This window comes from Panicum virgatum, chromosome 5K, assembly GCF_016808335.1.
Source record: "Panicum virgatum strain AP13 chromosome 5K, P.virgatum_v5, whole genome shotgun sequence".
Lineage (NCBI taxonomy): Eukaryota > Viridiplantae > Streptophyta > Magnoliopsida > Poales > Poaceae > Panicum > Panicum virgatum.
In genome coordinates, this window is record NC_053140.1 from 19,925,505 (window position 1) to 20,066,202 (window position 140,698).

The 140,698-nt window shown below is 45.4% G+C and overlaps 9 protein-coding genes and 1 long non-coding RNA gene across 37 annotated transcripts; 2 read left to right on the plus strand and 8 right to left on the minus strand.

Moving 5' to 3' along the window:
- Positions 1–272: 272 nt before the first annotated feature.
- On the minus strand, positions 273–1,413 carry LOC120706863 (glycine, alanine and asparagine-rich protein-like). The gene has a single exon (XM_039991600.1). The coding sequence runs from the start codon at positions 1,243–1,245 to the stop codon at positions 709–711; it is 537 nt and encodes a 178-aa protein (XP_039847534.1). The 5' UTR covers positions 1,246–1,413; the 3' UTR covers positions 273–708.
- Positions 1,414–25,731: 24,318 nt separating this feature from the next.
- Positions 25,732–30,455, plus strand: LOC120706864 (dual specificity protein phosphatase PHS1-like). Of its 3 annotated transcripts, XM_039991602.1 has the most exons (11): positions 25,734–25,967; positions 26,045–26,130; positions 26,404–26,577; positions 26,662–26,884; positions 27,045–27,221; positions 27,295–27,455; positions 27,538–28,546; positions 28,879–29,025; positions 29,102–29,329; positions 29,443–29,600; positions 29,862–30,455. In XM_039991602.1, the coding sequence occupies exons 4-11, from the start codon at positions 26,768–26,770 to the stop codon at positions 30,220–30,222; spliced, it is 2,358 nt and encodes a 785-aa protein (XP_039847536.1). In that variant the 5' UTR covers positions 25,734–25,967; positions 26,045–26,130; positions 26,404–26,577; positions 26,662–26,767; the 3' UTR covers positions 30,223–30,455. The 3 variants fall into 3 exon arrangements, with proteins under 3 accessions (XP_039847537.1, XP_039847535.1, XP_039847536.1); XM_039991603.1 differs by lacking the exon at positions 26,404–26,577 and having other exon boundaries at positions 25,732–25,967; positions 29,465–29,600; positions 29,862–30,089; XM_039991601.1 differs by lacking the exon at positions 26,404–26,577 and having other exon boundaries at positions 25,733–25,967.
- A 129-nt stretch (positions 30,456–30,584) lies between these two features.
- Positions 30,585–35,970, minus strand: LOC120706865 (glycine-rich domain-containing protein 2-like). The gene is made up of 7 exons (XM_039991606.1): positions 35,497–35,970; positions 34,654–35,061; positions 34,278–34,559; positions 32,448–32,956; positions 32,170–32,300; positions 31,934–32,076; positions 30,585–31,389 (listed from the first exon to the last, which is right to left on the minus strand). Exons 1-7 carry the CDS (start codon positions 35,752–35,754, stop codon positions 30,916–30,918), a joined length of 2,205 nt encoding a protein of 734 aa, XP_039847540.1. The 5' UTR covers positions 35,755–35,970; the 3' UTR covers positions 30,585–30,915.
- Positions 35,971–42,910: 6,940 nt separating this feature from the next.
- On the plus strand, positions 42,911–49,736 carry LOC120706866 (glyoxysomal fatty acid beta-oxidation multifunctional protein MFP-a-like). The gene is made up of 18 exons (XM_039991607.1): positions 42,911–43,257; positions 45,230–45,301; positions 45,432–45,497; positions 45,605–45,661; positions 45,752–45,819; positions 45,909–45,990; positions 46,104–46,159; positions 46,276–46,578; positions 46,677–46,763; positions 46,831–47,005; positions 47,115–47,236; positions 47,314–47,477; positions 47,545–47,799; positions 47,937–48,058; positions 48,131–48,252; positions 48,735–48,883; positions 48,982–49,120; positions 49,450–49,736. The coding sequence occupies exons 1-18, from the start codon at positions 43,161–43,163 to the stop codon at positions 49,483–49,485; spliced, it is 2,172 nt and encodes a 723-aa protein (XP_039847541.1). The 5' UTR covers positions 42,911–43,160; the 3' UTR covers positions 49,486–49,736.
- A 1,591-nt stretch (positions 49,737–51,327) lies between these two features.
- On the minus strand, positions 51,328–56,529 carry LOC120706867 (serine/threonine-protein phosphatase PP1-like). The gene is made up of 4 exons (XM_039991608.1): positions 56,195–56,529; positions 53,046–53,605; positions 52,773–52,964; positions 51,328–51,915 (listed from the first exon to the last, which is right to left on the minus strand). The coding sequence occupies exons 1-4, from the start codon at positions 56,391–56,393 to the stop codon at positions 51,892–51,894; spliced, it is 975 nt and encodes a 324-aa protein (XP_039847542.1). The 5' UTR covers positions 56,394–56,529; the 3' UTR covers positions 51,328–51,891.
- Positions 56,530–57,918: 1,389 nt separating this feature from the next.
- Positions 57,919–65,046, minus strand: LOC120706868. 21 transcript variants are annotated; one of them, XR_005688481.1, is made up of 10 exons: positions 64,613–65,046; positions 64,284–64,533; positions 63,395–64,007; positions 62,839–62,896; positions 62,038–62,280; positions 61,554–61,641; positions 61,150–61,461; positions 60,346–60,512; positions 60,034–60,262; positions 57,919–58,251 (listed from the first exon to the last, which is right to left on the minus strand). It is a non-coding gene; the product is annotated as an uncharacterized LOC120706868 (long non-coding RNA). The 21 variants fall into 21 exon arrangements; XR_005688499.1 differs by lacking the exon at positions 57,919–58,251 and having other exon boundaries at positions 59,671–60,262; positions 63,395–63,518; positions 63,962–64,007; XR_005688497.1 differs by lacking the exon at positions 57,919–58,251 and having other exon boundaries at positions 59,671–60,262; positions 61,150–61,209; positions 61,295–61,419.
- Positions 65,047–69,506: 4,460 nt separating this feature from the next.
- Positions 69,507–76,702, minus strand: LOC120706869 (exocyst complex component SEC15B-like). The gene is made up of 3 exons (XM_039991610.1): positions 73,991–76,702; positions 70,570–73,367; positions 69,507–70,426 (listed from the first exon to the last, which is right to left on the minus strand). The coding sequence occupies exon 1, from the start codon at positions 76,436–76,438 to the stop codon at positions 74,009–74,011; it is 2,430 nt and encodes an 809-aa protein (XP_039847544.1). The 5' UTR covers positions 76,439–76,702; the 3' UTR covers positions 69,507–70,426; positions 70,570–73,367; positions 73,991–74,008.
- LOC120709773 (serpin-Z2A-like) lies at positions 69,935–70,996 on the minus strand. The gene is made up of 2 exons (XM_039995426.1): positions 70,550–70,996; positions 69,935–70,426 (listed from the first exon to the last, which is right to left on the minus strand). Exons 1-2 carry the CDS (start codon positions 70,994–70,996, stop codon positions 69,935–69,937), a joined length of 939 nt encoding a protein of 312 aa, XP_039851360.1.
- A 1,563-nt stretch (positions 76,703–78,265) lies between the features above and the next one.
- On the minus strand, positions 78,266–99,236 carry LOC120706870 (poly [ADP-ribose] polymerase 2-like). Of its 6 annotated transcripts, none has more exons than XM_039991611.1 (18): positions 98,982–99,234; positions 98,477–98,828; positions 98,237–98,364; positions 97,914–97,995; positions 95,619–95,848; positions 95,409–95,535; positions 83,996–84,051; positions 83,161–83,234; positions 82,340–82,386; positions 82,151–82,200; positions 81,366–81,428; positions 80,599–80,679; positions 80,250–80,360; positions 80,084–80,159; positions 79,559–79,701; positions 79,265–79,338; positions 78,833–78,938; positions 78,266–78,735 (listed from the first exon to the last, which is right to left on the minus strand). In XM_039991611.1, the coding sequence occupies exons 1-18, from the start codon at positions 99,063–99,065 to the stop codon at positions 78,640–78,642; spliced, it is 1,980 nt and encodes a 659-aa protein (XP_039847545.1). In that variant the 5' UTR covers positions 99,066–99,234; the 3' UTR covers positions 78,266–78,639. The 6 variants fall into 6 exon arrangements, 4 of the variants coding, with proteins under 4 accessions (XP_039847545.1, XP_039847546.1, XP_039847547.1 ...); XM_039991612.1 differs by having other exon boundaries at positions 98,237–98,350; positions 98,472–98,828; XM_039991613.1 differs by having other exon boundaries at positions 98,935–99,049.
- Positions 99,237–107,529: 8,293 nt separating this feature from the next.
- Positions 107,530–113,014, minus strand: LOC120706871 (E3 ubiquitin-protein ligase RFI2-like). Its single transcript, XM_039991616.1, has 6 exons — positions 112,605–113,014; positions 110,830–111,011; positions 110,309–110,358; positions 109,796–109,824; positions 109,311–109,701; positions 107,530–108,230 (listed from the first exon to the last, which is right to left on the minus strand). The coding sequence occupies exons 1-6, from the start codon at positions 112,837–112,839 to the stop codon at positions 107,747–107,749; spliced, it is 1,371 nt and encodes a 456-aa protein (XP_039847550.1). The 5' UTR covers positions 112,840–113,014; the 3' UTR covers positions 107,530–107,746.
- Between the last annotated feature and the right edge of the window lie 27,684 nt (positions 113,015–140,698).

Genomic DNA, 140,698 nt, shown 5'->3' on the forward strand with positions numbered 1-140,698 from the left:
CTCGTAATGTAAATAAACTGTGTACCTCAAGCAGTTTACTACATTAAATAGGTGATCATGGTCGAAAGTACTACGTTTAATATGGTAGAAAATTCTATATGCAGCTCAAGTAAATAAATTGTGAAATGATGTTAAGAAGCTAACCAAATAGTTATTAGAATCATTCCTCCCAGAATGGATCACATTGAGGAGTGACTAGTATAGAAGCATTCTATTACAACCTAATTGCCACACAGTAATATCAATACAACCTAAATGCCACATAGAATCTGTTTAGCTCAGCTCCAACCTCGAGATCTTAGTTGGATCTGCATTTTATAGACTAAATTAAAATGGTTTGCACTGATGAACTATTGGCAGCACAACTTGAATAGCATCAGTAGCGAGGAAAATAGATTACACCAGGCTTATGTACACAAGCAGCAGATTGTATCACGCTGCATCCTACCATAATTCGCATTGTGACAACAAAGGGGGAAATAAAGAAGTTCTTATTTATTTGTTCTTCCATTCGAATTCGACGAATTTTGTTGCCTTTCCCGACATCATCGCTCGAAGCGCGCACCAGGGAAGAAGCAGAGGTTCTACACCCCCAAAGGTCCCAACCACCTAAAATCACAGGGCAAGACATACATATCTACAGAAGCGGTTTCCCAGGCAGGCAGGCAGGCGGGAGGAAGAGGCAGCAAACCAAGCCCCACGGGGCGGTCAGCAGACGGCGGGGACGAACCGCAGCGCGGCGACGCGCACGGCGAGGAGGCCGGCGAGCCTGCGGACGGCGAACTGGGTGCAGTTGGAGAGCGCAAGGAGGCACATGAGCTCGTAGACGACCCCGAGCGCGGCCTCCGCCGAGGACCTCCGGGGCGCGGGGACGTCGGGCTCCCAGTCGCCGGGGCCGCCCGACCCGGACCCGGACCCGAACCCGCCGTTCCAGCTCCACCGCCCTCCCCCTCCCCCGCCGCCGCCGGTTCCTCCGAAGCCAGGGCCTCCGTCGCCGCCGGAGAAGCAGTCGCCGCCGGCGTCGTCGGGGAGCTTGGAGCGCCCCGTGCGCGGGCGGGTGCGCGCGCGGCGGCGGACCGTGGCGGTGGCCGAGTAGGTGGACGGGCGGCGGCGGACGGTGGCGGCGGAGGAGGAGGTGGTGGTGGCCGTGGCGGGGTGGGGCGACGCCGAGGCAATCGGGCGGAGGAGCAGCGGCCTGGGCGGCGGGCAGGAGGCGGCCGCCGCGGCGGAGGCGGAGATCTCCATGGGGGCGGCTCGCGTCGCGTCGCGCGCGCGGATGCGGGGGTTGCGTGGTGGAAGGGACACGCGGGGGGTGGCGTGGCGTGGAGCGTGCGCAGACCGGTGGGATCTGGGCTTTTGGTGTGCTGGGCCCGACACCGTGTGTGTGGTGTGGGCCGGAGCCGCACGCACGGAGGGTGCGTGTTCGGATTCGCTCCTCTCCTTGCCGGGCGCGTGCTCGGTGGCCGCTGGGGTCGGTGCTCGCCTCACCGGCGCCGTGGACCGTGGCTGAGGCGCTTCGCTGGTGGTGGCCGAGCTGCCGAATCGTCGTGTGACTCAGAACGAGAGAACAAGGTTAGGGGGTCGATTATATCCTCCAGGAAACTAATGACCAAATCCGCCTCGGACTCTTTCCTAGTCCGTTTCCAGGCACGCGGCAGCAGCAGCAGCAATCACTCTGTTGGCTGCATCTTTGATGCATCAAGCCAACAGTGTTTCTCTCTCACACAAAACCAACACCAGCCAACCAGCAGTATTTTTCTCTCACAAAAAATCAGCACCAGCCACCAGCATCAGCCAGCCGAACACTATGAATATGGAAAACAAACTAGTAAAATCGAGGCCGGTTTAGAGCAACTTCATGAGACTGGCTAACTATTTGCATTCGTAAAAAATGTTAGTCAATATCGCCGAGTGATTCGGATCGCCATCTCCCTCCCTCGCACGCTACGGTCCTCCTGCCCTTGCACCCTCCATTGCCGTCGCCACCATTTTGCTCGAGTCAAGCTCGCCGCTGACGGGCTCCTCCGCTGCAGCTCGCCTCAGCTCGATTCATCGCCGCGCACCACCTCTTCCACTTGCCCTACCTCCCTAGCCGTCCAGACCCCGTCCTCGTCGCTTCTAGTCGCGCCACCGACGCCGCCCGACCTCATTGTCTACCAAACCATCGTATGCCGCCAGCTACCTTCGGTCACCCATTAGCCAAGCCTAGGTGAGGAATGGATTCCCCTCACTTTGAGGACACTCGACGGTCTCTTCTCCCTCGCCGCCGGCGAGAAATCGGCTGGTCAAACTGGCGGCCGGCAAGGAGGAGCGAGAGTGCATGCCGAAGAAGACAAGGTTTGGGGCATCGACGTGGGCTCGGCACCCGCCGCAACCATTTAGTAGGAGCTGTTGTGGCTTTGGGGCACTGCGAGGATGGGCACCAGAGAAAAAGTGTTTGGCCTAAGCTAAAAAGAGGTTGATCCACTTTATTCGCCAAGCGAATGTGTTAGAGTGCGCAGCGAAAACCGGCCCGGCTCGCTATACCCACAAGGCGGCGCCCTATCAGGCCTAGGTCCACCGGAGCCCAACCAATCAAGGCCTGAGGCCTAACTCAACCCAAAAGACTAGCCTGATAGGTGAGGACTGCCCCGCTTTATATGTTGTGCTCTCCCACCATCAATTTTCGATGTGAGACTAAATCTAACAATCTCCCCCGTCGCACATCGGGCCTAACTCTTCCATCACATACAACCCATGTGATTTCCCGGAAGACGTTCTACCAGGCCCCGAGTCCAACTCTCCAGTCACACACAACCCGTGTGACCTTCCGGAGACGTTCACGGGTCCAACTCTCCAGTCACACACAACCCGTGTGACCTTCCGGAGACGTTCACGGGCTCCCCCGTCACTATGTGACCCCAAAGATGTTCCAGAATTTTCAACCTTCGACTCTGATACCACTTGTTAGAGTGCGCAGCGGAAACCGGCCCGACTCGCTATACCTCCACTGGAGCCCAACCAACCAAACTCTGAGGCCTAACTCAACCCAAAAAACTAGCCTGATAGGTGAGGACTGCCCCGTCTTATATATTATGCTCCCCCACTATTAATTTCTGATGTGGGACTAAATCTAACAGAATGTGTGGTGGTGCCGGCACCCGGGAGGTGGAGGAGAAGCTGGGCTAGGAGGTAGAGCAAGAGCGCGGCGTCGCAGAAGGCGGCGATGCGGATGCGTAGGTACAAGCGCAGTAGAAGCAGTGTATGTGTGTGTCAGTGTGTAAGAGAGAGAGCAGTGCGAACATGGTCGCCATGCGCGGTGCGCGGGGATAGGGAACACAGCAGTCAGCAGTAGCATCAAGACTTGTGTCGAGGGGGCAGGGGGGAAAACATGATCGCCCGATATTAAACAATCCGACGTGGGGTGATTTGAGTATGGGTAGTCGATCAAGATTTGGAGTCTTTACCCCACTAGTTAGGAAGTTTTCTATTTCTTTATAGAGCTTTAAAACTCTAAATTTTAGGATTATATCTAGATTCTTGAAGTTGCTCTTAGGTTCGGGTAAGAACTGTAACGTCAACAGGGGTGACGATCTGAAATAATCATGAACGTGGAGCGCGTTAATTTGTTCTCCACACTGCCATATAGGTGATACACTTTGGATAGGAATGCAAAACTTCATGATGAGCTGGAATGACTGAGTTCCATTTTGTTAAAGAAAATAGAGACGACCAAGTTCCTGCTCTCACAGTCACAGGCTTCTTTCTCATATGAATATTGTAACACCCCGGTGTTAGTTTTGACGTTAATATCGTGCTTAATCGCTAATCAGGATTAATCACGGTCATTAGCGTTAATCAAGTTCGCGCGGTAAACATCGGTTTAGCCGAGTTCGAGCGCGTTTTTCTCCATGATCCGAGCTTCGAATCAACTTGCGCCCAAAACAAAAGTTGTAGACCTTCTATTCCTCTACAACTTCTATTTTGGCCAAATTTCATGTTCTCATATGAAGTTTGGAGTTTTGGGCGGTCAAACTTTGGTCAAAATCAATTCAAATGAATTCAATTCAGTTACTGGGCTCTCCAGTGACGCCGTACGCGTGCCATGCCGTTGACCGGCAACAGCGCCGGCGACGCCACGCGTCGACCGTCGGCGAACCTCGCGCCGCCGTGCTCGCGCGGCGTCCTTATCCCCACTGAGCCATGTCTGTTTTCTCTCCCCTTCTCCTTCCTCACGCGCGCGGGTCGAGCCGAGCTCGAGCAGAGCCATCGCCGGCCGCCGTGCCGACCATCCTCGCCACCCCGCTCGATTCTCCGCGCCCCAAGCCGCGCGACCTCGCCCCGAAGCTCCTCCGTCCCTCCACGAACTCGGCCGCGCCCACACCCGGCCGGAATTGAAGTTGCAGACCGCCGGCCGCCGTTGAAGCTTCGTCGAGCTCCTCCCCTCTCCGTCAAGACCCCTCTTCCGGACCTCCTCCGTTGAAATCGAGCCCATGGTGAGCTCGGCCGCGACCTCCTCTTCCTCCCCGACCTTTTCCCCGTTCGATTTCCGCGCCGCCGCCGCCGGGAACGTGCCGCGCCGCCGTCGGCCGCCCTGCTCCCGCCGCCGCACGCCGCGGGCAGAGCCCGCACGGCTCAGGGCCGCGCCACCACGCGCGCCGGCGACGCCCGGCCGCCCTGGTGCTTTCCCCACCCCGCAGCGCTGCCACCTAGCCCTGCGCTGGCCGGCGTGGCCGCGCCACCGCCGAGCGCCGCCGCCGCCGCAAGCCGTCGCCGCCACTGGCCTTGCGCACCGCCGCCGCCGGGCTCCACGTCGCGCTGCCCCTGTGCGGGCCGCGAGCGCGCGGGCCTCCCTGTGCGCGGGCCGCCGCTGCCTGTGGCAGAACCGCCTAAATTATTCCGGCTCAAGTGCGCAGGCCATCACCATAAAGGCATCATTAGCTCAAACGCACTTCAAACGGAACAATTCTTGGTCTGTCGGGTAACGTCCCGATACAACCACCGGTTCTCGGATCGAACAAGCATACCCCGCACGAAGGCGAGACCAGAGATATTACAACCACAATTTTACAATACAGGCATGGTAATGATTACAAACCAGTTCAAAACATTAATACAAAACTAACTTACGTAAAACAATTATACAAGCTAAAAGTGTAAAGCTTCAGGGTTTAAACAGCGGAAGATAAAACACGACGGCTACAACACGTCGTAAAAAGGATACCAGGCTAGCCCAAGCATGGTATCACTCATCATAGTCATTGCCGGTCGAAGACGTGTCCCACTCTACGGACCAGCCAGGAGGCAACGAGCAAGGATAGGTCAAGCTAGCGATCTGATCCTCAAAACTACTCAGAGTACAAATAGTAATAAATTCTTCCAAAATTACCCTAAATAGAACATGAACAAAGCAATCTACCCTGTAAAAATCATGCCAAGACATGTAACCATTTAATCACAACAAATCATTCATGCAGGCAACACCTAGCACAAGCTTGAATTATACAGGTCAAACTAGAGCAAAACAGAAGCTCAAAATTTAATAGGAGGATGACACAGAAATGAACTAACTACAGTGAATTTTTCATGATTTTATCTAAACAGAAATAAATATGAGAAAATAAAAAAACAGACAACAGATTAGCAAAATTCATTTTTAGCTCCTTTTCTAGCCATGAACTGAGGCACAAACTTCCTGGACAAGCTAAGCTACTCAAAAAGAACATTCAGAAATAAATTCATGATTTATTACGAACAGAAACTATTTACCAAAAATAAAGTCTATTAAACAAAGATTAAATCAAATAAATAGCTACACCAAAGAACTGATCATGAAATTTTTATAGAAAAACAAGTGTTACATGAGTAAACTAACATAAAATCTTCACTGCAAGACATGTCTTTACAAAGTAGTTTAGAAAAAGATGATATCAACTAATATTTATGCACTAGTAACACAAATCAAATTCTACAGCAAAAACTTGCAACTAAAGCCTAACATATTATGGTTCTACTGCATAGAGCTCTTCAAGAGGATTCCAAAACATCAAGATTTGCTATTTTACGAATTTTCTACGAATTGATATTGAATTTCAAAGATCACAGCAAACTATTACAAACAAGTCCCTGCTGGCACTATTCATATGAGTCACTGCCTATTCACAAAACCCCCCGAAGTTTCTAGAATTCTAAACCCAAGGTCCCTGGGCCGGGTCAGAGGGGGAGCGCGGGTTTGACCGGCGGTTTCCCGGCGAGGGGCTCACCGGCGGCGAGGGTGGAGGGGTGCGTGAGCTTCACGGGTTCAAGGCGCACCTCTGGGTGGTCTAGGGGTGCGGAGAGGGGCTCGGAGGCGGCGGCTCGACGGAGCAGGGCGGCTCGGCGGCGGAGGCAACTCGTCGGCGGGGTACTCCGGTGAGGGTTGGGCGAGGGGAAGCGGCCTGGGAGCTGCGCCAGGACGAGGCGCGGCTAATGGTGGGGGCTATTGGGGTGGAGCGGGTCTGCGGTGGCGGCTCCGCGGCGGGGTGAGCTCGCCGGGGTTCGGGGTGGTGCGGCGGCGGCGTTCCGAGGCGTGGGAGCGAGGAGAGAGCAAAGGAGCAATAGGAATTGGTTTCTGGGGTATTTGTAGGGCTCGGGCGCTCGCTAGAAGGGTGCGGCGGCTTCTGCAGCGGGCTCTCTACCGCGGCGGCGAGGTGGCGGCGGCGCGGGTGCTTCTGGACATCGGCGGCGCGCGTGGCACGGCCGGGGAGCTCCAGCGCGAGGCAACAGGAGGGGGAGGAGCTCCGGGGCGACGCGTGGGTGACAGCGCGAGGCGAAGTAATGGCCGGGATGGCCGGGAAGCCTCTCCACAACGCCGGCGAGCGGCGCTGTCGGTGGGCGGCGGCGAGAAACAGAGCAGGGGGGTGGAGGTGGAAGAAAAGGGCGATTTTGCAATTTCCAAAAATTCCAGGGACTAATCTGTAAACCAGCGATAACTTTTAAACCAAAGCTCAAATGGAAAAGTGCCCAACATGAAAGTTGTTTAACTTTTCAAGATCTACAACTTTGATGTTGTGCAAAAATTTATTTGACCAAAGATTCAAGAGCTAAAATTAAAAACATAGAAAGGAATTTGAATTCTAGGAATTTTGTCTTTTTCAAAGCAATTTCACTTCAAATGTAGACTTATAAGCAAAATTGGCTGCCATGCATTAAATGCACTGAAATTTTTCAAAAACACCCTCCACAAAAGCTATATTCAGAAATAACTAAAGAAAGGACCTTGCATAAAATCATAATTACACATATAGCCTTTTATAATTACAAACAGATCCTTTTTAAGCAATTCAAGCACATGATGCATAGCAAACATACACAATTACTGTGCAAACACCTTTTTAATTACTGTGCAGACACCCAGGGTGTTACAGCCTTCCCCCTAAAAGGAATCTCGTCCCGAGATTATAGGAAGAAAAGGATGCAAAGACTTGGTACTTGGATTGGTTCTAAGAAAGTCGGGAAAGTTTCTTTGGAGAAAATTTTCAGTCTCCCAAGTAGCTTCTTCTACAGTATGTTGATTCCACTGGATTTTGTACATTTTAACTTTCTCCCTTCTAGTACTTCTTTCTTTGGTGTCAAGAATCTTGATTGGATACTCCTTATAAGATAGATCGGATTCAATCTCGATATCCTGTGGTTCAAGGATCTCAGTAGGTACCCTGGTACACTTCCGGAGTTGTGATACATGGAAGACATCATGAATGACAGCCAACTGAGATGGAAGACGAAGTCGGTAGGCAACGGGTCCACAAGTTTCGATAATTTCAAATGGTCCGATGTATCGGGGTGCTAATTTTCCTTTTACGCCAAAGCGTTGAACACCTTTAGTAGGAGATACTCGCAAATATACGAAGTCCCCTACCTCGAATTGTAAAGGATCTCTTCTTTTGTCTGCATAACTTTTCTGTCTTGATTGAGCCGCTTTAAGATTAACCTGGATAACTTTGACTTTCTCCTCTGCCTCAGAGACTAAATCTGGCCCAAAAATTTTGCGTTCTCCAGCTTGTGACCAATTCAAAGGAGTTCGACACCTTCGACCGTATAATGTTTCAAATGGTGCCATTTACAAGCTGGATTGATAACTGTTATTATATGAAAACTCTGCCAGTGCTAGGCATTTAACCCAGTTCTTGCCATATTGAATAGTACATGCCCTCAACATGTCTTCAAGGATTTGATTGATTCGTTCAGTTTGTCCATCTGTTTGTGGATGATAAGCTGAACTATGAATCAATTTTGTTCCAAGGGATTCTTGCATTTGCTCCCAGAAACGTGCAATAAACTGAGGCCCACGATCAGAAATAATCGTCTTTGGAATTCCATGTAAACGAACAATCTGATCGAGATAAATCTCTGCGTACCTCTTGGCAGAATAAGTGGTGTGTACTGGAATAAAATGAGCGGTCTTGGTGAGTCTATCAACGATTACCCAAACAGAATCATGCTTATGAGGAGTAGTGGGTAGACCAACGATAAAATCCATACTGATGTCCTCCCATTTCCAGGATGGAATGGGTAAAGGTTGGAGAGTACCAGCTACTTTCAAGTGACTAGCCTTAACTCTTTGACAAACATCACATTCAGAAACATATCTGGTGATCTCTCTTTTCATTCGAGTCCACCAGAAATTTTGCTTGAGATCGTGGTACATCTTGGTACCACCGGGATGAATCGAAAACTTCGATAGATGTGCTTCATCAAGGATTTGCTTTCTAAGCTGATGATTCTTGGGTACAACCAGTCGAGATTCAAACCATAGAACTCCTCTATGATCCACTCGGAAACATTTGTACTTTGCTTCTCCTTGTGATAACTTTTCCTTGATGATCTTGATACCTTCATCATGTAATTGCCCCATGACGATGCTATCATGAAGTGTAGGCTCAAGGGATATATGGTTCAAACTTCCTTGAGGTACCATTTCTAGGTTTAATTTCATCATTTCCTGGCATAGAGTTTTATTGAATGGTTCTACAGATAGACAATGGCATTGTGACTTGCGGCTGAGTCCATCCGCAACCACATTAGCCTTTCCTGGATGATAATGCACTTCTAGATCATAATCCTTTATCAACTCCAGCCAGCGTCTCTGTCTCATGTTGAGATCAGCTTGAGTGAAGATATATTTGAGGCTCTTATGGTCAGTGTAAATATTACAGTGAGTCCCCATAATATGAAGTCTCCAAATCTTAAGAGCGTGAATGACAGCTGCTAACTCCAGATCATGGGTTGGATAATTCTTCTCATGATTCCAGAGAGCTCTTGATGCATAGGCAATAACCCGGTTGTCCTGCATAAGCACACAACCAAGTCCCGTACCCGAAGCATCACAATAGACATCAAAAGGTTTGGTACTGTCCGGTGTAGCCAATACTGGAGCAGTAGTTAATCGTGCTTTGAGAGTTTGGAAAACTTCTTCACACTTATCATTCCAAACAAACTTCACTCCCTTCTTCAATAACTCCGTCATAGGCTTGGCTATTCTGGAGAAATCAGTAATGAATCGATGATAATATCCAGCTAAACCAAGAAAACTGCGAATTTGATCAACTGAAATAGGAGATTCCCAATCCATCACTTCTTGTACTTTAGTTGGATCAACAGATATATCATCACTGGAGATAGTGTGACCTAAGAATTTCACACTGTCCAACCAAAATTCACACTTGGAGAATTTGGCATAAAGATGATGATCTCGTAATCGTTGAAGAACGATACGCAAATGTTCAGCATGATCTTCTTTATTCTTGGAGTAGATCAAAATATCGTCAATGAAAACCACGACGAATTTATCCAGCTCCGGCATGAAGACTGAATTCATCAAGTACATAAAATATGCTGGGGCGTTGGTAAGGCCAAAAGACATAACCAGATATGTATGCACGTCCTGACCATCCTCACAAGATAAACAATTGCCAACTATCGTTGGGCTTACGCAGTTAGCACGGTGGTATAACATAGATACGGCTCTCCCTATTTAGCTAGTCGATACATTCTAACCGTTCTTAACTTATCGAATCACGGTTAGTGTACCTGCAGAAGATTGACAGAACATATATATATATATATATATATCCAATGAACCTTTCATGCCAGCACTCATGAAAGCATTCCCAAACATTACCGCTCACTATAGAAGCGGCAGCCATACAATTCCCGCCGTATGGCCAACGTTAACATACGCTACTCAAAGGCGTATTCACAAGTTACTTTACTCCCAATATAGTCGACCGAGGTCGGTATATTGGCAGCAGCTTAAGTAGGCCACTGCTTGAGCGCAGCGTTCGGTTCGCATCGCCGACGGGAAGGTCAGACTCCCTCAGCTGACTGAGCACACTTTACTTCCAATATAGTCAACCAATAGTCGGTATATTGGAAGCACCCCAAGTAAGCCACTGCTTGAGGGTAGCGTTCGGCTCGCATCACCGACGGGAAGGTCAGACTCCCTCAGCTGACTGAGGATCCTTACCATCTTACCTCAACGTAGGTGCGTCGTTACAGGAATTAAGAGTTGCTTGTGAGTATGGTTTGACAAAATGTAAAGTGCTGGAAGTCAGATAACATAAACCATACATAAATAACCACCTAGTAATTCCCGTAAATTCCTTAGGACTTTACGTTCTATGCACAACTCTTAACGAATCCAACGTAGTTTTCTGAAATTCTTTATTGTTCCAATTTTATACGGAAAATGGTTTTTAAGACTCCAACACCTCTGATGTACGCTTGCAGCTTTGATACTAGCTGTGGCAGAACCGCCTAAATTATTCCGGCTCAAGTGCGCAGGCCATCACCATAAAGGCATCATTAGCTCAAACGCACTTCAAACGGAACAATTCTTGGTCTGTCGGGTAACGTCCCGATACAACCACCGGTTCTCGGATCGAACAAGCATACCCCTCACGAAGGCGAGTCCAGAGATATTACAACCACAATTTTACAACACAGGCATGGTAATGATTACAAACCAGTTCAAAACATTAATACAAAACTAACTTAAGTAAAATAATTATACAAGCTAAAAGTGTAAAGCTTCAGGGTTTAAACAGCGGAAGATAAAACACGACGGCTACAACACGTCGTAAAAAGGATACCAGGCTAGCCCAAGCATGGTATCACTCGTCATAGTCATTGCCGGTCGAAGACGTGTCCCACTTTACGGACCAGCCAGGAGGCAATGAGCAAGGATAGGTCAAGCTAGCGATCTGATCCTCAAAACTCATACCTGAAAAAGGGTTTCAACAGCAAGGCTGAGTATTCTAATACTCAGCAAGACTTAACCGTCAACGGGTATCAGTAGCCCACTTTAGCTAGACTATGCAAGGTTTTGTGAGGCTCTGGTTTTCCTTTTGCTGAAAAGCAATAAAGAGTATGTCCTTACTTTCAAGTTTTAGCTTTCAAGATTCTAGTTGATTAACCATTCTATGTAAGCAACTACTATTCAATCATGGTAGTACTTTAAGCAAACATCAAGATTAATCATAATATTATTGCTCTTCTTACTCTGTGTGGCAAAGAGATCAAGCAGTCTCATTTCATCGTGAGAGGCGGACGATTTTGAATCGAAATTCAACCTTGCAAGGATAACCTAGCACACACGTCTGGAACACCGTCGGGTCATTCCCAAACAACTGTTGACCTTTCTTTCCGGCTTGTGGATAGTGCCACTCTCCCCGACTATAGGGCTCCAAGGCCGAACCTTGTCCCTTGAAGTCGTAGTGTTGCGCAACATAAAAATAAAACCTATTCCTAAGAGAGAGTGGGAGGTATATCCACTCCCCGGTCCAATCGGCTACTAGGCTTGCCGCGTACCATATTTACAGCATGTGACTAGTACTTTCAAAAACTTAACCAGCACTACCACACACCGCGACCTTAGCAAGTTCATCAACACAGATGGGGTCTCACATAAAGTCATGATATCGATCACAACCCCGTCCGTCGTCCTTATATTGATAACAGAAAGTAAACAAACAATTCCTATAAAGCTCGCGAGTGACAGGCAATCACTCGACTTTTACCGGTCCTATAAGCTTAGCAAGTAGTCGAACTCAAGTCTAGTATTCAGTACATGGGTTCCTCGGATCATGCATCTAGGGTTTCACTTCAACTCCTAAGAACTGTAAATGCATAAGCAAATAATAACAGTAATTGATAATAATTTGAAATATAGGTTATGTCCGGGGCTTGCCTTCTCAGTAGTTGCTAACTATTTCAGCTCTAGGGTCTTCCGAACTTTGGTCCGGGGCTTCAGTTAGTTCAGCAGTGTTTATTTGAGCTTCAAGATCACCTCTGTCATATTCCGGGATCAGCTCGTACGTCCCGTCCGATAAGACAGTCGTGTCTATATGTAATGCAAGAACAACATTATAAATATACATGGGCAATCGTTTATAGAGTAGTTAAATAACAAATTTAACTACACAAGGCATCATGATCAACGGCACAAAAGAAGTTGACTAACTTCATAAACAAGTGGGGGTGGTTTTCTTATAACAAACAAAACATAGTTTGCTAACAAATCAACTACTCAGAGTACAAATAGTAATAAATTCTTCCAAAATTACCCTAAATAGAACATGAACAAAGCAATCTACCCTGTAAAAATCATGCCAAGACATGTAACCATTTAATCACAACAAATCATTCATGCAGGCAACACCTAGCACAATCTTGAATTATACAGGTCAAAATAGAGCAAAACAGAAGCTCAAAATTTAACAGGAGGTTGACACAGAAATTAAATAACTACAGTGAATTTTTCATGATTTTATCAACACAGAAATAAATATGAGAAAATAAAAAAAAACAGACAACAGATTAGCAAAATTCATTGTTAGCTCCTTTTCTAGCCATGAACTGAGGCACAAACTTCCTGGACAAGCTAAGCTACTCAAAAAGAACATTCAGAAATAAATTCATGATTTATTACGAACAGAAACTATTTACCAAAAATAAAGTCTATTAAACAAAGATTAAATAAAATAAATAGCTACACCAAAGAACTGATCATGAAATTTTTATAGCAAAACAAGTGTTACATGAGTAAACTAACATAAAATCTTCACTGCAAGACATTGCTTTACAAAGTAGTTAAGAAAAAGATGAAATCAACTAATATTTATGCACTAGTAACACAAATCAAATTCTACAGCAAAAACTTGCAACTAAAGCCTAACATATTATGGTTCTACTGCATAGAGCTCTTCAAGAGGATTCCAAAACATCAAGATTTTCTATTTTACGAATTTTCTACGAATTGATATTGAATTTCAAAGATCACAGCAAACTATTACAAACAAGTCCCTGCTGGCACTATTCATATGAGTCACTGCCTATTCACAAAACCCCCCGAACTTTCTGGAATTCTAAACCCGAGGTCCCTGGGCCGGGTCAGAGGGGGAGCGCGGGTTTGACCGGCGGTTTCCCGGCGAGGGGCTCACCGGCGGCGAGGGTGGAGGGGTGCGTGAGCTTCACGGGTTCAAGGCGCACCTCTGGGTGGTCTAGGGGTGCGGGGAGGGGCTCGGAGGCGGTGGCTCGACGGAGCAGGGCGGCTCGGCGGCGGAGGCAACTCGTCGGCGGGGTACTCCGGTGAGGGTTGGGCGAGGGGAAGCGGACTGGGAGCTGCGCTAGGACGAGGCGCGGCTAATGGTGGGGGCTATTGGGGTGGAGCGGGTCTGCGGTGGCGGCTCCGCGGCGGGGTGAGCTCGCCGGGGTTCGGGGTGGTGCGGCGACGGCGTTCCGAGGCGTGGGAGCGAGGAGAGAGCAAAGGAGCGATAGGAATTGGTTTCTGGGGTATTTGTAGGGCTCGGGCGTTCGCTAGAAGGGTGCGGCGGCTTCTGCAGCGGGCTCTCCACCGCGGCGGCGAGGTGGCGGCGGCGCGGGTGCTTCTGGACAACGGCGGCGCGCGTGGCACGGCCGGGGAGCTCTAGCGCGAGGCAACAGGAGGGGGAGGAGCTCCGGGGCGACGCGTGGGTGACAGCGTGAGGCGAAGTAATGGCCGGGATGGCCGGGAAGCCTCTCCACAACGCCGGCGGGCGGCGCTGTCGGTGGGCGGCGGCGAGAAATAGAGCAGGGGGTGGAGGTGGAAGAAAAGGGCGATTTTGCAATTTCCAAAAATTCCAGGGACTAATCTGTAAACCAGCGATAACTTTTAAACCAAAGCTCAAATGGAAAAGTGCCCAACATGAAAGTTGTTCAACTTTTCAAGATCTACAACTTTGATGTTGTGCAAAAATTTAATTGACCAAATATTCAAGAGCTAAAATTAAAAACATAGAAAGGAATTTGAATTCTAGGAATTTTGTCTTTTTCAAAGCAATTTCACTTCAAATGTAGACTTACAAGCAAAATTGGCTGCCATGCATTAAATGCACTGAAATTTTTCAAAAACACCCTCCACAAAAGCTATATTCAGAAATAACTAAAGAAAGGACCTTGCATAAAATCATAATTACACATATAGCCTTTTATAATTACAAAAAGATCCTTTTTAAGCAATTCAAGCACATGATGCATTGCAAACATACACAATTACTGTGCATACACCTTTTTAATTACAGTGCAGACACCCAGGGTGTTACAGCTGCCACCCCGCTGCCCCGCTGGCCGGCCCCGCGGCCACCACGCTTGCGCCTGGCGCGCCGGCGCCGTGCGTGGCCGGGGCAGAGCAGGGGAGCGCCCCTCTCTCTCTCTCCCTGACGGGTGGGACCCGTTGGTCAAAGGGGGGATTAAGGGTGGTTTTATTCTTTTTGTTGATTTCGGCTGAAATTTTGTAATTGCATAATAAATCAAGGAAAAATCCTAAAATGCAATCCAAATTTTGTTAGGTTTCTAAAATCGAGATCTTCAGAAGAAAAATACTTGTGCATGGGAATGTCACTTTTGCCCTGCTAAAGTTATGGTTTGTGTTTAAGCTAATTCATTTTGTATCGGTTGTTCTGTTTGTCTAAAAACCCTGAAATTTTTATGGTAGCCTACTCTTTGCACGTGTGGTCCACTGAAAAATTTTAAGGTGCATAGCCTGTGTGCATGTTCGTAGATCTGTTGTTGTTCGATTTATAATGCTAGGGCCAAAATAATTTACTCTCTGGAATGTATCTTTTAATTTTGGCTTGGTTTCAGTTTAACCTTTGTTCTTGCAGTAGGATCAAAATAGGTTACCCTTGAGAAATATTTGGTTCTGATTGCTTGTTCGTTTTTGAATCTTTAATAAATCGTTGTCAAGTCGTTTCTTTCTTTTAGTTGGCGTATTGCATCCTGAGTGCCTTGCATCATTTCATTGCATCGTTTCATGAGTCTTATGCATGGCATATTTTATTTGTGTAGACGCTGAACCCGAAGTCGCCTACGAGCTGATCGCCGAACCAATCCAGGAGCCGCAAGCGGGAGAGCAGCAGGAGAACGCCGTCGAACCCACTTCCGAAGAAATCGCTAACCCCGCTGACTTGCAAGGCAAGCCCCGGAGCATATCCCTTATTTTAATATACTCCATGTTATATTTAAAGTATTGTGCATTTACGTTTAAGGAATTGATTGGAACCATAGATGCATAATCTTGATTACCTAGTGTCTTACTAGTGCAGTTATCGCTAGCACCGCTATGCTCAAGTAAACGCGGTAGAAGACGGGTGATTTCCTGTCACCCGCGAGATATAGGGTTGTTACTTCAGGCAGTGTTATGAGTAATAATGCAATTGAGAAGGGAATTGGAGACCGGGCGGAGGGAAAGTTGGACATGATTATGGATTTAAAAGAAATTTGAGTCTCCGCCTGTGTCGATTGAGGACCGTTCCGTTGTTGGCCCTTTGACTGAGGATTGAACAGTACTAACCGTTCCGTTCTATCTCTCTTGTTGTTTTGGTTTGTCTGCAGGAACACTAACTCCGTTAAGCGCATTATGAAATCCTTGATCGTAGGAACGACTAATATATATAGGGAGAGTACGTAATTGTGCCACTAGTAGTCTTCGTATACCATATTTGGTACTTGTTTGGGTGAGAAACGATAGAACGTGCATGCATCTGGCATATTTGAGTTGGTTGATCGCTTTGTTGTTTGCGGTCGTGCCTCATCAAAAAATTTTATTTTGATAGCTTTGTAGTTAATCGTTGTGCAACCCCGAGTTACCAATGTGCGGTTCAAGTGAGTAGATGAGGTTTCAACCAAAGCAAGTCGGTTTATTTTTTTTCCTTGGTGAACCATATCGCGAGGGAAGTGATTCATGCCGTGTGTTCATATTATATATGCACATTCTTTATTTGCATGAATTAGTCCTGATAGCGGAATGGCTAACCAAGGGGTGGTTATTTTGCAGATGGGTGATAACCACGCTGCCAACCATGAAAATGAGAATCACGGAGCACAACCACAACCACCTCCTTCCTTGGCTCAAGCTATTGCGGTTCTTATCGCTGACCGCAATGAGCAGACCGAGTTGATGAGGCAATTGGTGCAAAACAATGCCGGCAGAGGTCGACAAGCACCACCAGCAGAAACTGACTGCGTGGGTTTTCTGGCCACCCAACCACCTCTGCTCCACAAGGCAGATGATCCCCTTGAAGCCGATGCATGGATTCGCACCATTGAGGACAAGTTCAGTATCCTCAATTGCACAGAAGTAGACAAGGCCGCCTTTGCAGCGCAACAGCTGAGAGGCCCAGCGAAGATATGGTGGGTTAATCACAAGTCTCTACTCCCCGCTGGTGTGCGTCTCACTTGGAATGAGTTTATGGCAGCATTCAAGGCCCATCATATTCCTACTAGTCTGATGAGAAGGAAGATGGCAGAGTTCCTAGAATTGAAGCAAGGAAACAATACTGTTCTTCAATATGCTCAAACCTTCAACCAGTTAGCTCAGTATGGTGGTTTTCATGTGGATAGTGATGAAAAGAGGCAGGATTGCTTCAGGAGGGGACTGAACACCAAACTGCAAGACAAACTGGCCCTAACTACTTGTGCCAATTTTACAGAACTGGTTAATAAGGCTATTACTCAAGAAGATGCTACCTTAGCTCATAAGGCCGACAAAAAGAGGAAGGCACCTGTTGGATCTTCCAGCAGTGCGCCCCAGAGGTACAAGCTAGTACAGACATGAAGTCAGTGGGCTCCAAGTCGTCCACCGCAGGAAGGCCGTTGGGTCACTAGGCCGCCACAGCAGCAGCCGTGGGTGCCACGTCTCCCAGCGCCACGGCAAGGGCAGAGACCTCCCGCTTCGCAGTTTGTGCGCCCCAACAACTATCCTTGTTATAACTGCGGGCTTCCTGGGCATTTTTCACGTGAATGTCCCATGCCACGCCGACAAGTCAATTACCAATCTCCTACACCAATTTCAACTTCTAGTACCCAAAATAATAAGAAGAAGACTGTACCTATCAAAACGGGTCGTGTGAACTACACCACACTGGAAGATATTACTGACGGTACTCAAGTGATGACGGGTATGTTCTCCGTTAACCAGCGCCCTGTTGTTGTGTTATTTGATTCCGGAGCATCTCATACCTTTATCAGCGAGGCATGTGTAGCACGGCTCAACTTACAAGTGACACACATGAAAAGACCCTATATTATTCATGCACCGGGTGCACAGTTAAATGCCAGTCAATGTGTTTCGGGTGTATCCCTTGACCAAGATGGAAAAAAATTTCGAACCACTCCCATTATTCTTTCAAACCGAGGAATAGATATCATTCTCGGAATGAATTGGATGGAAGAACATCGTGTTACCCTTGATACTTCATCTCGCATTGTCCGAATCAATTCTTCCACACATGGCATTTTGGATATTCATCTCTCTAAGCATGAATTACCTATCAATGCAATCTATCACCTTAAAGGAAAAAGCTTAGCGGAAATTCCGGTGGTCAGTGAGTATCTTGATGTGTTTCCAGAAGAATTACCAGGTATGCCTCCCGATCAAGATGTGGAGTTCGTGATTGAACTACAGCCTGGTACAGCACCTATATCTCGGCGACCATATAGAATGACTCCTAGTGAGTTGGCTGAATTGAAAATCCAATTGCAAGAATTATTAGATAAGGGTTTTATCCGACCCAGTACTTCACCATGGGGTTGTCCAGCCTTGTTCGTGAAAAAGAAAGATCATGGGCGAAGATTGTGTGTGGACTATCGACCCTTGGATGCGGTCACCATCAAAAACAAATATCCTCTTCCTCGCATTGATATTCTCTTTGATCAATTAGCCGGTGCCAAGTTCTTCTCGAAAATAGATCTTCGATCTGGTTATCATAAAATCAAAATCCGGCCATCAGATATACCAAAAACAGCATTCTCCACTCGTTATGGTCTTTACGAGTATTTGGTCATGTCCTTTGGATTAACCAATGCTCCAGCCTACTTCATGTATCTCATGAATTCGGTATTCATGCCAGAGCTGGATAAATTTGTTGTGGTATTCATTGATGATATCCTAATCTATTCCAAGACGGAGGAAGAACATACTCAGCATCTTCATATAGTACTCCAACGTCTCAGGGAACATCAGTTATATGCTAAACTCAGCAAGTGCGAATTTTGGCTAAAGGAAGTTCCATTTCTAGGTCATGTTATAACGACTGAGGGTATCTCTGTTGATCCCAGTAAAGTACAGGATGTACTGAACTGGAAAGCTCCAACCTCAGTGGCTGAAATCCGAAGTTTCTTAGGTTTAGCGGGTTATTATCGTCGGTTCATACCAGGATTTTCTAGAATTGCTAAACCTATGACTGAACTTCTCAAGAAAGGTACCAAATTCTATTGGAGTGACCAATGTGAGGCAGCTTTCCGGAAGTTAAGAACTCTACTTACTTCAGCACCAATCTTAGCTCAACCAGATACTACAAAGCCATTCGATGTCTATTGTGATGCTTCGGGCACCGGAATTGGCTGTGTTCTGATGCAAGAGAATCAGGTGATTGGTTATGCTTCTCGATCACTCAAGCATCACGAAGAGAACTATCCCACACATGATCTTGAATTAGCAGCTGTAGTCCATGCTTTGAAGATCTGGCGACTTTATCTTCTGGGCACGAAGTGTAACATTTATACAGATCACAAGAGCCTCAAATATCTTTTCACCCAACCTGATCTGAACATGCATCAAAGACGATGGCTTGATTTCATTAAAGATTATGAGCTCGAAGTACACTACCATCCAGGAAAAGCAAATGTAGTTGCCGATGCGTTAAGTCGCAAGGCTCACTGTCATTGCCTCTCTGCTATACCCCTAAGTGAGTCTCTCTGTTTTGAGATGGAAAAGCTGAACTTGAGCATTGTACCCCATGGCACATTGGCTCATCTAGAACTTACTCCTACTCTTCGTGATTTGATCATCGAAGCACAAAAGAAAGATAAAGGAGTAAAGGAGATTCAAAGAAGATTATCAGAAGGAGATCCGAAAGTAAACTGTTTCCACCAAGATAGTGAGAATGTGTTATGGTTTAAGAACCGAATAGTGGTACCTAAGGATTTTGAACTCCGAAAGCAAATTCTTGATGAAGCTCATACTTCCCGACTATATATCCATCCTGGTAGCAACAAGATGTACCAGGACCTGAAACAACGATTTTGGTGGGCTCGAATGAAAAGAGAGGTTGCTAAATATGTGTCCGAATGTGACATCTGTCGCAGAATTAAAGCTAGTCATCTCAAGACAGTAAGAACACTGCAGCCTTTGAGTATTCCTGAATGGAAATGGGAAGATATTAGTATGGATTTTATAGTTGGGTTACCTCGGACCCAAAAAGGTTACGACTCGATTTGGGTTGTGGTTGATAGACTAACCAAGTCAGCACATTTTATTCCAGTCAGTACTCGTTATTCCACAAAAAGATATGCTGAGTTATACGTTGAGCGTATCCTATGCCTGCATGGTATACCCAAGACTATTATCTCTGATCGTGGAAGCCAATTCACTGCTCGCTTTTGGGAACAATTGCATACTTGCTTAGGAACTCGTGTGATTCGCAGCTCTGCTTACCACCCTCAAACAGATGGCCAAACGGAGAGAATCAATCAGATTTTAGAAGATATGCTCCGTGCTTGTGTTTTAGCCTATCCACATAAATGGGATCAATGTCTATCATTAGCAGAATTTTCTTATAACAATAGCTATCAAGAAAGCATCAAAATGGCACCATTTGAAGCCTTATACGGTCGTCGATGTCGAACACCTTTGAATTAGTCTGAAGCGGGTGAAAAAAACTATCTTTGGACCCGGCATGGTTCAAGAAGCCGAAGAACAAGTCCGTCTTATTCAAGAAAATTTGAAAATCGCGCAGTCTCGGCAGAAGAGCTACGCTGACAGAAGGAGAGATCCACTCGTCTTTAAAGTCGGTGACTATGTCTATTTGAAGGTCTCACCTTGGAAAGGAGTGCAAAGGTTTGGAATAAAAGGGAAGTTAGCTCCCCGTTACATCGGTCCATATTCAATTGTGGAGAGATGTGGTCCTGTAGCTTACAGGTTGAATCTTCCAGCAAAATTTTCGGCAATTCATAACATTTTCCATGTGTCACAACTGAAGAAGTGTTTGAGAGTTCCAACTGAAGTTGTTGAAAGTGACTCGATTCAATTAGAGTCTGATCTCACCTATCCTGAGCATCCTATCAAGATTATTGATCGTAAGGATTGAGTTACTCGCCGCACAACCAACCGATTCTACAAAGTTCAATGGAGTAATCACTCCGAAGAAGAAGCTACTTGGGAGAAAGAAGAATTTTTGAGATCCAAGTATCCAGGCTTTTTAAATGTTCATCCAGGTACTTCACCTTTCAACCTTCTCGCCTTATACGTTCCCTCATGCGTGAATCTCGGGACGAGATTCCTTTTAGGGGGAAGGCTGTAACACCCCGGTGTTAGTTTTGACGTTAATATCGTGCTTAATCGCTAATCAGGGTTAATCACGGTCATTAGCGTTAATCGAGTTCGCGCGGTAAACATAGATTTAGCCGAGTTCGAGCGCGTTTTTCTCCATGATCCGAGCTTCGAATCAACTTGCGCCCAAAACAAAAGTTGTAGACCTTTTATTCCTCTACAACTTCTATTTTGGCCAAATTTCATGTTCCCATATGAAGTTTGGAGTTTTGGGCAGTCAAACTTTGGTCAAAATCAATTCAAACGAATTCAATTTAGTTACTGGGCTCTCCAGTGACGCCGTACGCGTGCCATACCGTCGACCGGCAATAGCGCCGGCGACGCCACGCGTCGACCGTCGGCGAACCTCGTGCGCCGTCCTTATCCCGACGGAGCCGTGTCTGTTTTTCCCTCCCCTTCTCCTTCCTCACGCGCGCGGGTCGAGCCGAGCTCGAGCAGAGCCATCGCTGCCCGCCGTGCCGACCATCCTCGCCACCCCGCTCGATTCTCCGCGCCCCAAGCCGCGCGACCTCGCCCCGAAGCTCCTCCGTCCCTCCACGAACTCGGCCGCGCCCATACCCGGCCGGAATCAAAGCTGCAGACCGCCGGCCGCCATTGAAGCTTCATCGAGCTCCTCCCCTCTCTGTCGAGACCCCTCTTCCAGACCTCCTCCACCGAAATCGAGCCCATGGTGAGCTCGGCCGCGACCTCCTCTTCCTCCCCGACCTTTTCCCCATTCGATTTCTGCGCCGCCGCCATTGGGAACGTGCCGCGCCGCCGTCGGCCGCCCTGCTCCCGCCGTCGCACGCCGCGGGCAGAGCCCGCGCGGCTCAAGGCCGTGCCACCGCGCGCGCCGGCACCGCCCGGCTGTCCTGGTGCGGTCCCCGCCCCGTAGCGCCGCCACCTAGCCCTGCACTGGCCGGCGTGGCCGCGCCACCACCGAGCGCTGCCGCCGCCACTGGCCTTGCGCACCGCCGCTGCCGGGCTCCGCCTCGCGCTGCCCCTGCGCGGGCCGCGAGCGCGCAAGCCTCCCTGTGCGCGGGCCGCCGCTGCCACCCCGCTGCCCAGCTGGCCGGCCACCGTGCTTGCGCCTGGCGCGCCGGCGCCGTGCGTGGCCGGGGCAGAGCAGGGGAGCGCCCCCTCTCTCTATCCCTGACGGGTGGGACCCGTTGGTCAGAGGGGGGGATTAAGGGTGGTTTTATTCTTTTTGTTGATTTCGGCTGAAATTTTGTAATTGCATAATAAATCAAGGAAAAATCCTAAAATGCAATCCAAATTTTGTTAGGTTTCTAAAATCGAGATCTTCAGAAAAAAAATACATGTGCATGGGGAATGTCACTTTTGCCCCTGCTAAAATTATGGTTTGTGTTTAAGCTAATTCATTTTGTATCGGTTGTTCTGTTTGTCTAAAAACCCTAAAAATTTTATGGTAGCCTACTGTTTGCATGTGTGGTCTACTGAAAAATTTTCAGGTGCATAGCCTGTGTGCATGTTCGTAGATCTGTTGTTGTTCGATTTATAATGCTAGGGCCAAAATAATTTACTCTCTGGAATGTATCTTTTAATTTTGGCTTGGTTTCAGTTTAACCTTTGTTCTTGCAGTAGGATCAAAATAGGTTACCCTTGAGAAATATTTGGTTCTGATTGCTTGTTCGATTTTGAATCTTTAATAAATCGTTGTCAAGTCGTTTCTTTCTTTTAGTTGGCGTATTGCATCCTGAGTGCCTTGCATCATTTCATTGCATCGTTTCATGAGTCTCATGCATGGCATATTTTATTCGTGTAGACGCTGAACCTGAAGTCGCCTACGAGCTGATCGCCGAACCAATCCAGGAGCCGCAAGCGGGAGAGCAGCAGGAGAACGCCGTCGAACCCAATTCCGAAGAAATCGCTAACCCCGCTGACTTGCAAGGCAAGCCCCAGAGCATATTCCTTATTTTAATTACTCCATGTTATATTTAAAGTATTGTGCATTTACGTTCAAGGAATTGATTGGAACCATAGATGCATAATATTGATTACCTAGTGTCTTACTAGTGCAGTTATCGCTAGCACCGCTATGCTTAAGTAAACGCGGTAGAAGACGGGTGATTTCCTGTCACCCGCGAGATATAGGGTTGTTACTTCAGGCAGTGTTATGAGTAATAATGCAATTGAGAAGGGAATTGGAGACCGGCCGGAGGGAAAGTTGGACATGATTATGGATTTAAAAGAAATTTGAGTCTCCGCCTGTGTCGATTGAGGACCGTTCCGTTGTTGGCCCTTTGATTGAGGATTGAACAGTACTAACCGCATGCCGAGAGTAGGAGGTAGTCGAAACCGGTAAGCTAATTACCTAAATTGCGTTGGAATCTGAGTCTCGACCTGCGGTGCTGGGTAGGGATGACGGATGGTGAAGTGGCTCACGGGTTCACCGGGTGTTCGCACGTGCGGGGCTCATCATCCGGGTGCTGGCGGGCTTGATTCAGGCTTCAGGGTAATCGTGGGAACAGTTGCTCAGTGTGACCCGCTGGGGTCGCACTTGGCGTGTGAGTTAGGTCCACCTTGCAAGGTTAAATCGGATCGATTCACCGTGACTCGCGGATATGAGAGCCTTGGTCAATGCGTCGCATCGTAGTAAGGATTGAAAGGACAAAAAGAGAAAAGATGGATTTATGTGGATGTTCTTGAAAAGATAATATGATTAACCATGTATGCTCTAGAAAACTAGGCAAACCTAGTTTCTAGCTATCAACACAATTGGAGCTAAAATATTGAAAGTAAGGATCCAGTATTAGTAGTTTTTCAGCAAAATAACTCCAGAGCCAAAGAGCTGTGCATGTCTAGATAATGGGCTAAGTATACCCATAGACGGGTAAGCCTTGCTAAGTATTAGAGTACTCAGGGTTTCGTTGTAACCCTTTTGAGCAGGCTGTATTCCGGAGGACTTCGAGGAAATCGGTGCGTCCTGGATTGGTCAGCCTCTTCCTCCAGGTTGGACGGTCGAGTGGGTCCCGTCTTCTCCGTGAAGTGTAGGCAGGTGAGCCTCACATTAGTGGGCAAGATGTGAAGCTCTCTTTTGGCATCGACGTTATCTACCGTCCTGTATTTTGAAGTTTGTATCAAACTGATCGTATTTTCCGCTGCGTTTGAACTCTGTATACGAAATGTAACCCTGGCTTGTAAAACTTTATTGTAAATTAATTTGGAGACTTTTGTTTAACTCTGGTTGTAAAGTAAGTTTGAAAACTTTTGTTGCTTGTAATCACCTGTGCTCGTCTTTTGGCGAGAGTTCCCGTGTAATCGATCCTGGTTATAGCAGGCAGTCTGGGTGTACTGGTGAAGTGCAGTATCGGAGGATTAAGTTAAATGGTTAATTAGTGCACTTGATCGGTATTATTTGGACTGTTCTGTGACAGCTGGCATCAGAGCTAATTGCACTGGGGAGGTGATTACTCGAGTGCTTAACTGCAAAATTTTTGGGTTTTTAGAAAAGTTGACGCTAGATGCGCTAAGGAATAGGATAGATAGTTCGTATGCCCTAATTATGTGTTATAAGTTAGGAGGCATCTAAGTATCTATTCATTCCAGCACTTCCAGCATTTACTTCTCGTTAAACCTTACTTTTGTGCACAACTACTATTCTGTAACGACGCACCTACGCTGAGGTAAGCAAGGTAAGCATTCTGGTAGTCCTTAGAATAGCACATGTGTTTCATACGTGCGCGGGTCCCGTATGATGAGCATACGAGGAGGTGATAAGGCTCAATTCAAACGAGCCTGTCGCTATCTGCCGCCTGATATGGAGTGCAGATTTCTTACCGTGTGATTGTGATCACGACCATCTCGTAAATCAATGTTACGAGATGTAAACCTGTCATGCGGTTGGCCATGACCGTGACCCTTGGGACATGTCTACCCTTGAATGTCCCGTAAGGCGAGTGTACTTATGAATTTCTATATTTTTAAGAAAACTTACATATTTCTCATATTGGATCTGAATAACTTACATTTTAGAAATTATATATATATTATATTTTTATTTAAAATGAATTACTTATGAATTTTTTAGTTTAAATTTAAATATTTTTAATCCTCAAAAAATAAAAAACCACTTTCAAAACTACTAGTTTCATAGTTGGATAATGGTCTATATTATCTAGTTTTGCAGCTGAATGTTAAAATCAAAATTTTATGAAAGTTCAAGGACGTGAACCAGACTTTTCCTATTTTATATTTTCCTTTTATTTTCATCTTATTTATGTTTTCTGGTTCTTTAATTTAATTATTTCATTTATTTAATATTTTATTATTTTTCTTTACTGGTAATAATGATTTTTGTGTGTGCAACTATTTTTGTTTACTTTTCTAGACTAATTTGTTTGTGATGTTAAATTATTTGTTTGCTTTGCAAACTAAATTACTTAGCAGTTTGCATGTGTTAATTTTCATTTTGTAGAGTCATGTCTGCAATGATAAATTATTTGTTAACTGTATTCAACCATTTATCCAAATATTTTACATGAAACACTTATTTGTTCTACTTATTCAAGTATTTGTTCACAGCAATAGAAATAACTATTCATTATTAAAAATATTTATTTCAAAAAATATAATCGAAGATGTAGTCAAGATTGGTCTTGTTTTGAAGATTTTATCATAATATATTTATTAATATAATTAAAATTTAATTTCAATGTTCTGTTTGAGATTTGTGGATTTTTTTAATGTTCAACACTTGCATGTGGAGAATAATCTGTCCTAATGTACTATTACTGGATGTATATATGCATGATTGCACCTCCTCCTCTTTTTAATATTTTCCTTTAATATTTGTGAGTTACATCTCATATTCTCCACTTTCCACATTATGGTTGGTGAATTTTATTGCTCTTGCCCACGTATAACTGGCCCCCGGCAAAAAGGCACCACCTTTCCCTTTGCCCGCAAACTTTTCCAATCCGCATGCCCACCAAACTCCCACATCATTTCCTCGAGCGATTCCTTCAAGAAACCGGGATCAATCCAATCTTCAGTTGCACATTCATAGGCATCTCTCCGTGCTTGAGTTCGAATGGAGGAGGGGACCACGGAATCCGGATCATTCTCCCGCTCCTCCTCCTTCGTAAGCGCATTTCAATCAAAAGAATTCATTTGATTCTCGAAAGGGGACACATTCTTGATCTCGATGGATTCATGCAGGGAGGGTTTGAGGAGTGGGTGGCACTGGTGAGGAAGCGCAATGAGAGAGCCTCATGCGGGCGTCTGGCTATCCGGTCATCAGCCAGGTACTGCTACCGCGTCTCAATCTTGTATTCCTGTGATCCATTGGTGGCGAAGAACTGCTTTTGCATTTTGCTTTTCCATGCTCTGTTACACAGCAGGATGTAGATCAGATAAATTTATTTTTGTATGATTCCTGTTCTAATGCAATAAGTCGATGATGAATTTTAATTAAAACAAATCCCTACTTTGTAAAACTACTAAAATTTTTAGTCTACAATCTTTCATGTGCCTGACTTTTATCAAAACTTCAATCTTTGATTTATGAGTGGCTCCAGCTACTGCTTCGCTGAATATGCTCGAGCATCATGAATTTTCCGAAGGCCATAACCGCTAATCACATAGATGCTGTGCAACGTGTTGTGATTCATACTGTCCCAACTTCTCTTGAGCCCAAACTGATGCTGATGTCAATCTGTAGTTAACTGAGAAATATACATTATATCCAAAAGGTTTGTGTACTATGGGTATGATTCGTTTCCTCTTAGGATGGGTTTATCAAGGTAGTATTACTCTTTGCTCTTACTATATTGCAGTTCAGAGGTGCTAGAACTTGCAGTTCCTGATAGCAATGTCATTGACCCTGACCCTTGTGGCCAAGTGCCAGAAGCAAGCCTTTGGGAGAGGCTTGGTAGGGTTTCCATGATGGATATTGAGTCAAGTAACTTCAGCTGGAGTTCTCTGACCTCACTGCACCATACCAAACATACGGCTACAAGTATTGATACCTCTGAGGATGACATTAACAGAAGTTTTGAGGTTTGTTTTTGTTCAATCCATGTTCTTTGCAAATTACTTTTGTTGTTACCATTGGAGAAACATTAGCAACAAAGGGTGCCAGCCATCTTTGGATACGTACATTAATTAAGTTTACAAACCATGCCTCTAGTTCCTTTTAACAATCTACCATTTTGTACAGGTGACAGTAAATTCTGGGGGCGTTGTTTTTATTGCATTATTCAGAACTGTTGAAAACGTGGACCTTCCATCCAAGGAAGCAGCTGCAGTCATTAAAATAGCACCTTCAAGGATGGCCACCCAGTCTGAACGCTTTGGGTATGAACTCGCTAAATGGCTTGGAGTGAGAACTCCTCAAGTAAGAATCCACTATGTTAGCAGGCACTCATGCTAACTAAACATCACATTGATAATTCTGTTGACCCATACAGGGCAGAGTCATTCATAACTCCTCATCCGAATGGCAACAAATCAAGGATGCAGTTGAAAATGCTCGACATGTGTCAATAGCTGCTGGTGATGAACTTGAGGAGATGATTTGCGCTGAGATGCTTGAAGCCCTTGAATTGAGCCGCTGCCTATTCCTGATGAAGTATGAATATAAAGTTACCAGTAATGTACTCATCAAAATAGTGCATGATTAACAAAAAAAAGTTTGCCTTGCTGTTTTGCAGTTATGTACATGGCTCCCCTCTACTCGAGAATACAGTGCCATTTGACTCACGGGAAGCTGCTGAGAAAACTGCTGAAGCATTAGGTAGGGTCTTAATACTGGACCTAGTATTGAGGAATGAGGATAGACTGCGATGTCGTGCCCTTGGTTGGCGTGGAAATTATGCAAATCTACTTGTCGCCAACAAGGAAGCTTATGCAAACCTTGACTCACTAGATGATGTTTATGATTCTGCTATCATTCGATACAAGCCAGAGATCATCAGAAGCCCTCAGAAACAGAAGCAGAGAAGAGCTGTTTCAATTAGTGGCAGTATCGGCTCAGATGTCTCAGACCTCATATTAGAGGACTCTTTTGTTCCTAGTGAACCTGAGTTTTCCAGCTTTAATATTGTGGCCATTGATTCAAGTGTACCACGTCGTCCACCTGCTGGGAAGCGGGCAAAAGATCAGGAGAGCTACCCCAAATTAGTGGAATTAACATTCAACAACTTCGACTATTCTTCAAAACTTTTATTTGAGGTGTCCTTTGGAAAACTTGGTATCCCAGTATCTCAAGGAGTTGATGTGTCATCTGATTATAGTTATAATTGTACTTTCTCAGAGAGTGATACAGTAGCAATAGTGCATTCATTCCGAGGAGGTTTTCGGAGTGCTCTTAGGGACCTTCAGCGATTCCACATTTTCCTCATCACACTCTATCAGAAGCTGGATGGTCTATTGAAAATTTTCTTCAATCTTATGTATAAATGCTCCAATGATTATGACAAGGAGGATCCTGGTACTTCTTATTTACCTTTATGTTCAGTGGAGGCACAAACAGATTCAAAAGATAATGATGTTCCAAGGAATCTGCGTAAGCCTTCCCGTACCTTATCCCGTGACAGTCTTGACCTATCATCTCCTTCCTGTCGAGAAAGCTTCATGACCAAACATTTCAAAGGAAATGGTGATGCATCTCGTGGTCTTCGATTGACAATGAAGCTGCGGGATTTTAACAAGTACGCCAAGGTTAAGACCTTTGAGGAGTGGATCGATAATTTGTATGTAGTATATACTATAATGTCTGACATGAGTACCTAGATGACATCTAGCTGTTTTCCACTCTTAGATTTTTCTACTAAACTTTTCCAAACATAGAAAAAAATGGAAATTAGTTGGAGCCTTGCAGGAGATCAAGTAGCTAAATAAATGGCTTCGTGATTTGCGCATGCTGCTTACATACAAAACAATATTGTTTCCATTACATAATGCTACCTAACAAACAATACTGTTATATGGTGTTGTATAAGTCACTCAAGTTTATCACATAATTATCTTAATTGTACAATACTGTTTTACAGGTAGACAGCGAATTAAGTAAAGAGATAGAACAATGGAATGACATGATGAGGACTGAAGTAGTAAAGTTGTGTCAAGATAACAGTTTTAACACAGGTTTTTTTGAAGGCACTGATAATAGCACTGCTGTTGATGCTTACGAGTTGAAGGTAATCCAAATGTATGCTATGCACTAACTAGTTGTATATTACATTAATTGAGCCTATCAAGTAATTCTGTTGGCAGGTTCGACTTGAGCACATTCTTGAGAGAATTTCTTTGATTTCCGATGCTGCAAGCACTGAGCGTCCATCACAGGTCATAGATTACCTATATATTGGTGGTGCTTTAACTGCTCGGTCAACACACACACTTAAGCACCTTGGCATCACCCATATATTGTGCTTGTGTGCAAATGAAATTGGACAGTCAGAATCTCAGCAGCCAGGCCTTTTTGACTACAGGAATTTCTCCGTAAGTACATCTGAGTAACTTTACCTAATATCGCCATTTATGAAAAAAATATGTGCTAAAGGAAGAAGACCCAGTTTATATATCTTTCATTGCTTAATCATTTCTTTAAATAGATAAAAGATGATGATGATGCAGACATTGGTAATGTCTTTCAAGATGCTTCCGATTTCATTGATTACGTGGATCACCTGCGCGGCAAAGTACTTGTGCATTGCTTTGAGGGAAAAAGTCGCAGTGCAACCGTCGTTCTTGCTTACTTGATGCTGAGGAAGTAAGACTACACAATAATTACTATATCATGCCTTTCTGTTGAATCTATTGCTCACAATGACAGAAACAATGTACAACAGAGTAATCGTATCACATGTAACCTTAAGATCTGTTAATCTAGATATAACATCTGCTAGGGGAAAACTGAAGTGGACTAGATCATATATTCATATTACTGCTGGAAATTACCATCTTTCCTTTCTCATCTGTGTTGGATTATGTTCAGTTACTCATGGTCTCAAAATTTTCCTTTCCTTTTAAGAAATTGTACTCTTCTGAAAGCATGGACCATGCTGAAGAAGGTGCACCGACGTGCACACCCCAATGATGGGTTTGCCAAGGTCTTGTTGGATCTTGACAAGAAGCTGTATGGAAAAATATCCATGGAATGGCAGCACAAGAGGCCTGCAATGAAGGTGTGTCCCATCTGTGGCAAGAATGCTGGTCTCAGCAGCAGCTCACTGAAGCTCCACCTTCAGAAGAAGCACAAGAAGATATCCTCTGGGAGTGTGGATAGCGCAATGAGTTTGGAGATACATAAAGCATTAGAGGCGATCAAGGCTGGTCGAGGTGGCAGTGACAGCCCAACGCAGAAATCACAATCACACATAGAAGGATTTTGATGGTTGATCTGAGGCTCCCCCATGTAATGAGGCTTAGCACATACACCAAGGTTTGCTATGAATGGCCATTTTCAGAAGAAACTGTTCAACGCCTAAATTCAATGCATGTGCAAGTAGCTTCTTCTTCTTTTTTTTTTTTTTTGAGAAGAAACTGTTCTGGCCTAAATTTTTGCATGCGTAAGTACCACTTTTTCTGGAAGACTGGAACATCTGACTTTTCTCTAGTGCTTTAATTAACAAGAGCCGTCCATGGAAGGAATGTTTCAATTATGGTAAAGTTGTGCAATTTTTCATTCTGAAGATAACATGCTTGCAATGAACATTCATAAACTCCTTTGGATATCAAATCTTGAATCATTGTCTTCTAGAACAGTTTGTTCAAATGAACATAAACCTTTTTTTTAAGTTCAGGGACACACAAGAGAAATCAAACCGTTTTAAAATGAAATGTAACATTTCTAATTACAAACAGTATATGACAACAATCACCAGATTCGTGTCAAATATTGTCGTTGTCATAGTTAGTGAATCAACAAGTTTCATATAGTCAAATCTGGTCCCTGCAATTAGTGAATCCTGTACAGAGATGAAGTGCTTTAGGATTGAAGGAGGAAATGAAATAGTTGCCCCCTGCAATTGGTCCAATGCTTGGCTATCAAGCAAATCCTCAGGGCAATCGTCACTATGAGAACTTCAGGTCATAAGAGCTTGCCTGTATAACAAGTCTTTTCCGTCAGCAGGGGAGTACTTAGCGAGCATTGTCCCTGTTTCTGCAGAGCTCAAAACCTGCGCCCCATTCCGATACCAAGGCTGCAAATTAGGATCTGGGGAAAGCAAGTCAGGAAGCATCACGGAACCCCAGTCTCTCTGCCCCACCCTTGCTTCACCTTTTCTTCGGCGCACTAAAAGCCCAGCCACATCTTCTCTCCTGATCTCTGTCATGGTCCTTGCAATCACCATGCATAGGAGAAGAACAAAAACTGCATCCTCTTCAGGTAAGAACTCCACGGCAAGTAATTTCCAGTTTATAAGCACAGTTGCTCTGTCACCATGATGATCTGGTGACTTACGAACAAGAGTGATGTATTGCTCTTCCTCAGCGTGGTTGCTCGAAACACCATCTGTATTTACCTTGTAGCTCAATCTCCTCCCCACAAGCAACCTTGCCTGGTAAACAGTGCATTGAGTACGTTTAAAGGGCATCATGCAATAGCTTAATGATTTTTGGAGCATTGCAACAACGAAGTAGTATGTGAAACAGAGAAGCAGTGATCCAACTATATATTTTACATGTTTGAAACACAAGTTTGAATCAAATTATATTGGAAGATTAATGGAACAAAAATTTATAAATTGATACAATGCTATTCTACAATTAGAAACAGTACACCTTTATTAGAAATGCATGCATATGAAGTTCTAAAATAACATCACTTCAATAAAGAAGTTAAAGAAACATAAATATTGATATAAATTCATGCCATCTTATGGCTCTTATATATTTCTCTTCCAAGAGTCCGCAACAGTCATATTACATATTTTTAAAAGAAACTCTTTTATATATTAACTTGTATAGAAAAACTTGTTTACTGCACAAATCAACTATAGGTTCTTGTAATGCCAGATTTTTTAGCGACGAAAAGCAATGTTGGAGCTTCACTACAAGAAAATTGATATGAACTCTGGCCCAACAAAAATGTATGGATCATACCTCTTCTTCTAATTTCTCATTTTTAAGCTGAAAGCTGAGCTCATCTCCCAAACATATTGTGAGTATATCTCCTGTTGACAATCTCCAAACCACCTTATTCTCCTGTTGATCCTTCATTGCCGTTGCTGTGCCCACTACCTTCTCTGCACCATACAGGGAAATAAACACCCACATGTTATCATAATAATGGTGATCTCCAGGAAATTAAGAGAAATTATTGTGCATACTGAAGTTACCAGGAGCATAACCAACAGAGCTTGTACTTGCAACATATGACCATGATCCTTCTCGAACCTCAATGCTCCTGTCCTCCCATTTCACTGCCACAGGAGTTTCAGCACCTCTCCGCCAAATCCCTCTACCTATTCTACACAAGTTACAACAGGTTTCATTAAAAAATATATACTGAGATAAAATTACATGTCACTGCAACAGCATGTAACCCAATGCATGAAAACCTATCAATCAAAGCCAAACTCTAGCATAAAAATTGATGCTTTCTGCAGAACTGTACCTCATTCGGACCACAAAACATTCTCTCCCACCATGATCAAGCACAGTGCGGGTCAACCATCGTCCTTCTTGTGGACGGTAATTTCTCATGCGCAATATGACATCAGAAATCATGGCCCCACCATCATCAGTGACTCGATCAGGAACACACTTCAACAAGTATGGTGCTTGAACTGGAGGGGTAATTGATGCCATTGCTCTCATCCCGACTTCTAGTTCCTCGGTGAGAGCGAGTGCTTTCTCATGCAACATATCACTCCACGAAAATGAGATGCTTTTGAGAAACTTGCTGTTTCTGAAGCACCCACTTGTGGTGCGTCTGACCTCAATGACAACACCCCGGGTTGCAAATTCACAGTACAAGTGCCATGTTTTCTGCCAGTTTTTGCAGGATAAGTTGACCATTGATTTGTTCAGTTTTAATGATCTGTGAGACCTCTGTGTTCGCAGCCGTAGGAACTCCTTGTTGATGTGCTCCTTATCAATATCTCCTTTCAAGAACACATATACCTGCTATCAAAAATCAATTACATTGTTGCCATTATGCAAACCACACAAATGTATATATGCATGTTTTGTGTCAAATCGCTATGAAATTTCACTTCTTTCAGTAATCAGCTGCGCATATTACTTGAGAGAGATGACCAAATTTGGCACTAAACCAATGCTGATAGGACTTCAAGCTTTCTAAGTATGGCACTGCTGCTGATATTGTACATTTTGGAATGAAAAATAAAGAAAGGAGACTTTTGGTTCCTAAAAGAAAAGTGCTAAGTTGAAAAGAATTTTCACAAACTAAATGGAGATGCGCATATCAATTGCTAGAGAGAGAGAGAGAGAGAGTACCTTACCTCTTTTGATAAGAATAAACAACAGCTTGCAAGTTATATTAGCAGCCCCCTACTGAGAGATAATTTGAATATACCTGGATCTTATTAATGTAGAAATATCTATATACGCACAAACACACTTATGGGAAGCCAATTCTGGCCTGATATTTCCAAGCTCAGAGAAAGCTGAATCAAGCTCAGAGGAAGCTGAGCCTAGCTCAGTTGGTTGAGGGTGTGGATGTACAGCCAGACACAAGGTTTAAGTCCTCATCAAGGAGAATTCGGGTGCCTGTTTTCTTTTCAAGATAAAGCCACCTAGTTCCTCCTAGGTTGGACTAGTTTTTTTTTTTCAAAAAAAAATTCAAGCTCAGACCTGACCATTGGCCCGCGGGATCTATGATCGAACTGGTGCGAAATGAGGTCAATAATCTTTCAAATATTTCTGCATATATCTATTAAAGATAATAAATATTTTTTTAGGGACCAACCTTGTTGGGGTGCATTTTTTCAGGCATCATATTTGAGGCCTACCACTACCTGCAAAATAAATAATCAAGCAGACCTACCACTACCTGATTATTTGAGGCCATCAATAAAGGGAATCTTGCATTTTTGGCTTGAAGTGACTAAAGTCCACATGGGGCTGTAGAATTTACTGCTGATATTTTTTGACATAGTGCTGTTGCTATCACTTATTGTTGTAGGCATTATGCCACAATGTGGTCCAGAAACAAATGGAAGGATGCTGAAGACACAGAGACAGAATGGAACAATGAACAAGTAGAAAACTCTTCCTATTTACTAGCCATTCATGAGGATATCAAACAAGCTAATATGGAATGTCACAAGTTGGCATAAGGCTAACTAGTTACGTATGCTGTTTTGGAGACCATGATCACAATGTGAGACTTCCATTAGGCTATAGAAGCGTGATTTAATCAAAATGCTTCATAATAACTACATTTAGAGATAATTGATATCTTGAATGGTCTCCGATATACCTCCATAAGAAACCTTGGTTGTAAAATTTTGTACAACCGGTTGGCATCCTCTTCTGATGCTGCTGGCGCCCAATAAAATGCCTCCCGTGCTGCGCTAACTGCTCCCACATCAATCTCTGATCCAGCCATATCATATGGCTCATTATATGCATCCTCCCACAATGCCCTTGTTCTTTCTACCTCCTCATCACTCACCATCTCCCCATAAGACAGCCCCACTTTTGCCACATTTTCCATGATTGTCATTGTTGTCATGTCCTTGGCATAACTCACAGGAAAACTCTGCCATGGATAGATCCCAATCATGTGAACCAAAATACTTATCAGAACACATTAGTTGCATAAAAGAATGTAATGTCTACGGCTCTATGCATACCTGGTGAGCAAGCCACATCAGTAGTATGTCCAGGCTTGGCACAAGCCTTATGTGTTCTTGGGTTGTGCACCCAACCTTCTTGATGAGGTCCAGGAAACGCACATATCGCCGCCATGCAGCAACATGGTAGACACCTTCCCGCACAAAGGGTGAGACAAAGCGTGCTGCTAGGCCAGCGTAGCATCTCACCATTTCCACAATTTCACTGTTGGCACCGTCACAGGCAATTTCATCAACACTGTTACCATCAAACTCGTTACTGCAGAGGTCAAACGGCTCAGATGGGTAATGCGCGGCCCAGACATCCCGGCAACGGTCCTCGGCATATTCTTCATTCTCCGTGTCAAGGATGGATGGGCGGTCAATGAGGCGTCCAAACCTCGATAAGCAATATGCGGAGTAGCTCTCCTGCAGGGCAGGGGAAATTTTAGATGAAGTACTTGGTGAGAAGGGTTGAAGTGGCAAAGCATGCATAGCTGAATTTCACAGTTGCGGGCACCTAGTTTCTAGTTGAAGTTCGTTTTAAACTGCAACATAATTTAATTCCGGAAAAAAGTAAAGGAAATGAGAAGGCCATTGTCAATTCTCCCATCACGTTGCTTGTTTCTGTCATAAACTCATTATCCTGCCTTGGACTGAAATACAGTTTCTCTCAAAAGCCAATTCCACTACCAGTTACAGAGACATTCCGATGGATGGGAGTTTAAGTAGCATAGCTCTACTTACTGATTAAACCACGTTGTCGAGTGATTCCCCAAGATGGGAAGATCTCCCGAGCAATAAATGGACAAGAAACTAGAAAGAATTAAAAACAAAAAGTGGCAAGGAATTAAGCAGGCGCACATGATGGAAGCAGTGGCAAAGCCAGACGAGCTGCACGTCGGGCGGCGGCAGCAGCAGCATCGCCGCCTCCCCTCCTGGGCCTCCGCCCTCCGCCGCCGCGAGCGGCAGCCAGTGCTCCTCGTACCTCCGCACGGACCGCGGCCCCACCCCGGGCGGCGCCGCGCGCAGGAACGCCAGCAGCCGGCGCGCGGCGGCCGCGAGGTCCACGGAGAAGGCCGCGGGGCCCTCCTTCCCGCCGTTGCCCGGGGCGGAGCACATGGCGATGGCGGCGGCGGCGGCCTCTGCGGAAAGGGCTCGCCTTTCTTGAGCTGTTCTCGCGGCTGCTCTCCGGAATGGGATTTGCTGTCAGCTGACGGACGGGTGCGTACCGGCGCAGCGGACTGCAGAGTGGTTGGCGGTCAAAAGGCGACGCACAGCCGGCGACGGGGCGCACGACGGCGGCTCGGCCGGCGCATGAGCCATCCATCAGGGAGCGGGGCCGGCCGGCCACTGCGGTTAACGTTTGGTCGTGGCGGAGGGTGATTGATGCCACCTCGTTTAGGTGCGTTGGACCTATGATTTGGGTGCGGCACGCCGGCACGGGTAGTGGTTGCCACCTGTTCTGTGACCTGCCCCCCGCATCCACCGGTCAAACCGGTCCGGCCGCTTCTGGTTTGGACCGGTATCAAATCGGTCTAAATTTAAAATTCAAATTTAAATTTTAAAAAAAGAAAAATTCTCAAAAAAACTACTAAAAATACTTCAAGGTGCGACGAATCTAATGGTGTCAAATTTTCTCAAAAATTTGTTCATTTAGTATAGTTTGCGGGGATTTGAAGTTAAACAAATAAAAACATGCATACAAAAGTATACAAATACAATGTAAAAGTAATACAAAAAAAATTAGAGGGTTCATTTAGACTAAAACATGTTATACAAACATTCATTTAGTATACTTTGCGGGCATTTGAATTTAAACCAAAAAAGAAAAAAAATTGAATTTGGCCGGTTACCAGTCAAACCGATCGGTTACCAGTCAAACCGGCCGGTAAACCGGTTAAACCGACCGGTATACCGATACGAACCGGTTGAACTGCGAAATTTGAATTCAAATTTGAATTCCACCGGTACCGACCGGTTTCCGGCCAAACCGGACCAGTATACCGGTACTGGAGCGCGCCGGTTTGGCCGGACCGGTCGGTAAGGTTAACCCTGGTCCCATCCCCATCACGTGCTGCCCCTCCATGAACAAAGCACAAAGGCTGCTCGACCCATTGGAACCGAGAATGTCCAAACATCGATCGGCTCAGATCATCGAGGGGGCGGATTTAGGATTCGTTTGGTTTTTTAAATGGCGAAATAGCCAAATTTATCTCTAAACTATCGCGCCAGATTTAATTTCGTGTCTCAACTATCAAAACGTCCAATTTAGTTCATAAATTATCTATATTGGTCTAGTTTCGTCCTTATACTGAGATGGCGTGCCACGGTGGACTGCTTCGTCAACGCACAGTCAGATTAGACTTCCAACTCATGTTAAAATGTCAGTTTTACCCCTATTCTTTTTTTGAAGACATCCGCCCTCCCTCTCCTAGCCAGCCCCTCTCGCTCCCTGGCAGTCAGGCCGCGGCCGCCGCCCCTGCAGCGAGCGCGGTGCCGCACCTCGCCGCCCCCCTCCTAGCCTGCTCGCCGGCTCCTCCCCAACCGCTCGCTGGCCCTTGCAGGGCGCCACGCAGGTCACTACTCCTACAATGCCGCGCGCATCTGCTCAAGGGCGAGGCGAAGGCCCAACCTGAGCAAGGAGAAAAGTAGCACACGCATTCTTAGGGAAGTGTTTGTGATTCTTGGTTAGGGCTTGTGATTTGACTGGAATTGAGGGCACGATGATTCGATTTGTGATGAGAATGTCCCATTTTGCCGATTGATTTTGCAGTTTGAACAGCTACTTGATGAGCATATTGAGGGGATGGTGGTTAGGATTGGGCTTGCTGAGGGCGGCGAGCAAGCTAGGAGGGGGGCCGGCGAGCAAGTTTGGAGAGGGGTGGCGAGGTGCGGCGCCACGCTCGTCGCAGCAGGCGGCGGCCTGACTGTCTTGAGAAAAAAGAACATGGGTAAAATTGATATTTCAATGTGAGTTGAAAGGCTAATCTGACTATACGCTGACGAGGCAGTCCATGGTGGCCCGTCATCTCAGCACAGGGATGAAACCGGACCAATATAGATTGTTCAGGAACTAAATTGGACATTTTGATAGTTGAGTGACGAAATTGAGCCGGTCGCGATAGTTCGGGACAAATTTGGCTATTTCGCCTTTTTAAGTTGATGTCACATCAAATATTCCGATGTCAATTCGAATATTTAGGTGCCAACATAGTATAAAACTAATAGCATAAGTTGCAATTAAGGCTCTAGACGAATCTATTAAGTATATTTAATGCAAAATCAGCAGATGGTTATTGTAAGAATTAGTAGTTAAATTATGAACTAATTAAACTTAGGAGATTCGTCTCGTGATTAAATCACGACTTATGAAATTAATTTTGTACTACTTTCGTCCCAAAATAAAATAACTTTTTGACTTTTCAAAGTCAAATATTTTTTTATCTTTGACCAATAATATGTCAAAAAATAATTATTTTTAAATAGAAAAGATTACATCTTCTGATAGTTGGCTTCAATTCGAATAAACTGATATCACTTTTATGTTGTCAATCTTTATATAATTTTTACCATCCATGGTCAAAGATGAAAAAAATTGACTTTGAAAAATAAAAAATTGTTATATTTTAGAACAGAGGTAGTAATAAGTCTATATTTAATATTGTTAATTGATGTGTAAAAATGCGATGTAACGAAACTTATGACTTAAACTAAGAAAACAAACGAGCCCTTAGCCTCGCGTTGAAATTGGAGAGGGGGGGGGGCACCGTCCCGCGTGTTGCCCACTGATTGTTGTCATTTGCACGTCACGGAGTTCGGCAATCATTGCAATTGCATCTCCGCCGGTTCGGTCGTGACCTAGGTGGGCTGCTCCTGGGTGTGCATTTGCTTGCTGGTTGGGCCGGTCTCGTTGTAGTTTGGGCCATGTTTGGTTTACCCGTGAAAACGTTTTTATGAAAACTTTTTGGTATTTTAACCACCAATTAAGGGTATTAAATAAAGTCTAATTACAAAATTACCTCCACAACTATGGTACTGTAGCAGTTACTCTAACTAATGAGGCATTTGACCGTACGATTAGTGAATAATTGAGCGCGGTCACTGTAGCATCACTGTAGCCAATCATGATGAAACTTCAGTCATTTGATTCGTCTCGAAAAGTTACACTCATCCCTCAAAAAGTTTTGCAAATAGACTTCATTTAGTACTCCATGCGGACATTCGTCTTTTTGTGAAATTGTGATGTGACCCTACACCGTCATCCAACATGGCCAAGATTCGGCTGCCCAGCGAAAGGCCGGGCGGTTGAGATGGCTAGCCCGGCCCGGTAGCGTCGCGCTCTCAGCAGGTCCTGAGTTCGATTCTCATCAGAAGCGAATTTCAGGCTGCTGAGAGAAAAAAACCCCTCGCTGTGCTCGCCGTAAGGCTTGGCCCTCATGGGCATGGCTAGGGTTCGGGGGGTTTCTCTATCCGGGTAAGCCGGTGTGGCTTCCTCTTAATGAAAAAACGGTGGGGCCGTTTCTTCCCCCGGGTAGAGTTTTTTTTTTTTTGAGATTCGGCTGCCCACAGACGAGGGAGCTGTACATCGCTCGCGTCTCGCGAGATGTCATTCGTTTGGTTTCTTTGGTAGCACGGATTTCTTTTACATGTATGGGATACTAAATAAAGTCTATTTGTAAAACTTCTTCAAAGATTTGTAACTTTTTCGCGAAAGATCTAATAACAATAATTAATCGATGATTGTCTACATTGATGCTACAGTAGCCATCCTCAAATCACGTGGTCAAATATTTTATTAGATTCTTCAGGGTTACTGACGCAGGAATTCTGAAGTTAGATTTGTAAACTGTCATTATTTAGTACTCTTAATTATTGATCAAATTTACTACAGTTCTGACGTAACACAAACCAAACAGGACCATTGCAAGCCGATTTTGTAGATAATTTCGGTCCAATTACCATTTGAGCCCAACTAGATTAGGATTTCGAGGTGACGCCAGGGTTAACCAAACCGGTAGGAACCGGTCCGGTTTGACCGGTTACCGGTGAAACCGGTCCGGCCCGATTTCGATTTAGGCCGGTACCAAACCGGCCCAAATTCAAAATTTAAATTTGAATTCAAAAAAATATGAAAAATTCCCAAAAAAATCCTAAAAATAATTCAAGGTGCGACGAATCTAATGGTGTCAAATTTTCTCAAAAATTCGTTCATTTAGTATAGTTTGCGGGCATATGAAGTTAAATCAAAAAAGAAAAAGAAAAAAATGGGCTGGCCCATTAAGACCCACCGCATATGGCGACCGGTAAACCGGTCAAACCGGCCGGTAAACCGGTCAAACCGGGAAACCACTTTTAAACCGTCGGATTTTTTGGTTAAAACACCGGTAACCGGTCAGACCGGACCGGTAAACCGATCAAACCGGTCGGAACAGGTTACACATGTGTTTTTGAATTTGAATTTGAATTTAATCGGTTTCCACCGGTTTCCGGTCAAACCGGTCCGGTAAACCGCTACCGGAGGGCGGTAGTTTGACCTGACCAGTCGGTTTTGTAAACCCTGGGTGACGCCGCTTCTCCTTCCTCGCGCCGCAGCTCGTGGTCGTTCGTTGCCATGCTAGGTTAGAGTTTTGGGGTTTGAGTATCGGGGCTGCTGCTTGGGGGCAGGCCAACCCGCCCGGGGGGGTTGGGTGGCGGGGCGACGGTTGGGTCGGCACCGGGCAGGGGAGTCGATGGTGACGACGGTGGTGGACCGCAGTAGCGGCAGCAGTGGCAGTTTTTGTTTTTATTTTTAAGAAATAAAAACAAAAACTCACATGCTGACCCAGCCCAAACACACGCATGCACCCAAGGCTAGGAGCCGAGATGGCAGGTAATTCACGCTCTCCTCACCATCTCTGTCCTGAGTATGTGGAGCCGTGGATGCGTCATCGTACCCGCTTAGGAAAATAGTGCAAGCTCAAGTCTCTGGCCCTGTCTAATTAATTAAATTTCTCTAATTTATTGGTAGCTTGTCGAAAGTTATAAGAGAGGGGATTCATTTAGGGGGTTACTCAGCTTGCCAGGTACACCCACAGACCCACTTTGGGGAAGGGTATACTAACTTAGCAGCTTAAACCTCGCGGGCTACTACTTGTTTTTATTATTATTATTATTTTTTTTGCAAAGACTTGCAAAGACTAGTGGTAGTCCACCGTATAGCACACACATCTCGGTAATGTGTTGGGGAAATGGTCGTCCCCAACGAATGGTGTTACAACTTGTTTGTAGAGATATGCAACCTCTGTGGAGCATCTAAAACTGATATATGAATTGAAATTACGGTTAAGAACTAATGGGAATGTAAATGCTCGATCTTCTGTCAGGAGATGATAACTATCTATTGGTCGGAAACTTAACACAAGTGATCCTGGATCTGATCAACGAGGCCTCATCAATCTTGTGCCGCCTGGTTGACCTCGCCACAAAGACTAATTCATATATGTGAATCGAAGAACATAAGCAAAAATAAAAAAACCAATAAAGATTACATATGACATGTTATGCTCACGAAGGGTCTTACAAATTGATGATGGCGAACCTATTCTTTATAACTTAATCTAAGCAAAATCTAACCCGAATTTGGAATACAACTACTGAATATAAAAGAGTATGATCGGCCAAAAAAACCAAAGGTGCATCCCTAATGGACTCTAACACAATAAACGACCCAAAAGATATGGCGCAACATCATGACAAATTCTAGACATTTATTTTTGTTCGCTCGGACCTGATAATAACGTGGGACCAGTGGCATTGAAAAACTTATCTCCTCATTATTCCGTACATATGTAGAACGTCGAAATCAAACTTTGTATGTAGCCACTACTTTTCATTTCTTTTTTAGGGGGCGTGTTTCATCATATATTTCAAACCCATGCTAGATAATGAGATTAAACCTACATGTGTTTTGTCATCTATACACCAAAATCTACTTAGAGACCTAGATATCTTTCATTAGGACTCTCTCTACCAAAAATACATCTTAAATAATGGAAATTGATGGACGGAGCAAGTATAATGTTATCTGTGAGTATTCATTCTGTTCCAAATTATAGTTTGATTTAGTAAATCTAGATACATAATTAGCAAATCTATCTAATTATGTATTTAGATTCTAGATTTGCTAATTAAATAATGGAAATTGATGGATGGATGGATGGAAATTGATAGAATGATTTGCTAATTATGTATCTAGATTTACTAAAACAGACTACAATTTAGAACGGAGTAGTCGATGAATCGCTCTTTTGGTCAATGGTCATGGAAAGAAGATTGAGAAACAAAATTGGCCTTGTTTGGTTCCCGCTAGGGTTCCTAGTGTTCACAAGTCGAGAAAAGAATCTCGCATGCATGGAGTGCTAAATGAAGTCTATTTGCAAAACTTTTTTAAGGATGGGTATAATTTTTCGCGACGAATCTAATGACGGTAATTAATCGATGATTGGCTACAGTGATGATACAGTAACTATTCTCTAATCACGCGGTCAATGGCCTCATTAGATTCTTCAAATTCTAGCGTGGGGGTTCTGGAGTTGGTTTTATAAACTGGCTTTGTTTAACACCATAATTAGCGGTCAAAGTTTTCTAGTACACTCCAGCAGGGGCGGAGCCTCATAGAGGCCAAACTGGGCTCCGGCCCCCCTTGTCTCGGTAGAAATTCTCTAGGTCCAGTACCAGTCCAAGGCTAAAGCATAGCAATTGCCCAACATACGCATACACAACAGTGTCGTAGCAGGCAGCGTCAGCACATCTGAACCATCCCAAGACCCAAGTATAAACTGAATTTCACTTGCTTTTTATAATCGGTCCCCCTACAATTAGCTTCACACTCCGCCACTGCAATCCAGCGCAGGAAACCAAACACGGCCATTATCTATAATCAATCCAACGTGTACTCGTTGGCTATGGAGCCGATATGTTCCTTCGTTTTTCTCAAGTGTGGGAGCGTAGTCGTTGAGAGCGTCACGCAACGAGTTTCTTGTTGTGCCTGGAGCAGTGTAACGCCTATCGCCTCGCCTGCCCCATCGTCATACAAACACCATACAGTCCACGTTGCATGCGATACTTCCCTCGCTTTTCTTCCTTTTTGGAATACTTTTTGCACGATATCTTCAGAATTCGCGGTAAAACAAAACTTTACAAGCAAAAAAAACTGTAAAAAAATTCAAGACGAATACAAGTCCTTTTCCTATAGGACTGGCTATCTTCAGACAATATCCTAATCCACTCACCCTTTTCGTTCAATCCACAATCTCAATTGCCGCCGTAGCAGAGCAGAGTCCCATGCTTTTCTCGGGAAACAGAGCAGCAGATGAGGTAGATCGTGTCATCGCCAACTGCTTGCGGTACGCGCCATAAATAATAATTGGGGGATAAATGCCAGCACTGGTTGCTTGCCAGCTCCCAACTCCAAGCAAGCCATAACTGCAAGAAAAGTAACGGCAGCAAGAAACCTTGGAACCACCGGAGCAGAGATCGCGGCGGCGATGGCGGCCAAGGGGAGGACGGAGCTGGAGGTGGGCGCCGACGGCGTCGCCGTCATCACCATCTGCAACCCGCCGGTCAACTCGCTCTCCATCGACGGTATGGTGCTCCGCTGCGCCCTATATTCTCCCAAATCTGCTTTGTTGATCTTTCCTATTTTTCTTGTGGGCTGGTTGGTGCGAGATTGGAGTTTCAGGTCCGCTGAGTTGCTGAATTCGACGAGGGGAGATGTAAAATTGCTTCCGTTATGTCAATTATTGCAGCCGCTGTGCTTAATTTTGTCCTCCGTGATCTGTATGATCCGAGATTGGGGCTTTTGGGGTACGGGTTCGTGGGGAACTGTAGAATCATTCTCGATTACTGTTTTGCTTGTAGAATCAGAGTGTTTTGGATTGGGGCTAGCACTTGGCTAATTTCCTCTAATTTAAGTTATGCTCTGTGAGATATTTCTGGCTAATTTCCTCTAATTTAAGTTATGCTGTGTGAGATATTTCCTTAATGAAGCTGTTTCTTCTGTGTCTGTCATACTGCCATATAAAAATTGCGTGATTAAACCGTGTCCTGCCAGAAACGTGTCATTTTCTTTTTTGTCACTGCTGAGTAGTCTTACAAGGTTCTGTTGTTCCGTATGCGGATTTCTGCAAGTAGAATACATTTTATTTGTTCCTTTGAATAGAAAATAAATAGTAACTGAAACAAATCTCCAGTTCAATCACGTTAACCTGTACCACAAAGTTGGACAACAAAGCATAATGTTTTCTTGCAAAAATTTTCTTAGTTGTTTTCCTTTGTTTCTCCTTAGTATCATCCTTGTGAAATACCACTGAGCTTATACCTGTGGGTGCTCGTTTCCCCCATATAATAAAACTTATCCAGAGGATTTCCCATGTAATTGTTACTTAATGTTTCCTATTTATTGATGAAAATGTTTCCGATCATTTGTTGAAAAGTTGTAATAAAGAAACCATGTTAAGCTAGGCAGCTTTGCTTCACTTGCAGCATAGCATTGTTGAAAACTGCTTGACCCAGTGCCTTGTAAATTTTATTCTGAAAATCACTTGACTGAATCCATAGATAGATTATCTTATTCAGCTATCTCATAGCATGAATATTTGAGTAGGAAATCATCACTGTGAGCAAACGTCCTATTTTGTAACTTCTATATTTTTCATACTTTTTTACTTGCTCCTAGTTTTTATGAGTGGGACTGCTTTGGAATTTTTATGATATAGTTCAAATGTGAAGTAAATCATGATTTGTATCCAAATTACCCATTCAAAACGTGTGGATTTGCACATGGCGCAATCCCTTTGTTAAATACATGGAACTTCGAAAACATTTATTGCAGTGTTGGGGGTATATGCGGAATTGTCAATGGCGAAAGATTATAGAATCACTGGAAGCCTACACTCCTGTAGTGTAGTGGTAAGCTTCCCAATTGAGCAAGACACCAACCAGGGTTCAAATCCTGGGGGCGGCAAAAAAAAAAAAATCCCTCGCTGGCAACCCAAAAAATAGTGGTAGGGCGCCGGCCTATGGCACTTGTGGTTGGTTTGGGCCCTCCTACCAGGGGGTAGTTGCAGTGTCCGCCAACACAGTGGTCGGCCCAGGTTACGGTGCGACCCTATAGGGTGAAGCCAGGGTTTGGGGGTTTTCTTGGCCGCCCTGGCTGAGGTTTCGTCTTAGTGCAATGCCGTGGGGGCGGTCTTCCTCCACCGAGTTTTTTTATATATAGAATCACTAGAAAGACTGATATAGTTCCATTTGGGAAAAAGGATAATATTCCTTATTGCACAAAGGTTGTATGGCTTCAACTTCAATGCAATGCATCTATATCTTCCATGACCATATATATAGTTTAAGCACCCAAACAATTCACTAAAACTGTTCCTGTTTCCACATAGACATATACATATGTTGGACAACTCTCAAATACATCTGTATATGAGCCATTCAGAACTAGTCTTGAATTAGTAGATTCAGTGTATTAATTTAGTGTCATTGCAGTGCTTTAATGGATTGCATTAGCTGCTAAATATGTTGATTCACAATTGCTTTTGTTTCCTCCCAGTCTTATATAGCTTAAAGGAAAGCTATGAAGAAGCCCTTCGGAGAAACGATGTCAAAGCCATTGTTGTTACAGGTATAGCGCAGTTCATTCTTTTAAGAAATACATGTGCCACGTTTTGAGGCGAAGTCCCAAACACAGCAACTCCTGTTCCATCTCCACCTGTTTGACAGACAGAAATTTTTTGTTTTATAACTTATTACAGGGAAGGGAGGAAAATTTTCTGGAGGATTTGATATTAGTTCCTTCGGTGGTCTTCAGGGAGGCCAAAGTACATTATACTTTCTATCTCTCACTACACTATCTCACCTTATAATTCTTGAATGATCTACTCTACAGTTCTCATCACTAAGTATCTGATCTATTATTTTTTAACAGCGATGCAACCAAAGGTTGGTTATATAGCAATTGATATCCTCACAGATACCCTAGAAGGTACTTGATTCGTTCACCTTTCACAAGCGGCTATTGAATTTATAATGAAGAATCGTCTTGACCAGTTATTCTATGTCTTGTCATAAATAGCTGCGACAAAGCCATCGGTGGCAGCAATAGATGGTCTTGCTCTTGGCGGTGGATTAGAAGTTGCCATGGTACTTTATTCCTTTATCCTTGTCACTGTCATTAATTCATTGTTCCAGATGTGGTAACAATAAGTGAAAAGGTTTATGTATTCAATTAGGCATGCCATGCACGTATTGCAACTCCAATGGCTCAATTAGGTCTTCCAGAACTTCAACTTGGAATTATTCCAGGATTTGGAGGTAATTTATTTTTCATATTTTTCTACTTATGATAGAATTGTTTAATGTCCTTGCCTCCTTGGTACCAAGTAATTTGTTTCTGAGTGTATGTTTCCCTATTTCCTTACTTTTAGGAACACAACGACTCCCACGTCTTGTTGGACTGACAAAATCTCTGGAAATGATGTTGGTAAGCTACACCAGTTTTTCCTTTGCTCCTTGAGTATACGGATTTTTGTTTTCTCTTACATTCGTGCAGCTACTCCATTTTTCAATAAAAAAATAAAAGATATATCATCTTGCCAGCTATCTAAACCAATCAAGGGTGGTGAGGCACATGAACTGGGTTTGGTTGATGCCTTAGTTTCTCCTAATGATTTGGTGAATACTGCTCGTCAATGGGCTTTGGATATATATGAACTTAGGAGGCCATGGATCAAAAGCCTTTACAAGACTGACAAGCTAGAACCTCTTGGAGAGGCTCGGGAAATTCTGAAGTTTGCAAGAGCTCAAGCTCAAAAGCAAGCAGCTAATCTTCACCACCCACTTGTTTGTATTGATGTTGTTGAAGAAGGCATAGTTGCAGGACCAAGAGCAGGGCTCTGGAAGGTACTTGGTATTTCTTATATTTTGTGCTGTTTAATTTTCATTGGTAGAAACAGCATTATAAAATTCTGTGTAACACTTTCTAAATGAAAAAAATGCAGGAAGCAACTGCTTTCCAGGACCTGCTTTTTTCAGATACATGTAAAAGCTTGCTCCATGTGTTTTTTTCTCAGAGGGCAACATCAAAGGTATGGGCAACTTTTATAGTCTTAATACAAATCATACACTGTCCTGATCCTTTGTTACATTGAACAGATTCCAGGTGCTACAGACTTGGGGTTGATGCCTAGGAAAATAAGTAAAGTTGCCATATTAGGTGGTGGACTTATGGGTTCAGGAATTGCAACCGCAATGATATTAAGTAACTATCCTGTGATACTTAAAGAAGTAAATGAAAAGTTTCTAAATGCTGGAATTGACAGAATCAAAGGTAGAGTTATTTAGAATCATCTTACATCCTTCCAGTTGTTTGGCCAATGTCTGATACTTAGTATCCGTGCAATTAGAAAATAGACGGCCTCACTATTTTGTTTCACCAGCCAATTTGCAGAGCCGGGTGCGGAAAGGGAAAATGACCGACGAGAGATATGAGAAGGCTATGTCTCTTGTCACAGGTGTCCTTGATTATGAACATTTCAAAGATGTGGACCTAGTTATTGAGGCAAGTCTTTACCCTTGTTTCCACACAAAACTTTACTTGCTTAGTTATCCTTATTCACTTGTTTCTCACAATTGCAGGCAGTTATTGAGAATGTGAAGTTGAAGCAGCAAATATTTTCTGACTTGGAAAACTACTGTCCTTCCCATTGTATCCTTGCTACTAACACATCTACAATTGATCTTAATCTAATTGGAGAGAAAACAAAGTCTCAAGATCGTATTGTTGGTGCACACTTCTTTAGGTAATACAGCATACATCGATACCTGATTATTTGTTTACGACAACTATTGATTTATTGTATTTTGTAGTCCTGCGCATGTGATGCCACTTCTGGAAATAGTCCGTACCCAGCACACCTCACCACAAGTTGTTGTTGACTTGTTGGATGTTGGGAAGAAGATAAAAAAGACACCGATAGTGGTTGGGAACTGTACGGGCTTTGCAGTTAACAGGATGTTCTTTCCGTACACTCAATCAGCACTCTTTTATGTTGATCTTGGTATGGATGTTTATAAGATTGATCGTGCCTGTACCAAATTCGGAATGCCCATGGGTCCTTTCAGGTAGGATATTGACCTTGTATTGTTTTCCTATAATCTATAAGTTTCTGGAACCTTTGCTTGTGTTTCATGAGCTTGCACACTATTGAGTAAACAGATGGATTCAAAGTTTTTGCACTTTTTCTGTTGCTTGTATCCAGACTGGCAGACCTGGTTGGATTTGGTGTGGCTGTGGCCACTGGTATGCAATACCTTGAAAATTTCCCAGAGAGGGTCTACAAATCAATGCTACTTCCTCTCATGATGGAGGACAATAGGGCAGGTAAGCATAATTAAACATATTTGTTATCTCTGCAGCTCATATCTGAATTGGCTTATCAAATGTTTGACTCAGGTGAGGCCACGCAAAAGGGGTTTTACAAGTACGAGGGAAAGAGGAAGGCCACACCTGATCCTGAAATCATGAAATATATTGAAAAGTCTAGGAAAATGGCAGGAGTTACACCAGATCCTGAGGTTTGGTTTCTTTATCATGTGATTATCCATGCCCTTTTGTTATGTCTTAAAAGCCATGTTTTGGGTAGTAACACAATGATCAGTTGAGAAGTTGGCAATATTTTACAGTCTCATTTGTGCTCGTAGCTGATAATACAGCACCTAAAGCTATTTACTTTCTATGTAAACATGCTGCCTTTTATTTTTGAAATGTGAATGGTGGGGTTAGGAAGCAGGTTTAATTAGAACTGTTGTCATGGTATCGACTAAATATTAGAACTATCCGAAGCAGATAAGCCAATACAGTGTCAAAAGTCATTTTCCTTTATGCTAAACGTGATGGTTAGGATGGTAAAATGAGTGAATTCACTAGATTCTTATGAGACGTGACATGAAATGCTAGAGCAGTTCGGATGTAACATTTGGTAAATTAAATGTTGTATTTTTTTCTGAAAATGATGAGGATGCTTCTAGTGCTAAAACCTTTGGTGCTATCGTGCCAGTTGCTGAAGCTAAGTGAGAAAGACATAGTTGAGATGGTGTTTTTCCCGGTGATAAATGAAGCCTGCCGGGTCCTTGATGAGGGTATCGCAGTCAAAGCTTCTGACCTTGACATTGCCTCCATCTTTGGCATGGGATTCCCACCTTACAGGTCTGTTTTTGTGTACTCCGGTCTAATTTCTTCTTTTTACTGAACCCTGGTCCATGTTCATCTTATAACTGAATAGCTCACATTCTATTAACAAACAGGGGAGGTGTTATGCACTGGGCGGATTCCATCGGTGCAAAGTACATTCATGGAAAGTTGGAAGAGTGGACAAACCGGTATGGCGGCTTCTTCAAGCCTTGTTCTTACCTTGCTGATAGAGCTGCAAAAGGGATTCCTCTGGTAAGCAAGTCATCATCTTTTCAGACGCCATCCGTCTTGCATAGTCGTAACTGTTTTCAGGTGTGCATTAAGAAAAACAAATTTAGCACTTACATTAAAATCATGCATATGGGTAGTGTCATGCAGACATACTCTTAACTATGGCAGACGATTTGCACAAATATCTGCAGCTCATTAGCATGATTTACAAAGTACAAATGTGGTAGCATTAAACTAAATACACTAATCTTCTTATTTTGTCTGTAACATTTTGTCTTCTCTTTGGTCTATTTCCAATAATGTGATGTTAATATCAACATGGCACCTGATTGAGAAACTTGCATTTGCAGAGCGCACTGGCAAATAAAGTTCAGGCTCGGCTATAACTTCTGCTATAAGATGAATGGAGGAAACTAAACTGAATAACAGAACTCCAGTGGATGTGCGGAATAACTTCTGTCAAATACTAGGTGCCACTTTTTCCCCTTTTTTTTTCATTTTCTTTCTATCGGATGTGCCACTATATTAGGATACAAGAAAATGAAGCGCAGAAGCACATGGAGTGTACCATGAAGTAGACAAGTGTTACTGTTGTTGGAATGCCTATCGTTCATTAAGTTGGATATATTTGAGACCATAGTTCTTAAGGCGTTGAGGCGAGGTGTGGCGCCCTACCTCCTCTGGATGCCTAGGCGACGCCTAGGCGAGGCGAGGCGACGCCATACACCAACGTAAAAGCAGCATATTAGCAGTATAATTAGCAATATAGGGGAAAACAAATGAGAAAAGAAAAAAAAAAGGGAGAAAAGGGCAAGGAGAAGGTAAGCCCCAGCCCACTAACAAGCCCATGACCACCTCATCTGTATTTACCCCATCCTCCCCGTAACCCTACAACCAAAACTGCCGCCGCCTCTCCCTCGCAGCGCCGCTCCTCTCTTCCTCGCAGCAGCGCCGCTCCTCTCTTCCTCCCTCGCAGCAGTGCCGCCGCCTCTCCCTTCCGCCCCGCATGCCTCTCCTCCCTTCCGCCGGCGCTCCCCTACACATCGACTGCAGCCGCAGCAGACCCGTGCAGCAACGAACCCTGGCGTCCCCTCCAGCTGCTCAAATGGAGCACCGCAGCCGCTCCCCCTTCAAGTCCTCGCACCTCCCCAGTTTCTTGGGGGCCAGATCTCGCCGGCGCCGGTGCCGTCGAGGATGAGGAAGGCGGAGGTCGTCACCTGCTAGTTCTGGTAACTTTCTTGCTCCTCCTTTCATCTCCCGGTCGCTCCTTCCCCTTGCTCTTCCTCTCTTCTGGCTGGGCGTCGGCGACGCCTTGGCCTCCCTGAGCGCCTTGACGCCTTGGCGTCGCCTAGGCGACGCCTTAAGAACCATTGAGACCTCTCATGTGGTAATAAATGTAGCCAAGCTATATCGTGCAGTCTCTTTTTTAGATTGTGCGAAGTCCTTTTTCTAATTCTCTTATATTTGTGAAAGGAAAAAGTCTAAATTACTCCCCTCAACTATAACCAAAGTCTGGATAACCTCATAAGCTATTGTTTGGTTCATTTTACCCCCTAAACTATACCATTTGGTTCAAATTATCCCCTAATATAATTTGTCTTTTTTATTTCTCCATGCATATGTGGAGTTTTGAATTGAAATTTTATAGCATAATAGTACGCACCATAACGCAAAAAATAGATCATAATTTTTTATTATTATTTTGATAGGTTAGAATATTTAATGATAAATTAATCATTGGAGTACAAAATTATATGAAAACTTAGGGGGAAAATTATAAAACTTTTTCTAAATATGCATTATGATGTCCACTACTGCTCTATAAAATTTGAAATTAAAATTCAACTTGTGTATGGAGAAAGAAAAAAGATAAATTGTATTAGGGGATAAAATAAACTTAATGGTATAATTTAGGGTGTAAATTGAACCAAGTTATAATTTAGGGGGTTATCCAGACTTTGACTATAGTTGAGGGGAGTAATTTGGACTTTTTCCTTTGTGAAATTACGAGCAAAATAGGGGACCTTTTGGAACGCAACGATGCTTTTGGTCAGCTGTAGGAATGAAATTAGTTTTTCATGGAATTTCAACAAAACCAATGCATGATTCCAGCATTCTAAACAAGGGCCAAGTAATGTCATACATAACGGGGAAACAAGGTACATTACATAGTTATTATATCTTGAAATAGCAATTACATGTATCAGACCGAAATGTTAAGCCTTGTGTTTTCTTTCCTTCGATGCATCTTTTCTATTTGGATTTTGTGACCACACACAAACAGATATATTGCAGTGTTACACCACATATACTGGGTGACTGTTACAATAAGCATTAATCTTATGCCAACGCAGATTTGGTACACAAGCATTTACGTGGAAATGAATAGAATTACACAAATGCACGGTGCATATATCCCAAAGCCTGAAGAACATACACAGGCAAACAAATCTCAAAGTGACCAGGCAAAGAAACATCACTAGAATAACTAACAAAAAACACTACTGCACCCAACACGTGTCCACCAGACCAAACGTTGCAGCTGTGGCGAGGTAACTATAGAGAAGCTAAGAAAGGATTAAATGCCGGAGAGAAACATTGCAGCTGTACAGAAGAATGTAAGTGCTGCCGATTGAGTCTACACAAATTCAGCGAGTGATGTAGAGCTCTGCCACTCCAAAGGGTAAGAGAAATAGGCTGTAGAGCTAATGCCATGCCCTGGTGGATCCGAGACTTAATAAGATCACCCCCTTGGAGCTGACAACAATAGTGGCTACGTAACTGAGTAGAAGTTAGACGTTCTCTGCTTTTGTTGTCTGTTAAGCAAAGGGGAAAAAGATTATTTGAGCTGGTAAGCATTGCAAAAAACTTATGATTATTTCCTTAAACAAGAACTTGAAGTTATATAGCTCCCAGAGGGGAAACAAAGACTAAGGTGTATTCTAAATGCATCATGCATTTAGAATACACCTTAGTCTTTGTTTCCCCTCTGGGAGCCATGCATTTTAGAATTTACGCACAAACAAAAAGAATGCAGAAAGCTATGAAAGTGACTATTAAAATGCCGATAAGTGTTATTAGAATGACGTTGGAATTTAAATAGAAGAGATAGCATGCACTGGTAACAGATTAAATTGCCCCTGGACAGAATATACTATCAGATTACGACTTTAATAATTTCACTACAGCTTTCCATTCTGTATGTACGATGTCATGTGCACGGTAGCATAACATGAACACAAACTCACAAAGGTTGATGGATTCCATCCAAACCTTCACCCCACCCCCCAGGTTGCTAGTGTGTCAGGACAGTAAATATTATGCTACTAAAGAATGTGCCCATGGTTGAATATTTATTCTTCTTCCTAAGTAATGTTCATGCGAGCAGTAAAGTACACATGTTGTCGCTACACATGACAAAGTCACTCCCTCCAGGAGTCAAAATATAGGCCTGTAGGATGTCCACTATAGGCTCAAAACCACAATTGTCATAAAAATACAGGACACAACATGGAAAATACAGAATTTGAAATAAAGAGGGTGAGAAAAACATAAATTATAGTCCATGAGAAAAAAATAATGATTTTCAGCAAATATAACTCAGTAATAATATATTTCCTAGGTACCCAATGTGATGCTTATGATGAAATCACTTATAAAACTCTATAATTACCTTGTTTGGAAGAGGTTTCCTTGAATGTGGTGCACCTGTTTCAGTTGGTTTCAATATCTGAAAAGAACACATTAAGCTTTCATCTATGCTCAATAGAGCACCTGCATTGTCAAATTCACCGCAATAGTTTGGAGCTGAAAAGATTGTCACTAATCTCCTCTCTGCAAAGAACTCATAGCCATCTTCTACCACCTGGGGGGGGGGGGGGGGGGACACATGTCAAAACTGTCACATGAATGTGAAAAGAATAAAAGCTTATATACTTTTGTTTACCTGATGAGCTCGGCACACAAGGTCAAGATCATTCTTCTCCAAGAATTCTACAAGCTTATCTGCACCAAAAGTGCAAGAAACACCTCTATCACTCTCCCCCCACCCTTCTGTATCAGGACTAGGATCAGACCAAAGGAGATCACACAGAAGACCATAGTCAGGAATTTCAGTAGGCCTCTCAATATCTTTTATTTGATCCAAGCTATTCAATTCAGGTGAGAGGCCACCATGCATGCATAGTACTTTGTCATCAATAAGTGCTGCCATAGGAAAGCAATTGAAGCAATCACAGAATATCTTCCATAGACGAACATTGAATCTCCTTTTACATTCATCATAGAAACCGTATACTCTGTTAATTTTTGCATCTTCATGGTTCCCCCTTAAAAGGTATATATTATCAGGGTACTTCAACTTGTATGCCAGAAGAAGACATATGGTTTCTAAGCTTTGTTTGCCTCTATCCACATAGTCTCCAAGGAAAATATAAGTTGAAGTCGGAGGATAACCACCCAAATCGAATAGCCTCAGAAGATCAACAAACTGACCGTGGATATCACCTGCATGTAAAGTTGCATGAAGGTTCCGTAGAGAAAATTTCTGAAACATAAGAAAAGGCTAAAACATAGAGGTATCTCTATCATGTAGATATGCAGAAATGGCCAAGAAAGACAACATACAGAACAAGCTAACACTTTTTCTTCTAAGTAAATAAGTAATTGAAAGCAGGTGTTCTGGAACACATAAGAACTAAAGCTCAGGACAAAATTGAGAGGAGCTCAGCATAATATCTACTTGCAAAATATGGCCAGACTAACAAAAGGGGATGCTCAAATGACCTATATTTTGTCAAAGGGCATTTCTCCATATGTGATGTTTTCATTTCCTGATTCGCTTACACTGACCATTGGTGTATCATGATGATAGAGGGCAATTTAAGGTGCTGTAAACTGACAGTTGTAAAGTGCAACATAAAAAAATGATAAATTCATCAGAATGTGATTCCAATAGTCATAAAAGGACTTCAATGTTTATAAGCTTCACCATAGAAGCAAATATTTTGTCTGGTAAGAGTAAGTGCTTAGCATTGACTTCACTATAAGACCGCCACATGGGGTGGCCATGCAGGATTGTACAATATATAGCCAATTACGAAGTAGTGATAAAGTTACCCATGAAGAGTTACATGTAGCTTTTGCTTGTAGGCCTAAAAAAACTCGGCCGGGTGGGGAAAGACCGCCCCACCGGTATTAGCTTAAGAAGAAGCCTCGGCTTCCCCGACCGAGAAAATCCCCGAACCCTGGCCCCGCCCTGACACTGGGAGACGTAACCCCTGGGAACTACCTGCCTGGGCCATGTAAGGGTCCTCAGGTCGACCTGGGTCGTCTCACAACCAGTGCTTTGGCACACGGGGCCAGCGAGGATTTTTTTATCCTCAGCCTGAAATTCGCTCCCACGGGGAGTCAAACTCAGGACCTGAGGGGTGCCGCCGGATTAACTAACCAACTGGGCTAGCATCCTTTGGCTTTGCTTGTAGGCCTACTGCACAGTTACAGTGTCAACATCACCAGTACTACACAAAACATATTTAGGCCCTGTTTGGGACAGCTTTCTCACCCAAAAATGCTCTCGGCTTCAAGGTGATATTTGGGTGGACTAGTTAGATCGTTGAACTCTAAACTCCTATCCCGACCTGAGTTCAAAGCACAACACCTTATAACAAAGCCTGGGGGAGCCTCCCTCGTGGTCGAGTTTTATTTTCCTAGGTAATATTCAGGGATATTTTTTATTGAAGCAAAAATGGCTCCTCCAAATGAACTAGGAGCCCAGTGAAACCTTCTTTTTTTTTTGGTTTCATGGGCTCCTGCAAGCCAGAGAAGCCAGAACCCTATCAAAGGGCCCTTAATGAAAAGTCACCATTACCTAGTTATTGGAACAAAATATTGTGTATGTCTCATCATTATGAATCCCTCCTTCCCGCCCTATCCACTATACCCATCCATTGAGGGCTCTACCGATATTTGGTTTCCTCCACTTCCATCATGATTCTCTTTCCTTCCCTTCCCTTCCCTTGCCCTTCCTTATGTATGTGAGGCAAGAGCCTAGTTAGAGAATCTTAGGAAGACCCATCAGGCAAACGGTGCCTACCTGTGCCTAGAAAATTTTGACAGTGTACTTTAGAAAAAAAAAATATTACTCGTACTAAAATGGAATGGTATTAAACACCGAAGGAAAAAAAATATATAAGCATGAAGAAACAGCATGTACGAGCAGACTTTCATATGTTAATAATAATGTAATGCAGCTATGACTCCCATGTTCACAAGAGACATCACATATGTACATGCGAAGTTTTAGTTGCGATCCCAAAAAATCACCAGAATTTTCTGCATGTAACTAAGCATAAGTCACGCATGTAACTAGCAGACAATCCAACAATCATGCAATGCTACGCACAAGTCAGACAGCCTAGCTTTGCTCACTGGTCACCAACTTCGCAACGACTCCAAAATCCTTACTCACGGGAGGCTCAGGGATGGAGAGAAACCGAACGAGACTACCAACGTCCAACACCAACCAACCATGAGCAGGGCTGGCAATCCCCGGCAGCATATTTCCCCCCACTTCCAGCAGATTAGTAGTTTACAACATTTTGATGATGACGTTACGCTTGCAGACCCGGCATTACCCAAAAAGCACAAAGCGTGCAGAAACAGGCAACCCAAAAGTGCGGTTTCCTCCCTCCCAGAAGTGTACAAAAAGACAAGGCCAGGCGTACCTAATAAGCAAAGACCGTGGCAGCTCTGCTCATTGACCACGAGACAGGAACAGCGACGAGGCATTCGGAAACTGCACTTTTCAGCCCCACCCAAATGCGGGAATTACATTTACACGTATGAATTTCATGAGCATGGTAGGCCCCTGCGGACCGATAATCGATCAATGAACCCAGGCAGCAGCATTTTACCCCTAATTAATCGCCGACGAACACGGCACGAATCTAACCCGAACGCAGCAGCAGCACTCGGAATCCAACCCAAATCGCGAAATCGAACGGGGGCACGGCGGCCGAAACGAGACCGACCGAGGTGCACAATGCAGAAACGAGAGGTGCAGCGAAGGCGCGCGCGGCCCGCGGGGGCGCTCACCGCAGATCTTGGCGGGCGCGTGGATGCGGAGGAGGTTGGGCTGCGCGAGCAGCACCTGCTTGGCCTCGACGCAGAGCTGGCGGATCTCGGCCTCCGACAGCTGCACCTGCCGCCCGCCGCGGCCGCCCTCGACGAGGCGCCGCAGCACCTCGTCCACCGCCGCGGCGTCCATCGCCCCCGTCGATGCCCGCGCCGCCATCACCTCCGCCCGCCTCCTCCGACCCCCCCGAGCGCTCCACGGACGGCGACCTCCAGGAATGCGGGAGGGCGAGGACGGAATGGGATCGAGGGGAACGGAGGCGGTGGCGCGCGGGCGGGCGGGCAATTAATGGATGGTTTGTGATGAAAAAAATGGATATTAGCGACGGTCGCCGGTCGGGTATGGTTGGGTTGACCTTTTCATTTTTTTATCGAATTCCGCCAACTGCCGGAAACGAAATTTCGGTTTCGTTTTTTTATCGAATTCCGCCAACTGCCGGAAACGAAATTTCGGCCGAAATTTCGCCAAATTTCGCTAATTCCGAACGGAAAGAGAATTCAAATTCAAAAAACGAAATTTCGGTGAATTCCAACCGAAATTTCGGTGATTTTCCACGGAAAATGATGTCAGTTGTGATTTTCCTACTGTTTCGGAGGTCAAATGAAAAACTTTTGAATACCAACTTTGTTCAGTTTTTCGAGATCTTACAACTTTTATTTCAGGAACTTTTTCATTTGAGCAATGGTTTGAAAGTTATTTAATTATTTCAAAAACTACCAATTAAAAGTCTTGTCATTTCATATGACAACTTCCATTTTTTTCTCTTAGGCCTCAACTAGACTTTTATTATTTTTGTTATTGCGGATATGCTTATAAAATTTCAGGGACTTAAATCCAGGACAAATATGATTTGAATTGGTTATCAATTCATGTGACAGTGTTTGATTTTTTTTTAGATTCAATTTGTATAGAGAATTGTTAAAGCATTCTGAAAGGTGTGCTTTCCTACTTCGTTAACTCTCATGCCAACTCAAATTCTACCTCATTAGACTACAAATAACCTTGTTTTTCAACTAAAATGCAATTTTAGCCTAGCAAATGATCTTAGATTTGAGTGTGTTCTAGTCCTATTTGCTCAGAAGAACACCTAGTTTTTTATCATATTTTTTTCCGAATTTTTTATAAATATTTTTGAATTTTTAAATTTCAAAACGGAAAATGGCGAAAAGTACCGAAATTTCACTTCCCGGCTACTAGCGGAAAGGAAATTTCCACCGAAATTTCACCGAAAAGGTAAACCCTGGTTGGGGCCCGGCGGGGAGCGGGGGAGGGATGGATCGTCGTGACCGCGTCGAGCGGGATTGGCCGTCGGATGGGGCATGGACGGGCGGATGGCAGGGGCCGGGATTTGTCGTTGCAGGGTTTTTTTTTTGAGGGCATTTGTCGTTGCAGGTTGGGTAGGAAGGAACTTTCGGTGTTGTACGGGTTTCGTGGTTTGGTTGGGTCTGGTCTGCCGCCGGACATGGGTTTTTAAAAATACAGTAGGGTATACGTGCGGCACACACGTGTTTAAAGAACAATATTGTGAAAAAAAATAATCACACTAAATTTTAGATACCACAAACATTTTTAGAAACTATATTCGGTGACAACAAGTAACGAGGTCTCAGTAGTGGTGAAAATAGATAAAATACTCAAAATATGGAAAAAGCATACAATTATAAAAAAATAGGTAAATGATATGTATAAGGTAGTAACAAGCACGTAGAAAAATGTTTTTAAAAAATAATTTCATTACAAGAATGACTACTATAGAAATTAACCTTGTTTATTGATACTGGACCAATCACTCTATATAAACTAAATGGACTTTTGCAAATATTCCTTAGTTTTTATATTCCTAGAAGACTCGAGCTGCTAGTTATGTACTCATGCATATATTTTGCTGTAGAATTTTAATCTTCAGAACTTGAGCGTGGTACATCATATAACTCTGTTTAGCTCCTCAGCTCGAGCCACAACCGCAAATTTGATGCCATCATGCAAGACAATATCTGTGTGTATGCTAATCTAACATCTGCAATAAAAAAACTATAAGTGTTGATGACGTAGCATGAATATTTTTTAAACAAATATCAATAATCAATAATAATACTAAATCACCATCTAGTGCTGACCCTATAGGTATCCTCCAGCATTGATTAAAGAGATTGAAGTTTGTTCAGATGCCGCCAAACATCTAGTAAGTGTATCGTTTGAAAAAAATACATATTGCATATATGTATGAGTAAACAAATAAATGATTAATATTTGATAAAATTGTACTCGTTAGCAATGAAATTAGTTGCCATAATAATATGGTCCTGGGTGTCCGCTCGATGAATAGTTTACATCTCTCATCTTCATAATGGGTTACAAGGTGCTAGGGCTCTATGATACATGAAGAGTATTGTGTTATAGAAAAGCAAAAATTATGATATCAGTGGAAAAAAACAAAAAACCAACTTGGTATCCTTATTCTATTGTTCCACACAGATTAAGCAACCTGTAATTCGCTGGACCAATCTAAATTACTACAGATACAACATCGACCATCAAGCTGTGCCATAGCAGATTTGTAGATATATAAAAGAATGACAGTGGGGTTATTTTTAAGTGGCCAGTTAGCAACACCTGAATATAGAGGAGGGATGCTAACTAAAATCCTTAAGCTTTCAAAATCTTGTACAATTATCTCCACATATCATCAAAATCTCAAAAAAAAATTGAATTTTTCTAGTAGGTGCAGCACACATGTGTTACTAAAAACTTAGTAAAGAATAATTATATATTTATCAAGCGTCTTCAAAAACTATAAATAGGCATAAGTTATTATTAAACACACAAAGCTATGCATTTATTATTTAAGTGCTAATGCCACGGGTTAAAAAAATAAATATATTTAAGTGCAGCATCACATAATTCTATTCAGAAAAAAATAAACAACTATTACATAATCAATAACTAATCGAAAGAACTTATCAAAAGCATACAAACAAGCAGCATGCATTGAATTATTCCAGAAATTTCCCATTTGTTACCATGAGGTAAAATTTTAATTTTTATGCCATAATTAGCAGACAGTAAGTTGAATAGTGATATGCAAAATGCTTTTAAGAAAAAGGTAAGAAAAACTACGTGAGTGCACAACAAAATATCCATAAAAAATATAGGCAACTTTGATCAATTTAAACTGCTATTATAAATGGGTCTAGTTATCAATCTTTGATCCAGGTGGTTGCATTATCAGAGTGCAAACCAGCGATGGATGATCAATTTAAACTGCTATTTATAAATGGGTCTAGTTATCCATTACTTGTAGCAATGGATAAGGAAAAGATCTCGCAGCGTGTGTTTCTCTCGGCGTGGCCAGACATGTTCAGCTGTTGCAAAGAAATTCATGATCCGCAAAAGAACATTAGAGTTATATAAGAAATTCATGATCCGCAAAAGAACATTGGAGTTATATGAGCATCGATGATTAGGCCATGTCTTAGTTATTACATCAGATCAGAGGCATATATTTAAATATTTATTTATAATCACCTCCCTTCTAATAGGCCTCGGAAGCAAAACAGGTCATTATGCAATCAAAAGTAGAGATACAACTAATATCTAGCTCACAGATGGTCACTCCCATAAGAGAATGCACCTGTCCTACTCTGCCAAAGCATTATTATGATATTTTTTTAAGAGACCCATGTAGCACATAGCAAGAAGCAACCTAGCTCTTTGCTTGGCTCTGTTCTTATCCAGTAGCACACTGCTTACTGCTACCATCTTCTATCTCGATCAAGCAGAAACCAGGAAAAAACTTTACCTTAAGTTTTTTCTTCTATAAAATCTGATCCACTCAAAGCTGTATACCCTCAACCTTAGGTTTCTTTCATTTCCAGCAGCACAACAGATAGCTATTGTTCATAGCCTAAAAAAAAACTGATCAGGAGTTAATCAAATGTTATGGGGAATATCTCGTCAGCCTTGTTTACTTCCTCCTTCTCCTTCCACTCCCTTTGCATCCATCTCTTTGTCCCAAGCGAGAACTCCATCTGGGGAATGGAAACGAAAAACGAAACAAGGTGTTACAATTTGCGCCCAAAACCCATCCAAAAACTTGCACCCAAAACCTCACCTTGTTCCTGTACCGGGACGATGAGCTTGTGGATGGCATCGGGCTCTGAGCTCTCCAACAGCTTGGGATCGAACTTGCCGAAGTATTCATGAACTCATTTGGTGCTATCCATGCACATCAAGTGAGTGTAAACTACTACATGTGCTAAAATCTGTAGTAGCATTTATCTGGTTGGAGAAGATATGGAGAAATTTCAGTACAACCGCAATTGTTTGTAAGAGACAACAAAGTGTTGTTGAATAAAAAAAATAATTTGGCCATACCACAATAGTTTGATGCCTGTGCTAATGCTATGGCAACGTTCCGTAATAAATGAAATCAAACAACCAACTGGTTAGGTGCCAAGTTGGATTAGACATTGCAAAAGTCATTACATATTTATGGTTCAGGAAAAAAAAGTAATTCTCTTTTTGTCAACTTGAGCAAATAGTGTAATGCTCGTGCTAACGCTACGAGTATCATTTTAAGTAACGAAAAGTGCTAAAAGCTGTGGGCATCACTTTTCAATAGTTCCACTTAATTTCTGAACAAAGTCTAATATGTACCTTGTCGAAGAGGAGAAGGTTCAGAAAGAATAATCAAGCAAAGGTTCAGAAGGATATATATATATATATATATATATATATATATATATATATATATATATATATATATATCAACAAGCTCTGAATTTTTTAGGTAAAAATAATATTTCTAAGTGTCATAGTTGAATGTTTAGAGTGATCTCTGGGTAAAAATAGGTACGTATGAAGCATGAAAATAAAGCGCGACAAATTAACGGTGCTTATGGAGAGTATTAGTAACCTTTGTAAAAGGGTGTTTGTTTTCTTCTTTGTTGGAGTAGTAATCAACCGAAAGCATCAACTGCAAGTGATGTTTCAAATTAACGTATTCAGAAATGAGCAGTAATAACTGAGATGGTAAATTTAAATGTACCAAAAAATCTAACACAATTCATTCTTCATTGTTTTTAGTCTCATGAACTCATGGTTCATTAGGCATCTCATCGAATGGCTGGAGGGCTGCTCCCATCCGTGCTGGGTGTGCTTCTCTGCCGCATCGTCACAGGGCTAGCTGCATTACCACAAGAGCCTAAACACATCAGCTAGCTGCAGCCTGCATACCCAAGTTCAGTGAGGCACATCACAGGGCTGTTGGCAATGACATCGACACCACAACAAATAGCTCAATTGTGCACAAAGCACTACCTATGGTTGATTTGCGATGGTTGCATGTACAAAGCTTATGCTATGGTACTGTCCCAAGCAATCATTCAGACATGGTTTCCATTGCAGCCTGGCAGGTGATATATCATGTTTTAGGTTACAAACTGAACACACAAATCAACTGATACTAAAATGCATTAGTACTGGAATTTCGGTTGCATTGCATTAAACATCAGGATTTGTCCCTAATCAGCTAAAAAATAGAAGAACCAAGTGATTTCCCACATCAAGGTTTCATATGATTGTCTGAAATTGTCATCTGATTGGAAGGGTTGCAAAGCATTCAAGTACTTTAGGCACAATTGACAACACAAATTGGAGCGTCCAATTCTGTAAAAAATTAATGAGGGAAAAATGCAAGCAAGAAACATTTGGATCTCTCCTCTCGATATTAGCACAGTGAGCGATGTCTGTGAATATTAAAAAGGAAGTACTATTTGGCTTGATTCATGGAGATGCAGTTTACCTCTAATTAAGCACCTGGTTGATGAGAACGTGTTGCCATAGCAAGGAAACACAGATGGGCAGATGCTGGCTGAGTAGCTGAAGCATCACCGATCTCAGCTGCCGTCTGCATAGATCAGCTCCACTGCACAGGGCAGCGGAAGAAGTAGATCCAAGGGAGAGCAAGGGCCATAGAATTGAGGAAACATAGTATTAACCTTCCGGTGTGGAACCAGAAAGGGCTTCGACAGCACAATAGAGGAATCTGCAAAAACATGCAAGTTGTATGGTAGAATTATAAAACAGATTACTTATCAACCGGGCAACAACATTTGAAACATTTGATTCAAATATAGTAGTGTCCAATCAATATATTAAGTTGGAAACATAAAAGTAATTTCTGAAACCTGATACTTCTAGAGGCAGAGTAATTGGAAAGCACATATGAAATATCTAAACATATGTAGAGTAGGCTATGAAACTAAGCATAGTAACCTATTTTTTTTATTTTTACACAACGATCGCCAGAGAGTAAACAAATGAAACTATTATGAGCCAAAAATTATCAAGGATATACCTCCAATCGTCTGGTATGTGAAGCACTGACCAAATGTACACCTTTTAGCCACTACAAATGGATCCCCAGCAAAATAAAAATAATTTTGGCTGGGAGAAAATGATAGAAGAAAAAAAAGACTGCAAAATTACTGCCCAGATTTGATCTAGAAAAAAGTGCATGCTATTTAATATGAAACGCCTATCCCTATAGATTTTAGGATGGTAGTGCTACCACTATTTTATCTGAGTAGATGGCTAAGCATACCTTAGAAAGATAGAGTGATATTCAGCATCTCCCATGTAAGTTCCAAACTGATCCTGACCTGTAAGAAATCCAAAAGGTAAGAAGATAATTAGAGAATGCAATATGAACATGCATTAGCTTGCCTGAAATGGTACCATGCTCTAGCAATCTCATGAGCAAACCAACCTTGAAATTAATCATCTCCCAGATAAGCAAATTCTTACAGAAATTGAGCATAGATGATAATTTCAAGCATATGTTTTAGTCCCTCCTATTTTCTACTGGTGGAATACGGCAACAAGCTGGAACATTAAGTATCATTCGAATACTCAAAGAAAATGTAGCTAGAACTCTATTAAACTTAATATTAAACACCAAAGAAAGTGAAGCACCATCCTGGTTTGTGCCCTACTGAATTCAGAAGCCATATAGATCAACTTCGAAATAATTTGTACATCCAAATTAATTCAACCAAATTCAGAAACACCTGATGAGATTTACCCAGTAAACACCTGATGAGACTTCCTGCATGTCAACCCTTCAAATCACGGATAGAGGGCAGCACTGAGCCACTAACCTTTTTAGTTTCATCTTTTCTCTTCGGAAGAAGAAATCCAATCCAACAAGATAACACACCTCTTCTGAAAAAACCTGACCTGTGACTCAGTGACTACGAGAAGACAAGCTGAACGAATCCCTCACTGTCCCCGAGCAGGTACCCAAGTCAGGAAGCAACAAAGCGAATATATAGTTAGAGGATATTAATATTCAGAATTAAACCACTTCCATCCAAAAAGCACTTTTGGCAAATTCAGGGACTGATATAGCACGCGAACTCCAATAAGCACACACAAAGCAAAAGCTCTTCATCACATATGTCACATCTGGCTCCCGCAAGTAAGCGCAATCTATCGGGAGACGCAATAATCAGCCAACCAAAACAGTGAGCTAAACATCACAATCGATTTAGACATCAAAAGTAGTTTATCCTGCAAAGCAATAATCAGCCAACCGAAGTATAGATCCGAAATCACCAGCATTATGAGTAAAGGAAGATTCATATGACTGATTGAATAAAAGTCATTGTGTGTCAGCTAAATAGCTTATCTTAACCGTACTGTAGATGGAACAAATTGGTCAAGACCTGGCACTTGCGGTGACCTGCTCGATGTCCCTCCATCATTGTAGCACTGTTCACAGCAACAACAACAAAATGGTCATGGCACTCTGAAAATTGTATAGGAAAATGTGGGTGTGCTATGACACTCTTGAATTCTTGTGCTTCTACCAATCCTTTACCAAGATTCATGGAAGTGATCTAAAATTAAAGGATCGCCAAACAAAGAACAAAGAAGCAAGGAGTAACATAGCACATTGTCATATTATCGAACACCTAGCAGGCATGCAAAAGGCAGCTGGCCTCCTGATAAACAAGATGGAGGCACAATCGGAAAGTCAGTCCTCACCGGCAGCAGAAGTTGAATGGCAGGCGGCGAGGACGGGGTCTTGCAGACCTCCGGATCGGCGGCCGAGCGGGCCACCTTGGAGGGCGTGAAGTGGAGGAGCGTCGCCGCCTTGTAGAGGAGGAAGACGCGGAGGCGCCACGCAACAGGGAAGCTGTCAGAGTTGTAGAAGTGCATGACGCCCCGCCGCCGCCTTGCAGAGGAGGGAGGAGCGGGGCCGCAGGAGCCCGGGTGAAGAGCCGGCAGCCACGAGCTGCGCCATCGAAGTCATCTGCTTGTGCCGGCCAGGGAGGAGCGGGAGGATTGGAGGAGAAAGGAGATCGGGAGATTACCTCGAGGGCGAGCGTGACGAGGACGGAGATCTCGCCGGCAGTGAGGTACGTGGACGCCGAGCCCTTGCACCACTACGCCGGCAGTGGGGGGATTGGGAAGGGAGAGGTACGGCCGGCCCGAGCTGCTCCTCTTCCCGCTGCCGCCATGGGCGCGGCAGCCTCCTCCGCTGCCACCGACCGGCCCCGCTGCCCCGCGCCGCAGCTGAACGGGGGCGACCCAACCGCCGTCACTGCCACGTGCTGGGCCGCGCGCGGGTGCCCACCAAGGCAAGGACGGGCGCAACGAGATCCATGGGGAGGCGAGCCACCGGGGAGGAGGGGCGCTCGATCGTGGCCGTGGGGTGGGGGAGGCGGGCGGCGTGCAGGGCTAGGCGCAGGCGGCCGGGGTGGGGGCTCGGCGGGGATGGCCACGATTTGGGGCGGAGGGCATGGTGGCGTCGGGGGGCAGGGGCAGGCGGCGTGATTGACAGGCCGCGGGCGCTATTATGGCAAGCTGCCGGGCCAATAGAATCGCGGGTACGCAAGGTGGGTAGACAGCCGTGCGGTGAAAAAAAATTCGGGGGGGGGGGTGGGATTGCGAACAACAGGATGGCGTGACGAAATCCGTCTGTCATCGTCCCCTGTCAAAGTTTTAGTCTTACATGCGGGTCTCAAAGTGATGATTTGTGAGGTGGGTATAGGGGCTAATTTTGGTGAGGAATGTTTCAATTTCTATGAATCCTTATAATATAGATATGAAGTTTCGGATAAACTAAATAGAATGGATGAAATGATGATAGGTTAAGGTATTATGTTTGAGTGTAATAACCGCGTGACTTGGCACCTACGTATCATGCAAGAACTAACAATCCTCCATTATTACCACCTCATCACCTTTAATTTTGCTACTTTGTAATATAAATCACTGGGTATGCCTTAATTCTGGCATTAGTGTTGATCTAATTAAGCACCTAAGCTCAACTAATTTCCAGCATTGGATGGCATGGGATTACGCTACCAACGTTTGGATCAGATCAAAGACCAGAACGGGATAAGAAATCAGTTCAACATCACAATCGCGTTTGAAAAGGACTACACGTCCCACGGTCTGCAACGAGGGTGTAACTGCTGATTAGACAAGTTCTCGCCACTAATATACAATGGGAAGCTCGAGAAAAACATGACGCAGCCCATTATTACAAAAACAACAATATGCAACTAAGTTAGGTCATGTTTGGATAATGGTTAAAAAATTTATCTTTGTATAAGTTGTACATATAAGTTAGATTGAGTAAAATGTCCTCAAACTTGGGTCCGAGATATCATCCTGATTCCTAAACTTTCAAAATGCACATTCAGATCCTCAAACTTGTTATCGTATCACATGAAGTCCAAATCATCATTTTTTAAGTTATAAAGTGAAAATGTTTCAACTTATGTGGAGCTTATATGTGGGTCCAATTTTTTTTCAAAAAAAAAAGAATTCTTGTCACCTCTTGTATTTTTTTTCTCCAATTTTTCTTTTCAAAATTATTTGCCAAATAATTTTTAAAATATTTTCTCCAAAATTTATCTTTTTTATTTCTATTTATCTATAAAATTTTTGGTCATATGTGTTTCTTGTTTTACGAGTATCTACACATATCTTTAATATATTTTTACAAGTAAATTGTTATAAATTATTTTTGTGTGTATACATTTTGTAGATAATTTTTTTTATTTGAACAAACTATATAACTTTCGATTTAACTTAAGCAATTGTGATTTGGTCCTCACATGATACGATTAGCAAGTTTATGTATGTGAATGTGGATTCTAAAAGTTTGAGGACCGGAATGACACCACGTGCCAAGTTTGAGGGCCGGTGGTTTACTTGGTTAGATTTTTTGCTTTTGCTTTCAAATTCTTTTCCCTTTATAACTTTGTTTGTTTTTCTTCCATTCTTATTAGTTTGTACTTTGTAGGGAACCTAGATTTTTCAAGTGAAAGTCATTTTGGATCTAAACAAATGAAAGAAAAAAAATGATATAATCAGATCTTTTTTGTGCATTGGAAATTACTTGTTTAACTATCTCCGAGTAATAAATTGGTATCTATCGTAAATAATTTACGTGAGTCTAGCCTTACTATCTTCATTGGACTAAGGCTGTATTAGGACACATGACATGGAAGGGGAAGGGCTGAACCGAGAATATAGAGATAAAAAAAATTGACCATTTGGAAAATAGATTTTGAAATACATAGGCGACCGTACCATGAGTGATGCCTAACAGCCTAAGTGGTACATGCTACCCGTGAAAACAAGGTGAAAAAAAATTACAACTTGGTATCTGCTTCAAATATAATTTTTCCTGTTGATGGATTTGTCATGCTAATAGGTTATTTAGCATTCGGACTTCTAAAATAGCTAATAGCTTCTAAATTGCATTTGGAAGCAAACAATGGCACCTTTTTCAATCAACTACAGCGGGAGATAGCAGAGCCTACATCCGGCTATTTTGAACTATGATTTTATCCAATTCTCATGTAGAGCAGAAGATAAAAAGTGTAATATTAAATAGGAAGAGATGAAGTGGGGAGATACAAAGGTAATCTTAAATAAAAATGCATTTTTCCTCGGTTTATTCTAGAATTGAACCGGCGTTGTTCTTTCAGTGGGGCGATGTGTTTGTCGATAGCAAAGCGCCAATGATGACTTCAATCTTGAGGATCTGCCGGTTCAATCTCTCAGAAGTGCTCATAGGGGTAGAGTTGCGTGCGTGTATTCAAAAGATGAGTGTGCATGAGTTTGTGAGTATCTGCGTTTGTACTGTGTTTCCAAAAAAAAAATATGTTCAAGCTCTTACATGACCTTAGAAGTTTCTTAGTCGTTCTACAAAGGTAATATTAAATAGAATGCAGTTTATACGTGGGCTGGCTAGATTACCTTCTTGCAGAAGGAGAGCAAAGGAATATATATAATCAGTTAGGAAGTTGCATCTAATATGCTACATTAAGCTTTCAATAAAACTGGTAAAACTTGGTTTTGGTTGAAAGGCGCGCATCTGATTGGGCGAAGATAGGGATCGCAGTGCATCAGGCGTCCGTAACGCAACTCTGGTTACTCGAGCGGCCAACGGAAGTGCCAGCCCAGCGCTACCAAACCTTCCTGCTCTGCTGTTATGTGCCTGGCAACGGTGGAAACACAGGCACAATGTGGTCTTTAGAAATCAAGAACCATCCCTCCGACGCCTCCAGCTAAGCTCTCCTACACCTGTTGCTAAGCTGCAAAGAAGAAACTTGTCTCTGGGGCTGTAGACTAACGCAACAAGATAAGCACATCGCTGAGGCCTTAGACTAACGCAACAAGATAATGTTCTATCTTCTGTTCCAATATGTAAACCCTTAGAAAACTGCTGATGTTTTTTCTCCATGTAATTGCTGCTAAACCCTCCTGATTTAATGAGCCTACAAGAGGCACCAGCAATAGTGGGGATCCTCCCCCCAACCCCTCAAAAAAAAAAATCTGTTGAAGATAGCTTGTCTGCAACAATATATAAGAGGTTTGCAAGACAGTCCATTACCAAAGATACACAGGCTTGCTGGCAGATTCTGTTTAGACTTTAAAATACGCTCTTACCTTTCTATATGAATTGTTAATTTCTCAGTAAAGCAGTCTGGTGCGTAGGGTATCTTTATATATAGTCGTTGTGCCTTTACACGGTCATATTTTGAAAATTTATATTTTAGTCAATGGGTGGATCAGCTTTTAGTTGAAACGGTACAACAAAACTCAAGTCCCAGATCGACCCATTATGTTCACATTTTTGTATTTGGTAGTAGTTCAATTCATGTTAGCACAGTGGATATTAAATACTATACTGGAACTTTTAATTAGCTTTCTCTGAGGTAGAGCTATATATATGCCTGCTACATGGTGCATGGAAATACTAGCTAGCTATGAATCTTACTTCAAAGCATGGTAGCGTAAATAAGTTGTGTGGGTTTCATGCAAGATAAATCACAAAGTACCTTTTACATCTCTCAATGTTTCAATTAATGAGCTAATTTCCACTATGCATCATATGCTGAAAGTTGATGCTCATGGAAATCTAGCCACACCCAACCAGGAGTACGAGGCATCAGGATGACAAATTTTGCGTAACGGTACATGCCGACTCTATTCTACAATGTTTCTCTTACCACATTTTGCCTTCATAGATTTTAGAGGTCATGGTATTGGAGACAGGCATGGCAGTGGCATCTGACTCTACATGCAAATTAAGCATACTAGTTGTAGAGTCAGATTAGGATTTTTGGTAGGAGGATACTGATAAGCATGTTGATGTGGGTATAAGATATAATGCACGCACATTATTAATACCAAAAGATTACCAATAAGATGATATAAAATCCAGGTTATCGCAGTTTGCTGCAATAATCTCAGCTCGTAGCAGTACATTGCAGGTTGCACAAGTTCGGATTATTCAGAGTATATATAATACCTTGAACCACAGCTCTTGGTGTTCATGGCATAATTAGTTCATTTGCGCTTCATTATTGCCGCAGCAACTTTGAAATGGTGAAGTGGTGTGTACGTTTATTTGCTGGCGTTGGCTTATATGATTTATTACAATAACTAGGAATCCACCGTGTGTGTGTGTGTGTGGGTGTGTGTGTTCACACACACACACACACACACACACACACACACACACACACCAGAAGAAGTATACAAGGTAGTGAAGACTGAAAAGCAGTATGGATCGGATCTCCAGGGTGCGAAAGGAGTGATAAAAAAAAAATTCTTAACGGCATGTAGTGAAGCTACAACACGAGAAGGGTTGGGCCGCAGCAAGTATAATTGAAGGTACATTTGTGGTACATTTGGTTGTAACCAATATAATTGAAGGCATATATAATGCTCGGCAAAATATTTTGCATGTGATGTTTATTTATTTTATTTCGATTCCAACACAAAGTCACAAATACACAGAAATTGAATACAAGAGATAATTATCTGCTCGTCCTTGGATAATTGTATATATCTTTCAGAACTCATAATAAAAACTAGTTAGCCGATGAAACGGATACTTAACTATGTATGCTAACAATAAAGCAAACATGCTATATATTACGATAATTATCATCCAGCTGAAGACTAGTACAACTCTCCTCCATCTTCTTCTACTCTGACCTTGTAGGGTCTAGGACGTGTCCCATGAAGACGACTGCACCAGACACCTCCTCCACCATGCAGAACACAAAAGGATGGTCAGCGATGAAATCCATGCGACCAAAACTTGGGGTTTTCGGTTTTCCCCTTTACGAGCACGCAAGCGGTGGAGGCTGCAGCCTCCTCGTTCACCTCGATAACCGCCTTGTGTTGGAACTTGGGCAGGAGGAGCTCGCCGACCTTGACGCGCCTCTTGGGCAAGTGGTCTCGCAGGAAGCTGCCGGAGCTGGAGTGTTGGACGCCATCTTGGCGACGAGGATGGGCAGGCCGTCGCGGGCGTCCGGGAGTAAGAAGCACATCGAGAACCGCGCGCGTTCATCATCGGAGTTGCGATAGGGTAGCTTGAGCACCTTGAACCCGTCGTGCTCCTCAATCAGCTGTTCTTCCCAGGAGCAGCGCATGAACGGCGAGCGCACGCGGCTGCCGTCAAGGCAGTAGAATTCCCCGTCCTTGGTCTTCTTCTCCTCGAAGGGCTTGGACCACTTGCCCTTGAAGTAGATGGCGTTGGCGAGCACGAGGACTGTTGAGGGATCCACGGAACGTTTAGGGAGGATTGAGGTGATGAGTTTGTTCGTGGCCTTCGAGACCCATTTGTTTATCTGCTTTCGTGCTTCCTCTGGCTGCACAGATCGATTAAGGAGAAAGAATCACATGACGTGACTCCATGAGTAGTAGCACAAACAAGCTGCAGCAGATATCTTTAGAATTGTAGATCTGTAAATCTTGCAAAGTTGTGGTATTGCCTGCGTATTAACTAACTGACCTTCCCGAGGAAATCGGTGGCGCGCCTCTGCCTTGTAGGACTCCACGGCGGCGGCGCGGTAGGCCGGCCTCAACGCCAGCGTCTCCTGGTGCCAGACGCCGCACGCGAAGGCGACGAGCGGCCCGCCGGCAGAGCCGGACCTGTCCGCGAGGGCGCCCTCCGCCACGCCGCGGACGAACTCGGCGAGCTCGTCGCACGACGCCGCGCCGAGCAGGGCGAGGAACTCGTCCAGGGTCTCGCCCCCTGCCCCGGCCGCCACCAGGGCCAGCGCGGCGTAGATGGACAGCGGCGAGAAGACGAGGTTGTCACCGGAGCTGTCGCCCTCGGAGAGCTGCTTCGCCAAGCGGAGGGCGAACAGCGTCAGGCCGCCGGAACCGGCACCCGGCCGGCGGGCCTTCTTGCTTGGCCTCGCGTCCGCTTCCTCCATAGCGAGAGATTAATGTTTCGCCGCGAACAAGAACGGCGGCGCGTAGGGTTAACCTACGTTTACTATTGTATGACTTATTAAGCTCGGTAGTAGTAGGCTTAAACTTTCTCTAAATACGGCAATATGCCACATATAGGTATAGCCGTATAGAATGCAGGATCAATAAGTTAACATATGCTTAGACTACATATGGAAACATGGGACATATGCTTATGTATAAAAATCAATATTGTAAATAGCGGTAAACTTATACAGACGTGTAAAAGGTAACAGTCATGTGCGTTTCCTTTAGCAACATTTAATGACATGCTACTTATACGCCGGCTCTCTGCAACGTCATCAGAAACAGTCGGTAGCATGGCATGGCACAGGATGACTATTTTCATCAGGTTCAAGCATAAAACAATGTGGCAAATTATGAAAAAAGTATTGATGTCTACGGAAAGATCAACGAATCTTGCCGCTACAAGAAACGTGCCTACTTTATTTTATCTAAAACAAATAAGTTGATCACCTTTACAATATAAATCAATGTGCACAGGTTCGAGCATTTTTTATGCCATGACCAAGGTTGTAAATATATGTGCATGGATGAGATGTTTTTTGTGCAAATGACTATGCATAGTCTACCAAAAGATAATGCCAACATGTACCTCGATGTCCTCTTCACAAGTGATTTTGGACATCAACACGGCCCATATATCTTATGTGAAAGGTGTAGAAGAATAGATAGCATTGCATAATAATTGCAAGATGAATTGAGTTAAGGGAAGCCAAAACAGTAAAGCTACCAATTCAAATGAACCACCACTACTGTCACTGTTCTTGGGGCAGTAGACATATTCATATTCTGCCTTAAATTAGTCACAAAGATATGGTTTACATAAATGACTTGCTTAAAATGACAGTTCCTGGCATGAAAACCAACATCTGACCACTAGTTACCAGTAATCACAAGAAAAAGTTTTCATTTCTAAATGCAAAACTTAAGCAGGCCATGGACTGTTACATGTCAACCTTTCCCCTTAAGTCATGGACTGTATTTAAACATCATGTTAACAACACCAAGTCACCTGACCGAAAACAGTTTCAGCACTTCTCTATCTGAGAACTTTGATCGGCAATAGAGTTTTTCCTTTATAGGGTAAGCTAGACAAAGTAGCCATACACAGATAGTAAGAATGGAACAAACTTTGCCTAAATTAGCAAAACTTTCAAGATTCCATCACTGATTGTCTGGGTTAGCGTGCAAAGTATGCCTCTCATGGCCATTAGCACTATTTGGGTGGTGCACAAAAGAAACTGCATGACTGTATAAGCATGATACTGCAGAATGCCATAAAGCACAGGCACAAGAGAAATTAAATGCCTCAAGCTTGGCCATACAATTTTACTTCTATGCGTGGATTGGAAACTCCACTAATTATAAAAAAAATAAACAAATCTAATGAAAAATTGTTCACCATACACATGCTCTTAGTAAAAAAATTTGGAACTTGATTTTTTCAAATCTAAATACAATGTCAAGATAGTTCCATGCCTTATAGTACTGCATAAGATCGTGCAAATTATTACAAAAAATCGAGTGTTCATTAATCATATAGCATATACCAATGCTGTTAGTTAAATAACAATGTCAGGCATAGTTGACACCTAAGTGTTTAATATAAATGTCAAGCACACTTGACTCTTAAGTGTTTAATTTAATCCTACGCTTGCGTAGCATTATTCTACATAGAGAGGAATGGAACAGTGTATACCCTATGGATCTGGTTTCTCTATAAACATATTCTTAAATTGGTACAAAAAAAGTCAATAATGATCTGCAGCTGCAAACAGTCATCTACCTGTCACCACCGAATTTAATACACCCACCCAGACTCCAAAGCCCCTAAATGCAACTAAAAAAAGATGATTCATGTGAGGCGCTGTAATTTCCTCAAGTTAACATACACATACCACTGTTCTACTCAAGACAAAACAGACATTGTATTCCTTTGAATTAGGTTTCTTAATTATCTTTCAGAATTTATAAAAGATAATCTACAATGAGCTAAAGCGTTGAACAGAAATCTGTTTTCTTTCGACGTGAAAAGAAAAGGTCACTCATACTGTTCCCTCTGTCAAATAATTTGCCAGCCAATCCTTCAGCTTCGAAACAATATAAGTACTGTCGTCTCAAAGCAACAAATGAAAAATGTCTAAAAAAACAACAAATGAAAATTTGTATCTTATAATAGAAAGGAACTACTTAGCTCAACTGGTGGGACGTGTCGGTGCAGACCCCAACCACCCAGATTTGAATCCTTTGACTTGAATTTGGGTGCCTACTTAGTGCCACATAGTTTCTCCTAGGTTGATAGTTTTTTCTCTAACAAAATAAAACAATTCATAACTAATTACTGAAAAATCAAAATCAACCTAGGAGGAACTAGGTGCCTATATTAAGGAGAAAATAAATACTCCAATTCGCAATGAGGACAACTTCCTTAGGTGATCTATCTTTACACCCACACCCTCAACTAACTGAGCTAGACTCAGTTCCTAATCCATAGCTACTTATGAAACAGTCACTTCAGTACCAAGTTACAAGGATTAGTTAATCTATTACCAAAGCTTACCTTCATAACTGTCCAAATTAACAATAAGTTGGTTGTTACAAAGGAACTGAAGGGAAAGGGAGGAAGTAAAAGTATCCCTATCTTCCAAAGATATAATACAAAATAGTGAGCTTAGCAAGCACTTCTTCCTCATAGGTGCAAAAGTAACTATTATAAACAATTGAACATAAAAAAATGGCATACTATATCTTGATCATATAGTAAATGGGTGAAATAATTAACATGAAGGTATCCACACATATGAAACATGGAATCTAGCATCAGCAAAATTACAGTATAAGATTAACAACAATTGAAACAGGCATACGCAAACCAGATACAGACTATTTCATGGAAATATGAGGATGTGAGCCAGGTGCATGTATTATCTTACAGGAGGGCACTAGCAGATCTAGCTGGCTTCTCTGAGCCTCTTGATCAGGGTATCCAGAGATTTCTTCTTTGGGTTCTGTCTGGCACCCCTTGTTCCGAATGTTGAGAAATAACTCTCTGACGTATCCCTAAACTTCTCAGAGATGATTGCAACCTTTCTATAATCTAGCTTGTTGTAGTTCTTTTCACGGATCACCGGATTTAGGAATGTCTCTGGACTATTGCTCATAAGAAGATTCACCAGCTGTCTTGCTTCCACAAGTGCAGCCTTCATTTCATTTTTCACGGACTCTTGATCAGAGTCCTCGAATAGGCTGGACATGCCCTCTGCAAACGCCTCAAACATTTTGAGATCAGTATCTATACCAGTGACTGCATTCGCATTGAAACGTTTTACTGAATCATTCAAGAAGAGATCAACAATCCTCTCTGAGATGTGGGCAAGCACTGCCACAAGTACACGGCGGAGAACAGGAAGAGGGAGGATCTGCTGCGCAGTTGACGTGAGCGTCTCAAGATAGATGATGACCTCGTTCGCATACTCATTGCCGCCAGGAGGAGGGTCATCAGCCATCCAGTTGACACCATCAGATTGCCTCATGAACTCATCAGCCTTGGCACGCAATAGCCGCAGCAGGAGCGCCTCCGCAGCATCGCGCGACCTGCGAAGTGGGAAGTCACGCCGACCACGCTCCACGGCGCGTAACGGCACACCACACAGTTGAGCAGCATGGCGTGTGAAAAACTCACATGCCCGCTCCATGACAGACATGTTAGCAGCAACCTGCATTGCCTGGGACACACTTAGACCACTGCCTGAATCCACAAGCTTCTGAATCGAGGCATCCACCACCTCAGAGAGGATCCGACCAAGGTACTTTTTCACTGCTGCATAGGTGTCCCCACCACCACCATGTGCCATGAAGCTCACAGAATCTTCAATGAATGAACGAACAATTCGGCAAATGTCTGGGACAGTGCATGAGAATGGAGCAACATATGGGAAAGCCGGGGTAATGTCTGAGCTCTGAATCCCAAATGCAAGAACATTCATTGAGTACTCATACTCCTTTCTCATGAGCATCTGATCAAACTTATCTGCGGCCAGTGCCTCCGCCACCTGTCTACGGCAATCTGCAAGTAGCAAATCATGGTACTTGTCTCTGTGCCTAGCGAGCACATCAAGCAGCATCCCTACTGGATAACCATAACGCCGCATTGTGGCAGAAAGTAAAGCAGCATAATCAGTTATGAGAAGCAAGTGGTTTGCTGTCTGCATCCTGGAGAAATTATCCTCCATCACAGAGACCATCTTCCCCACGGCAGCATCCCAGAGTGCATCTACATCTGGCCGAGATGAGAGCCCACCCCCTGTTCTGAACACCCGGTCCTCAACAATAAAGAACCCAGCAATCTGTGAGAAGAACACCTGGTGGGACTCGAGGAATGGCGTCGCCGCAATGACATCAAAGTCCGAAGTAAGCTGCAGCTTCCTGTTCTCCAGGTAATACTTCTTGAACTGCTCACCCAGCGCCAGCGTCTGGTGTATATGCATCGCTCGATAGAGTGGTGTAAGGTCAAACGAGGCTGCAGCAGCACCATCTGCAGCATCAGCTGTTGCCGCGGCTGCCGCAAAATCATCAAGGTCACCCACTCCATCGTCATCCAGAGTGATGCACTCCTCCAGCGGTCGGTGCTTGGAGCGGAGCTCCTCCTGGCGCTGCCTGGCAGCAGCCGAGCGGCCGATGGCCACCTGACCAAGGTGCCTCGACGCGGCGCGGATGCTGACCATCCAGTCGGAGAACTCCCTGGAGATCTCGCGCTCGGCGTGGGCGCGCATGGCAGGGACGACGCTAAGCAGCATGCGGCGGAGCGTGGGGAGCGGCAGCGGCTCCGGCCCCGAGGCGAGATCACGGTCGATGGCGTCGACGGCGCGCAGGGCGAGGTAGAGCCCGTGGTTGCCGGCCTGGAGGTGCGCGTTCGCCCGCGCCGCGAGCGCGAGCAGCCGCACGCAGCGGCGGGAGGAGGCGAGGGCGGAGGAGAGGTTCCCCGCGAGCGAGCGCGCGGCGAGGAAGGACTCGAGCGAGGCGAGCAGCGGGGCCGCCGAGGAGAGGAGCGCGGAGTGGGACGCCGAGAGGGAGCCCTTGAGCGCGTCGGCGTCGGCGAGGAGGGAGCGGAGGTCGTCGACGGCGCGGATGAAGTCGTGGAAGTGGGCGCGGCAGAGCTCCTCGATCTCAGCCTCCCGGTCCCGCACCGCGGCGCGGAGCGAGGCGAGCAGCGGCTCGGGGCGGCCGCACGCGAACGCCCGGCGCACGAAGGGGCCCAGGTCCTCCCCGGCCGCGATGGCGGCGGAGAGCTGCGCGAGGTCCGCCTCGGACGGCGCGGAGGCGGACGGCGCGTGTCCGCCGCCCGCCGACGGCGGCGCGTCGCCGGCGAGCTTGCGCCGCATCGAGATCTGAGGAGGGAGGGAGGAGGGTCAGCAGATGAGTTGGGGGCAGCTCAGCAGTTGCCGAGTTTGTGCTTGGAGACTAGTCGACGAAACGGAACGGGAGGGGGGTGGTCGGAGAAGGTGGGGTTGGGTGGCTGGAAGTGGGGTCCATGAAGCGAGCGCCCACTGGGGCCCGCATGTCTGTGACTGTTGAAAGGTAAATTGCTTGCGTGGTGGTAACGGGACGACGGAGGAAGCGGAGGTGACGGCAGGGCAGATGATTGTGTGGGAACGCGCACGGGCACGGTGGGAGAGATGGGTGATAACCGGTAAGACGGGAGGTGGGATGGGTGACTGCAGGTGGGGCCAAAAAGATGGAGACGTTGGTGAGGTACGGCACTGGACAGTGGGTCCATGTTGTCAGGGTGATACGGGCCTGCTGTCAGCTGGTCAAAGGAGGCTGCAGACGATGGGAGAGAATGGCGACCCTCGATTTGTTACCTTTCTGGTACTTCAAAATTTACATGTCGTTTGGGTCAAAGCTCTTGTTTAGATACCAAAACGCAAAATGCAAAAAATTTGTAAATCGCTTGTATGGTGTACTAAATATAGTCAAAAAATAAATCGCATTACACAAGTGGACTGTAAATCGCGAGACGAATTTAATGAGCCTAATTATGATGTGATTAGACACTAAATTGCTACAGTAATACTACAGTGAACATGCTCTAATGATGAATTAATTAGGCTCATTAGATTTGTCTCGTAGTTTACAGACAAGATCTGTAATTAGTTTTGTGAGTAGTCTATATTTAATACTTCAAATATTGAAGATTCTTTTCCAAAAACACAAAAATACAAAATGCAAAGTGATCTAAACACACCCAAAGTGGTGCATACGTAAAAGTGCTAAACTTTACTCTCTCTCTCTCTTTCTATTTTTATTAACATGTCCTTTTAGATTTTTCTTAAATCAAACTTGGTAAATTTTGACCAAACTTATAAAAAAATAATTACAATTCCAAATTGATTTTATTGAACCCAGCATGAAATATATATAGATAATGGATATGTTGGATGACATAGTTGTTGCTATATTTTTTATAAACTTGATTAATATTAGTCAAATTTGACTTAAGACAAACTTGATACGATATATAAATAAAAATGGAGAGAGTAGCACTAGTACATCCAAATAAGTGTGTTAATGGATAGGTTAAAATTTAGCTAAGACTTAAAAATTCACTCAACTTTAGCTTCTCCAAAAAGACCCTTACTCTCCCCGTTACTGTCTTCAACAAGACCAATTCAGTTTTTCAAATACCAAGTTCTTGAACAGTCCAATTCTTCGGCTGTCAAATCCAAAAGTCCTAACACGGTCCTGTAACTTATACACCGGTTGCCAAATCCAAAAGTCCTACCACGGTTTCGTAACTTATACACAGTAATCTCAAAAAAAAAACTTACACACAAAGTAATAAAGTTAGGTTTTCTACCGATATTAGCAAACACAAGAGGACCACGTGCGCCCAGCATTGACGACTGTCATTTAGAGGACTTATCATTGACTACTGTGTCATCTCTAGGGAGAGAGGGCGCATTTGACACGTTAGCAAAATTAAGGTACCATACTGCTAGGGGCAAGACCAAAAACTCGATTTTCCATTTGTTAAAAGGGATCAATATTACTTCTTTTCAAAATATAACTGAGTTTAAAAGGTTTTAGTGTAAATTGCTGTCCCATTCTCCCTGGCTATTGCCGGAATGGACAAACTATCTCGTACTCCCTCCATACTCAAACTATCTCAAAAGCTTAACTTTGACTTTTTATTTTTATAAAAATATTTATCACAAAATTATATATTTATACTTGCACCAGCACAACGATGGAGTTAGGCAGCTGATTGTTCTTAACCATAACTGCGGCTAGTCGCACTTTTCTAGCCCCGTGTCCATTGCTTTGCCAAGCCTTGCCAAAGATGTGGCAGATCACTGTTTGGCAAGAAGTGCGGCAAATGCATGGACGAACCAAACAGCATCAAATAAGCCTACAAACGGAAGATATAACTACATGGACGATGGACTGTGATGCTCATATATACACTCAGGATCAGCTATCAAAAGGCTGGAAGCCTGGCACCACCACACACATAAATTTAGTTGTTAATGTGCATAAGTTCTGCTAGTGGATCTTCACAAAGTCTTCGGCTTGCAAACAGCATCTACCGTCTCTTGAAGTTGAAGGAGACATGGAGGACATACCGCATTCTTATCTGATCTACATTATACACTATGTACTCATTGTAAAGCAAGCAACCCTGCAACCAGAAACGATAAGAAAAGAGCTTCAGCAACATACGGGGTTTGTATTTGGAAAACAATGCGATTGTGGAGGTGCGGTTGGAAAGCACATACCCTTTTGGAAGGCTCCTGTTTAGGTTTCCCAAGGGGAACAACCACACCATCATTGGTGGTCTTAGACTCTGATAAGTCAGGTGCCGTTTGACCAACTCCTTTCGTGCTGCACCAAGATAATTGAAACCAGATGATTGTTCATACATTTGAACACATCTACGCAATTAATCAGTAGGATATAAAAACATGCTGCTATGCAGGATGTCACAAGGGTATTTAGAGCCCTTCATGTGGTTTTATTTAAATGGAGTTGTGCACTCAAATAGAGTAACCGTATTCCCTTCTAATCTTGTGCCATTACATGTACCTTTTTTTTTCAAAAGCACCATTATATGCATTGAGTAAACATCAGGAATTGGCCATGAGGAATACATAAACGAAGGTCTAGGAGAAAATATAGTTACGTAAAAAGATATTGCATAAGTAACTGACCTTAGTTTTCCCTTGGGCAAGTCATTAGCATCGTAATCTGCATTTAGCAGCTCGTTCATATCACCCAATGCAACCTGGCAAATTGAAGTTAAACAGGCACTATCAACAAAACTAAACTTAGCAATTAACTTCAATGATATGATTTGCAGAATTCTTGGTGGTCATAAAGAATAGATGATGCACACAAAAGCAAGTAGTGTAACAAAAAGACAAATAGCACACAATCTGAGGCAGATAAAGACATTCAGGAGTATATGAACTTTAACTCGGAGGTAATTATGACAATAAACAGACCTCACATAGAAGCAGTACTCCAGATCTAGATGAATCTGACGCATAGCAATAGTTTGCGCTCTTCGAAAACATATCGGCAAAGTAAACGCCCTTGCCAAACATGTAACCAGTTACAGGTGATTCAGGAGGAGCGATTCGCAAACCTGGGGGACAGTAGTAATAATCAGCATTCACCTATCTAATTGCCAACTTTTGAAGAGTGTAAGGCAGCACGAGCTGAATTTGGCTCTTCCAAAGGAATGAATTACTGTCAGCTCAATGCAATAACACAAAAAATGTTAGATATAAACAAGTTTACAATTGTGCACTAAATCCCCAGACCAAAATGACATGAAAATGAAGCATTAAATCCATGCTAATATAAATACATTGATATCTTGCAAATGCATGCAACTCAAATGCTTATTTGGCAACTGTAGAATGAGAAATAATAGGGACTCATGAATCTTGAAAGCTGAGTGAAGACATATTCTATACATACAGATATAAGTGGTAACAAAAACAATTGTAGATAACACGAATTACCCTGAGAAAGGATCCCAGTCCAGTTGCTCAATCGGGAACCATGCCACAGAAGCATCCTATTTCCTACACTAGCAAACTGCATGAATATTTCGATAATTAGTCATTTGACAATACAATCCGTTCTGTTAGGTTATGTTTGAATATAGCAGAGTAGAAAGATCCTCACCTTCTGAAATCGCTCTGTTTCACCATCTCTGGACACCTTAAATATTTGCACTATGTCCACAGTATAACCCGAGTGTGTTTTGCCATGGGTATTCATCAAATATGCTTTTATCTAGGAAAGTGTAATTTTGTTTACACAATTAAAAATAGATGAAAAATTCACTAAAGATAGCAATAGCATATAACAAGGATAAAATATTCCACCATTCCAGGTCACCTGTGCTCATAGAAAACTCCAAGATTTATATAAGGTTGAAATGTGTAAAGTATCCCTTTGCTAATGGTTACAAAAGATAATTACAAACTACTATGTTCATAATGGAGCTAAAGATTGTTGGTGGTTTAATTACCATAGAGTATTCTTCTGAATCAGCTTCAAGAGGTGTGAAGTCACAATGAAGTTGCTTGTATCGAGCATATAGTGGATCATCCTGCATTTCAAAGCATATGATGCCAAACGTGTGCAAGTATAAGAACCACAACCAAAATATGTTATTCAAACAATTTTAAAATATGCCACTTGCTATAGCAGTTAGCATAGCACCAAGTAGAATTTCATATTTGCAATCAGAGTAAAATTCGCACACTACAGTAACTTCCAGCCCTACTCTCAAAATACTATACATTTCAGTTTCAAGCCGCAATACATACTTTGGCAGTTTGGCTTCAATAATTCTACTCTGTTCTCATATATTAAAAAAAACATCTATTTGTTCCTGTTAAATTTGAGGGGATCTGATAGGTGGAAAGCTGGAAGAAAATATGTGGATTTTGGGGTTCTCTGAAGTGTGTAGTTTTGTGATAATTTAACAAAATTGTATATTTTGCTTTAACCAATAATCAAATTAAAGACAAAATAATTATTAGATAGAATATTTGTGTGATCTATGAAAAAGTAAACAAATTATCATTTACTAAGAAAGAGATGATGGGGTCTCAGGGGTAAATAGTCTTTTTAGATGTCCATCATGTCCAGACTAACAAGCATCGCCAGACTAACAAGCAAGGCAATGAGGCTTAAGATATGTCAAATGTGTACTGACACTTAGGCGATTGGGCATCTTTACAATGGGCAATGGCAGATAAAAATTTTGACCCATTATCAAAATGACATTACCTGGTCACTTGAATCATCCTCCAGAAGCTTGGTTGCAATCTCAATCTCACCAAGTGCTTCAACCTTCGAAAAGTTAAGATAACAATGTGAGCAGATTCCACACAAGTGCAGGTAATATAGTTATACGCCACAGTACACCACATATATGGAGAAAAAAGAACTCAGCCAGCGGGGAAAAGACCACCCCACCGTATTACAACTAAGAAGGAATATTAGCCAAGCCGGTCGAGAAAAACCCCAAACCCCGGCTTCACCACATAGGGCTACACCGTAACCCGGGATGACCACAACCTATTGGGCTGATGACCATCAACTATTCCTAGATAGGAGGGCGCAAACCAATCACAGGTGCCACCGGCCAGGGGATTTTTTTAGGTTGCCGGCCAGGGGATTTTTTAGGTTGCCGGCCAGGGGATTTTTTTTTTTCATTTTTTAGTGCCACCAGCTGGCTGTTGTCTCCCTCAACTGGAAAGCTTACTGCTAAACTACAAGATTGTTAGCCACATACATGATATGGCTGTGAATTTCCCCAAAAAAAGGTATGGTGAATGATGGAATATGAAAGTTTACTTCATTCAGCCATTCTGGTTGAACTTTAGTAAGAATGACAGGTAGGTTTGATCATTACACATTAAATGAGATTAACAGAAGGCTCAACATATATCAACACTCCAATGGACCAATTGAGTCTCTTGGACTTTGTTCACAAGACTCACTGTTTCTTACTGAAACATAAGAATTGAAAAGTGCCATGATAGAAAGAGAAAAAGACAATAGGTTATTACCATTTCCAGCTTAGCTTTTAGTTTCTGAGGAGAGTCAATAATAAATTCACCTGGCAAATGAAATGCTATTCGTTAGAAGGTCAAGTGGTCCTAAATTAAAAAAAAAAACTGACACAGTGCTGGACAAGTGGATGTATTATATTATCATGCAAGTTGCAAAGTCACTAAGCTAGAATGTTCAGAACTCACGCATCTTTCTGAAACCAAAGTCATGAGGAATCACGGTGTAGAATTCCCTGCAACCAAAGGGAATACAAGGAAATTTCAACAAATGCAACATGGTTATAGTTTTGGAAGACATAAGTTACTACTGCAATCAGTAAAATTTGAGTATTTGACTATTCTCTACACTTTTCATGGGTGATTTTCAAGCATAGATGACAGAACATCTATCATCAATGTTGGTAAAATAATCAAAGAATGTTGATGTTTCTAGAGAAATAGTTGATATTTGATACCTCAAAATTGGCAGGCAGTCATTACAATCCTAAAGACCAGATCACTTATTGTTTCATTAAACAATGCCAAGGATGTCAAACATTAATGAGTGAAAAGTGCTTCACAGCGTACGGGTGCCTAGCCAGATTGGTTAGGTGGCCTCAGTAGCACTCCTCAGGTCCTGGCGGTGGGAGCAAATTTCAGGCTGAGGTTAAAAAAAATCCCCTCATCTGGAAATAGGTCCCGGCTCACCCCAGCCCACTCTTACACGGGTTACAATATGGGTTACGGCACCCCTGTGTAAGGGTGGCGTAGGGGTTCGGGGGTTTTCTCGACCTGCATGAGAGGTCTTCTTCGTACATTAATGCTCGGGGGGCGGCTTGCCCCTCGCAGGTCGAGTTTTTTTTTAAAGTGCTTCACAGCATTTGAATCAGCAAATCCTCATTTTTTCTCAGATTAAAATATTAAATGTATGGTGAAAAGATATTGAGTTCGTTCAAGTTCAGTAGAATGTCCTGGTATCAGATTAGTCCTATTATATTTGCTGTCAAATAAAAAGAAACCTGGCTTACCCAGTCAATTGCTCAAGCTGCCTCCTATCTGCCCTTGAAATAACATTGGATATCCTTTTCAGAACATCATAACCCTGCGGAAAGCTAGAAAATGTTACCATCAAAACAGAGGGGGAGGGGAAAGGTAACAAGAATTGGATAAATTTTAATGAGTCGGTTAAGAGAGACCTTAAGGATTGGAACATCTCTAAAGAGATAGCTTTGGATAGGAGCGCTTGGAGACTAGCTATCAATGTGCCTGAACCTTGAACTTATTTCTTTCGGGTTTCATCTCTAGCCTACCCCAACTTGCTTGGGAAAAAAGGCTATGTTGTTGTTGTTGTTGTATGCTAAAGGTTACAGCTCACAGAACTTTGGCAGTCCATGGTGTATTTAAGTCATTTGCCTGTAAGTTTGTAAAATTGTAACCTTAAAAAAACCTTATGCTATACTCCCTCCAGTCACAAACAAGTGACATTTCAAACATCAACATGGTCTCCAAAACATAACTTTGGCAAGTACTTTTTGTTACAAAATACTTATAAAACCTTGCAAAAGTATGCTTTTACGAAGCCACATTGCAAGACAGATCTACTTGCCTCATTCTCAAATATCAAAATTCAGCACATTTTGTGTCTAAAGACAGTGAAAGGAATGTGCAACAAAGGTGTGGAATGGTTGACTTAAGACAACCCCAAAATATCATTTATTTGTTACAGGACGGAGTACATTCACCTAACTTGTAAGATAGTTCAGACATTCAGTGCAAGTCATACATATCAACTGTTCTTCAGCTCGCAATAATATGTCCATAATGAATAGATAATTCCCAAATAGAAATTTCAATGTAACTCACCTTAAGTATTGTAGGTTTGCTTAGCTTTCCAAGGGGAAGTTTATCAGCATTGTAACCTAATTTATTAGGCAAAATGAACTAGTAAATGCTAATGCTACATGAAAAAGCAACATGAATATATTTTTAAATTTTTAAACATAAAGAAATGCAAACTGATGAACAAGATATAAAGTACAATCCCATCATTTGAATTGGTGGCCAATAACTACCTTTACTTCCTACATTTTTTTAAATTAGGTTTCACAGTTATATAAAAAAAACTTGACCGGTGGGGGAAAGATCGCCCACACAGCTTTTGAACTAAGAAGAATCTCTTCGTAGTTCGGTCGAGAAAAGGCCCCAAAGGCTGGCTGCCCGGACACGCCACAGGGTGCCCAGGACACATGGGCCATGTGCATTTCACTGAAGGCAACCGCAGTGGTTTTGTTGTCGACGCATTTGTTGGCAAGCACTACCACCGGCGCAACAAGCGGCAACAGGCGCAACAACAAGGTGGCTAGCGCAGGCTTCAGGTGCTGTTTTCACGGGAGAAGCTAGGAGTTTGTTTCCGCATTAGTAGGAGGTTGTTAGCAGGTTGTTGGTAGCTAGCTTGATCGGGACCTAATCTATAAAGGTCACCGCCTAGCTTGTAATCAGGATCATCGAAGAATAAAGCTCTCCCGCATTGGGTGCGAGCCGGCTTCGGTCACGGCCGAGGAACCTGTCCTCGCCGGTGACGAAGACAGCCCGGCGCCCGTCCACTCCTCGCGTTACGTCCTGCGCTCTCTTCCCCAATCCCAGCTACTTCTACGTTCCCCTCTGCGCACTCCACTCCCTGCACCTCGACGGCGCGGCGGCAGAGTGGTACTTCCAGCTCGAGCGCGACGTCGGCGTGCCGTCCTGGGCACGGTTCGTGGAGTACATCAACCACCGGTTCGGGCCGCCCATCCGCTCCAACTCCCTCGGCGAACTGGCCAATCTCCATCGCTCTGGCTCGGTTGAGGAGTACCAGCGCCGCTTCCTTGCCCTCCTGTGCCGTTGTACTGATCTGAGCATGCAACACCAGATTGATCTGTTCACTGCAGGCCTAGGGCAACCGCTCTCCTCCGACGTCGAGTTGCAGCGCCCCAGCAATCTCCAGATGGCCATGAGCCTGGCGCGCGCATACGAGCGTCGGGGCCTCGAGGCGGCCGCGGTCGGAGTCGCTCGCACGCCGGCCCGGACGCGGACGCCATCTGGCCCAGGCCACCACGTTCTGGCGCTTCCCGCGCCCGGGGGCGCGACCAAGCCCGACGATCCGCCGCGTCCGTGGTTCCGACGCCTCTCGCCGGAGGAGATCGCCGAGAAGCGGGCGAGCGGGCAGTGCTACTTCTGCCCCGAGAAGTTCACCAAGGACCACAAATGCGCCGCAAAAGGCGTGTTCCTCTTGGAGATCTCTGACGAGGAGTCTCCTACTGACGCTGATGCCGACCTGGGCGTCTCGCTCGCGGCGCTCACGGGCATCGCGACGCCCACCGACGCCCAGTTCACCATGAAGCTCCGGGTTCGCGTCCGCGACGTCGATCTGGTCGCTCTCGTCGACACCGGCTCTACGCACACATTCATCCACGATGAGGTGGCCCAACGCCTGGGGCTCGCCGTCACCCGGCGACCGGGGTTGACGGTCAAGGTCGCCAACGGCGACCGTGTGCCAAGCTAGGGTGTCTGTCGCGCGACACCGGTGGTCATCGACGGAGTCCCCTTCGACGTCGACTGCTACACACTCGCGCTGGATAGCTTCGACGTTATCTTGGGCGTCCAGTGGCTCCGCACCCTCGGCCCGATCACGTGGGACCTCAACAAGCTCACCATGGCCATCTGGCGGGACGGCCGCAGCATCGTGTGGCGTGGCGTGGGCAGCCCCGGCCCCTGCGTCAACGCCTTGGAGAACCCGCGCGCCGTCCTCGACAGCCTGCTTGGCCAGTACGCCGACGTGTTCGCCGTGCCGCGGGGCCTTCCGCCGCAACGCCGCCACGACCACCGGATACATCTTCTTCCGGGCACGGCGCCGATCGCCGTCCGGTCGTACCGCTACCCCCAGCTCCTCAAGGATGAGCTGGAACGCCAGTGCGAGGACATGCTCGCCCAAGGGATCATCCGGGAGTCCACGTCGCCATTCTCCTCCCCGGTGCTCCTCGTCAAGAAGCCGGACGAGACGTGGCGTTTCTGTGTCGATTACCGCGCTCTCAACGAGCACACGGTAAAAGACAAGTTCCCCATCCCGGTCAGTGACGAGCTCTTCGACGAGCTCAAAGGGGCGCGCTTCTTCAGCAAGATCGACTTGCGCAGTGGCTACTTCCAGGTGCGCATGCACCCTGCCGACGTCGAGAAGACGGCCTTCCGCACCCACCATGGCCACTTCGAGTTCTTGGTCATGGCGTTCGGCCTGACGAACGCACCGTCCACCGGTCATGGCGTTCGGCCTGACGAACGCACCGTCCACCTTCCAAGCAATGATGAATGATGTCCTCAAGCCCTTTCTCCGCCGCTTTGTACTCGTGTTTTTTGATGACATATTGATTTATAGTGCATCATGGGCAGAACATTTGCAGCATGTCAAGGCGGTGCTCCAACAGCTCCGAGCGCACCAGCTGTTCGCGAAGCAATCCAAGTGCTCCTTCGGTGCAGAGTCGGTGGCATACCTGGGCCATATTGTCACGGCTCAGGGTGTGGCCATGGACCCCAGCAAGATTGAAGCAGTCGAGGCCTGGCCGCGTCCCCGCACCGTGCGGGCACTCCGGGGCTTCCTTGGGCTGACCGGCTACTACCGCAAGTTCATCGCGAACTACGGCGCCGTGGCGGGCTCACGGCACTCCTCAAGCGGGAGGCGTTCCGGTGGTCCGACGATGCCGAACGCGCCTTCCTCGACCTCAAGCGGGCGCTCTCGTCGGCGCCGCTACTCCAGCTGCCCGATTTCTCCAAGCGCTTCACCGTCGACTGCGACGCTTCCGGGGCGGGATTTGGTGCGGTGCTGCACCAGGGCGACGGCGCGCTGGCGTTCTTCAGCCAGGCGGTGGCGCCACAGCACGCCAAGCTGCCGGTGTTAGAAGCTCAATTTTCACTCTCATTGAGCTGAGAGGATGACACTCAAGTTGGGGAAGTTTTCTGGGTTTTTCTTCATTCACACTCACAATGCCATGCCTTCCAACGGGAGGGGTGGCCACGCTTTTATACAAGGGCTGCAGGGCAGCCAAAACACACACCAAGGACTAGTCTAAGATGCTGTCCTCTAGGTTCTAATTGTTGTCCTCTAGATGCTGTCCTCTAGATGCTAAAGCTAGTCTAAGATGCCAATGTGCTGCAGCTGCAGCAACCACCACGCAGCAAGGACCATGCAAGGTCTGAGATGCTGGTCAAAAGAAGAACTGAAACCTGTCCTAGGTGGAGACCCACAAAGACCGAGATGACATAGACTTATTCCTTCATTCTCCCCCTAAGTTTTGTCCGTCGTCTTGTGGGAGGGTTGAACCATTCCGGTCCTGGAGCAAAGCTCAAGGAACTTGATCCTCCCAAGGGGCTTGGTGAGCAGGTCCGCAAGCTGATCCTTGGTGTTGATGTAGCTCGCCTTGATGCTTCCTTCCTCCAAGCAGCCTCGGATGAAGTGATACCTCACCCGGATGTGCTTGCTCCGTTCGTGGAAAACGGGGTTCTTCGCCAAGGCCAGAGCGGACTTGCTGTCCACCCTGAGCTCCACTGATCCAGTGTCTCTGCCGAGTAGATCACCAAGCAGTCGAGCGAGCCAGAGCGCCTGAGTCGACGCGGTGGAGGCCGCTATGTACTCGGCCTCGCAGCTGGACAAGGCCACCACCTGCTGCTTGACTGACTGCCAGCTAACGAGGCACTTGCCGAGGAAGAAGAGGATCCCGCTCGTGCTCTTGCTGGTGTCGATGTCGCCGGCGTGGTCGCTGTCACTGTACCCGACGAAGGTGTGCCGCTCCAGGGCACCTCGGGTAGTGGAGACCGTGGTCGAGAGTCCCCGCAACATAGCGGATGATCCTCTTCACGGCCTGCTGGTGCTCCGTCGTCGGTCGCTGCATGAACCGACTGACGTAGCCGACGGAGAACGCCAAGTCCGGCCGTGTGTGGGCGAGGTAGCGGAGGCTCCCCACAAGACGCCGGTACTGAGTAGCGTCTACCTCCTCCGCCGTGCTGTCACGGCTCAGCTTCAGCCTCTCCTCCATCGGAGTGAGAGCTGGGTTGCAGTCGGTGAGCCCAGCGAGCTCGACGACGCGCTTGGCGTAGGCGGTCTGTCGAAGTGTGATCCCGGAGTCGTCCTGGTGCACCTCGATCCCCAGGTAGAAGGAGAGAGGCCCCAGGTCGCTCATCTGGAAGGTGGCCTTCATCTCCTCCTTGAACGCCGCCACCTCCGCATCCTTGGTGCCGGTGATCACCAAGTCGTCGACGTAGACACCCACCAGCAGGGCATTGCCTCCTTTGCCCCGCCGGTAGATGGCTGCCTCGTGCGGGCTTTGCTCGAAGCCCATCCCCTTGAGCGTGGAGTCCAGCTTGGCGTTCCACGCCCTCGGGGCCTGCCGCAAGCCATAGAGGGCCTTGCGCAGACGTAGCACCTTACCCTCCTTGCCGGGGATCGCAAACCCCGGCGGCTGGTGCACGTAGACCTCCTCCTTCAAGTCGCCGTTGAGAAACGCCGACTTGACGTCCATGTGATGGACACGCCAGCCCTCCTGGGCAGCTAGCGCAAGGAGGAGTCGCACGGACTCCATCCGTGCCACGGGAGCGAAGGCATCGTCGAAGTCGACTCCCTCCTGCTGCACGAAACCTCGTGCCACCAGGCGAGCCTTGTGCTTGACGACGGTGCCGGCCTCATCCCTCTTCAGCTTGAACACCCACTTAAGGGTGATCGCGCGGTGACCGCGAGGGAGGTCAGCAAGCTCCCAAGTGCGGTTCTTCTCAACCGCATCCATCTCCGACTGCATCGCGGCACGCCATGCCGCGTGTCCCTCGGCCTCTGCAAAAGACCGAGGCTCGCCGTCGTCGCACGCGAGGTGCAACTGCGCCTCCAGGTCGTGAGGCACCAGTCCCGGCACCGGCTGATCGCCGAGAAGGTCCTCCATCGTACGGTACCACAGCGGCTCACCGTCGTGGTACGCGTCGATGCGCTCCTCGTCGTGAGAGAGCGGAGTAGCGAACTCCACCGGGCTGTGAGCAGGTGCTGGAGTAGGCGTGCCCGGAGGAGTGGCTGTCGGTGCTGTAGTGCGCGGCGTCGCCGGCTGTGGTGGTACAGCTGAGGAACTCGGCGCAGCCGGAGTCGTAGCTGAAGGGCGTGGTGCCGCCGGTGTGGCGGGCGCCGGAGTCGGTGGAGGCTCGGGGACCGGGGTAGGCACGCTCGGCGAAGAAGAGCTGCCTACTCCCCCAGCTCCCTCGAAGTGGACGTACTCGACGGTGAAGTCGTCGTACGTCGGAGTCGAGCCGTCGTCCACCGCCTTGTCCCACGCCCATCCTCGCCCTTCGTCGAACACAACGTCGCGCGCCGTGCGCACACGCTGTGTCTCCGGGTCGAGAATGCGGTAGGCCTTCGAACCCGCCGCGTAGCCGATGAACACTCCCGGAGTGCTCCTGTCGTCGAGCTTGCCGATGTGGCCAAGCTCCTTGGCGAACACGAGGCAGCCGAAGACCCGCAGGTGGGAGACCGCCGGCTTGCGCCCATGCCAAGCCTCATACGGCGTCATGCCGTCGAGTGCCTTGGTGGGCGAGCGGTTGAGGATGTAGACGGCCGTCACCACCGCCTCTCCCCAGAAGACAGTCGGCATCCCCCTCTGCTTGAGGAGGGCCCGGGCCATCCCCACAACCGTCTGGTTGCGCCGCTCGACGACGCCGTTCTGCTGCGGGCTGTACGGCGCGGAGTAGTGGCGCTGGATGCCCTCATCCGCGCAGTACGCCGCGAACTCGGCCGCCGTGAACTCGCCGCCGTTGTCGGTGCGCAGCACGCGCAACTTGCTGCCGCTCTCCGCCTCCGCAGCAGCCTGAGCACGCCTGATGGCGTCCGCAGCCTCTCCCTTGCTGCCGAGGATCATCACCCACATGAAGCGGGAGAGGTCGTCGACGAGCAGCAGGAAATAGCGTCGTCCTCCCGGTGTGACCGGTGTCACCGGGCCACACAAGTCCCCGTGTACGAGCTCGAGCCGCTCCTTGGCTCGGAAGCTCGCCTGCTGGGGGAAGGAGTGCCGCCTCTGCTTCGTCAGCACGCAGACGTCGCAGAGCTGCTCCACGTGGTCGAGGCACGGGAGGCCTCGCACCATCTCCTTGGCGCCGAGCCGCTTCAGGGCCTCAAAGTGGAGGTGCCCAAAGCGCTCGTGCCACTGCCATGCCTCGTCGTCCCTGCGAGCTGCAAGACAAAGAGGCCGGGCCACCCCGACATGGAGGATGTAGAGGCGGTTCTTCCCTCGAACCACCCTGGCGAGAAGCTGGCGACGGTGGTCCCAGATGCGGAGGACCCCGCTGTCGATCACCACGCGGGAGCCGCTCTCATCGAGCTGCCCAAGGCTGATGATGGAGTTCCGCAGCGCCGGGATGTAGTAGACTCCGGTGAGCATCCGGTGCTCTCCGGACTTGGCGGTGAAGATCACGGAGCCCACGCCCTTGATCTCCACGGCGGAGGAGTCCCCGAACCTGACGGAGCCACCTACGTCGACGTCCAGGTCGGAGAAGAACTCCCGCCGCCCGGTCATGTGGTGCGTGGCGCCGGAGTCGAGGTACCAGCCATCGACCCTGTCGTCGTCGGAGCCGTAGCCGAGGAGAACTCGGGCACGCGGCTCGTCGAGGTGGAGTAGAGCGGTGACAGGCGGTGCCGCCGGCTGCGGCTCCATGTCCCCGTGGAGTAGGAACAGAGCCGGCTCGTCATCCGGCTGGGCCTCCGCGACGTGGGCTTGGCCCCCACGCCTCCGCTGCGGGCAGTCCCTGGCCCAGTGGCCGGGCCTGCCACAGTTGTGGCAAGCGTCGTCTCGTGCCGCCTTGGGCCTGTCAGCGGCGCCGCCCTGAGCATCTCCGCGGGCGCCACCCTCGGCGCGCCCTCGTGCCCCGGCTTGGGCACCTCCGCGCCCCTTTCGCGGCTTGCCGCGCTTGCGGCCACCAGTCGAGGAAGAGGGCTCCCCCCTCCTCCTGTCACCGCGCCGAGCCTCCCACTGCTCCTGAGTGAGGTGGAGCTTCCCACCGATGGAGATGCCTCCCGAGAGAGGCTGTGGCTCGTCACTATCGACGACCTTGAGGCGACCTATCGCCTCCTCGATCGTCATGGTGGAGAGGTCTAGTAGAGACTCGATCGAGCGAGCGGTCTGCCTGTACCTCTCGGGGACGCAACGGAAGAGCTTCTCGACGGCTCTCTCCTCGTCGTAGGTGTCGTCGCCGAACTGCACCACCTTCTGCAGTAGAGTGTTGAGACGGAGGGCGAAGTCATCAACATCCTCACCTGGCTTGAAGGCCAGGTTCTCCCACTCCTTGCGAAGTGCCTGGAGAGTGGTCTTGCGGGCGCGGTCGCTGCCGATACGTGCCGCAGCGATGGAGTCCCAGGCCTCCTTGGCAGTTCGCTTCTTGGAAAGCGTGAACTGCATCTCGGGCGGGGCTGCTGCGATGAGAGCATCCAGCGCCCGTCGATCCTCATCGTAGTCGACGTCGCCGTACCGGACTGCCTCCCACATATGCCGCACCTGGAGCTTCACCTCCATGACCGCGGCCCACTCGACGTAGTTGGTCTTGGTGAGGGTGGGCCACCCACCGCCGGGACCGACGTCCCTGACCACCGCCTGGAGGCCGTGGTAGCCGGGGGCGCCGCCGCGCGCACCCCAGCCAGGAGCGCCGCCACCGCCCTGCGCGCGGCCTCCGCCGCCGGGTGCGCGGCCCCCTGGACCGTCGCCGGGCGCACCGCCAGGCGCGCCGCCGTCCAGGCCGCCGCCGGGCGCGCGGGCCCCTGGACCGCCGCCGGGCGCGCCGCCGTCCAGGCCGCCGCCGGGCGCGCGGGCCCCTGGACCGCCGCCGGGCGCGCGGGCCCCTGGACCGCCGCCGGGCGCGCCGCCGTCCAGGCCGCCGCCGCCGGGGGTGGGCTGCTGCCCACCGCGCGGTCCGCTCCCGCGCTCTCTCCCTCTCCAACTCCTCAAGGTCCTCGTCGGCGGTGGCGTCGCCGGCGATGGAGCCCTGAGGCTGCCGCGCAAGGTCTCAACCTCGACCTCCGCCGCACGCGCTGCATCCTCCGCCTCCTCTGCTTCCACCTCCGCCCTGGCCGCTGCCAGCTCCGCTGCAGCCAGCCTGGCCGCCCTCGCCGCTGCTGCAGCGGCTTGAGCCGTCGCTCGCCTGCGCTCCTCCGCCGCGGCGAGCTCGGCGTCTCGCTGGCGCCGTGCGCTCGAGGCGACCGAGCGCTGAGACGGTGCGTCGGACATGGCGTGCCTCCAAGGGGCTGTTGCGTGGAGAGGGGGAAGGGAACGGGGAAGAAGAGGCAGCCGGAGCTGCTGCTGCTGTTGCAGCGGCTGCTGCTGCTGCTGCTGCTGTAGCTGCTGGTGGTGGTGGCTGGGCTGCTACCGCGGCTTGGGAAGGGGAGGAGCAAGAGATATCCAACCTACAGGAAAGTACGGCTCTGATACCAGATGTTAGAAGCTCAATTTTCACTCTCATTGAGCTGAGAGGATGACACTCAAGTTGGGGAAGTTTTCTGGGTTTTTCTTCATTCACACTCACAATGCCATGCCTTCCAACGGGAGGGGTGGCCACGCTTTTATACAAGGGCTGCAGGGCAGCCAAAACACACACCAAGGACTAGTCTAAGATGCTGTCCTCTAGGTCCTAATTGTTGTCCTCTAGATGTTGTCCTCTAGATGCTAAAGCTAGTCTAAGATGCCAATGTGCTGCAGCTGCAGCAACCACCACGCAGCAAGGACCATGCAAGGTCTGAGATGCTGGTCAAAAGAAGAACTGAAACCTGTCCTAGGTGGAGACCCACAAAGACCGAGATGACATAGACTTATTCCTTCAGCCGGCGTATGAGCGCGAGCTCATCGGCTTGGTGAAGGCCGTCCGACACTGGCGGCCATACTTGTGGGGTCGCCCGTTCACGGTCCGCACCGACCACTGGAGTCTCAAGTACATCCTCGACCAGCGCCTCACCACCATACCACAACACACCTGGGTCTCCAAGCTATTCGGCCATGACATCACGGTGGAGTACAGGCCGGGCAAGCAAAATGCGGCAGCTGATGCGCTGTCCCGCCGCGATGAAGAAGCCTTGGCGGTTCACGCTATGTCCATGCCGGCGTTCTCGGCGTACGATGAGCTGAAGGCGGAGGTGGCTGCCAGCCCGTTCGCCCAGGGCCTCTTGGCGCAGGTCGCGGCCGGCTCGGCGCCGAACGGGTGGTCCACGGCAGATGACCTGTTGCTGTTCCGGGGGAAGATCTTTGTGCCGGATGACTCCTCCTTGTGGCAGCGTCTCCTGGCCGAGGCGCACGAGATGGGGCACGAGGGAGTCGAAAAGACAGCACACCGCTTGCGAGCCTCCTTCTACAACGCGCATCTGCTGCGGCGCGTGCGTGACTTCGTTCGCGGCTGTGCGGTGTGTCAGCGCAACAAGTCGGAGCACCTGCACCCGGCCGGGCTCCTTCAACCTCTCCCGGTGCCGCACGAGGTCTGGAGCGACATTGCCATGGATTTCGTGGAAGGTTTTCCCAAGGTGGGCGGGAAGTCGGTGGTCCTCACGGTGGTGGACCGCTTCTCCAAGTTCGCCCATTTCATTGCGCTCGGCCACCCCTACACCGCGGCGTCTGTGGCGCGGGCGTTCTTCACTGACATCGTGCGCCTCCACGGCTTCCCGACGTCCATCGTCAGCGACCGCGACCCGGTCTTCACCAGCAACTTCTGGGCGGAACTGTTCCGTCTCGCCGGCGTCAAGCTGCTCATGAGCTCTGCGTTCCACCCACAGACGGATGGGCAGTCCGAGGTGACTAATCGCACGATTGGCATGTATTTGCGGTGTTTGGCAGGAGATCGGCCGCGTTCATGGCTCCAGTGGCTTCCCTGGGCGGAGTTCTGCTTCAACTCTTCGTACCAAACGGCCCTGCGCGCCACGCCATTCTAGGTCGTTTACGGCCGCCCCCCACCGGCTCTACTTCGCTACTCGCCGGGGTTGGCTCGGGTGGCCGCCGTCGATCGCCAGCTCCGGGATCGCGACGAGTTCTTGCAGGAGATACGGGAACGTCTCCTCCTCGCACAGGATGTCATGAAGGCGCGGCATGACAAGCACCGGCGCGACGTTGAGTTCGCTGTGGGTGAGTGGGCGTGGCTGCGCCTGCATCACAGGGCGGCGTCCGGCATCACGACCAGTCGCCCCACAAAACTGGCCCAACGCTTCTACGGGCCGTTCCAAGTGGTGGAGCGCGTCGGGACCGTGGCCTATCGGTTGCAGCTGCCAGCCAATGCCAAGATACACGATGTCTTCCACGTCGGCCTCCTCAAGAAATTCGAAGGCACGCCGCCGACGTCAGTTCCGCCGCTGCCACCGTTGGTGCATGGCCGCGTGCTGCCTACTCCGGAGAAGGTCATCCGCGCCAGGTTGAACCGTGGCGTGTGGCAGCTGCTGGTGCACTGGGTGGGACGCCCTGCTGCAGATGCTTCGTGGGAGCCGTTAAAGGATTTCGTCAAGCTCTACCCTCAGTGGCAGCTCGAGGACGAGCTGTTCCGTGGGGAGGGAGGAAGTGTTGTCGACGCATTTGTTGGCAAGCACTACCACCGGCGCAACAACAAGGTGGCTAGCGCAGGCTTCAGGTGCTGTTTTCACGGGAGAAGCTAGGAGTTTGTTTCCGCATTAGTAGGAGGTTGTTAGCAGGTTGTTGGTAGCTAGCTTGATCGGGACCTAATCTATAAAGGTCACCGCCTAGCTTGTAATCAGGATCATCGAAGAATAAAGCTCTCCCGCATTGGGTGCGAGCTGGCTTCGATCACGGCCGAGGAACCTGTCCTCGCCGGTGACGAAGACAGCCCGGCGCCCGTCCACTCCTCGCGTTACATCCTGCGCTCTCTTCCCCAATCCCAGCTACTTCTACGTTCCCCTCTGCGCACTCCACGCCGGCCACGCTGTACCAGGTTTCGTGTATAACTTGAAACAGACGACGAGGGGTCTTTTTTTTTAAAATCCAGCCCCTTTTAACTCGCTCCCAGGGGGAGTTGAACCCGGGCCTACTGGTGCTCTAACCATTAGTTATAACTCCCTCATTATAGGATCTAACATGTAATAAACCAACCATACAGAATTCAGGGTCCGAGGTGTGTTCCATAACCCAGGGATGCTGTGTCCCTTCAAGGGTCAATGGACAGCAATATCACAGATCGTCGAAAAAAAATTGCTTGTAGCAATGTCCATCATCGTATAAATATAGCTAATAACAACAAAGCAGCTTACCTATTTCCACCATTTGCTGCTTCATCATGCTAATATTGCATATCAAGGATATGAATTGTGCAATCCGAGTTTCAAGTTTTGTCTCCTTTATCTGATCAGTAATGGAACCTTTCTTCTCAGCCTTATTCTGGGCCAAATAAGAACAAAGGATTAAACCCAAGAGGACAAGACAGACATTAAAATGCAAATCATTTGCTGAGTAAAACTTACTGTTTCCTTATCAGTTTCTCCATAGTCCATTTCAATCCAAGCGTATTTCTTTGCATAACATTTGAATTTCTTGCGATCACACCAAAGGTTATTAGTTTTGTTCTGAAACTTCTCCGCAAATTCATATATTGCTTGGTCTCGTGAAAAGGGACCATGCAGTTTATCTTGACCTCGTGCCCCTACTCTCCCCCATCTATTGTAAACCATGAAGCTTCCACCAGCATCAGGTTCTACAATTAAGTGGCACCAGTTAACTTTCTATCGAATATCAGCCATCATTCATAGTTGAAATAATTAAAAGCAGAGCATCAGATTCTACAATTAAGTGGCACCAGTTAACATTCTATCGAATATCAGCCATCATTCATAGTTGAAATTGTTGGAGAAGTAATTTGTTTTCTTGACCAAAAGTCAAATTGGTTTTGGCTACTAAAGTGTATGGACTAATCAAGAGCTGGCAGTAGCTGCTGCTATTGTCTAGAGGCATCTTAGGTGTAGTTGTAACCAGCCATGGTGAAATATGGAGAAGCAAGCTCATCAGCAAAGGAGAGCTCCGTCTCATTGCAGTACCCATTGCTCACAAGGAGCAACTATACTGCATGGGCTATCAAGATGAAGGTCTATCTAAAGGCACAAGGCGTGTGGGGGGCTATCAACTCAGAGAAGGAGGTTGATGAACGCCAAGATCAGATGGCCCTAGCAGCCATCTATCAAGGTATCCCAGAAGAGACGCTCTTGCTGATAGCAGAGAAGGAGACTGCTAAGGAAGCATGGACTATGCTCAAAACCATGCACATGGGTGTTGAGCGTGTCATGGAGGCAAAGGTGCAGACCATGAAGACCGAACTTGATGTCCTGCAAATGAAAGATGGGGAGTCGATTGATGATTTTGCTATGAAGCTGACATCAATCGTGAGCAAGATTCGTGCTTTGGGTGAGAAGATTGAAGAGGCCTATGTCGTCAAAAAGCTTCTTCGAGTTGTGCCCAAAAGGTTTCTGCAGGTTGTTTCCACCATTGAGCAGTTTGGTGATTTCAAGACCATGACCGTGGAAGAAGTCATCGGACGCCTCAAGGCGTATGAAGAACGGATCTGCACATATGCTAATAATGAGGGGGAGCATCTCTTGTTGACTCGAGCTGAATGGAGAGCCAAGGAAGCAAAGACTAGTGAACGCAGTAGGAAGTTTGACAAGAAAAGAGTGAAGTGTTTTAGATGCAAGAATTTTGGTCATTATTCTTATGACTGTCCCTCAGAGAAGAAAGAGAAGGCATATGTGTCAGAGAAGCAAGAAGATGAAGACGACGAGCCAGCCTTACTCATGGCTGAGGCTTGTTTGCTATGAATATGGGTTGAGGATGCTGACTGGGGTGTCGATCAGTTGAGTTCTCCATCCCAAGAAACTCTAGGATGTCGATTAGTTAGTTCTCCATCCTGAGAGGGTGTATGTCTAGGATGTTGATTAGATGTGTTCTCCATCCTAAGACAGGAATTTCAAGGCGTCGATTAGTTGTGTTCTCCGTCTTGAAAAAATTCAGGGTGTTGATTAGTTGTGTTCTCCATCCTGATAAGTAAATGTCATGATGTTGATTAGTGTATGTTCTCCATCATGAGGAAGTCCAGGGTGTTGATTAGGTGAGTTCTCCATCCTGAGACAAGTTGAAGATGAGTTCAGCTGGATCCTAAGTTTCAGTCCCAGTCCAAGATTGCAGGTGCAACAAAGCTAGGACTGTGTGAAGTGAAGATTCAGAAATGCCAGGAAAACAAATTAAGGGGGAGATTGTTGGAGAAGTAATTTGTTTTCTTGAGCAAAAGTCAAATTGGTTTTGGCTACTAAAGTGTATGGACTAATCAAGAGCTGGCAGTATCCGCTGCTATTGTCTAGAGGCATCTTAGGTGTAGTTGTAACCAGCTACTGCTGGGCTGTTCTTGAGCTGTATTTGAGGTGTAAACAGCACTGTAGCTAGGTCGGTTACTGTAGCAACCGGCCTAAACTGCTATATAAAGAGGGTAGTACCTCCATGTATATGCAACCTTTGAGTTGAATGAAATAGCAATACTAGTTTGCAAGAAACTCTCTGGTTCCTCTCCTTTGTTATCCTTGCTTTCCAAGTTAGTTAGGGCCAACAGAAATAATTAAAAGCAGAAATAATAGTACGGAAGAAACTAAGAGCAGAAATAGGAGCTTTGGAATTTCTAGAAAGCATAACATTCTCATGGATCAATAACTCAGTTGCTGCGATTTCGAATAAACTGAAGGTAGGCACTTGCACAAATAGTGATTTGCAGGACAAACCTAAAACTTGGATGATATAGAACTTATTGTTGTTATCTCCAAGATTAGTCTGGTTCAAGGTTGCATCATAGATGTCATCACCCTGTAGAAAAAAAAATGGCGACTATAAATACAACAAAATAGTTATTGATGGAAAAAAAACAGATCAGTCTCAAGGTGTTAATGATTTGAAGAGTACATACAAATGTGAATTAGATATTTTAGTCTGGAGGTATGATATTTGCTCTAAATTCAACTAATTTGCACCAGGTAGAAACTGAATGAACCATGGTTAAAACTGAAATTTACACACCCAAGGTAAAAGGTAAAATGAAACTACATACCAGTTGCAAGACATGATAGTTCGCTTTTATGTGATTAGGAATGTGCTGGTCCAGCACTGCAGCACCCTTCTTGGTGGCTGCAACCATCTTCTCCTTTTTCACCCCCTCCTCAACCTTCTCAACACCACCTGCACCAAACAATTACCGAAGCAAGTTATATCCCTCTCTTTGCTGAATAGGTAGAATTCCTGCCATCTGTTTGAAAAGGTGCACCAAGAAAAAAGAAATAAATTACAAGACCTTTTGGAGCTCTCTTCTCGTCCTGAACGTCATCTGTGGCATTAGCAGGGGCCGACAGCAACCTCTCGATAACATCCTTCTTGCTACCATTTGCCGCGAGTCCCCGTGACTTGGCCAATGCCTGCAGCTCGCGGTAGCTCATGCCCTCTAGCTTTGCCGCCTCCAAAGAGGCATCGCCGTTCCCCTCTTCCTCCCCATCACCGGTCCTTTTCCTCTTCTTGCTGCCTTCGCCCCCGCCGTTCCCTTCGCCATCCACGACCACACCATCTGCGGCCACACCATCCCCATCTGCCGCCGCAGCAGCCACCGCAGCCTTCTCCTCCATGCGGATTGCGGCGTCCAGCCTCCGCACCTGATCGAAAACGCATTGGGGGGCACTGAGGTCACAACAACAATCTCGAACGCACATCAACACGCGCGCGCAGCAGCAAAAAATGAAAACGCCCATCGCAGCGGACCGCCGGGGGCCGCGCGTCACGAACTGGGGAGAGGCGGGTGGACTCACGAGCGCCGTCTTGTTGCCGGAGTCGTCGAGGCCGCGGCGCTGCAGCTCGGCGCGGAGCTCCTCCACCCGCAGCCTTGCCGACATTTCCCCCTCGGCTCCTGGCGTTCCCGGAAGCTTCTAGCAGGTTCGGCCCCCGGGGCGGTGGCGGCGGTGGGGTGGGCCGTGGGAGGGGAATGGCTGCGGGCGAAGAGGGGGAGAGGAGTTGGAGTTTTCGGCTCGCTCTCGATGGGTTTTTGGGTGGGTCGCCGGGGGTTTTGATGGCGGGGGGAAGGGGGTGGGAAGGAGAAGGGCGGCGAGACGAGTAGTGGTGGGGACCAGGGTTTTAAAATCCGACCGGACCGGCCTAACCGCCGCCCTCCGGTTCCGGTTTACCGGACCGGTTAGGCCGGTAACCGGTTGAATTCAAATCCAAATTCAAATAAATTCAAAAACTCCTATGCAACCGGTTCCGACCGATTTACCGGCCGGTTTGACCGGTTTGAAATTCAAAAGCTCCCGTGCAACCGGTTTACCGGCCGGTTTGACCGGTTTACCAGCCGGTTTGACCAATTTGATCGGTGGGCCTTCATGGGCCGGCCCATTTTTTTTCTTTTTCTTTTTTGATTTAACTTTAAATTCCCACAAACTATACTAAATGAATGAATTTTTGAGAAAATTTGACACCATTAGATTCATCACACCTTGAAGTATTTTTATGAATTTTTTGGGAATTTTTCATTTTTTGAATTCAAATTTAAAATTTGAATTTGGGCCGGTTGGGTACCGGCCGAAACCGGAACCGGACCGGACCGGTTACCGGTCAAACCGAACCGGTTCCCACCGGTTAGGTTAACTATGGTGGGGACTCGGACGCACCGAAAAAGTTGGGCAGACGAGCGGGAAAATGAAAGGAATTTTGGGAGTTTTTTTTTCTTCAGAATCCTTTCACCTACTTATTAGTAACTTGAAATCATGTATCACAAAAAAAAAGCAACTTGAAATCATGAACTTCATCCAGATAGATATAATATACTCTCTCCGTCCATAAAGACTATTCGTTTATACTTCAAATTTTGTACCACAAAGATTATTCATTTAGATTGTAATAAAGTTCATCTAATTAAAACAACATCAAATAATACCAAGAAATAATAGCATAGAGAAGGGTATGGAGCCAATCATATGCTTGGGTAGATGTTACTTTTCTGGTTCAAATGCATTTGCATTTATTGAGAAATCTAGAGAACCAAATAAATAACATGATCTTCAATCACAACTGCTATCATAACATGGTCATTTTCACTATTACTAATATGCCTGAAATTTTCAACACTGTCTTTGCGGGATGAAGGGACTATATATCATTTTCATAATTAGTAATTACAAGCTTTGAGTGAGAGGATACTACGAAACAACAAATATAATATTAAACATTTTATTACCTTGGCCACCCAGAACTGTTTTTATCGAAAACAACAACGGTACGGTCCGATTTGGCATTGTAGGTACTAGGTACCCCTCGAGTCTCGCTCGCGATGGTTCCAAGAAAACATCTAACTTTGAATCTGATAAAATACCAAATTAAAGGTGGTGGTTTAGGTTAGATCAGCTAAGAGCAAGGATAATAATTTCGGCAACTGTTTGCCGGCTCCTGGCGGGGACGCACGTGTGATTGTGCGCGGGCCGCACCGCACTGTTGGCTCGCTGCTCAGCCAATAGTTGCAGGCGTAGCGTTTCTTCGCCAGCCGGAGCGAGACGCCCGTTTTCTTTTCTCTTTTCGTTTCTCTCTCCTCCACGTAGGTATGAGCTAGCTAACCACCCATCATAATATTTGATGTAACAACTGAAGTGATAAATACCGGACTCGGCTTTGACTCAGCTGCGCGTGAGCACAAGGTGGTCAGACTCTACGTGCGGTATTATGATGTTTGCGGGAGAGACAACCAATGGGGGCCAGTTGGCAATGTACGTATTTTACAGATTCCATTGGCTGAATTAATTTCCACATCTCTAGCGGATCCAATAGAAGAAATATGAGTGTACGATATGCATGCAGCCATGCAAAATTACCATGCATACAATACATATACTAGGCTAACTGGGCAAAATTACCATGTATACGAGTATATGTTAAAGTTTTCAGAAATTTATGATCGGCAAGGGGGCGGAGCTAACTGGGCTCCGCGGCCCCTAGCTAGGTATCTGACTGAGGAGTCGAAAACTGTCACCGCAACAATTAAAAATAGCTAATCCATGCGAGTATGCGGGACGAATCGAGTCAGGTGCTGTTTAGATCCGACCCCGTAAACTCTGTAAATGTAAAAAAAACGTCACATCGAATATTTCGACACATACATGAAGTACTAAATGAAGTCTATTTACACAACTTTTTGCATGGATGGGATGTAAATCGCGAGACGAATCTAATGAGCCTGCTTAATCCATGATTTGCAACAGTGATGCTACAATAATCATCCGCTAATTATTAATTAATCATGGATTAATTAGCATCATTAGATTCGTCTCGCGATTTACAATCCATCTGTGTAAAAAGTTTTGTAAATAGACTTCATTTAATATTTCAAATTAGTATGATTTTTTTGTAAAATTTTTTTTGTAACGGAACTAAACACGGAGGATAGTAGTGTCCGTGCGGTGGTGGCGCCGCCCAAGGCTTCGCTCGCCGTGCTAGTCGATGTTGCTGGCAGGCGGCGTGAAAGCAACGCGCGCGACGGGAGAGTCAGTCAGCAGAAGAATTCGCCAGTCTGGGCGGCCGCCCAAGGGATCTCGGCGTGCTCCGATCGAGCCATGATGTCGCCGCGTCAGGTGTGGGCCTGTGGGGCAGCGGCCGCCCCAGCGTAGGAAGCAACGCATGAACGAGAACGACCTTGGCGGCGTGGTTGCGTGCATCGAATGCGACTATGCGAGGGGGCGGGCGCTGGCCGCTGGGGGCCGGGATGCAACCCAGCTGCAAGGAAGGTTATGAATTTTTTGAAGATGAGAACGTAAGAGCATGCTAAAGTCAGGTGGTATGCTTCATATATATCTTACGCTGTTATTCGGACACGAGTTAAGGAAACTATCAGAGCAGTACTCGAGTAGGACTCCTCCTAAGCTAATACTCTATTAGAATTTCCATGTAACTTTATTCCCAGACTATATAAGGGCGGACAGGATATTACCCCCTCCAAACATATCATCATTAAACTAACATAAAGAATGTAGGGTATTACACTCTCGACGGCACGAACCTATCGAAAGTTTCATATTTCTTGCATATTCGAATTTCTGATCTTGATGATTCTGGTTTCTCTCGAAGGATTTGGGAGAGACTAAACATCACCACTCCTCAAATTGCCGCAAAATCAAATCACAACACAATCGTTGCTTCTCTTTCAATTGCCACTTTATCTCTCCATTTGCACGTCTTCTCTCTTTTTTCTTCCCATGGATCCAGATTGGATCTTTGTAATTTCTTTGTTTCCTTTTTTTTCGCTGCGCATGCAAAGGAAGCGCGGTGTTTGGACACGAGCTCGAGGATGACTGAAACTGTGTCCATTGACTAGGTCTTCAGATTTTTTTAGTAAGAAGAGAAAAAAAAAACACATACAAATGGATAAGGGTTACATTTTAAGGCAAAAATTGACTCTTGGATTCTTCAAAGTTGGTGGTTCCGTACGAGAGACCGAGGAAATTCCCGGTACTTACGGTATAAGCGTCTTGGTGGCATAGAACCCAAAAATAATTAAAAAAATTATAGGGAATCACTTTTTTTCATCAGCAACTGCCAGTTGCCCCAAACCCTGCCAAATCTCTTGTCGTGCCGCACCCCTGTGGCCAATTCTTCTCGCTTGAGCGTGCCGCCGCCGCATCCCTTCTCGCGCGCGCAATGCATTCATGCGCTGCCCGCCTCTCGTCCCTTCCAGCTCCAGCGCGCCGCGTCGTAATCCTTAATTGTTAGGAATAAACACGCCATGGTTTGTTCTTAGTGTGTGTGTGCCGTGCTGCGTCGCGTCGCGCCGGGTGTGTCCGCGCGTGCGTGTCGTTAGGCAGCGGCGGCGGCGTCGCGGTTCGTCCGTGTCGCGAGTATACAGCACGTAGCTAGGCAGGTTCAGGTCGTGTATGTGTGCGTGGTGTCTAGTTGTGTGCGTGCACCTAGGTGTGTCGTCCGTGGTGCGTGCAGAGTCAGGTCGTGTGCGTGTAGAGTCTAGTTCAGGTGCGGGGGTGTGTAAGCTGATGCACATCCACTGCTAGTTTGTTAGAGACGTGGGATGCATGGCGAGCGATTCTTGCGGAGGCCATCGTGACCAGGTTGAGCAGTGGATCACGGCACGGTTGTGCAGGGTCTCTGGATCTCGCGGCGCGCAACGGCCGGCATGGAGTCTAGCTCCTGGTGTGCCCCCGGCCTCCAAGATGCCCCTATACGTCTCCGTTTCTGTACCTCCCCGTTTCCAGTTTGCCGAGTCCATTCCAGTTCAATAGAAAGCCAAGATACAGGAGCAGCGGCTCCGCGGCGTCCGTCGCCGGCAACTCCTTTGTGCTGTGTTTCCCTTGCGTGATTTGTGTTCGTGAGACATGAGTGAGAGATCTTGAGAGAGGGCTCGGCCAACAATCCCTTCTCCGCTGGAGGAGGCGGCCGAAATCCCTTCTCGCTCAAGCGCAACGCTGCGCCAATCCCTTCCTGCTCGAGCGCCCCGGCCCTAGCCAAATCCATCCACGTACGGGCGCTCCTCCAGCCTAATCCCATCCTCCCTAACGCAGCTTTTGCCTATCTCCACTAGCTAAAACCCATTCCACCGCGTTCATTCCTGATTGATCTGTAGGGACTAGGGAGGGAGGCTGGAGGAGCTAGTGGAGATAGGCATAGGGTTCCTGCTGATCATTAAGTCATCATTACTTCATCTCCTGCATTCACCATCAGTAGCAGCAGGCCGCAAGCCCCTATGGGCCCGCGACCCGGATACCTAGCACCTATACATAGTTACATACTGTCATCAGGTCTTTCTTTACATACAAAGAGTCGGGTAGACAAAAAAAGGTAGCATACTGATTCATTGGAGGGTCCTTTCCTATCACTTTGGCTTTGATATAGGTCATAGTCATACTCCTAGATCATTGCACGTCTATGGTAAAACTAGACAAGCCCAGCAGAAAATTCAGAGTTTCAGAGGCTGATATGAATGACGATTAAGCATGATGGACAACATATTGAAATAAAGAGAGCACAATGAATCATAAACAGGAGTAAAATGCACCGCCGGCCCTTGAACTTGGCAGCGGGTGTCATTCAGGTCCCTAAACTCTCAAAATGCACATCTAGGTCCCCAAACTTGTTAATTGCTTCATACGAGATCCAAATCACAGTTACCCTTGTTATACAGCCGTTGACGTGGACTGACATGTGGGGCCCACATATCAGCTCCACCTCCCTCCTTCCTCTGCCTCCCACACCCATGGCCGGCTCGACGACGGCGCGGCGTTCCCCGCCGGTGCGCGGCGGGCCTTGCCCGCGTCCGGGGCAGCCCAGTAAGGCTGGCGCGCAGGGCGGCATGGCGGAGGCCCGCGCAGGGGCGCCCCGCGCCGGCGGCGCGACAGGCGTGGCGACATTCCGACGGTGGTGGTGCCAGGAGGGAAAAGGGCTAGGGAGCACGAGAGGGTCGCACGGAACCTCACCACAATCTTGAATCGGCCGGAGGAGGGCCGGAGGGAGGAGATCGACGGGCGGGGCGGAGGTCTGACGGAGCAGCAGGTCGGAGATGGCCGATTCTGGTGGGGTAAGGGTGTGGGGCAGGGCGAGGGTCCTCGGTGCGCTAAATCAGAGGGGGTGTGTCGGGGATGGCCGGCGCGGCTGCCTGTGCTCGGCTCGCCCGTTGCAGCAACCCCTGCGCGGGGCTGCGCCACGCCGCCGCGCGCGGCAGCACCGCCAGGCTGCCCAAGACGCGGGCATGGCCCGTCGCGCCGCAGGCAGGCCGCATGCCGTCGGGGAACGGCGTGCCGCCACCGAGCCGATCATGGCCGTGGAAGGGAGAGGAAGGAGGAAGGTGGAGCTGACATGTCAGTCCATGTTAACATCTAGTCAGCTTGACACACTGGTTGTTTAATAAGGATAACAGTAATTTGGACCTCATGTGAACCCATTAACAAGTTTGGAGATCTAGATGTGTATTTAGAGAGTTTAGGGACCGGAATGACACCTGCTGCCAAGTTCAGGGACCGGCAGTGCATTTTACTCCATAAACAGATAGCAATGAGTCAAAAAAGTTCTCCGGATGACATACTAGTTGCAGGAGGCTGGTGTCTATTCTACATAGAAGACTGATCGCTACAATGTGGTAAAGACAGACAATCCATATTCAATCTCGATACTGGATTTGCATGATCAACTAGCATTAGATGGGGTCAGCTTAAAAATGAGTAAATGACAACAAAACTGCAGAACAAACTTCTACCACACGAAGTGACATGCATAACATCGGATTTTGAGAGAAACGACCCTACGGATTCTTCAGATATATTCTGCTGCGAAATAAAGTGGGCATGCTATTCAAATCAGATCTTAATTTTTTCAGAGAAAACTGAACGGCGAGAATTTTTTTCAGAGAAAACTTTTTTCAGAGAAAACACGGAGCTCCAAGCAGCACGCACATGAAAAATATTATCGAAGGCGAAATTCTACTGAAATGCTAGCCAAATAAGTGCTCCATGCCAGAAATTTTGGAGAGCATTTAGTCTGATCCCGGCTGGGCCCTGAGTTCACATGCGTCATGCCACGAAAACAAAAACGTATACCCCAAAATCCTAACCAATCAAGAACAGCTCGCATGTGCGGGACGGCGGCGTGCGGCCGCGGCGGCGTCGTCGCCGGCTTGAGGGAGGCGGACCTCGATTATCTCGACCGCCTCCTCCATGGGGCCCTAGCTAGAGCCTGGGCCTGGCAGGGGGGTGGAGAGGCCCAAGCGTTGGGCCTTGGAGGGCGCTGTCGGCGGGGCCCGGAGGAGGGTGTTGCCCGGCTGCGGGGACGGCGTCGCCGGGGTGGAGGCCGGGGTGGTCGTGCCGGGAGCGGCGGCGCGGCCGCGGAGGTGGTCGTGGAGCTCGTCGCGGTCGGCGGCGCAGAGCTCGATGCGGGTGGGCTCGCGCCGCAGCATCGTCGGGCGCCCCGGTGGCGAACTGGCGATCGATCCACGCCAAGCAAGGGTCCGCCACGTCAGGGGGGCCGCGAGACGGGGAGGGTCCAATTTGTAGGGAGAGCGACATCGGTTGGACTGGGCCTGAACATCAGGCCATGAAGCCGAAGGGCAAGGTAATCCGTTTTTTTTTTCTTCACATTTTTCGGCCGTTTGATATGGCTAGTTTTACACTTAGCTCTCTGTTGGACACGAAGGCTCACATTACATGCATACCATCAGACGCATGCACACAATCACATCTGTAAACAGAGGCACCACACACAGATGCTTCAAATCTTAGGAAAAACATAGGTTTGGAATGCGTAAATTCTACAGGATTGCAAAACGCAGGAAAGTTTAAAGACATGCGTCTGGATGCTACATAGGAAGAAAACATGGTTTCCGAGATACAAATGAAAGAAAACATGAGGTTGGATCTCAGGCTTCTTTTCCTCCAAAATTGACATGGAAGAGTCTATTCCAAAGGTCATAATATAAGGATATTTTAAATAGGATTTGAATCCTCCAAAATTCCTATAACTTTCCTCCGTTCCAAAGGGGGCCACCACTAATCCAAGCAATGTTCGAGTCCAAAAAAAATTATCCAAGCAATGTTTGGTTCTCAAACCGCTTGGATGGTGTGGATAGTAGCATGTAGCACCTAGTTCGATTGTTTGCCACATGGCAGAAGCCGTATTATTTTTCCCCCTAAGAAGAGTGTTACCCACAACTATAACGAGATCCAGTTACAATATTTGATGACAAAATTAAAGTAAAATGGCATGCAATATAAACTTAATGCCTCAACGTGTTGGTTTTTCTCTTGTTGGAACTTAACCCACGTAACCCACATATATTTGTTCACATTTATAACTAATAATTTGTTCTTTAAATGATAGAGATGTATTAGTCGACAACGAGACGTATGTTGTGACAAAACTGAAGATAAGCACGTGTGTTGGTAGATGATGTATTTCTCAATAGCAAATTGAAAATAATTTGTAGTTTCATGGGCGCCCTCGGTGGGGACTTATATATGTAATCTATGTATGTAAATTAAAGTGGCCCTCCGAGAGATAACTAGGAATTTATGCATCTGCAATACATTTGGGGTTCTCTACCTTCAATAAGCAAATGCTACAAAACCACACTTATTTTGAGTAAAACTATCACACATTTTCTTGCTAGGTTAAGTTACCGTAGAACTACAGTTTTTTTTCTTTTTCACATAACTACATTATCTCCACAACATACTCTCGCAAAGCCAAACTGTTGATTGAATACCGCTGTACATGCCCTACTCGTGGAGTGAATGCCATGGGATATCAAGGAAGCAAAACTGACATTCTAAAAGGTTACTCCATTCGCATCCAAATAAACTAATTAGCACGATGCAGCAAGCATACCATGAAATGCAGCTCTTTGAAAAGAGTCAACCTATGTACTTCATGGAATCGGATAAACCCAAGTCGAAATGTTTTCGCCTCAGGTCATTTTGTTCAGCATCCTGCACATTATCTCAAGGTTTACCATCCAACCGGACTTTCTTACAACGGTGTTTCCGCATCTTACAACCAGCAGCAAGTCTGTGCTATTAACTTAGGCCTTACTGGCACTGCGCTACATCCGAGGGATGTGCATTGGACGGAATGGTGAGTCATCTGGCAATCTATTCTCCTGTGGTTGCGACCTAGCAGCGCCACCAATCCACTGCCCGGGCAGCCTTCTTGAGGCAGATGCAGGCTCTGGTAAGCCATGAGGCTGCTGCTGTTGTGAAGAGCTCCACCAGGTACCTTCATTATTTGTGGAAACCAGAGGGTAAGGAGCAAGGCGGTCCCTCTCCCAGGCATAGAACTGGTTTCCTCTGACATCCTCAGTCCCCATTGTACTAGGGCCCGATGAAGCTGGTGGGAACAGGCAAAAGGAGGTGTTATCTGGAGGTGGCACGGCAGGCCCACCAGCTCCTAGCGGATGCATGCCTCCTGATCGCTGTGACCCAGCAAATAAGCTAGAACTCTGCTGAAATTGATCATTTATGTTGCCATTTGCTCTTATGAATTGTGGTGCCATAGGAGGAACACTTGGGATCCTAGGTGCTCCAGACCTGCAACAAACCAAGAATATATGGGCCATCAGGAAGATATCTAAGACTGTTGTATAAGAAAGCAGGCATACTAAACCATGAAACATTAGTTCATGACTACTTTGTTATACAGCTGAGGACATTGATGCAGACCCAAGATGTAACAAATATATCATCTGAAAATAACTTTGAAGGAAAACCATGGCATGCCTGGATTCCTATTTTTCAGTTCTGGGCACCACTAGTATCAGTGTCTCATCGCATATGATGTACCAAGATAAACCAATAGACCAAAACTGATAGATAATGTACTGGAGTGAACAAAACTACTCCCTCCATTCAGTTTTGTTTGATATATTTCCATATGGCACAATGACCAAGGGCACCAAGTGTGCTTATCAATCTAATAAATGCAACATAGACTTTTTTGTTGGTCCTCCAATCATTTTTGAACATTTGAATTTTTGAAATATAGCTATCAAAAGTGAATGGAGGGAGTACATATAACTTAGTTATTGCTACAAATGTACATAACCATCCAATCAGACAGGAATCTAGGTAAGTACGTATAACTTCTGTAAGTATGTACTCCCATTTGTCGAGTGAAGCACGCATACTCTTTATGTGAAAGTATGTACAGAAATTATTGAAGATTAATATAGTTTGCCTGACTAAATCATATCAAGTGTCAAGAAAGTATCCTCATGCCTTATTTTGAAGCATTGCTGCCTTGGGCATTCTTCCCCTGAATGGTATTCATAATCATCACTTTTCTAGACAATTCTTTAACAAACTTGGATTAACAATGCAGTTGTACATAAATCGCTCCCACAAATCAGCAAAAGCCATGTATATATTTCATAAACCACAGTACACATGTGCAAAACATTGCATCGCATAAAAACCATGAATCCACATCTCTGCCTAATTGGTAAAGGTACTTCTACAGAACTAGGTCATGTCAGTCAGAACATCATAAAGCATTGAAGGTCTTCAAATGTGCAGTTTTATGCATTTTCTGTAAACATAGGTGGCATACTACTTTTAATTAAGGCAAACACAGTAAGCTAATAACAGGGTGAGCAATGAAAAGGATCTTACCCGTTTCCATAAAATGAGGGAAGAGATCCTCGTTGGCTATCACTGTCAACCCCTCCAACCCTCATTGCCCCAACCGGGAGTACTGGCTGCTCAGCTACACCATTATTGTTGTTGGATTGAGAATAGGAGTGCAACATATGTGCCCAGGGGTTATTATGGAAGTCAATGGGATGTACTGTCTGCGCTGGTCGGCCATCTGATGGTCCAGCCAGAGGGTTCCAGTGATCATGATATGCAGCAACATCCATTGTTCTCTCAGCAACATGGGAGCTTGATGGTGCTGGCGGTGGCACAGGCTGAAAGTAAGCGAGATATGGACCTGGATGAGCTGTGCCAGGTACAGATACAGCCATGTGCTCCGAATTGAAGTTTGGCCCCATAAAATCATTAACTGCATTATCAATATTCAAACACTTTCAACCTCAACAATTGTGATTACATAAACAGAACATCAGTAATTGTCTCTATTGTAAATAAAAACTTACAAGTAGCTGGCGGTGCGGTCTCTAATTCTCTGTTAGAAGAGGAAACATTAATATGAGTAAATAGAACAAAAGCTAAAACAAGTAACTCTATCATACTAATAACTTAAAACAAAAGGCGGTAATTTCTAAAGCAAGAGGCACCATTGCAGCTCTGCAGTCTCCCAGCATCAAAGGCATAGACGGGCACAGACAACTAAGCACTAGCACACTGACTAATACCACATTCGAGATATATTTCTATATCAATACGATTGGTGAAAACAGACATGAGGAAGTGATTGTTGTGCTTTGAGATGATCGGCATCAGAGTCTGGTCAAGTTCTAAAACAGTGGCAGCAAGGATTCCAACAACTGATGGCACAATACAATTCCGAAGACTGCAGTAACTTTCTAGAAGCAGGTGTGTAAAGTCATAAACATCCACTGAAGTTCACAAATAAATAATCTTAACCATGCATTTAAAGGGGAAATTGGACATATCAACACATAGAAAATTTGGAGGGCAGAACATACTCTAACAAAGCTGGTAAGCGCCCAACTGGACACCACTGGATGCGAAGTGGCTGCATAAGCAGTAAAATCACAATAAGCAAGGGAATGCCATCATTTAGTAAGTAATCTGATAGTAAATGGTACCATAAATGATATCTAAAGTGTAATGCAAAATAACTGTAACTGTAATAACTTTGTTTTCGGTATTTTGTTTATTACAGATATTTGTTGTCTCAATGATGAAAGCCCATAAAAAATATACTCCCTCAGTTTGAAATTATAAGGCTTATTTATTTGTTTTGTTAGGACAAGACTTTGACCAACAATTACTCTATTACTACATAATTTTTGTGACACAATTTTGATGTCATAAGATTCATATCCAAAAATACTTTCTAAAGAGTATACTTTTTCTATCACATAAACGAAATATTGATTGAGTAATTATTGGTCAAAGACTTGCCCTAATGAAACGAAACACGCATTGTAAGTAAAAACAGAGGCAGTCTGCAAAAACTAATTAAGAAACTTTAACTCCTTACCACAAAGGTTGCCATATCTGAGTGAGCAACATCATAATGGTCTTCATCATAGCCCCATTCATCATTGTTTGCATCCTGTGATGATCGGGGACCATTTGCATAAAGCCAATTCCCCATCTCAATTTTGCGACAATTGGGGCATTGCATAATTCCTTTGGCATTAAATGCTGAACCAATGCAATCTGATGAAACAAAAGGATACAAAAAATTAGAGTAAATTGAGTGTTATATACACATAAAAATTTATGATGTGGAATAAACACTTTCAAGTTCAGCAATAACAGCATCATGGATTAAAAAAGATACTAAGCAAACAACACCATGTTTCACCTTGAATGTGAAAATGATTCCGTACATATACCTTGTATAACAGTTCACTAGTGATCACAAAAGATGACAGAGTGATTGATCCAAGGTTCAAAGGTATGGACAGAATATATCACAGGCATTGCAAGCGGAACTAGTTAGCAGCACCATCAGTTACGGATTTTGCCTCATGTCTTAACTGTTTGTAATGAACAGTCTTTGTTATTTTACTAATCAGCTTATTAACAGAAACATTTTTCAGTCATTCACCAAAGCAACATATTCTGTCAGTATTCCAAATCGACAGGAACATTTCTTAGGTTTGCATTACCCGGTAGCTAGTATACTTCCTAACAACATGACCATTCTTAGGCTTTAACAATAACGAGTGCTGTGGAGTGTCCTGGGCACTAACATGTTGTGGTTATAATTACATTGGATTTTTTTTTGCAAAGGATAGTTAAACTACCTACTTCCAAATTACTTCCCACCGATGTCAAATAACTCCAAGCCATAGAATAAATGGCCTCAACCCTCAATAGTTTTTTTCTGAAACTTCAAGTTCACATCACACCAAAACAAAATGGTAGATTCAAGCATGCATAACTCTCAAAGATCTAGATTACACAAAATTTCGCACTGATTCTATGCACACACTGAATGGAGATAAAATCCCCCAAGACAGTGTCAAGTTCAGCATATAACTTTAACATTTTCGTCGCCATAATTTCTACTGATCACAGACATGTCCAATTCCTAATGCAATGTTACTCTATTCACTCTCAAAAGATATATCTCTCATGAACAAATCCAAAAGGAAAAGGAAGTCACCAACACAACCGAGAAACCTAAAGAAAAAGTGCACCCAGAATCGTTCTGGAATGACACCATTATTACACCAACTCCTTCACCAACCAGAGAATGCTAATGAGAAAATCAAACTGAAGGCTTTTTTGCTTTCTTTAAACAAAGCCTCCAGTTCTTAACAGAATGGAGCGATATATTCTCACAATGACACATCCAAATTTTTGAAGAGGCCAAGAAACACTAGCATATAAACTAACTGATAAAATCTGGACCAAATATCAGCAAAGTTAGATCAAAAGGACGTGCTCCTGCCACGTATACAACCATAATAGCACCATATGGTATTGCTACATGAATTCAACAGCAGAACCCGAAGACAACCAACAATATTAAACCCCAAACATGCAATTTTCATCAAAACCAGCAGTTAAGATTGTAATTGGGGTAAAAATTATCACACGTGCTCATTCAGGTCATCTTCTTAGCTGACATCCATCCCCAAATTCCAAATTTTCCCAATTCTAGTCCCACTAACGGAACCCCAAAATTGTCCCACCGCAAGAATTCAAGAAGCAGCCTCCCTACGCCGCCTCCCACCTCCCCAAGACAGGTGGCACAATCAAGAAACGAGCGTGAGATATCCAGGCAGCGAAGCCGCTCACCGAGATGGAATTCGTGGCCGCACTGCAGCCTCGCGGTGGACCTCTCCTCGCCGCCGACGACCACTCTGTCGAGGCAGATCGAGCACGACACCACCGCCGCGGCCTTCTCCTCCCCGCCCTCCCCCACCTGCTCCTCCTCCCCGTCGCCCTCCGCCGCCAGCTGCTGCTCCTCCCCCCCCTCCGCCTCCGCCTCCTCCTCCTCCTCCCTCGGCAACCACGGCCGTCTCCTCCTCATCCTCCTGGGCGCCCGCGCCCATCACGGAAGCGCTCCCCGCGTTCCCCACCACTGCGACGAAGGAGAAGCTCTGATCTCGGTCGCGCTCGCGCTCGTGGCCTTTGCCCGGCTCGCTTGATGCCACCAACGAGCTCTTCGTGCTGTGCCTCCCTCTCTGCCGCTATCGGTTTCGCGGCCACCAGAAATCAGAAGACGGGGGAGGGGAATTGCGGTTTTCTACGGGGCTCTTGGGAAGTGTGATAATTAGAAAAGGAGGCCTCAGCCATGTGGTTTCGCTGTTATTTTCCACCGTGGTGTCCTTTGAGTGTAATTGTAATTGAAATGTATTTTTTCTAGTTAAGAAAATTGAATATATATTTTTTTAAATTAATACCAATATGTAGCCAAATATTATAGAGATCAATAGACTTACATGTTGACATCTTGATCCGGTGAAAAGATATATCGATGGTTGTCAAGATCTGTCGATGTTTTGATGAGGTGGTGAGAATAAGAAAACTCAAGATCTGTTGACGGTAGTTCAAGATCTGCCAATGTCGTGACGAGACGGTGAAGATACGGTAACTCAAGATCCATCAGTGGCAATCTAATATCCTCTGATATTGTGATGAGGCGACAAAGATACGATAGCTCAAGGTTCGTCGACGGTAAACCAAGAGCTGTTGAGGCGGCGATAAGATAGCGAAGTTGTAGTTGTTTGCGCACATACTAGCTTGCTGATGGATCCCATTGATTGGTTGAGATCTTGGAATTGAGTTAGATTGGGAAACAATGGACGTTGTGAAGCGAATACAAACCCGATAACAATAATCCCGGTACAAATTATAAATAGGTAGTGCATGATATTGGTGGCGACGCCGAAAGCCATAGGAGAGGTAGGCCATGGAGATGGGAAATCGTAGTGGCACTCAGGGGAAGCACGGCAGAAGGCAGCACGGCTTTGAGGGACAAAGAAACCGGCTGTGGGTTTTTATAGTACTTGTGCAACCCGAAAATTAATGCGAATTGCAATATAAAGATATATAAATCTAATATAAGCCGATGAATCTAGACTCGCGACCGTAATAATATGTGCTTTTAGTAATATCAACATGTACGTGTCCAGTTGTCCCAATACGCGTAGCTTACAGTACTTGTGCAATGTTACCCCCTGTTGTCGGAATGTTCTGGGAAAATGCTAAGAGCATACCGACACAAATTGCACATTATAAACATCTTTCGACATCGATAAAAGGATGGCTATTCCGGCACCAAAATGTTTCGAACCGCTTATTTTGCCTTCAAAATTTGGTGTCGTCCAGCTCGTCACTTTTTATACAAGAAGAGAATGGCCCTCTTGATTTTCCTTGCTTTTAGACCGCGCCGGCATTATTTTAAAACTCAGGGGGCTACCTGCGGAAGTCGAAAACCTTTTCCGCAACATATACCGGAGGTATTAATGCCGTCACGCAAAGCACGACACCGCCCGCCCGCCGGAGCAGCAGATCGCGCCCGCCCGCCCCGCATCCGACGGCCCCCGAGCCACACGCTCCCGCGCGCCTGCCCGCCTGTGATGTCACACTCCACCAGCAGTCGGTCACGCGGCCCACAAGCCAGGGCGCAGCCGGAGCCGTGGCGGGCACCCTGGCGGCGGCCAGCCAGCCTGCACGACGGGGCCTGCGCCGCGCCCGTGTGGCTGTATGACACGCGGGGCCCGGGGGCGCCACCACCTGCATGGCATGCGGCGGGTCTGGCGGGTTCCGGTTCGGTTTGACCCTGGCTGCGCGGCTGGGTCGGTGGCCTGGCCTGCTCCGCAGCTCCGCTGCTCCGGGGCGCTTGGCCGCGAAGCTGAATCTGCGCTCAACCGTTTTTTTCGTCTCCCACGGTCGATCTCTCCAACAGATCCCACGTGATAGGACCCACCATCCACTCCCACCTTCTGATCCTCCCGCACCCCTCCCCTCCCGCACTCCCACATGCTCCTTTCCCCTTCACCTTTCCCCCTCCCCTCTCCTGCCGATCCAATCCCGCTGACTCCGCCCCTCTCTCTTTCCGATCCCCTCTTCCTCTTCCCCACTCCGAGCGACGACAGCAGGCAGCAGTTGGCGGAGGCGGCTCCTGGCGCGGCGGCGCGCTCACTTCCCTCCCCCTTCTCTTTTTCCCTTTCCGCACCGCCTGCTCTCTCCATGGTGGCTGCGGGATGGAGGCGGCCCGGCGGCGGGCCCGCCTCGGGGCGGAGCGGCGGCGAGCCAGCCTCAGGACGGAGTGGGCGGCGGCGGGCCCGCAGTGGGGTGAAGCGGCGGTGGGCGGGACGGCGGGAAGGCGCAGCGGCGCGCTCGCCGCCGGCCAGGAATCCGGGCGGCACGGCGGGGAGCGACGGCGCGCTCGTCGCCGGCCGGAGCCGACATTATTTATTTATTTTCCCTTTTTTCTTTTTATTTTTTATGTATGAAAAAGTTTTTTTACAAAAATTTTTCTCTCTATTTTTTGTAAATCTTTCTCTTTCAATTTTTTCTCTATTTTTTTATTTTGTAAATCTTTCTCTTTCAATTTTTTTCTCTCTCCAAAATTTTTCTTGAAAATTTTTTTATGCCTCCAAAATTTTTTTCTTTGATTTTTTTTCTGACTTTCTCGCCCTTCAAAATTTTTTGTGAATTTTTTATCAGAAAACGATAAAAATTTACTCAAAAAGGAAAAAAATATAACGGTCGGGAGATCGAACGTAGGGATCCTCTCTCTACGGTTAACCGTAAACTAGCGGTGCCCGCGCTTCGCCTCAGTCGGCGCTCGGGTCTTTGTGCAAAGTTTAAAATTTCAAAAAAAAAATTCGACACCTAGAGAATTAAATCTAGATGAAAAAAACGCATTGCACAGTTTGCCTGTAAATCGCGAGTCGAATCTAATGAATCTAATTAGGGCGTAATTAGACGCTAAATTGCTACAGTAATTCTACTTCGTATTTGAAGTATTAAATATAAATTAACCGCAAAACTAATTACAGAATTCATCTGTAAACTACGAGACAAATCTAATAAGACTAATTAATTTGGCACTAAAATATGATTACTGTAGCAATTTAGTGTTTAATTATTGTCTAATTAGGTTCATTAGATTCGTCTCGAAATTTATAAGCAAACTATATAATTAGTTTTTTATTTCATCTAGATTTAATATTATATGTATGTAAGATTCTCATTTGATATGATAAATTTAGAATTTAGAATTTTACAACTAAACAGGGCTAGGTGATGCCGTGGTGTGGATCGCTACTGGCTCATGGATGGGACTCGCGTCAGACTCGTCGCGTGTCGGCCTCGTCAGGTCTGCGCCGCGCCTCGGGAAGCCCGCCTCTAAACTGTCGTGGTTTGTTAAGTTGGCATTACCCGTAAACTCTATAAATGTAAAAAAAACATCACATTGAATATTGGGATACATGCATAAAGTACTAAATAAAATCTATTTACAAAAATTTTTGTATGGATGAGCTGTAAATCGCGAGACGAATCTAATGAACCTACTTAATCTATGATTTGCAACAGTGGCGCTATAGTAGCCATTCACTAATTATGAATTAATCATAGATTAATTAGCATCATTAGATTCGTCTCGCGATTTACAACCCATTTATGCAAAAAGTTTTTGTAAATAGACTTCATTTAATACTTCAAATTAGTAAGATTCCAACGCAAAATTTTTACATGTAAAGAACTAAACACGTCCTTAGTTTCCAATAAAATTTCTATAGTATCCGTCACATCGAATGTTCGGACACATACATAGAGCATTAAATATAGTTAAAAAAATAACTAATTACATAGTTTAACTGATTAGCATGAGACGAATCTTTTAAGCCTAGTTAGTTTATAATTAGACATTAATTATCAAATAACAACAAAATGCTACAGTATTTTTGTAAATTTTTTAAAATATAATCTTTTCACATTTAAAATGTTAAATATAGACTAATTATAAAATTAATTATAGATAAACTACGAGATGAATTTATTAAGGCCAATCAATTTGGCATTAGCACATAATTACTGTAACAATTAATGTAGCAATTTAGTGTCTAATTCTGGTCTAATTAAACTCATTAGATTCGTCTCGTAATTTACAAACAAACTATGCAATTAGTTTTTTATTTCGTTTAGGTTTAATAATTCATGCATGTAAGATTCCTATTCGATGTGATAGTTTTGGAATTTTGAATTTTGAAACTAAACAAGACCGTTTCAAAAAAATTTCCCCATAAACATGCATGATTTGGACATATGCATGGAATACTAAATAAAATCTATTTACAAAATTTTTTACATTGATGGGTTATAAAATCGCGAAACGGATCTAATGAGCCTACTTAATTCATGATTTGTAACAGTGATGCTATAGTAACTATCCACTAATTATAAATTAATCATGAATTAATTAGACTTGTCAGATTCATCTCGCGATTTACATCTCATCTATAAAAAGAGTTTTGTAAATAGATTTCATTTAATACTTCTAAATAGTAAAATTTTATTTTAAAAATTTTACAGGTAACCTGGCCGTAAGAAATGCCGTTACGTTTCTTTGCCTCCCCCCTCCGTGAAACAGACGCGGAGACCTGCGTCACACTGATCGTGGCTGGTCGGAGGCGAATCAGGCGTCGTGGCTCGCATCCTGGAAACGGCGCCGGGCCGCGGAGCCCAGGCGTCGGTGAGGCTGCCGCGCCACGCGGCACTCGAGCTCTCAACGAGGTTGAAGGGATGGCGCTCCAGGTCAGGAGGTGGAATCACTCTGATCGGGCTGAAACTAGCCAACAATATTTTTATTCTCGCGGCACTCGAGCTCTCACCGAGGTTGAAGGGATGGCGCTGTAGGTCAGGAGGTGGAATCACTCTGATCGGCTGATCGGCTGCAACTAGTTAATAATATTTTTTTCACATCAAATCAGCAACAGTTACCAGCACCAGCCAGCCAGTAGTACTTTGCTCTCATAACAAATCATCACCACCCATTAGCCATAGCTAGCCGAACAGAGTGATTGAGCTCGTGATATCATCGAGCTCACTGTTCATCTTTCTCGGTGAGCCGGGCTAGGGAGGGGAGGTTGCCAAGGCACCGGGGGTCACCGCCGACCTTAGAAGAGGGGTGGAAGAAATGATTGGCAGTGGCGGGTTGTGTGCGGCGACGGGGAGGGGGCGTGGGGTTCTCTCAAACGGTGATGGCACTGGGCGGTGGATCCGACGGCGGCACCCGCCGAAGACAAGGAAGATGGTGCCGGCCATGGCAAGTGGCGCGAGCACTCTTCAGCGATGCCTCAGCTTGTATCACGCGAGCAAGGAACAGACGACCCTAGGAGCTGTAGTTGGGAGTCCGTGGACCTTTAAATTGCGGTGCTCATGTAGTAGCTCTGGCCCAATAGCTGGCAGTTGATGTTGTTTTCTCTGTATCAAAAATCTTTTTGATGGGAGCTAAACATTTCTTCCACACCAATTTCGTGTGCTCTTCTTCTCTTCATAGCACCGCATGAACCGTATTACCGCGTCCGGAGGTGGAGGCACGAGATGGACATAGGTGGGGCTTCCTTCTCACCCCCTCCCTTTTCCTCTCTTCTCATCCTCCATGGCTCCAGCGATACACTGTGTGTGACCAAATTTATAGAAAAATTTCTTCAACAAAAAGTTTATAGAAAAATATCCTCCACTCATTATACTATATAAAAATATATTTCATGATAAATCCATTGATACTTATTGGAATATCATAAATGTTGGCACCTTTTGTACAGACTTGGTTTGATTTAATTCAATGCGAGATTTGTATTGGTTTATTTCTTTATCAGAGAGACTATTTGGAAAAGATATTCTTCTACTACAGGCAGAAATGAGAATGGCATGTATTACACTCACGCACCGCCCATTCAGCCGCTGGCATGTCCTGAGTAGAGCATATGGAAACCAAACCAAAACGATCACTGCGGTACTTCCAATCACTTTAACTACGAGCTCAAAACAGTTAGAGCTTTGAGCACCTAATTGGCACTTTGGAGCCACAATTTTTTTTAAAAAACCTTTAAACTCTATCTTCTTTAAAATTGGAAAAACGTAAATGGTAAACTCTATTAAATAGTAACTATTACATATGCAATCACAATTTTTTCCTCCATATATACTCCTATGTAGAGGCCAGATGCTAGATTAGCCCCCCTGCGTCAACTGGATGCTAGAGACCGGGACAAACTATCCTTTACCGGATCACCCTCCACCCTAGCGAAAACGAAACTACCGAGCTGTACTCAGTTACTCATCCCAAAGAAGGAACCAAGTTGAACAAGGTTCCCCTTACCAATTTGGTTTGCCGTATGGACACAATCACGCAACGTAAATTTATTAAAGATGCATGTCAGTTTCAGATTGTTTGATTTCAATATTATAGGTTCGCTCATATATATGTTTTAAACATATTTATTATACATTTGGTTGGCTCCATGTCCTTCCCAATGCAATTTTTTCTTGGTATTTGATATTGCTTTAAGTTGATGAACAATTGAACATTATACTACAATCTGAATGAACAATCTTTGTGAGATAAATTTTGAAGGTTAAAACGAATAATTTTTGCTGGAGTGAGAGAGTATTTCTTACGCCAATAAATGAACTCACAAAGCGAGGAGTCAATTCCTATCTTGTACTCTGCTGTCAATTTGCATGCTGGCATGCAAAGCACAACACACGAAGAGTCCTCACAGTTATGCTTTGCTCGGCCGATCGATGGGGGCGGCGATCCGTTAAGTACAGGGATCAATCGCGACGAGAGAGAGAGAGAGAGAGAGAGAGAGAGAGAGAGAGAGAGAGAGAGAGAGAGAGAGAGAGAGAGCATAGCTTGGCACAATACAGATCCAGTTCCAATGGCGAAGGTCCCAAAAGCCGAAGAGATCCCTTGCATGAACCTGACGGCTGCCGCGTCCAGCGTCTTCCACTTCAAGGTCGATGGCTACTCCTTCACCAGGGAGGCTGCCAAGAGCAAGATCGTCTTTTACCGGTCGGATAAGTTCGGCGTTGGCGGCTATGACTGGCAAGTCCCGCTACCACCCCGACGGCGAGGCTTCCGGCTGTTTTGACCTCGTCCTCGAACGTCTGTGCCTAGCAAAGGAGGATGTGGCGGTGAGGTTCGCGTGCACGGTGCTCTGCAAGTCCGGAGAGCCCTCGAGAGAAATGGAGGTAGCTGCAACTGCCAACATACGAGGTTTTTGCGAGGAGACATGTTTTGAAGCGAGAGAACTCCGGGTTTCCATGGGGCATGGAGAAGTGGCTGAGTTCGTCATGGCTCACTGCCTTGTGCTGCATCGCACCATTTCGGCCCTCAAGAAACCTTTTGCGTATAAGACTTTTTTTTGCGGACATGCGTATAAGACTTTGATATACTAGGTTTTTGTTAATTTTCATTTTTTCTAGTGTGTTTTTTTTGAACGAACGGGCACGAGAGTGTGACTATTTCATTGATAGAGAAGGGCAACCTCATATTGTCAAACAAAAGGTTTTTTTTGCCGTAATATAATTGTGAGTGCAGCTGAACTGTTAGTTCAATTTGAACCTACCACTAGTCTATCAACACATCAAAAGCGACGGACTTCTATACGTTCCGTCCCATTTTTTATGTAGTTTAAGGCCTGATAGCCTTTATTATTCGCTCGTCTCTTCCATTCGAATTTACACAAGTTCGCTTGAACTAGCTAGGAATCCGTTGCAACAACCCTGCTTACTAGTGCTTTCTCTCCTGCTCTGGACACTACTACAAAACAGGCATTTGTTTCAGGCCATTTGTCCCGGCAGCCCTTGGGCCCGGGACAATAGGTGGCTTTTGTCCCGGGTCCAACGGCTAGCCGGGCCAGCGGAGGGGGGGGGGACATGGGCCTTTTGTCCCGGTTGGAATCACCAACCGGGATAAAAGACCCCCCTTTTGTCTCGGTTGGTGTCTCCAACCGGGACAAAACTCCTTGGTCCCCTTATCCCCTTCCCTCTCCCCCGCCCGAGCCATTCAGCTCACTTGTTTTTGCTATTCTTGGCTCGGGAGAGGAGAGTTCTTTCTCATTTCTTCACCACATTTGTGAAAAGATCTTTGATTCTCCCGTCCATCTATCGGCGCTAAAGGTTTGGGGCTTGTTTTTCTGTTCTTCATTGGCTTGTATAGCTCATTTCATACTTTAGAAATAGAGAAAATGTGTAGCTAGCTCATTTCTTGGACATTTAGATTGCATATGTAGGTGTGATTTTCTTTTAGATTTAGATGAGTATGTGGATAGTAGAAATTTTTAGAATGAGTGTAGACACTTCATGCGATGTACTTGTATATATGACCATATTGTAGATAGTTGATTTTTGTATTCATGAATGAATTAATGAAATGAGTATATTAGAATTTTTTGTATTATGAATGGATTATTTTGACACTCTAGTGTTGCATTCGTTCATGCTCACACTCTAGTGATGGATTATTTGTATATTTTTTATATGATTTCATTGTTATTTGCAAGAGTTATTAATCTGATCATTGTAATTGTAATAGTAAATAATATTTGCATTGTAATGGTAAGAATTTATAATTTTGTGGAAAATAAATGTATTTTTTAGTAAAATATGGCTTCAGCAGCTGGAGGGAGTGGCGCCGGTGGGGGTGATCGTTGTCCTTCTGGAGAGAAGGGCACAACTCGAGTAGGTCGTCGGTCCAAAAAACCTAGTGCTTTTCATAGGGCAGCGCTCCGTTATTTGGAAAAAGAATATAGAGAATACATGGCAAGGGGAGAAGGTATCTGGAGGAGGGGTAACAAAAGATGATTATGGGATGACAATAGTTGATCTCAACAATCTTGGGTATAGAGACGAGCCATTTGTCATAGCCCAGGATGTCGCTCAGGTTTTCTACATTAAGGACATGTCCAGCAAGCCAAAGAAGGGGATAAACAAGCAAAAAAATGAGTCTAAGCGACATATAGTTCTATCAGGAAAGAGAAACATCGTTGGAGTGGAGGACAGGACAGACTTGTCAGAAGAATATAATAATTTTGTTGACATTCTACCTTTCGAAGTAAATGCTGATCCATGCATCCTACTAACCAATGATGATGCTCCATACTTGCGCCGTGATCATAATCAAGGGACATTAGTGAAGAGAAAGTCGGTTACCGCTAATCCTTCATGTACTTGAATTATTTTATATTATTGTATAAAAAAGTAATCGCAATTCGAATATTTTTATTATATATGTACTGTACAATTATACTTTATGTGTTATATATATATATCATTTTTTATATATTTCACTTAATTACCAGACTCAATTATAATTTTCATTCAATAATGGATTACTCAACTAATTTTATTTATTTCATGAAATTACATTCACATTAACACACTATACTCTCTCACTAACACACACAATCTCACTAACACACACAATCTCACTAACACACACTACTCATTAATATCATGAAATTTCTTATTTTTATGTAAAATTCACTTTTTAAATGTTAATATCGTGATAGAATCCACTTTCTGTCGAAAAGTAATAGTTTGAAAAAATTTGTTCACCTAATATATTTTTGCATGGTCAAAATAACAAATATGATTTCAAAAAAGTTAGATATTTCGTTGACCCAATCACTTGAATGAAAATTAATTATTTTTATTGCGTGTATCAAGTTTATATAGAGATAAGAAATTTTGTTCCATAATTTTTGGAATCAAAATTTATTAACTGAATTAACAAATGAAAGCCTATTTTAAAAGAGAAGTAAAAAGAAACAAAAACAAACATAAGATTTGGGGAGAATGAGGGAAAACGGGGGCCTTTTGTCCCGAGTGGTAGATCCACTTGGGACTAAAGGTGGGTCGCGGGCTGGAAATTTTCCCGGCCCACCCAAAAACACCTTTTGACTCGGGTGGAGCCACGAACCGGGACAAAAAGGCCCTTTTATCCCAGGTGGTGGCTTCACCCAAGACAAAAGTGGGCCTTTTGTCCCGGGTGAAGCCACCACCCGAGACAAAATGGCCTTTTGTTCTGGGTCGTGGCTTCACCCGGGACAAAAGGCCCCCCTATATTTCCTTCCTCCTTCGCCCTTCCCCCAAACACTTGGTTTCTTGATCTGCGCCTGGTGCCGCCGTCGTCCCCTGCTCCCCCCACCGCGCGAGCCCAACGTCCCCGAGCACCGCCGCCGTCGACGTCGCCGCCCAGAGCCCCGCCGCGCGAGCCCAACGTCCCCGAGCGCCGTCGTCGATGTCCGCCATCCTGGCCCGGCCCCCGCCGCGCGAGCTCAACGTCCCCGAGCGCCTCAAAACTCACGCCGCCGCCTAGAGCCCCGCGTGCTCCCCGAGCACACCGTAGTCCTCCTCCTCCCCGACTTCGTGTATTCCACCGCCGCGCCATCGTCCCCCTCCCCGGCGTGTCGTCCACGGCCCTCGCCTCAGGGCTCCGGCTTCGGCTCCGCCTCGGCGTGTCCTCGCCCCTCGCATCCGGCTCCGGCTCTACCTCCCCGACGTGTACTCCAGCTCGCCCCGCCGTCGCCTGTGCGCGCCCTCGCTGTACGTGCGCCGCGCGCCGCCCTGGCCCTGCCACTGCAGCGCTCGGCCGATGCCGCCCTAACCCTAATGTGGATTATTTATTTAAATTTGTTTAGAAATTGGTTTAAATATGGATTATTTGTTTAAATTTGAAAATATGGATTATTTGTTTAGAAATTATGTTGTAAAATATAGATTATTTGTTAATTTGTTTATTTTTGATGACAATTAGGGTGTTAATTACTTTTGAAATTATATTATTTAGAGTTCATGTTATTTAGAGTGAAATCATAATTTGTTGTTTAGAGTGAAATCATAATTTGTTGTGTAAATTAAGGTATATTTACAAATTTTTAAATGTATGAATGTGTATGTATGTATGTATGTATGTGTAAAGTGAGTTTAAATTTCTTTTAAATATTTCATGTATATTTCTTGAATTACTTAGAGAATATTTCTCAACTTCATCCATCGATCGTTACTTAGTGAAAAAACCATCTAGAATATTTCATATATAGATGATTTCAAGTTTATTTCTTGAATTACTTAGAGAATATTACTCGACCTCGTCCATCGATCAGTAATTAGTGAGAAAACCATCTAGAATATTTCACGGTCGATACTTAGTGATAGAATACTTCGTACATATTTTTTGAATTACTTATAGAATATTTCTCGACCTCATCCATCGATCGGTACTTAGTGAAATTATCGATAGAATATTTCTTTTATATTTCTTGAATTACTTAGAGAATATTTCTCGACCTCATCCATGGCTTAATCCATGGATCGGTACTTAGTGAAAAAACCGTCTAGAATATTTCATATATAGAATATTTCAAGTTTATTTCTTGAATTACTTAGAGAATATTACTCGACCTCGTCCATCGATCGGTACTTTGTCAAATGCTCGTAAATATGTGGATTATTTAGAGAATTTTTAAGGGTTTTATTTGTATTCATATTTTAGTTACGATGGACCCGCGACACACAGACGCGGAAGACGAACAGTTCCTGTTGAATATGATTGCCGGAGGTCAAGGAGATGTCCCTGAACAAGCTGATGATGGCAGCAATACTGACATATATTTGAATATGTCCGGTGATGGAATTGATCCACCATCTATTCAGGATGACGCTGCTGGTGAACAAAGTGCTAATGTACATATCACAACTATATTTATTTGTAGTGAAAATCATATTTCATCTGAATCTATATGAATACAATGAATGTTTTTTTATAGCCGTCTGGATCATCGTCGCAGCAGAAAAAGACGAAGCGAGGCCCGACAAAAAAACTGGAAGGGCGGTTCATTATAACGGAAGTTGGTCCAGATGGCGAACCGATCGCTCCAGAAGCTGCCGCCAAAAAATTCATAAGACAATCTGGATGTATTGTCAGGGACCACATCCCGATCAGCTTCAGGCTCTGGAAAGCTTCCAATCCAAGCGAGGAACGGGATGCGGTACCCGAAAGAGAAAAAGAATGGTGCTGGCGGGAGCTTAAGAAAAACTTCACGGTTCCAGCTGAATCCGAAGAGATATGCAAGTGCTGGACCCTGAGTAAGATGGCCAAACAGCTGCAATCATTCAAGAAAATTTTGACGAAGAAATATATCAAGACCGGGACCACACCCGTATTTACCGGCGAGCTCGAAAAGCTCAGGGGTCACTGGGATGCATTTGTGGAATACAAGTCTTTAGAGCTTTGGCTTCAAAAGGTGCAGAAGGTCAAATACAACGCCTCGAAGAAAGTGTACAATCACACTCTAGGCCAAGGAGGCTACAAGCTTGCAATACCTAAATGGGAGAAGATGGAGCAGGATCTGCTTGACAGAGGCATCCAACCTGCGACCATGAACTGGCCTGAAAGGTCAAGGACCTGGTTTTATGGTCACGGGGGAAGCTTGGACCCATTGACTGGGGACTGCATCTATGGGCCAAAGATCCAGCTAGTAGCCCAGAGACTACAGGAGGCCATACAAGCAGCGGCCGAGGGAACATTCCAGCCGGATAGAGAGAGGGACGAGCTGACTTACGCCCTTGGGAATCCAGAGCATCCGGGCCGCACAAGAGACAAAGGCGTGGTTCCGTTGAAGTATGGGTTCAGGGATTACATTGAATCATATAGAAGCCAGCAAAGAAAAAAGAATGATAAGCGGGAGCACTTGCGAAGGCTAGAGGAACGGCTCATGTCACATGATCAAAGACTGGAGGAAGAGGTTCAACGCCAAGTGGCCATAGCAATGAGCCAGCAACAGCAAGCGCAAACGGTGCCTCTAGAGCCTAATGTCGCAGCCGATCATATGTCTCAACGGAAAAGCAGCTACGCTTCCACAGACGTTGCCGTTGAGCCAACGGGGATCCAGGCTGCAGTTGAAGCGACGGCCCCGCAACAATTTCCAGTGGATGAGATCACCCAGCGGACACCTTGTCACCTGCAGACTGCCATTAAGAACTTAATGTTCACTTTTGCGTACGGTACCGCCATGCCAACTCAACCAGGCGACGTGTACCACGGGTAGCAAATTCCGGCAGGATATACAAGAGTTGGCGTGGAGCATGTGTGCCAGGGTTGGGAGACGCTTGTGCTTGATATTCCTGGAGGTGATGGGGAGAGGACACTAGCAGGAGCCTTTCATGGCTATATCCTATGGGATAAGCTCTACATTGTCCTAAAGTCGAATGATCGAGCACCAAGACCGGCATCTCAGCATGCCTCTCCAAGGCCATCATCTCCGCAAAACCCCCCAAGGGCAGCACTGTCTCAGCAAGGTGGCACATTCTCCATCACCATCATCTCATGCGCCGATAAACACTCAAGCGTCACCGTCGCTTCCATGGTCACCCTCCTCCGTCGCCGGCAAAGAAGTAGAAACAGCCGCCGGCAAAGAAGGTAGCTGCACCGGCTAAGGAGCCTCCAAAGAAGAAGGAAAAGAAGAAGAAAACCAAGGAGACTCCTATTAAACCCTGGGACATGAGCCTTGAAGAATGCGATCGGATAACTCAAGAAAGAGTTAAAGAGCACTTCAAGCCGAAGCCGGAGCCCGAGAAAGTGATAAATCCGGTAGATTTGAAATTTTTTAAGGAAATGTGCGAAGCAAATAAGAGAAAATTCATTCCGAAAGATCCCCCTTCAGACTACGAACACACAATTATCATAACTACTGAGAAAAAGAAGAGACAATCAAAGTCGTCGTCATCCGACGTTCCACAGCTCAAAGCCCAAAAGAAACAATCAATACAGCCTCTCGTAGTGGGACATACGACGCAACAACAAGACTTTGTTACATTTTTGAAAGAATCAAACATGAGGGCGGCTCATATTGCAGGGGGAGAAGATATTCCAAAGGCCGATGTGGTCGTCAAATGGACGTATGAGCTGGGCAAATCTCTTGTACCCCCCGAAGTAGTGTTCGTGCTTCCAACGCAAATGTATAAGCTGCACCAGCACTACATGCGTGCGATGGCCGATTGCATCTTCATGCAGGGCGCAAAGATTAAAGATGACGATTTCTTAGGGGGAGGCCATTATATGGATAAACTGGGAAGAAATTTACCAACTATTCCATCAAGAGGACCTCGACATCTCTATGGTCGGCTTGTGGGTTCTGTAAGTATTTTACTCTCCTTACGTATTATTTTGCATGATCTCAACATACTGATCCCTTGATTTATTCGGTATCATGTAGAATGGAGATACAAACTTGCAGTGGAAAGGGATACTCTCACCTCGGCTTCATCGACACAATTACTTGTAATTGGAGGATTCTACGCGACACTTCCGATGAGCTATTCCAAAACTTGTTCAAGTACATAAGCGTTCATCACAACAAGCAAATGATATTGTTTCCTTACAACTTTGTGTGAGTGATTCCTTCCATCTAACTCTTTCTATTCTGTAATCGAATTGTTTAAACCTTAACTACCAAGAACTGCCTCCGTATAATCTTGCAGTGAACACTGGGTCCTAATTGTCATAATTCCCGAGAAGAGCCTACTCGTGGTTATGGACTCATTGAGGAGAAATCCAGAACAATACGAAAATCTTCTTAACATGATGAAAAAGTAATTCTACCACTACTCCGTCGATGACCGATAATTTGAATTACTTTGTTACTTGACTATAATTGTTCTAATCATGCACATGATTTGGAAACAATTCGCTAAAAATCATTCATGCAAATTTGACAAGGAATTGAAGATCAAGACAGATTTTGCGGTACGCACTTGGATGATTCGTTGCACGATTCATTAGTTTTATTATATATTCATGTAAATACCTAATAATTTCTTTTCTCTTAAAGTGTATGAGGCAGAAACAAGACACTAATTTATGCGCATACTATGTATGCGAGAACATCCATGGTCTGGTAGGTCCTCCAAGGGCCTGGACAGATTGGGAGGAGGAAGTAAGTAAAAAACTTGTTAATATTTGAACTCGTATTTTAATTAGTCGAAATTAATTATCCCCTTTTTCCATAGGTCGAGGAGATGCGCGATAAACTCATACCGGAGGAAAAGATTATGGCGATTCAAGAACAAATGTCCGGATTTATTGTTGAGCAAGTCCTCGATCCAAAAGGCGAATTCTACTATGATTGACTATCTAATATTGACAATCGCAGCAAATATGATAATATATGTGTATATATATATATATATATAATTAAGAACGAATATACATATGTAAATATATATGTGTGTATGTATTATATTTCTATTTATGAGTATGTATGTATTATATATTTAAGCCCTCTAATAATATATATGTGTATATATATATGTTTATATATGGAAACTATCTAGAACAAATATTATATATGTAATTATATATATGTATATTAGTGGAGATCTTACACACTGAATTCCAATACATAATTTTAATTGAAATGTAAAAGTATAATCGAAATAGAAAAATAATTGAGAAAGGAGGAACAGAAAAAAATGGACCTTTTGTCCCGGTTGGTAACACACCAACCGGGACAAAAGGGTGCGCCAGGCATGTGGCGCTGGCAGCACCTTTTGTCCCGGTTGGTGTTACCAACCGGGACAAAATGGTGCTTTTTGTCCCGGTTGCCGGGGGCCTGGCGTTTTCGGTTGGGAAACTGGGACAACAGAGGTTTCCCAACCGGGACAAATTAGCGTTTCTGTATTAGTGGGACATTCGAACCGAAACAAATAATGCCACTTGCGAAGCTTGAGATCGAAGCTTCTCCACCAGCTTTTTGCGAAACTATGAGAGGGATTCTGGTTTGTTAGTTTTACTATCTCCTAATTGATAGGATTCAATTGAAACGAAAGAATACACTTGTGTAATATAATATAGCTCGTCCCTCTCGCACTGTCAAACCCATGAAAACAATCAGCAGCAAAGACGTAACGGTTTTGTAAATGTAAGCAGGCGGGACTTCAAGAAACTACAATTCTACGATGGGAAGAAACAACATGTAGCACTACTTAACAATCAAGACGACAGCAGCAAACTGAACGCTGAGCGTTAAAGCGTATCGAACTTAATTGCACTAGGAACTCAATAATCCTGTTTGAACTGAGACAAATTTTCTTAACTCGAGGGGCAGGAATGACAAAGAACAGAAAGGCACATCCATGACTTGCTATAGTCGTTCTTCTGATACAACCGGGATTGAAACTGGACAACCAGATACAAAAGGAGAAGAGAGCGCCCAATCGATTCAGCAGCCAGCTAGACTGATCGATCGATCACGCACGCAGAATCGGCTTCCGAAGAACAGACACGGTGCAGACCAGAGTGAAGCAGTCGCCCACAATGAAATCGGGGTCCTCCAGCACATCGAGCGTGGCGTATTTCCAGAAGCCCTTCTCTTGGCCACAGAACGAAAACACATACGACTCGCTCCTCCACCTCTCCGACGACAGCTCGCCGTGCCTGTCCTGCAGCGCGCACGCGAACCTGACGCCGACTTCTTCCTGCGGCCCGGCGTCGCCGTCGTCCTTGACGAGCTCGCTGAGGAGCACGAGGGTGACGGACACGTAGACGCCGCCTCGTTCGGGGCAGTAGCGGACGGCCCACTCGTAGCCGCCGACGGCGAACTTGTCCGACTGGAAGTGGCCGCGGCCGCCGGCCATCCGCTTGGTGGCGGTGTAGCCTTCCACGTCAAAGACGATCTCCCTGGTTGCCGCCGCGGTGAGGCTCATGCGATCAGGGATAGCTGATGGAGCCATAGGAGGATGGTGGCCTAGCAGTAGCAGTACTACTCGTTACTCGTAGTAGCTAGAGTGCGAGAAGATGCGAACTCTGGGCTTGGCTTCTCGGGCATATATTTAGGAGTAGAGCAGATGGAGCAGCAGGCGTGGCTTCGCATTAATCGTAAAATTTTGAAATCAGCTGTAACATCGAACCTGTCGCCGCATTATTCACAGGGAGGCTCCTCGTTCGCCGCACTGGGCACCAATCGACTGATGTTCACCGGGCATCATCCGTTTTACGAGGAGTCAGTGCTGATGAGCATTCAAGTGCCAGTACAGGAGTTGCCAAAAGACTGCATACTCACTACCGGAAAACGTGAGTCCGCCGTGTGTCAAGCTAATCGGCGTGTGCAAATCCACTGACACACGACGAAAGAAGACTTTGCCGTGCGCCACAAGTAAAACACATGGAGAAACATCTGCACACGGCGAAAGGTGCCTGTGCCTAGACAAGGGCACACGGCAAACTCTCACCTTTGCCATGTGCCAACGGACGGCACATGGTAAAGCCTGCGCCACGGGCGCCGTCCACCCCCGACACTAACGGATGCTCCACGCCATCCACTTTGTCGTGTGCCGTGAATCTGGCGCACGGCGAACGTGATTGTTTGCCGTGTGCCCTAGATCGGGCACACGGCGAACTCGGGGGCTTAGCCGTTAAAACCCTAGCCTCGGACACACTCACGCCACCACCACTCCACACGCACGCCACCGCCCCCGCCCTGCGCCTCCCCCGCCGTCCCTGGCTTGCACCGTGCCCACCGCCGCCGCATGTCGCGCCCGTCCAACCGCCCGCGCACGTCGGGCCAAGGAGGAGTCACCGACCGAGGAGGAGGAGGCCAAGGAGGAGGAGCAGGAGGAGGGGGCCGAGGAGGAGGTGCCGCCACCCCACCACTCACGTACGCCGCACCGCCATTGTCGTTGCCTCCACCTACGCCAAGCCGCCTCCCTACGCCGCGCCACCACCCCAAGCCGAGCCGCAACCATACGCCGGCCTCGCGTCGTTGCCTCCACCCACGCCGCGATGCCACCCCATGCCGCCACCCCACCCCTAGGTGACCAACTGATGACGCATTTCACACGTGAAAACCTCATAATCTTTGACTATCATGAGGTCAACTTCCATAGTCACACTTCTGTAGGCCTCTTAGTACTTGTCAAGTATCCTTCTTGTCCTCAGACGCCTCAAGATGTCCCCTATCACATCGATCGCACAGTGCTACAGGATGCAATACGAAATCAGACTGAGGTAGATGTTCCGCTACCGAATATCTCATGTTTCCTTCATGATTACGTGGTGCTAGCCCGATCAGATGAGCAAGCCATGCAAATCTTGAGGGTACCATTCATCCAAGTTGAGAATCAATTGCTTGCGGTCATATCATGGACGCCCGATTATGGTGCCTCTACATTACCCTTGGATGACATTATACCACCCTCTTCCCTAACACCAGCCGTACGCCCACGATCACCAAGTAATTACGAAGCACTCAGGCTTGTCATATCTGGAATGCTACCGCATCTTGCACTGCAGTCCGGCATTATAGTGCCTAGAATCTTCACGAACATATGTCAGGGTCGCGACGTCCTTGTGAATGTAAGTGATTACTCAATTAGGGCGAGGACATATGCTGCAGCGGAAGCTATACCTAGGGGGTTATATATAGGCATCCGCAAACGTGAGACAAACGGTGCGCCCTTCCTGAACATATGGCCACTTTGGATTCGTGTAGAAGTACTTCCACCAGGTGGTCCACTAGCAATCCAGCTCCACAGGAACGGTAACTAGAGTTACAACAAAACCTTGCTCCATTAAAGTTACACTATTCCCTCTAACAATTGTCACTCTTACTGCAGATTAGTGCAATTGTCGAATCCAATACACACGGTACCCGCAACCCAAAGGAGACCAGGGTGCGGGGCCTTCTGGGCAAGGAGGTGCACATGGAGCACGTCTTCTCTAAATATGTATGGTTCAACCTGTCTATACATCGCCCGTAACTACATACTTGAGCAAAAAACAATTCATAAACTGCACTACCTCATGCAAATCCTCATGTAGGTTACTTGATTGAAGCAATCTCCGATTCAGAAGAAGAAGAATCGCCTCGAGACGAACGGGGAATAGGTTCCACCGTTGTAGAGGAAACACCACCGGATGCCACCCAACATGTTTCCACAGAAGGGTACATTTGTTTGAACTGCAATCCTTATGTATACAACTATGCAACTAAAACAAAAGAACTTGTCCAGCTGTCTGTTTGCTAACACAACTGCTTTACAGCCAGGAAGAATAATAATTCCAAAGATGAGGAGACACTGGAAGCGGCAAGTCCTCAAGAAAGTTGTTCCTGATGCCATGACTATGTGACCATCCTCAGTCTTGCCCATGGATCCTGGACGCGCAACGCTGGCGTACCGATCCGTTCAGCCCACCGGAGCATCGTCGTCGCCGCTGTTAGTTGCTCGTTGCACTATGTGTGCTTGTATTATTTCCATTGCGTTCTGTATAGACTTGTGGTAATATGGACTACTAGCTAGTTGTATGGATTGCATGTGATGTTTATTGTAATGTATGGACTTGTATCATTTCCCTTGCGTTCTGTATGGACTTGCATTGATCCAAATTAAGTGTTTATTGCTTTGGTTCTTTGAAACTTGGATCAAATGCACCATAAATGAGCCAGAGGTGGCCTTATATAGATTGCAGAAGCCCCCATAGCCGTTGGTAACCCACTGCAGAAAAGTCATGCGTGTCGTTTAAACCGACGTTTAATCTTCGGTTTAACCTATCAGACAGAGTAAAGAGCTGACAGCTATGCACCGACGGGTTCAAGTTCGTGGCGTCGGTTTAACCTGTCTTGAAGAGGATTTTCTCGGCTGAAAACATTCTTTCTGAGTAATTGTAGCACAAATCCAGTCCCAACGATGCAATTCCCTGCGGCTCCTGCTCCTACTACTACTCCGGTGAGCAACTTGACAACCTTGTAATTTCATTTCAAGTATTAGATATTTAGAGATTTTTAGACTTACAACCTTGTAAAAAACAAAAAATGGGGTTTTTGGGTCAGTTTGCCGTGTGCCGGGTCCATGGCACACGTCAAAGTAACCCTATGACCAGCCTAGAAAAGTTCTTTTTGCCATGTGCCGGGGTCACGGCACACGGCAAACACATACGCTTCGCCGTGTGGCAAAGCTTGGCACACGGCGAAGCCTTGTCACTTTGTCACACGGTAAAGCGGTAAGGCTTCGCCGTGTGCCAAGTCTTTGGCTCACGGCGAAGCGTAGGTGTTGGCCGTGTGCCGAGGAGTTGGCACACGGTGAACTTCCTCCAACACTGTTAGTTAAAGGCCACGCCGTTTGCTTACTTTTTTTTACTGCTGTGTGCTTGAAAAAACACACGGCGAAGAGTTTGCCATGTGCCCGAGAAATGGCACACGGCAAACTCATCCTTTGCCGTCCCAGTGGCTGCCGTCTGCGGTTTGCCGGCGGCCACCGTCAGCGAAGACTTTGTCGTGTGCCTAGGCACACGGTGAAGTCTTGATTTCCCGTAGTGACTGCAAGTCTACTGCTCCTATATTCAACGTCTCCTGATAAAAGAGCAAGCACAAGGATTGTGAGCAGAAATTTTGAAACAGATTGTGCGTGGATGCATGACAAATATCGAATACTTTTAATGTCTAATTTCATTTCTTAATAAAAATTTCACAATGGGGCTATAATGCTGAGGCAAGAGCTAAAAACATTAATTTCACAATGGGTCTCGCATGCAAAGTTTTCAGCTTCCATAGATTCATGAAGAAATAGAGGAATTAGCTTTTGTGGTTGAATTATACACAAGAAAGTTCCATGGAACGGCAAACGCTTGTGCACGTACTTAAGGCGTCTTATGGATAGATTGGAACAGAACATGTTAGGGCAAGTAGAACAATGCAGATAGTTACCGTCTTTTTGACACAAACAAACAGCTTAAACAGATAGTTTGTATAATAGGTTGTTTGTTTGGCTGTCTGCAAGGTGTTTAGGTCACCATTGATACAAAAATCATAGTGATCTAGTGTATATTTGATCCTTGTTAGCTATTTTGTTGCATACATGAGATATATAATAAGTACGGTAATAATTCGCATGACTTTTAAAATCACTACACCAAACTGGATTTGCCTTGGCGGCCGGAAGTTTCCTTAGCAGTCAAAATTGAATCGCCAAGGAATATATTATTTCCTTGGCAACTTGAAAAAACAGCCAAGAAATTATAACTTCCTGGCAGACTTTTTTTAGCTGCCAAGAAAGGTCGGCATTACCTTGATAGTTTTATTAAACTGCCAATGAAATAGTATTTTTTTTCTTAGCTGTTTTAGTGATTGCCAAGAAAACAGTGCATTTTCTTGGCTATTTTGCGGAACCGCCAAGCAAATAGTGAATTTTCTTGGCTATGCAACCGAACTGCCAAGAAAATAGTGTATTTCATTGGCTACGCAACTGGCAAGAAAACATTGTATTTCCTAGGCAATTTTCCTCCACGCCCTCCACGAGGTCCCGCATTACGCACAATGGGGACACACTGGCGACGTTGAGATTAGTGCCGTGATATTGACACGGTCGTCCACAACAAGCTAAAGCTTCACGCCGGGGAATCTATTCATTGCACGTACTATTGTGATCTGCGACATCATTTAGGATCCGCCACCGCTGCCAGTAGTCGCGCCACCGTGTGGTTGGAGTGATTAAGGTTTGGAGGTTGCTGGGTTCCAAGAGGACGGACCTATAGAGGGTTGTTGAGAGGTCGCCAGACGGGCGGTGAGGGACCTCTGCCCGGAGATGGAATTGCGACGAGATTAGCGACGACGGCGGTGGAAGGCAACGGCGGAGGCACCGAAGCAGCACTGGAGCCGAGGGAGGCGGTGTAAAAGGTTGTCCCTTAGAACACATCGTTGAATGTTGGGGGTGGTAAGTGCCGTGCCATTTATAGTAGACAAAATCGAGGTCAACTTAGATTTTCATATCTTCGATATCCTCGATTTTGATATTCTCCTAGGATTTCCGCTCGAAAAACTTCTCGCATCTCAAGGGAGTCTAGATAAAAAGCTTAGAAAAACCACTTCTACCACTATCTCTTGTTTAGAAAATTTTATGGCAAAGCATTTTCTCGAGTCAACCCCGCTCAAGGAAATGATGCACGAATCTCCGTTCGTACCATACGAGTCCATTCTCTCTGAGGTTGCAAAATCTGTTGCCTCCGAAAAGCACGACTTGAAAGTTACCCTTCACTTTTGTGAAGACGAACGATTATTGTCCCTCTTTAGTGAGTTTGAGCCTCTTCCCTTTGGCCCCGGGAAAGTTGTTCTCGAACACGATCGAGATTCAACTATGATTTCCCACGATGAATCTCTTGAGATGGAGAATCGATGGGGCATGGAATTTTGTGAGGCGCCGACTCTGAAGTCCGATAAAAAGGATTCCACAAATGAGCATGGGACCATCATCTTTGAAACACCATGCTTATTCAATGCAACTCCAGAGTCAGGCATGCTTAATGCACCATGCACACACGAGGACTACAACCACCTTATGGTTCTCTTATGCAAAACTTTCAGAAGGCTGGTTGTAGATGCATTTGTTTATCATAAACATTGCAAATTTCGTGGGTGCACCGTGGCACTAATCTTCTAACTAGCTGTAACAATTGGCGGTGAAATAATGACACATCACAAATGATGGCTAGAAGATCTCTCATGGTCTAGCTTATGACCACAAAAACAAAGCACTGCCGGGAAATAGTCCGGATTCTCATTTATTTATTTTCCTTCAATAAAAGCAAGAGCATGCTCTAGGATAAAACTTTCCTTCAGGTATTTTTGGTCGCTAACCATTTCAGGTGAAGATTGAAAAGAACGAAGGATAGTTAATGCCTATGAACATGAGAGTTATACTGACTACAATACCTCGATGTGCCTTGGTGGAGGAATGACTACAGAAGGAGACTTGAAGTCCACACACTTGAGTTTTGTTGCCCAGCAATGCAAACTTCAAGTGTGGGGGATGTATGTGAGTACCCCGAAGTAAGTTCCTTTCATGTCAGTCCATATCTTATTGCTTGGTGTTAGTTCCTGCATCTTGCTCTACAAATAAAATTCAAAAAAAATATCAGAGGAGTTGCCATGGTGGCAATATTGAGTTCTCATCAACAAAACGCCATGGTAAGTGCTCTCAATGTCTTGCTTTTGACATTAAACAAAGCCCTGCACCAACAAAACACCATGGTAAGTGCTCGCCAGAGTAAGTCTTATGGTGAGATTAATATTTAGTTTGAATAAATTCTAGAACTCTCTGGTTCTTAAAACCAGCAGAGCTATTATTTCGTTTCCATTATCTCGTTGAATACAACACCATGTACAAGTACAAGTGTGGGGGAGATCTCTCAAGATCATCATTGTCATACGCATTCGAGATCAACCACAGATGCATCGCACAACATCGTCTGTACCAACATGACAAGAGACAAGGCAAGGACACCAAATTCAGCCAGCCACCTAGTGGTTTGGCTGAATCACCATTGCCTTGATCCCCACCTTCTTAAAAAGCGATAGTATGTGCATCCTCTACCTCTCAACTCTCTTTGATTCATGAGTTTGAATGACTTCTAAATCTGACTCACTAAAATCAAACTCAAAATGAATCAGTGTATCCGCCTGCTCTACATGTTTCCTATGGTTGGCTTGCATATGTTTTATTCCATGCTTATCACCTTGATACTTGTGAACAAAAAAACCCTTAAGAAAACATGCTTATCTAAGTAGTTGATGTTTGAGATATGATTTAAATGATATGATCTTCGCTCTTTATTGTTTAAGTGCTTGGGAATTTTATTTAAAAATTTGAAAAACCCCTTGCAAAGCTCCTCTTTAATATGCCAAAAATACTACCAACGCCATGTGATGATGTATCTTGAAAACCATGTACACATATGCTGCTTGGTTTGCATTGAGTTTTGTCAAATTGTTGTGACCCTTGAGAGAATTATTTTTATGCTTTCATGATCAAAATTTACGTGCACACTTTATACCCCTTGCTATGCTTCTTTGAGAAGTTAGCATTGTACCATCCATCCATTCCACAAAATAAATGCTCCACTATATGTGTTGGTTTCTCTCTCCAATTTTTGTTAAAAAAAAGAAGAGAGGCATGGGCTATCAAATAAAAGTATGGACACATGAAGGTCCAAGTATTGAAAAAAAAGAAATAAAATATATGGACACATGAAGGTCCATGATGAAAGAAAAAACAAAAAGATAGCTATGCTCTCAAAAGAATTTATATATAGAGATCATACAAAAGGAGTTTCCATTCCATCCACCATAATCCATTCACGTGCACATCTTAATCTGATTGTATAATTTGTTTTTCTCTTTGGATCCAGTTTTTGACTTTGCAATACATGTGATATAAGTATGTCTTATCATTCATACCCTACCTTGAGCCCCAAGTATAGCCAACACTAGAAGTAGGATGAAGAAAAGGTAAGTCAAATGCCTTGGTAAGGACATATATACATTGAGCGATATGAGAGAATCAAATGAGGAGCTAAGCAAGGTTTATTTTAAAAACTTATTGAAAAAATCCCAAGCTACTTGACATGAGGAGGATAAGTGATTTGATTCAAGATCATTCTATCCCTCAACTACCCAAGATGACATGATAGACACTTCAAAGTTCACAAGTGCAAAGTATGGTTTGGAATAATTCTTATGCTCACCTCATACCTTTGGAAGTCATGTTCCACCTTAGTCCTTTCTGCTTTACTCGAGACGAGCAAAGGCTAAGTGTGAGGGTGTTGTTGACGGCTGCTAAGTACCAAATCTAGGCCGTCAACTCCTGCATAAATACATAAAATATAAACATCAATATAGTGGTAGGAGTTTATTACTGACCATTTCCACGAGTGTTGGTAAATATTTGTATGCAGGTGAATTGAGGGAGAAAACACACTTCATGAGCAGGGAAATACACTTCCCAGATCAAGACAAAAGGCACAACCAATCAGAGAACACGATTCAGACTCTATAGGATCAAAACAAGCCTAAAGACCAAAACAAAACTGCTTAGGACAGGCCATGACTCAGTGTTTGGACCAAAGGAAGGCTAGGACAGCCCACCAGAAGAAGATTGGGGGCGGTTGGTGGCAGTGGGCCGTCGGCCGACCACCTTGGTCGGCCGACCAGCCCACTGCACCAACCGACTTCAATCTTCGATGTGGCAGCTCCTCATTGATCCTAGATGTCGGTTCTTGGAGGATCACCAGCTGAAACCAACCTTGCTGCCTGTGGCTCTCTCCTATAAATATGAGAGGAGGGGGAGGGGGATAAATATGAGAGGAGGGGGAGGGGGGTAAGAATCAGCACATCCACCAAGTGCTCACTTCAAGCTTTCTCTTAGTTTAGAGTTATCTTAAAGTAGGGAGAGGGTAGATGTACTCAGGAGGGGCGCCGGTCTTCGGCGCTCTTCTCCATTTTGTACCTCTATGAGAGTGAGGGAATAGTTCGGGAGAAGTGCCGGGGTGTCGGCTCTCTGCTCCCAGCTTGTACTTCTACGAATGCTGCTACATTCTTCGGGTTTTAGTAAGTATTCGTAGTTCCTATCTCTAGTATTCTACTTGGTATAGTAGATACTAGTAGTGTTTGTAGTTGAGTGAAATCAGTTCTCTTACTCGCGGGTTCGTCGCTCTGTATTCATAGAGAGTGTTTTAGTTTGCTACGGATTGACATACGTAGTTAGATTGCAGTAGTAATCAATAGCGTAGACGTGGTGTCTAGGCTAGGGGTTATCTTTCGTTTGCCTTATATCACACGATTTGTTAGAGGTATGTCGTAGGTGGTGACAGTCTTATTGGTCCTTCGTAATCCTCCACATTCGGAAATAGCATAGAGCTATTGGCCGGAGTCGATTGGGAGACCAGTTGTAAACCGGTGCCCGAAACGAGTATTGTGCCCAAGAGATCGACTTTTTACTTAGTTATAGTACTATTTTAGGAATTCTCTCTACCCTTCAACCTATCTTAGTGTGTTTTTGGACTGACTAGAGCAGAAATTAGTGCACACAAGTTTCCTGTGGATTCGATAACTCTTGAAATACTTTGAGGTAAAAATTACAACAATATCTGTGCGCTTGCGAATTTATTCGTGACACTAAAATATCCAACAATAGCTCCGAGGTGTTGCGGGGCAACCTTGCTTCCGAGACAGGGCCACCCTAGCAGCCATGGACACCGCTGAGGTGAGGAGCAGTGCATCCTCCTCCCCGAAGTTGGAGTTCCATCACTCCATACCAACCTCGGCAGCTCGTTCTCGTGCGCAGACGAGGTAGTGCTCCCGCCGGAGCCGCCATTGTCCGCAGCCGGGAGCCCGCGACGACTCTTGCGGCTAGTCCGGAATCCGCGCCACCTCGGCGTGCTCTGTCCCTCACTCTTCGATAGTCGCCCGCATTCAACACCTGCCTCGAATCACAGCGTCCTCACGTGGCAACTTCCGACGAAGAGAGCAGCAGATATGCTGTAAGGCCTCCTTCAACAGCGTGGGCGATATCGCCGGCCTGTGTAGCTACGAGCCACAATAAAAAAAGAAAAAAAATTCCCAGCGCGCCTCGATTTCTACAGCTCCAGGAAACAGCCGCTAGCACAGCCCCATTTACATGATTTTTCGACGCCACCTCAGCCTAGGCTGGCGATATGGTCGCCTGTTGGAGGTGGCCTAAGTGGTAGCTAAGACCTCCTCCAACGATCTGAGGCTTATAACTACAGTATTCGAGGTCAGTACAATACTTCATAGTACATGGAATCCATGCACGCGAGAGAAAGCCACCTCAGACTCTAAGCGAGACTAGCGCTCGCAGGCATGATTGGCTCTCCATTTTGGCACTGTGCACTGATTAAAAAATTTATGAGCTAGCACATAAGTCACCGTTGGAGGAGGCCTAATGCTGCTTGCCAATAATTGTTTGAACTGTTATGTAGTCGCCGCACAGCCGGGAGGCCATGCGTGGGGGAGGCCGCGCCGCCGGAGATGCGCCGCCGGGGAGGCCCGCGTGCGCGGGGGAGGGGCCGCCGGGGAGGCCCTCGAGCGCTGGGAGGCGCCGCCGGGAGGCCCTCGCGCGCGGGGGAGGCGCGACCGGAGTGAGCGAGAGGTGTAGTGCTGTTTCCTGCCTCCCCGTTCAATTGTTTCTGATAGGGAGTAAAATTGTAACTTTCTAACATGTGCTGGCAAAAAAAAATTAAAACTAACAATTAACCTAACGGAAGTTAACGGAATGGTATGTAGCAGTAGAATTGTATCTTTTGATGGTAAATATCTATAATTTGATCTTTCGATGGTATATATCTAAAGTTGTGTTCTTTTAATGGTATTGATCTAATTTTCTCTATTTCCAATCGATTCTTGTCTGTGCCACAATCAATTGTTTTTGCGTGTTGTCAGTCGATTTCTATGCTCCCAATCTAGATATGTAGTATGTTTGTGTTGTTGGTTCAGGATTCAAATTGACTTAAAAATAAAATTTACTCGAATGTTAGATTTTTTTTTGAGGGCTACTCGAATGTTAGGTATGTAGTATGTTTGTGCCGATTCAATTGACTTAAAAAACAAAATTTACTCTTACGTAGCCACTCTCTTGCGTTTTTACGGAGTTTTCACTCAGAATTTTACATAGTGTTGTCCGGCACTATTTAAATTGTTGTCATATATATTTTCAATCAATTTTATGTTTCTTATTGCTTGGAGAATCCATTGATTTTCTTTGTGTTGTCAGTTGTCACCCAATTTTCATGTACTATACTTGCTACGTGGCATTTTACTATTGGTTTAAAATTCGAGTGATACAAAAACAAAATTTACCCGATTGTTAGACATAATAATTTGGTATCTTCTGACATTTGATCGATTGCAGTTTTATCCCTTTGCTTCAGTGACTCTTACCTTTCCTCTTCCCTGAAAATTCTTTTAAGTTATATATGTGCCCTTAGCAGTACGGCTTCTAAAGGAGGGTGAAATACAGACCATGCATAAGTGACGACGGCAATCAGTCGAGTCATAGGAGGTAACAATGCCTGAAAAAAG

What these genes read in the sequence shown, in the direction of transcription:
- LOC120706865 (XM_039991606.1), bottom strand. Translation starts at nt 35,754, where the DNA reads ATGTGCTCCGCCCCGGGCAACGGCGGGAAGGAGGGCCCCGCGGCCTTC. An exon ending in TGTTTTGTGGTCCGAATGAG is followed by an intron (nt 32,301 to 32,447) that starts GTACAGTTCTGC and finishes TAACTTGTGTAG; the next exon opens with AATAGGTAGAGGGATTTGGC. An exon ending in CTCTGTTGGTTATGCTCCTG is followed by an intron (nt 32,077 to 32,169) that starts GTAACTTCAGTA and finishes TGTATGGTGCAG; the next exon opens with AGAAGGTAGTGGGCACAGCA.
- LOC120706869 (XM_039991610.1), bottom strand. Translation starts at nt 76,438, where the DNA reads ATGCGGCGCAAGCTCGCCGGCGACGCGCCGCCGTCGGCGGGCGGCGGA.
- LOC120706867 (XM_039991608.1), bottom strand. Translation starts at nt 56,393, where the DNA reads ATGGCGGCGCGGGCATCGACGGGGGCGATGGACGCCGCGGCGGTGGAC. An exon ending in CGCGCCCGCCAAGATCTGCG is followed by an intron (nt 53,606 to 56,194) that starts GTGAGCGCCCCC and finishes CTTTACATGCAG; the next exon opens with GTGATATCCACGGTCAGTTT. An exon ending in GGAAACCTCTTCCAAACAAG is followed by an intron (nt 51,916 to 52,772) that starts GTAATTATAGAG and finishes TTTGCTTAACAG; the next exon opens with ACAACAAAAGCAGAGAACGT.
- LOC120706866 (XM_039991607.1), top strand. Translation starts at nt 43,161, where the DNA reads ATGGCGGCCAAGGGGAGGACGGAGCTGGAGGTGGGCGCCGACGGCGTC. An exon ending in CTCAGAGGGCAACATCAAAG is followed by an intron (nt 46,764 to 46,830) that starts GTATGGGCAACT and finishes TACATTGAACAG; the next exon opens with ATTCCAGGTGCTACAGACTT. An exon ending in TGGAATTGACAGAATCAAAG is followed by an intron (nt 47,006 to 47,114) that starts GTAGAGTTATTT and finishes TTGTTTCACCAG; the next exon opens with CCAATTTGCAGAGCCGGGTG.
- LOC120709773 (XM_039995426.1), bottom strand. Translation starts at nt 70,996, where the DNA reads ATGGAGGAAGCGGACGCGAGGCCAAGCAAGAAGGCCCGCCGGCCGGGT. An exon ending in GTCAGTTAGTTAATACGCAG is followed by an intron (nt 70,427 to 70,549) that starts GCAATACCACAA and finishes CGATCTGTGCAG; the next exon opens with CCAGAGGAAGCACGAAAGCA.
- LOC120706871 (XM_039991616.1), bottom strand. Translation starts at nt 112,839, where the DNA reads ATGAGGAGGAGACGGCCGTGGTTGCCGAGGGAGGAGGAGGAGGAGGCG. An exon ending in CAGATATGGCAACCTTTGTG is followed by an intron (nt 110,359 to 110,829) that starts GTAAGGAGTTAA and finishes CTGCTTATGCAG; the next exon opens with CCACTTCGCATCCAGTGGTG. An exon ending in GACCGCACCGCCAGCTACTT is followed by an intron (nt 109,702 to 109,795) that starts GTAAGTTTTTAT and finishes TTGATAATGCAG; the next exon opens with TTAATGATTTTATGGGGCCA.
- LOC120706864 (XM_039991601.1), top strand. Translation starts at nt 25,917, where the DNA reads ATGGAGGAGGGGACCACGGAATCCGGATCATTCTCCCGCTCCTCCTCC. An exon ending in TCTCCCGCTCCTCCTCCTTC is followed by an intron (nt 25,968 to 26,044) that starts GTAAGCGCATTT and finishes GGATTCATGCAG; the next exon opens with GGAGGGTTTGAGGAGTGGGT. An exon ending in GCTATCCGGTCATCAGCCAG is followed by an intron (nt 26,131 to 26,661) that starts GTACTGCTACCG and finishes ACTATATTGCAG; the next exon opens with TTCAGAGGTGCTAGAACTTG.
- LOC120706863 (XM_039991600.1), bottom strand. Translation starts at nt 1,245, where the DNA reads ATGGAGATCTCCGCCTCCGCCGCGGCGGCCGCCTCCTGCCCGCCGCCC.
- LOC120706870 (XM_039991611.1), bottom strand. Translation starts at nt 99,065, where the DNA reads ATGTCGGCAAGGCTGCGGGTGGAGGAGCTCCGCGCCGAGCTGCAGCGC. An exon ending in ACTATCATGTCTTGCAACTG is followed by an intron (nt 97,996 to 98,236) that starts GTATGTAGTTTC and finishes TTTTTTCTACAG; the next exon opens with GGTGATGACATCTATGATGC. An exon ending in ATTCAGAAGAATACTCTATG is followed by an intron (nt 80,361 to 80,598) that starts GTAATTAAACCA and finishes ACACTTTCCTAG; the next exon opens with ATAAAAGCATATTTGATGAA.